At 46.7% G+C, this 144,179-nt stretch overlaps 2 protein-coding genes across 5 annotated transcripts; both read right to left on the reverse strand.

Annotated features, from left to right (window-relative positions):
* Positions 1-41,595: 41,595 nt before the first annotated feature.
* LOC119455380 (uncharacterized) lies at positions 41,596-104,818 on the reverse strand. 4 transcript variants are annotated; one of them, XM_037716773.2, is made up of 2 exons: positions 104,333-104,818; positions 41,596-48,616 (listed from the first exon to the last, which is right to left on the reverse strand). In XM_037716773.2, the coding sequence occupies exons 1-2, from the start codon at positions 104,613-104,615 to the stop codon at positions 47,946-47,948; spliced, it is 954 nt and encodes a 317-aa protein (XP_037572701.1). In that variant the 5' UTR covers positions 104,616-104,818; the 3' UTR covers positions 41,596-47,945. The 4 variants fall into 4 exon arrangements, with proteins under 4 accessions (XP_037572701.1, XP_037572700.1, XP_037572703.1 ...); XM_037716772.2 differs by having other exon boundaries at positions 41,596-48,619; XM_037716775.2 differs by lacking the exon at positions 104,333-104,818 and adding an exon at positions 60,067-61,011.
* Positions 104,819-116,913: 12,095 nt separating this feature from the next.
* On the reverse strand, positions 116,914-136,287 carry LOC119455382 (uncharacterized). Its single transcript, XM_037716779.2, has 4 exons — positions 136,141-136,287; positions 128,507-128,566; positions 121,034-121,069; positions 116,914-117,271 (listed from the first exon to the last, which is right to left on the reverse strand). Exons 1-4 carry the CDS (start codon positions 136,217-136,219, stop codon positions 117,084-117,086), a joined length of 363 nt encoding a protein of 120 aa, XP_037572707.2. The 5' UTR covers positions 136,220-136,287; the 3' UTR covers positions 116,914-117,083.
* Between the last annotated feature and the right edge of the window lie 7,892 nt (positions 136,288-144,179).

Raw genomic sequence — 144,179 nt, forward strand, 5'->3', positions numbered from 1 at the left:
ATATGGCCGGCTTCACCACAATAGAAGCAAAGGGGTCTGTAGTCAGATGTGTGCCATATGCCGAAATCGCGGCCGCAGCGGCCGCATTTCGATGAAGGCAAAATGCAAAAACGCCCGTGTGCTTGCGTTGTAGTGCACGTTAAAAAAACCCAGGTTGTCAAAATTAATCCAGAGCCCTCCACTATGGAGTGCCTCGTAATCAAAACTGGTTTTGGCACATAAAACCCCGGGCCAGAAAGAAGAAGCGGTTGTCACTGGTAGAACTGCCGTGTCGACGCGATAGGTGGCGGTCGACGGGCCATGGGCGCTATAACGTAGAATGATTCTAAACTGTCTTGATTCCAAACTCCTGACGTCAAATTTACGTAACCACCAACGCAAGCATCGGGCGGTGACCCGCAGCGTTGTCTGAACAACCCAATCAAACACTCTCCTCGTTTATAGGAGGTCACCTTTGTTCGCTTTAAAAACCAATAACATTGTCTACACTCAGCGGTTTTTCTTATCTAATGGCAGACATGAGGCGAGGAGCCCGCTCTAGTGGAGAGGGATTCGATGGGGCCGAGGCAGCACAGAGAAAATAGATAACAGCATGAAGAGGGTGGTGTCCGCTTCTCCGATTGGTCCGCTTCGCCTTACTTAGCTTGCGGTGGCTGGTCGAAAATCGCGCCGGCGTGCAACGGAAGGATAAGAATGCCGCTAAAACGGATCCTCAGCAAGGAAGAGTTGGCAGAGCGATGTCGTATGCGTGCCGAAAGGACTCGATAATGTTTTACTGCCACGCAGAAAGGTTTATCATGCGTAAATAAATACATGCTCACCGGCAGGTGCGAGTAGCGAGGGCCTGGGCGATCGGCGGGCAGCTATCTTCTATTCCTTTCGGAACGGGGCAGTCTGTAGCTATTCAGAAAATTTTTCAGTTTTATTCGGCATTTGGTAGCAGCAGCAGCGGTATACCGACGGCCATCTAACGCGGCTCTGCAACCTTTTACAGATTTTTCCCTGCTGCGTGCCTACCCGCTTGAGACCATCTTTTCGACCTGAAGACAGGACTGCCGGACCACTTGGATGGAAGGAGCATGCGCAGGATTATCTGCTATTCCTCATGCCTAAAGACTGCTTCATCTACCTGGCGCCTGGCTTATCCTTCACCGTGAATCACGTTCATCCTGCAGACCCCTCACAAGGGTCTCTTTCTGGTGCTACTTATATGGGTTGCGCTGTGGCTTCCTGGTCATTTGGCAACACCAGCAGCGGAATAGAGACGGCCATCTAACGCGGCTCTGCAACCTTTTACAGATTTTCCCTGCTGCATGCCTACCCGCTTGAGACCATCTTTTCGATCTGACGACAGGACTGCCGGACCACTTGGATGGAAGGAGCATGCGCACGATTATCTGCTATTCCTCATGCCTAAAGACTGCTTCATCTAACTGGCGCCTGGCTTATCCTTCACCGTGAATCACGTGCATCCTGCAGACACCTCACAAGGGTCTCTTTCTGGTGCTACTTATATAGGTTGCGCTGTGGCTTCCTGGTCATTTGGCAACAGCAGCAGCGGAATACAGACGGCCATCTAACGCGGCTCTGCAACCTTTTACAGGTTTGTGCTTCTTACACATGGTCTTTTTCTGTTCACCATGCACACTTCGGTTGTACTTTTCTTGTTATTGCTGCTGCTGCCATTGAACAGTCTCTGTGATTGAAACTTGTGCCATCCTTTCTTGCATTTCTATAATTACTGATTGCTATCCGTCATCATGGGTCCTTCAAGTGAAACAGAGTGTGGCAAGTGTTGCTGTGCATTTAAGGACGAGGACCCATTTATGGAATGCTCTGAGTGTTCAGTATTATCATATTGGAACTGTATGCTCCGGAGTTTCTGAGGGCACGTACCGATCTAAAGGGGAAGACTATATGAAGTCTTGGAGATGCTTGTCGTGTCGTAAAGTAAAGGCAGGACAGAGCTCGTCTGTGCCAAAGGAAACCGATGGCAAAATAGCCACGATGCTGGTCGAGATAAGTAGGAAACTTTATGAATTACTGCCCCTCAAGCAAACGGTAAACGATATTGAGGAATCGATCAGTCTGTTATAAACTAAATATGACAAAGTTCTTGAGACCATTGCGAAGCATGGCAATGAGCTCAAGGCACTCAAGAACAGAGTTGGCAGACTAGAGGAGCCAAACATGAGCGCAGAATTGCTTTCAGTGTGCTCCTCGGTTAATGAACTTGAGTACCACAGCAGAAAACTAAATATTGAGGTTCACGGTGTTAAACAAGACAACAACGAGTGTCTTATAGATAAAATGAATGCCATTGCATCGAAACTGCAACTTGCCCCTTTGACTGAACAAACTGTTACCTCGATTCACCGGCTTCAGACCAGAAGCGACAGGCCTCCCGGCATTATCATACGCTTTTTGAACCAGTCAACAAGGGAACAATGGCTGAACAAAAAGAAAGTTTTGTCAGTTGCTCAACATGGAATGTTTATTACGAGAAACGTGACTGCGCAGAATCGAATGCTCCTAAAAGCTGCGAAAGAATGGGCGCGCGTAAATAATTTCCGCTTTGCATGGCACCGCACTCGAAAAGTGTTTATAAGAAAGAGTGAGGGCGATCGCGCACACTTGATAAAGTCGCCTGCAGATCTGGATAAGACCGTTTCTTGAGCTTAGGAGCATAAGTAAGTTGTAGTTAAAATGATGTTGGGACACTCGAACAAAATGTTTTTGTCGGATCTTCATGATAATGTATGCTCACAAAGCGGTGGATCGATTAGTTGCATACATGTCAACTGCCAGTCGGTGAAAAATAAAGATGAACTTGACATTTTTTCAGCAGCCTAAATTTTCGCTTTCATTTCATAATGCTTTCTGAAACGTGGTAAGTGATTGTATGGTCCCCTGGTGTCTGCCAAGGTAGGAGTGCTTTACACGATCAAGAATGAATTCGCGCAGGTGGCGGGGTTAGCTTAATTGTGTGCGATTCATTTAAAGTCAACTGTGTTAAAGAATTCTCTTGTGTTAACGATGACTATGAGGTATTGTCTGTGTTACATGCGTGCACTGTTTATTCTGTTGTCTACAGACCGCCGCGAGGCAATCTCCAAGGCTATTTTTCTCTTTTTCGAGAAACTCTTAAAATACATTGTTGAATTACAGTATAAATTCATTTGTGGTGGCGATTTCAATATAAGCATGCTGGTTGACTCCAATATCACACGCGACTTCAAATTGCTCTTGAAAATGTGTGGGTGTTCCAATGTTATCAACACTCCTACCAGAATTACCTGCGATACGTCCACATGCCTTGCCATTGTTTATTACTAACTACGGATCAAATAGTGTTAAATGTGGCACTATTTTATACAGCTTGAGTGATAACATGCCGGTATTCTTCACTGTCAAACGGAAAGATAAAAGATCACCAGAACGAGTCTGCTTCTCGCAAATTATAACTGAAGGACGTCTAGTGCGTTTTCGCGATGACTTACGTGACGTAGTCTGGGACAGTGTTATTGCTGCTACAAGTGCTGATCGCGTCTACGGTGCTTTTCTGGAAACGTTCCTCTCCTATTATGATAAACGTTTTCCTTCCTGTCCTAAAGTATCTGCTCCATCAAGGATACGTGAACCCTGGGTAACTATTAAATTATTTAAAAAGATAAAAGAGAAAGCAAGATTATTCAATAAATTCCTGATATCTCGGGATCCCGATGATTTAAGAGTGTTTAAATCATTTCGCAATGGCTTAACTAAGGAATTACGTGCTGCGAAAACTACGTTTTATAAGCAATCCTTCGCAACGTGCAGCCATGATAGCAATAAGATGTGGCACTTGCTTAATTCTTTGCTGAATAGAGTGCCCAATTCAGCGGCAGGGTTGCGTATAATTTCTGATGGAGCGGAAATACCTGACGCGAAGTTGGCCGACTGTTTTAACGGTTATTTTTCTAATTTACCTAAATGCAATGTGAATGACAACGCATGCCGTTTCATTAAAACGAACTGTGTGCATTCAGTTGTTTTGCGTCCCACAAACACTTCAGAAGTAAATTTACTGTTCTCCGCACTAAATAGTAGCAGAGTCCTTCCATCTTTTTCTGGTCACGAAACTCCGCCGTCACGCTATGGGAGAGGTTCATACGCTGCCAAAAGCTGCCGCGACGCGGCGCCACTGTGCCACAGAGGGCATCGTTCGCGTACCGAAATGCCTGCGCGGAGCGAAGCGAGCTGAGTGATCGGGTGCGTTCTGTGCATGTGCTGCGCTATTTTTCGAGTGCTGGACTGTTTACTTGAAGTGGCTGGGTGGGACAACGATGCCGACCAAGTGTTGCGTGCCGGGGTGCCATTCCGTATACAAACGCCTCTTTGTTCTGTCTGTATTTCGCTTATTTTACATGATAAATAAATGATCGTGCTTGTGTGTTGTTTTTGCACCAACAAGTTTTATTTCTTTTCTTAATCGAATTATAAAGCTGTTTTTTTTTCGACTATGATAAAAATATCAGGACTGGTTATTACAATTACATCTGTAAATAGTTGCGGATTAAGAATCAAAATACCTAGTCTCGTCGTTTCTGCGTCGAAACCACGGGCAGCGTGAATAAGTGCTGGGCTTACTGACGCCTCTAAACGACTGCTTGCTAAGGCACCTGCCTATTACAATGCAGTTTCCACTGTGCAGTACCTAATACTTAACGTTCGCCTTAATTCGTTGCTAAAAGCCTGCACCGAAGACATTTAGTAGTGAAGTTTGTCCTACATTTATCCTACCTAAATATCATTGAGAAATAGCATCGCTGTGCAGAGAAATCGGAAGCGCACGGAAGCAGCTCTACGCAAGTATTCTACGGAAGCAGCCCTTTGCAATAACAATTTCATTTTTTTTATCTCCTGATAAGATACTGGCCACAGTTTAACAGAAACTGAACAGCTGTGCTCGACGAACAATCTAGCGCTAAACGCAACCGAGAGTAGGCGCTTACTTGCAGGGGTGCAACAGCCCATATGTTTTCATTTCGTGATAAGTGGGACCACTGGCGCTTTGTTGCGAATGCGCGGTGTTTAATTTCAGGCAAATATTAAAAAGCGTAGCCTACGGAAGTGTTGAGGCGAACGGCGAAAAAGAATAAATCTGGACCGAGACCGCTCGGCAATGTACAGCGGACGCATTTCGACGGGGGCGAAATGCAAAACACTCGTTTATTTAAATTTATGTGCATTTTAAAGGATCCCAGGAGGTCAAAATTAATCCTGAGTCCCCCACTACGGCGTGCCTCATAATCGTATTGTGGGTCTGGCTCTTAAAATCCCAGCATTTTTCTTCTTCTTTTTTTACTGAGACCGCCGCAAGGTCCACGTTGTGAGCGCTTTTTTTTTTTCGTCCCGTGCGCTCATTTAATGGCAGAAGACGCGTCCAGGCAGTTATTTAAGCATGTGGAATGTTAAAAATCGTTACATGAAAGTAAAGCGACGGTTGCGGAAGTTGAGAAAGCTGGGATACCGAGGCTGCCCCACACAAAACCACAGCGGTAGCGGTGTTCGCATGCCCTCTCATGCACGGTTGCGCCTCTAGCGGCGGGCGCTGGCTCTATATGAAACTGAGGCGGTAGTATTGTGGCCAGAAAAAAAAACATGGAAGGACTCTGATAATAGCAACTCCTGCAACGCTGATTACATTAAAATCAAGCCTGTGAAATTTGTAATAGACATAATCGCTCCAGTACTGGCCCATATTTATAACATCTGCCTTTCTACCGGTGTGTACCCGCCGTGGTTGCTCAGTGGCTATGGTGTTGGGCTGCTGAGCACGAGGTCGCGGGATCGAATCCCGGCCACGGCGGCCGCATTTCGATGGGGGCGAAATGCGAAAACACCCGTGTACTTAGATTTAGGTGCACGTTAAAGAACCCCAGGTGGTCCAAATTCCCGGAGTCCCCCACTACGGCGTGCCTCATAATCAGAACTGGTTTTGGCACGTAAAACCCCATAATTTAATTTTTTTAATTACCGGTGTGTTCCCGTATAAAATGCAGATCGCAAAAGTAATTGCACTGTTCAAGAAAGGTGACAAAACTGCCTTATCTAATCATAGACCTGTGTCTATTCTCCCTATTTTTTCTAAGTGTTCGGAAAAAAATATTATTTGCAGAATATCAGACTTTCTTGACAAGCACAATTTGATAACTAAGCATCAGTAAGCTTTCCGAGAAAATATATCAACGCAGCTAGCTTTGCTTGAACAGAAAGAACTAATTCTAAATAATTTTGCGGAACGTTTGCTAACATTGTGAGTATTTGTCGACTTTTCAAAGGCCTTCGATTCTATAAATCATGATCTCTTGCTTAGTAAGTTAAACCACTATGGTATACGCGGCATTGCACTTGATTGGGTCGTATCTTGGTCACAGACAGCATTTTGTGCAAGTAAATAGCTTTAAATCTGAAGTTCGGTGGGTCAAGGTAGGTGTACCCCAGGGCAGTATTTTAGGGCCCCTTCTATTTAAGATCTTTATTAACGATTTAGTAAACATTGATGTTGATACGCGTTACGTAATCTATGCTGATGACACCACGTTATTCTTTTTTTATCTAACCGCTCTGCCTAATTGATTACAAGAGCTAATGCAGTTTTGAATAAACTGTACACATGGTCACTTGATAACGGTTTGACTATAAATTCGCAAAAAACTAAGGCGGTGTTATTTCGTGCTAAGAACACGCAAATTACTCTCGAGGAAGATTTGCTAATGATCAATTCTAAAATTGAACTTGTGGTGAAATTGCTAGGTGTATTTTTTGACCATACTATGACCTGGCATAGCCATATAGATTTTCTTGCTAGTAAGCTTGCACAAATCACTGAAATTTTTTATTCTACTCTATTCTCCCCTATTACTTTATTCTCCCCTACTCTATTAAATGCTTGATATATAATTCACTTTTTATCCACCATTTAAATTATTGTCGTCTTGTCTGGGCTACCACTTCGGAAACAAATATCAACAGGTAGTACATACTGCAAAAGAAGGCTCTTCGCGCTATTTGTAATAAACCATATGATTTCCCTTCAGCTTATTTATTTCATAAACTTAAGACACCGAAAGTACAGGCCCTTTTAAAGTATCGTCTAGTGCTTGCGTATAAAAATGAACAGAAAAGAAACATAAACCACATTACTTTTATGGCTAACTTGAAGCTACACGAAACTCCACACAGTACAAGAAAGCCCGAGTACTGGCACATACCACAATCGCGCACTAAATATGGATCACAAATGCTGCGCTCCAGGCTACCTCGGTTACTAAATGATCTCATTGTTAACAAAATTGGTATTGCGTCTTGTTATCTTCCCGCTATTCTTGGTTTTTTTCTCTCATATGTGAGTTGTACCTTGCCTATATGCTTGTCAAGTGCAGTGAGATTTTGTGCAATTTTGCACAAAATCTCTTGCTTTTGTTTCTGTTTTCTTTTTGTTCTTCTTTTTTCTCGCCCGATTTGCGATCTCGTATGCATGATATGTTGTAGTGCTTGAATTGTAAGTACTTGAGAAAACTGTATTACCGCTCTGCGGCTCCTTTTTGTTTTACGGGTTTTTGGGGCTGGTCAAGCTGCTACGACCAGATTTTTTCCCCACTTTACCCCCGCAAGGCTGTATTTACTTTTTTGCGGAAATAAAGCATACTTACATATATATTAATGGATTTTTGCGCGTTCACGTCACTTTGACGTAGTGAGTTTTCGCGGTTTTGTGAGGTCGCATAACAGACAGGCGAAGTGGGTGTAGCCAGAAAACATTGGACCAATAGCAGATGACTAATGGTGAAAAGGTGTCGAATCAGGAATGATTATTTTTCTTTTGTGCGGTTTAATCATGCATAATCAGTGTGTACACGTTATATCAGATGGGGAGCTATCGCGGTTTTCGTGACGTCGCGTGACAGACAGGCGAAGTTGGGAGTGGCCCGATAAGGTTTTGAACAATTGTGGAGGCTGATTGCAGAAACTGGAATCAAAACAGTTTGGAATCATTTTACGTTATAGCGCCCCATGTCTGCATAATTGAGCTGGGGGGTATAGATGTTTGCGAGAGCGCTTGTCTTAGCTCTTAGCGCACAACTTCAGTGACGGACGCAATGACGCCTTCAGTAGGCGTGCCGATGAGCTTTTTCACCTCTTCTTGAACAATTTCGCGTATCATCTGGCGTAAGGAACCCTCGTCAGTCGCTGTCACTGCTGGCATGGTCACGGCACCCGTTTGTCCATCGTTGTTTGGGCGGTCATACTGGCGGTAGCGTAGCTGTAGTGCGCGCTCAATGGCTCTCGACTCCTTGAAAACTTCATCGACACTTGTTGGCGTGTTTCGCACAAGACCAGCAAACAGCTGCTCCTTTACGCCACGCATGAGGTGGCTGAGCTTTCTTGCCTTAGACATATCGGGATCGGCTTGACGAAATAGGCGCATCATGTCTTCAGCGAACATGATAACAGTTTCATTAGGCTTCTGAATCTGTGATTCAAGGAGTAGCTGTGCATGTTCTCGTTTTTCAGTGGTTCCGAACGTATTGGCGAACTTTCGGCGGAACTTGTTCCAAGATGTCCAGTTTCCCTCGCTGTTTCTGAACCACGTTCGAACTCCGTTTTGAAGAGCGAAGTAAACGTTGATTAACTTCTGTCCGTCGCTGGTGATCCATCCATTAACATTTGCTACGCGCTCGAATTTCTCGAGCCAGTCTTGTGCGTCCTCAGAGGCGTTGACATAAGAGGACACAGGAGATTGCGGATTCAAAAGGGTCAACTGTGCCTGGCTTGAATTTGCCAGGTTTTGGGCCTGCCTCTCGGTCACGGTTGCACTGTCTAATAGGTCGGCGCACTCACTCATAAGTGCACTCACTCACACTTTACTCGCACTCATTTCAAAGGCGTGAGTGCGAGTGCGAGTGAGTGCCAGTGAGTGTGAGTGCAGGTGAGTGCGAGTGCGAGTGAGTGCCAGTGAATGTGAGTGCAGGTGAGTGCGAGTGAGTGCCAGTGAGTGTGAGTGGAAGTGAGTGCCAGTGAGTGTGAGTACCAGTGAGTGTGAGTACCAGTGAGTGTGAGTACCAGTGAGTGTGAGTACCAGTGAGTGTGAGTGCCAGTGAGTGTGAGTGCCTGTGAGTGTGAGTGCAGGTGAGTGTGAGTGCAGGTGAGTGTGAGTGCAGGTGAGTGTGAGTGCAGGTGAGTGTGAATGCAGGTGAGTGCGAGTGCAAGTGAGTGCCAATGAGTGTGAGTGCAGGTGAGTGCGAGTGCGATTGAGTGCCTGTGAGTGTGAGTGCAGGTGAGTGCGAGTGCTAGTGAGTGCCAGTGAATGTGAGTGGAGGTGAGTGTGAGTGCGAGTGGAAGCGAGTGTGAGTGAGTGCCAGGGACTATGAGTGGAAGTGAGTGCGAGTGAGAGTGAGTGCCAGTGAGTGTGAGTGCGAGTGAGTGCAGGTGAGTGTGAGTGAGTGGAAGTGAGTGCCAGTGAGTGTGAGTGGAGGTGAGAGCCAGTGAGTGGAGGTGAGTGCCAGTGAGTGTGCGTGGAGGTGAGAGCCAATGAGCGTGAGTGGAAGTGTGTGTGAACGTGGTGAGTGCCTATGAGTGTGAGTGGAGATTAGTGTGAACGTGACTGAGTGCTGTGAGTGTGAATATGGTGAGTTTCTCTGGGTGTATAGAGGTGAGTGTGAACGTGAGTGTGAGTGCAGGTGAGTGTGAACATGAGTGAGTGCTTGTGAGTGGAAGTGAGTGTGAACGTGGTAAGTGCTTGAACGATAAGCAGAGGGGATATCGGTTCACCTTGCTTGCGCAAAAATGGAGGCGCGTTGTGTGTGCAAGCTCACTCGCGGTGATGACTTATCGCGCTAGCAGATTGTGCACGCCAAGATAGAAACCATTCACTAAGGTTGTAATAATCCAAGGTTCAGGCATGAGTGAGACAATGTATAATGAAATGAGCGGATATATTATATTGCGATAGCAATTATGTGGACACTCCAAGCGAACTTCTGCCGTGGTCGTGAACGTCGTTGTGAGGTTCCGTATAAAGTCCAAACACGGTAAAATCGTCGCCGCGTGCCGGCGGTAGGCTGCGTATGCGAGTGCAAGCTTGCGAGGGTCAGCCGACACTTGCTCCTCAATCTCGCGCGCGCGAGGGGAAATGCGGGGTGGAAGCGCGCTGCTTCTGTCGCGCGTCAGGCACTGGGGGGTAGGAGAGGGGGGTAGGGTCGTCTTGCTCCGGCGGCGGCCGCGTGGCTGTCGTATCTCGAAAGCGATCTGCGACGTGGAAAAAGTGCGCGCCCGCGCGGGCCTCCTCTTCAAAGCGATTTGAGACATGAACTATGCTCAACTAGAGCCGGTAACTTCATATGCGCTGTGTTTTCGACGTTTAGTTCGCTTTGAAGCGAGAGGCGGCACGAAGGTCAATTCGCTCGCGGCTATAGCTGCGCCTCCTTACTCCAGCGTTCTGACAGCGAGTTTGCGCGGTCATCGAGCGAGATGCGTTCATGTTTACCTGTGCGCGCGTGACACCGTGCTTGTATATTTAGTTAGTAGGTGAATGTTTACAAGTCTACACGGCCCATTAAACTACTATCCTTGCTTTGTATAGCTCTCTACTAATTTGCTATCGCAATCGAAGCTTTGCCTGTCAGGCAAAACTGCGACATTTTCTTTAATACGCCAGGGAATATGTATGGGCTGGAGCGCTGATGGCAGACATATCCAAATCATGACCGGGAAATTTTGCCATGACTTCCACTGAGTGAAGACGCTTAAAGCCGTGTGATTTGCTACACCTTCGCTGGTCATCCGCCTTCAGAGGGTGGAATGGCTCCTCATTTTCTTCCTGCTTCCTTCTTAAGCGTACAAGTGCAGGCTCCTTATATAAACAGGCAGAACGAAAGAGGGACTAGCCAAGTTATCACAGAGTAACAGACACGCACGCTCGCATACATGGAGAAAAAGCGAAGATGCAATGATAGATACAGCTTTGTTCTCCCTTTTGTGTTTGTTTCGGCGTGAAGTGGTTGACTAAGTATACGGACAGTCAATCTCTCCCACTATTTCCCGCTCTCTTGGCTCAATCCGACCGAAGGGGAGCTTAGCGAGCATGGGCGGCAAGCATGCACACGTCTAATGTCGATGACAGAGAGATGGACAGATAGAGGTTGGGGCTGACGCCAATGTATATGTCACCATGAATAAATTGAAACTAAAACTTTAGTCATGCTAGTTTTGCTCTACTTTGCAATGTTAATAAAGCAGCTCTCTTTATTAATTCAGTCAATGAATCCGTTAACTTGTATTTAATAAAACAGAACCTTACTGCTTTCCTCTGCACCCCTTCCATTCATGCAATGAGTTATTTTGTGTACGGAAACGAAACAACATTGGCGTGCTCCAGCACTGTTCGAACAAGCATTTTGTAGGCCAGCAATTTTTATCTGGGGACGCAAGACGAAGGTGTCTTCTCAGAAAGAAGAGTCGCTTTAGTGCTCAGCATGTACATACATTGATTTCCACTTGAGGTTATTTTGTTAACATGGCTTTCCCATTCGAGAGCGTATGTTAAAGTCACGCCTAAATATTTACGCTGAAATGCACAAGTGGGAGGTGTGTCATTAATAACGTAAGTAAACTCAGATATCTGTTTTTTTTTCTGTTAGCGTTACAGATTTTTGGGCATTTAGAGTCATCTGCCACTCCTGACACAAAGAAAAGGCAGAATTTTGTATATGGTGATTATCACTGATTAATTTCGTGGTACGAAATAGAATAGTCAGTGAATAGACGGATGTTACCATGTAATCGGGTTGGATGGAAGGATGGATGTAAAACTTTAATGAACGTCCTGAGGTACGCGACTCAGCGCGCAGCGGGCTGCTCCCACGTAATCGGGAAGGCAAATCTTTCATGTACATTAAAAATAAAACTGGGTCCAAAACACTGCCTTGGCGCACTCCCGATGCAACAAGTGCTAAATTGGAAGCTTCGTTATGAATATACACGAATTGTGAGCAGTATACTTCGGCACAGTGACTCATGAGTGCACTCACTCACACTCGCACTCATTTCAAAGGAGTGCTAGTGAGTGCCAGTGAATGTGAGTGGGAGTGCGAGTGAGTGCCAGTGAGTGTGAGTGGAAGTGAGTGCGAGTGAGCGCCAGTGAGTGTGAGTGCGAGTGAGTGCCAGTGAATGTGAGTGCAGGTGAGTGCGAGTGCGGGTGAGTGCCAGTGAGTGTGAGTGGAGGTGAGTGCGAGTGAGTGTCAGTGAGTGTGAGTGGAAGTGAGTACGAGTGCGAGTGAGTACGAGTGCGAGTGAGTACCAGTGAGTGTGAGTGCAGGTGAGTGCGAGTGCGAGTGAGTGCCTGTGAGTGTGAGTGGATATGAGTGCGAGTGAGTGCTGTGAGTGTGAGTGGAGGTGAGTGTGAACGTGAGTGAGTGCGGGGCCTGGAAAATATTATGGTGAGTGAGTGAAGATTCTCCCACACTGCCGACCTATGCACTGTCTCGTAGGGGACCACACCCTGGGCTCAAGCCTAGCAGGCGGCGGCTGGAGCGGTGAACGGTTGTTTCCACGCATGTAAGTCTTTCTGGACTTGATGGGTGGTTGTTTACAGGTGTTCCGATCATTTACCCAGCACTTCCACCAGTGTCGCGATGCAAGAACAGCGCTAATCAAGAATGCCTGGTAGCTCGCTTTAATGAAACAGAACTGAGGCTAAAGGGTAAGCTTCCTCGTGTTCTCCCTAGCTGCGCGAGAGCTTTTTCTTCGTCCATGCACCGCACATTGGATGTGGCAATATATAACGCGTTTTGAGCCATAGAACATTCACCAATGCTGTGAGCAACTACTTACACACGTCGCCGGGCAATGGGAGGCGAGATCTGTTATGTTCTGCCGATGGTTCAATGTAGTCCAGGTTGATCGCCGTCCTTATACAGGACTGCGTGCAACTTTCAAACTTGCGGGTTGCGGTTAGTTCAGCACAAAAGCTATCTGCGAATCAGTAATTTGGTAGCAGGTAGCTGTAATGGTTGGAGCGTCCATCTCTTCTGCACTTGTTCAGCAAATGTTAAGCAGGTGTTCACTTGCCACCCAGGTAGGATACATCATATCCTCGAACATTGACATCAGGGCGTGCTCTGGACGTTGCGCGCACTACCTTGTTCTCTACCACAACGCCATTTGGCTGATTAGGTTAGAGAGCTCGTCTATACCAAAACAATTGTTAAGGATCCTCTTGGAACGCTAAGGGGCATGTTACAGCGTACGTAACTACAGAGCCATACATTGCCATTTTTACGGCTTCCACTGTTTTGTTTCAAATGAACCACTCATACACAGTGATGAAAACTTTGCTGAAGACCAGAAGGACACCCAGCATATTGACGCGAGATAGGCTGGCACCTGCGGCCGCCTGCCACTGGAACGCGAACGACGAAGTGCGCATTTGCACTCGCGCTCTCCGAGTGTCAGCCTTGATTAAAAGAACACCGTTTTGCCAAAGCCTCAATTGTTCACTTCGTGGCATTTTCTGATGGCGGTGCGGGTCATATTGCCGCAAGTCTGCTCCTAAACATGTGTTCTACGACGGTAGCCAGCGAGCCACTGTGTCAAAAGAGCGTCTGCTACCTCTCGCGCGCCTGCTTGGTTTCGTGGGGTGGCGCAATGTATGCCGCTCGTGCACGCGCACGAGACAGGGGCGCGGACCATCACTGGAAGAGAAAGAAGTGCGTTCGGCGCAGAGACGCTCGTGTGGAACGTTCTTGAAAACTCTTCGTGTACATAGTTAGTTGCAGGGCACAGGTTCGCCCTTAATAAACCAGTTTTTGTATTTTACTCCTCGAAATACCGTTACAATATGCGATCGCCCGACACGCAGCGTACTCCTGACTCGACGCCAGTGAGTAGCCCGACGGAGCTATACTCCTGTACACGTCCGTACTAGCCGTCCTATTCAGGGGCTCCAGCCACAGCATGGTCTGCTACCTGATCCTACCAGGACGATGCACCAACCGTCTACTACTGCGCCTGCCGCACCGACGCAGATCCTTTTGAATCAGCCGCAAACACCCAATGTTTTCTACAAAGGTGCTCTTGAAGACGTCAAAGACTGGCTTGACCACTTCGAAAGGTTCGCCCAATTCAACGGTTGGTCCCAAGAGCGCAAGCTGTGTAATGTGTACGTGTTTTACTACACAATACGAGTCTGACAACAGCCTCCCATTCCTTGACGTCCTCGTGCGGCGAAGTGGAACGAGACTCACATTTGCTGTGCACAGGAAGGCGACTCATACCGGCCGGTACTTAAACTTCAATTCACGTCACCCTACTTGAAATCCGTCGTCTCATCTCTCGTGACGCGGGCCACACGCATCTGCTTAAGTGACGACGAAATGCAGAACAAACTGAAGACAATTCGTTACGAATTATCCAGGAACGGGTACCCAAAGAAGTTTCTTAACAAAGTGGAAGCTCGTGTCCTCCATCCCAAGCCGTCTCAAGGCAAGTCGTTCACAAAACGCGCTATCGTCCCATATGTGCCAGGCGTCAGTGAAGCCCTTAGCCGTGTATTCTCAAGATACGATCTTAGAATAGCACACATGCCTTCCAACAAGCTGAGAAATCAGCTTGTTAATGTAAAGGATCGGCTTGAAGGCAAGAATTATCCCGGTGTTGTTTACAAGGTTCCATGCGCAGACTGCAGCTGCAGTTACATCGGCGAAACCGGCAAATGCACAATAAGATTAAAGGAGCACCAAAGAGACGTCTCCAACAAGAAAAAAGCCTCGAACGCCCTTGCCGAACACGTCGACAATCGCAGTCACCGCATCAATTTGGAAAACGTTGCTATAATAGCAAAGAAAAAGAATCCCATGACGCGACTTTTGTTAGAATCTTTATTTATTCAAACTACGGACAACAGTATCAACATGACTGATGGAAATCTGCCTGCCCACTACACCTGTTCTCTACGTCACATTTTGGCATAAAAACGACTTGCGGCTCTTGCCCGCTTTTAGTGTGATCAAGGAACCCGTACGGGTCACGAAACGTCTGCGCTATTTCCCCCATTGACTTGGTCAGTGACCGCAATTTCTTCGTCTTCATGTTACCTGACCAGACGAACTTTCGTCGAACTCTTCACTACATTTCCTACAGAACTAACTACGGGCAAGACGTCGTAACCAAAATTCGCCGGTTTGTCGCATTTACGTCCAGAATAGCCGCCTTCAAGTGTGATGTCCTTTAACCAGACTTGCAGAGTGGAAGGCCTTGTCCCAAAAAGTCTGCGCTTGAAGACACCGGTTGCATCAGCGTGGGGCCACAAGATAATTCGACAAGCCGAGAAGAAATTATTGGCAGCAAGGGTTCAAGAATGCTGACAAAAAATCGAAGATTTGTAAATGGAAACGTTCTTCTCAAGGCGCCAGCTAGAACACGCCATTCTTCAGGACTTCCCGGACGTACAGCTTCGTGCAAATTTCATGGCAATGATAAGAGACCGCCAGTGCAGGAAGTCGCAAGAATATACGCTCGACGCTCTTAGGCCAAAGGAACCCATCCAAAACAAGGAAGTCATCATCAACTTATCCTCCTACAAGCCTACTGAATCTGAAGCTGCCGTTCTGCGCAAGGGCTTCAACTTCAACACTGGCGCCTCACCCAACCTGGCGAGAGTAATCTGCGCCATGGAATGTGCCGTCATTCAACTTCCTTCCGAAGTAAGAGAAGAAGCTCGCACTCGCGCCATTGGTGTTGTGTTTACCCGCCGGGGTGGCTCAGTCAGCTAAGGCGTTGCGCTGCTGAGCACGAGGTCGCGGGATCGAATCCCGGCCCCGGCGGCCGCATTTCGATGGAGGCGAAATGCAAAAACGCCCGCGTGCTTGCGTTGTAGTGCACGTTAAAGAACCCCAGGTGGTCAAAATTAATCCGGAGCCCTCCACTACGGCGTGCCTCATAATCAGAACTGGTTTTGGCACGTAAAACCCCAGAAAGAAGAAGAGAAGGTGTTGTGTCAAAGTGGCGGACGCGCAACCCTCAAGCCCGATTTTCACCAGCTGAGAAGCGAGCCATCGAGGGCCTCGGGAACAATGCCTCCATCGCCATCCTTCCTGCAGATAAAGGAAACGCCACCGTGTTGCTCAACAGGAGTGAGTACAATGCGAAAATTAAGGAATTGCTCTCAGAGGAGGATACCTACGTCGCGATCCAAAAAGACCCCACGGCAAACCTTGCAAACAAGACTGCAAAAGCTCCTATCCAAGGTTTTTAAATTTGTACCACCACAGCAAAAGCATCTCTACCATCGCCTCTTGTGTACTAACGGGTCTGCTCCTGCAATATACGGATTACCGAAAGTTCACAAGCCAGGCGTTCCATTACGGCCCATTGTCGACTTAACAATGTCACCGCTGCACCGGTTATAAAGCTACCTACACCAAGTGTTGGGCCCACTCGCCGGCAAGACAGCAACGCACTTTTCGAATTCTTCAGCCTTCGTGGAGAAAGTGCGCGACATTTCCCTCAATGAAGACGACGTTATGGTGTCATTTGACGTGAAGTCGCTCTTCCCTTCAGTGCCTGTTGAACTGGCCGTAGAAACGTGCAGAGATGTCCTGCTGGCCGACGACACGCTCGCTGAGCTTACCCCTTTGGAGGTACAGGACATATGCGAGTTTTTGGAGTTTTGTCTGAGGCAAGAATTCAAGCTCCTAATGAGAGCATCCCCACGTATATTGTAGATATGGCTCGGCTCGCGTGCAGACACTTCAAGACACCAACACAAGAAAGGAAACTCACGTCGCGTCGAGTCAACAACGACTCGCATCGGGCTCCGCAGTTTCATGAGTTTTCGATGGTATTTTCGACAGAAAACGCCCGGAAGCGCTCTCACTAGCCTACTAACGCTCTAAGGAATGTATCGACGCCACTCGCATAGAAATCCGATCACCAGGGACCCCAGGAGGATTCTTGGAAGTTTCATCGCCACAGGTGAGCCGCTAAACCTAACCGACTGCGGCAGCCGCTCGCCTCACCGGCGGGGTTTCCCGCGGTGGCCCTAGGCGTAACCATGGTGAACGACGCGACTACGATCGTCAAGCCCCTCCGTGCAACCTCCGGAGGGCCCGAAGAAGAGTACATGGACCAGACTACTGAACCGGTGAGACAGGAAACTTTATAGCATAACACCGTGAGAGAAGATATTAAGTGGCAATCAGTCCGAACACAAAAGCAACGCAAGCAAGAAGCCTTGGAGAGGCGACGCGGTAGCGTAAAGTTCAAATACCCCGCAACCCCCACTAAGAACTCTTCAACAACGCGGAGAGTCCTTAGACCTCAATTGAAAGCGAAAGCATCACGATCTGGTCATGGAACTGCAGGTGCTTTGAAACCAAACTCACATCCCTCTGGCTATACGTATAGGCGGCTATAGGTCCCCCGGGCATTATCTGCCTGCAAGAGGCGGGAGAGCAACCTAAACCAATTATGGGGTATAAAGTACACTACGACCCCAACCACTCTAGGGTGGCCATGCTCGTCCGCAAAGATTTGGCAACAACCCTAACAGTACTTGCCGGTGAAGAAATCCCCCATCTCATCATCACGATATCGCCCGTCAAGAGGAGGACGCCAAAACAGGTCGTATGCAACGTATGCAGCCCCCCTCCCCCCCCCCCCCTCCCGCGACCAAAAGGCTGACTTCGCGGTACCATTCCGGCACCTACAGGGAATGCTGGAAGACCGCGATCGCTTATTTATAATTTATAACCGGATAATTACATGCAATGCACAACACGTGGGGCTACCCAAAAGCAGACGCCAAGGGCACTAAGCTCCTTTAAACCATAGAACGCCACGGCTACACTCTAAGTACTGTACCAGATACGCCTACAAGAATAGGAAACAGCGTGAGCAGAGACACGACCCCTCATCTCACCATAACCAACGATACCGTAGGAACAACCTGGAGGGCCCTAAACGAGTCGCTGGGTAGTGATCACTACATTATTGAAATCAGCGCCTCGGCCAAACCACGCTGACCCCTAGGGAAGGCCAAAATTACAAACTGGCCTAAGTTCAGGGAGCGGCAACAGTCCGACTTATATATAAGTCCACCCTTCCCAGAACACCGAGGCCGCTATACCACGATCAAGGAGTGGACCCTACGCATCAAAGAATTATATGACGCCAACACCAAAGTCTACCAAACCGATGCCGACACGCCAGAAATCGACAACCACCTAATACACATATTGGAAGTATGCAGAGGTCTCACCAAAAGATGGCGCAAACAGAAGCTAAATCCTAAGCTTAGACGTCGGATTGCAAACATCACTATACAGACCAGCAATTATGCTTTGAAGGTACACAGGGACAGCTAGCGCACGTTCTGTGATTCGCTTAAAGGCTCGCTCCGCCAAAAAGACGTGGAACACACTCCGCAGCATCCTCGATCCTTCAAGTACAAAAACAGAAACAAACACAACCTTACAAAAGCTCTACAAATATCCGGAAACCCCGGACCAACTCATACAAGAACTCCAGCAAAGATACACGGAAATCCGGGCCAGGCATCCGAAACCATGCCCTCATTATGAGGGACCTCCAAACGAGAGTCTCGATGCACCCATCACGTATGCAGAGGTATACGCGGCAGCACAGAGCTTCAAGAAAAACACGGAACCGGGCCCTGACGGGACCACTAACGCCATCTTCAGGAACCTAAGCGATGAAACCCTCCGAGCCTTTACACAGCAGCTGAACGAATAAATATGAATACCGGGTGGAACATTACACGAAGAATGGACTACCGCTCATATAGTCCTTATACCCAAATCGGGCAAACCACGCAGGCTCGATCAACCGCAACCCATCTCGCTAATGTGCTGCCTGGGCAAACTCTTTGAACGAATCGTACTCACTCGAATTGAACAACACATGGAGGAACATGGACTACATCCAAATTCCATCTACGGAATCCGGAAAGGGATATCAGCAGAGGACGTCTTCCTCCTCCAGAAGGAAGAAGTACTCAACCTACAACCACGCAGCACCAACATACTCCTAGCCCTCGACGTGGAAAAAGTTTTTAATAATATAGCACACGAAACCATCCTTAATGGCCTTGCCGCCATAGGATGCGGGGAGTGAGTATATCATTATACCGTCGCCTTTCTCAGTCACCGCAAAGCCCGCATCGGTCTAGCAGGCATACAATCAGACATATATGATCTACCACAGAAGGGTACTCTGCAAGGATCTACACTATCTCCTTTCCTCTTCAACATCGGACTTGGGAAACTTGTACTGCAACTGGAAAACATCCCAGAACTCGGATGTGCCTTCTATACCGACGATGTCACCCTATGGGCAACCTCATACGGCAACCTCAACACATTACTTACTGCTATTGACCACATCGAGTCATATCGAACAGCAGCAGGAATGAAATGTGGCCCACACAAGTCGAAGTACCTACAAATCCAGCCCAAGCAAGCTAAGAAGCATCGAGCACCGCCGATACATCTCAAGATTGCAGGGCAACCTATAAAGCGAGTCCCGACAACACGCTTACTAGGTATGTACGTCCAGGAGAACAATGGCCTAAAGGAAGCCTCAGAGAAATTAAATCACGTAATAAGCATGCCATCACTCATCGCCAGGGTAGCGCGCAGCAAAAATGGCTTCACACAGGAAGAAACCATAACATTGGTACAACCCCTCATTATCAGCCGTGTCACGTACGCACTCCCGTATCAAGTCAAGCACAATACCGAGACCGAACGCATGGACACTCTTAAAAGAACGGCGTACAAAACGGCTACCGTCAAGCACAAGCACAAATAAGTTACTAGCGCTAGAGGTACACACCACCTTTGAAGAGCTGGCAAACGCTACACTGATAGCGCAGAGGTAGCACCTCAACAAGACACAACAGGGAAGGCACCTTCTTCAACTACTAGGGTACCCGCTAACACCCCAGTACTTCGAAGAAAAAACACAACTTCGCCCTAGCCAAATTAGAGAGAACATTGTAGTAGACCCTATCCCCAAGAACATGCACCCACCCAATCAAGGCAGGAAAGCAGCGTGTGCCCGCATGTTGCGCAAACACTGCTTCAGAGACCCAGATACATACTACACGGACACTAACCCGTATCCCTCGTCGCCACGACGCGAGACGAAATACACAGCCACCGTCGTCAATCAGGGGAACCTTACATCCTCCGCCTCTATCCGCGCCATATGCAGCGCAGCAGCAGAAGCAGCAGCGATCGCCCTCGCACTTCGCGACGCCGAGAGCCAGCAAAGATCCGCACGCCTCCTTACGAACTCACAATCGGCGTGCCGTTTATACATGAATGGAACCCTCTCTACACAAGCCATTCGAATCCTGGGCCGCTCAATAGAAGGGACTCGCGGGATCGTCTGGTGCCCCGGGCACGAAGACCTGCAGGGCAACAAAGAGGCGGACTGCGCAACTCGAGGTCTCACTAGCCAAGCGGCAGACCACACCGTCCTTCAGCCCCCGACAGACCAAGTAGCGACTCACGAGCTATTAACCACAAGTGAACCAATACTGGAGGACCAACGTCTCGCAAGAAGACAATACGCTCCCCCGCACAAAGCTCTCAACAGACTCCAGGCTAGGGACTGGCGCCGGCTGCAAACAAACACATACCCACACTTGACCCGCCTACACGCCATCTCCCCAGACAGATATACGTCCCGGACATGTCCCTGGTGTAGCACACAAACAGCGACACTCGCGCACATAACACACCAATGCACAGACAGACCGAACGAGGCAATCTCTCCACGAGTCACAGCACACACACTCACTACGTGGTCTTGGGAGGCAAGACTCTCCGATCTGGACCTGGGAAGCTAACTATCGACCCTCGACTAGGCCCGGCGAGCCGCGATTGTCAGTGGAGCCCTGTCAGAGGGAACCACCCAGGAATAAACCGCGCATACTTGTCTGTATCAATAAAATTTTCACCACCACCACCCGAGGACAAAAAAGTCTGACACCTAATTCGAGGCGTAAAGCAGGAAATCTTTGCCGGCCTTATCCGCAACCCACCGACTATGCTTGCAGACTTTGTCGCTAGAGTCATTGCAATGGAAAGGGCACTACAACAGCGCGCCAGGCAGTACAATCGAAACGTGACTGTAATTTCGAGTGGCGTCCCTAACGTGAGACTGGGAATCGACGTCAGCGACCAGAGAGAAAAAATAAGAGCGGTCATAAGAGAAGAGCTCCAAAAAATGCATGCGGTCTGCGAACCCACGCGTCGGTTCCTACCGACACGTGGGTCTCCGTGGGTTTTTCTCTAATTGCGCCGCGTCCACGACCTGGTGAGCGTCCGCTGGAGTGCTTCCTCGCGAGTCGTGCAAATTTCTTCGAACATACAAGGCACGAGCCTCGCTCGTTGTCACCGGCTCCATCACGATATCGGTCGCCAAGTCCTGTATTCCGTCAAGACGCCCCTAGGCGCCGTTCGCCCAGCCATGCAAACCGGGAAAACTGAGTTCAGCGACCTACGGAGGTGAGGTCGCTGACGCTGAGTGTACCGAATATCCTCCATTGCGACGAAAGCGACGACAGCGACGACAACAGACCGACGTTCAAATGCACTCAGGTGATTCAAGGCACGTCGTAACATCGGATATACCAGTAAGCATAGATGACGAAGAAGTCACAGCTTTAGTCAACACTAGCACGGACACCTCTGTTATGAGCAGAGAACTTGCCGCTAAACTGAAAAAAAAAAGATTACACTCAGTGGACTGGGTCGCAGGTCCGTACTGCCGGAGGACACCTCTTAAATGCCGTGGGCAGGTGTGCAGCACCAGTGAATATTCGCGGCTTTACGTACATCGGATATTTCATTATCCTGCTGAGTTGTTCGAGAGACTTCATTCTTGCAATGGGCTTCCTTCAGGCTAATGGAGCCATCATTAATTTGCAAGGATCGCGGGTTATGTTTTCGACGGCGCACGCCATAGCAAGCAACAAGTACGACAGTCACGACAACGCCTTGCGCATCGTCGACGACAACGTCACGTTACCGCCAAGGAGTAGCGTATTAGCCCTTGTAAAATGTGACGCGTTTGACGACTATGAGGGCATTGCCAAAGCAAATATTCCACTGCTGCTCAAACGGTATATCTGCATAGCTCGAGGCCTTGTTCAGTTGCAGAGCAAAGGTTCACTAGATCTTCTGACGAACTTCAGCAACGAATTTCAGCACGTTCCTCAAGGCACGGCTGTCGCGTTCCTCAACGAAATTGCGGACTTCTCCGACGTCGGCACTTTCGAGGTGACTTCACCGGACGTGATAAATGCTACTACGCTTAGTAGCCGCATTCACATTAATGCCGGTTTGTCGGAACAACAGCAGCAGCGACTGTTAGGCCTCGTGAGCGGATTCTCTAGCTGCTTTTCCACAGAATCTAAAGTTCAGCGCACCTCAGTTTCGAAACATCGTATTTTAACAGAGGAATCGAAACGCCCAGTTGATCAGCATCCATACCACGTGTCGCCAATGGAAAGAGAGGCGATTAAACGCCGTGTTAAAGAAATGCTGAACGATGGTGCCATTCAGCCTTCGACAAGCCCGTGGGCATCCCCCGTTCTTCTGGTAAAAAAAAACAGGCCTGCGCGGCACATGCAGCACAGTCACAGCGTAAGCTGGTGGAGCGCTCAAGAGTATCTGCAATTTGGGCACAACGCACAACAGGGTCTTCGCGGCAGTCTGTTCGCCTCGTTTTGACGAGAATAATCTGAGCTGTCCGCCCGGCGGCGACGGCGAGCTGCGGCTTGTAATGCTCTCCACAGCAGTCTGCTCGGCCTGATCAAGCCTTACAACTACAACTTACATGTAGGGCACGCCGCGTTTGCAGCCACTTAACTAGATGGCGCCACCATACTGGCGGATGCTCGTCAGCTCGGGAGCGCATTGATTGCGCGCCTCGTTTGAATCGCATATCGTCGTCTTCTCCTGCGGACGCTGCGTTTCGAGGCATCTTACGTAGATGGCGCCACCATACTGGCGGAGGCTCGAGTCGTCTCGCCCTGCGTTTGCCTTAGGATATTTTCCGCGGCCCGATAGCAAGCGCTTGCGTGGCTCAGTGGTATAGTGTCCGGCTCCCACGGAGCGGGCGCGGGCTCGATCCCGGCGAGAATCGGGTACTTTTTTCGCGTTTCCGGCGATAGCGGTTACGCGGCCGTGACGTGCATAGTAGGCCGTAACCGCATTAGCTGCAAATGGGAGCTTAAAAATCACGAACCCGCAACGTAGGGATTCATGCGTACGACGTGAACTATGTCAGGGTTAGGTGGTTGTCTAAGCCGTGTTTGCGCCGCACTGTCCGGAACGACTTTGTAGTTCGCGTCACTAATGCGGCGCAGCACTTTGTATGGGCCAAAATACCGGCTGAGCAACTTTTCACAAAGGCCACGGCGGCGAACAGGGGTCCACGCCCACACTTGGCCTCCTGGACTGTAGTGGACTTGCCTGTGACGGATATCATAACATTGTGCATCTGCGTGTTGCTGTTCACCGATGTGTAGCCGCGCGAGCTGGCGAGCCTCCTCAGCGCGCTGAGCAAATTCTTCGGCGTCAGTAGCTAAGTTCTCGGCGTTTTGACACGGAAGTATAGCGTCCAGCATCGTCGGTACTTCGCGGCCGTAGACGAGGCGAAATGGTGTGAAGCGCGTACATTGTTTCTTGTACGGCGCTATTATACGCGAAGGTCACATAAGGCAGGATACGAACCCATGTTTTGTGTTGGACGTCGATGTACATAGAGATCATGTCTGTGATGGTCTTGTTTAATCGCTCCGTAAGTCCGTTGGACTGCGGATGGTAAGCTGTCATCTTTCGATGCCTGGTGTTGCTGAATTGAAAAATTTCGTCCATGAGCTGTGCTGTGAACGCCATTCCTCTGTCTGTGACTCAGTGGATGAAGCACCATGACGCAATACAATGTGACAAATGAAGAAATATGCTACCTCAGAAGCCATGGCTCGCACGAGCGCCTCTGTCTCGGTATAGCGGGTTAAATAGTCAGTGGCAATAATCGCCCACTTGTTGCCGTCGGTTGACACAGGAAAAGGCCCAAGAATGTCCAAGCCGACTTGGTCGAATGCTTATGGGGTGGTTCGAGGGGTTGCAATAACCCGGCGGGCATCAGGGGTGGTGACTTTCGCCACTGACATTAACGGCAGCCTCTAAGATATACACTTTGACGCTTCCCGAAAGCCCGGGCCAGTAATAAATCTCGCGCACTCTTCTGGCAAGCGTTCGTGAGGAGCCGAGGTGGCCAGATGTGGGCTCGTCATGGCAAGCGAAAAGAATATCGTCCCGCATGCCTTTAAGAACTACTAGGAGGTAAGCTCAGTCATTCGAACAGGCGTTGTTCTTGTACAGCACGTTATCGCGTAGACAGAAGGACGTCAATACGTGACATAGATGGCGTGGTATGGCTGTTGGACGGCCCTCTAAGTGGTCGTTAAGATGTCGAATTTCAGCGTCTTCACGCTGCCATCTGACCAAGTCCGATGTAGTAAGGGCGCCCGGGAAGCCGTCATCGTCCTCTGACTGTCAACTGACCGATGCGGCGGGTGCACGCGACAGTATGTCGGTGTCTTCGTGCTTGCGACCAGACTTATAAACTATAGTGACGTCAAAATCCCGTAGCCGCAAGCTCCACCGCGCTAGTCGTCCTGGAGGATCGCATATGCTCGCCAAACAGCATGGTGGTCTGTCACCACTTTGAAGAGAGGGCCATAGAGATAAGGGTGAAACTGTGATCGCCCAGACGACCGCGAGACACTATTTTTCTGTAGTAGAGTATTTCGCCTCGGCATGGAACAATGAGCGGCTAGCACAAGCTATTACTCTTTCAATGCCGTCTTGACGTTGGACGAGTACTGCGCCAAGGCCGATGTTACTGGCGTCAGTATGCACCTCGGTGTCAGCCTCTGCGTCGAAATGTGCTAGGACGGGTGCTGACTGCATGCGTTGTCGTAGTTCGGCGAAGGCCGCCTGTTGCTCATTCGTCCAACCAAATGGCTTGTCATCCCTTGTAAGGCGAGTTAGAGGTTCCGCTATATTTGAGAAGTTGTCAATGAAGCGGCGATAATACGCACACAAGCCCAGGAAGCGCCGCACGGCATTCTTGTCGGCAGAAGGAGGAAATGCTGCTACAGCGGCAAGCTTGTCGGAATCGGGTCGGACTCCTCTGGCGCTTACGACGTCTCCAAGAAACTTGAGCTCTTCATAGCCGAAGTGGTACTTTTCTGGTTTCAGCGTGAGATCAGCCGATCGGATTGCTTCTAGCACATTCCGCAGGCGATGAAGATGTTGCTCTAATGTTGCAGAAAAGACAACTACATCATCAATATTCTCAAGACAAGTCTGCCACTTTAGTCCAGCGAGGACAGGATCCATCATTTGCTGGAAAGTTGCTGGGGCTGAACGCAAACCGAAAGGGAACACTCGAAATTCGTAGAGGCCGTCAGGAGTCACAAAGGCCGTTTTCTCGCGGTCTCGTTCATCTACCTCGATCTGCCAGTATCCAGTTTTCAAATCGAGTGACGAAAAATACTGGGCACGCTGCAGTCAATCTAACGAGTCGTCGATACGTGGCAGTGGGTACACGTCCCTTTTAGTTACGTTGTTGAGCTTCCGGTAGTCGACGCAGAAGCGTAGCGTTCCGTCTTTCTTTTTGACAAGAACGACCGGAGACGAAGATGAGCTATTGGAAGGTTCGATAACGCCGTCTTCAAGCATCTCTTGTACTTGGGTACGAATCGCTCCGCGTTCTTTTGCCGACACGCGGTAGGGCTGCTGGCGTATCGGGCGTGCGTTGTCGCAAGTGATGATCCTGTGGCTTGTAACTGAAGTGTGGCGTACCTTAGACGAGCTTGCGAAACATGCCCTGAATTCAAGCCAGAGCTCGCGCAGTGCTGCCTGTTTGTCTTTAGCTAACTCTGAATTAATGTCGACGTTGTCCAGTGATATCATTAAAATCGGCCCTCCCATCCACGCTCGAGCTCTTGACGAGCACGCGACGAGTTTGAACACATGCTCGAACTCTGGATCATGCGGCCTTCCTCAAACCCTTACTCAATTCCACTGCACATGGTACCAAAGGCATAGCCTGGAGACTGGCGGCCTTGCGGAGACTACCGTACGCTCAACAACGCTACTGTTCCGGGCCGTTAGCCACTTCCGCACATTGCAGATTTCTCTGCACCACTGCATGTAACAGTGACATTGTTGCACAAAAAACGTACATTTACAAATATTTACAAGTAAGGCGAGTAGCACAGGCGCACCAGCAGCCAAGACGGCGAGGAGTAACCTCTACCTCTTCTTCATTGGTACCGGCCTAATACTGCAGACTTCTTTTTCTTTCCCGCGGCATTGCCCCCGGGGCGAAAACGCTCACACCATCCGGGCAGGTCAGAGTGTAGCATCAGCGGACGGGTTATGCGCTTTAGCCGAGCAACGTGAATCTAAATCAGTCTGGACCGGCGCAGATGATGGCATTGGCTTTGCCGCTGCAATCTCATGCGTCTCGTCGGTAACTTGGCGCAGATAGCGATATTTTTTTTTATTTATCACAATACCCACAGCGCCCGTAGCATTACAGCTGGGGGGAGAAGGAAACAAAGAACCCATAGATAAGGCAGGTAAAACAAACGTGTGCCCGGAACACTTTCATACTCGCACATTCACACAAAAACACTATCTTATTTCAGTGGGCGTATAGAGTTTGAAAATACATCGTTTGAGAGAATCGTTGCGACATCGGATGGTAACTTGTTTCATTGGCTTATGGTTCTGGGAAAAATGACATTTTAACCGCTTCAGTTTTGCAAGCTATTTCTTTAACCTTACTTTCATGGTCCAGCCGTTGAGAAACGTAATCAGGCTTGGAAAAATATTTACTGGGTCTAAACATGTTCGAGAGTGGAATACGTTGTGAAAGAGTTTCATTCTGAGATATATCCTGCATTGCTGTAATGGTTCCCAACCGAGGCTTTCTTTTGCTCTTGACACACTAAAATTTCTGGTATAATTTTAACAAACAAAGCGAACGGTTATGCTTTGAATTCTTTCTAAACTGTTCATGTCACGTGCCGACCACGGATCCCGAACAGCAGAAGCATAATCCAGGACAGATCGGACATTTGATTTGTCTGAAGTGCCAACTTTTTTGCATGTCTGCGCAGGAAACCTAGAACGTGGCATGCTTTAGTTTTGGTATGATCAATGTGACGGCTCCAAGAAAGAACGGGTGTGAAATAAACGCCAAGATGTTTGTGCTCCTGAACTGATAACAGCTTGGTAGAATTTAAAAAGTAACAGAGGTCATGTGTTCTTTTCCTCGAAAAACGCATATGGACGCTTTTTTTTTTTTTCAAGTTACTGAGCATGTGCCACTTGTTGCACCACTCATTTACTTTGTACAGGTCATTTTGTAAAACATTGAAGTCATGGGTAGTACGAATAGTCATGTACAAGACACAATCATCGGCAAATAGCCTGATTTGCGATGAAATACCGGAGCAGATATCTTTTATATATATGACAAACAAAAGCGGTCCAATGACTGATCCTTATGGCACGCCAGAGGACACATCAACTTCATGGGATGTTTTGCCACTAAGCACAACTATCTGTCTTCTTAAATTTAGGTATTCCTTTTGTAAGGAAGAAGTGCGCCGTGCAGAGCGCCGCAGCCGGATCACCAGCGCTACGCAACTGCGGCTCGGGCTAGACGCTGTTCCTGGTGTGACTGGCTAAGCCTACGCTGTTGTGTCTTCCTGTCGGCGTCAATCGTGTAGTCCACAGCCGTGTCGGACTTCTTTGCCAGAGTTTATCCAGCTAACAACCGTACTGTTTATATTGTTACGTAGGAAGACGCAGACGAAAAGCTATATACAAGTATATTCACTTACAAATACGCCGCACTCGGCCAAGAGGCAACCGCCCGCACTAGCCTCTAATCGTCGCCGTCGTCTTCACACGGCTCGCCTCTTCGTCATCGTAAATACTGGTCCGTAGCACTACCCCCGGCGTCAAACGCACCGTCCCGGAGCAACTAAAGGCCTGACTCGGAAGCAGTGTAGTAGGCTTTGAGCCTACTCATGTGCACGACATCACTGGATGCCGGAGTAGAGGGAGAAGTCGAACTGACAAGGCAATTTCGTATGTCACTGGCGCCACCTGGCGCAGCACGCGGTAGGGCCCCGTGTATCGCGAAAGGTGCTTCTCGGAAAGTCCGACGTGACGAGAGGGCGACCACAGTAGCCCGAGCGCACCAGGCGATAACTGTACGTCACGGTGGCAGGCGTTGTACAGACGCTGCTGAGTGGTTTGCGAGGCCGTCAGTAGAGTACGGGCAAACTCGCATGCGTGGTCCCGAGGGCGATGCCGTCGCGTGCATACTCGCTTGTTGAGGTTGCAGCAGGAGGAAGTGCAGTATCAAGGAGCAACGTCGCTTCGCGACCGTACAGTTGATAAAATGGAGAAAATCCGGCGGTGTCGTGCCGAGAATAATTATACGCAAATGTGATGTAAGGAAGGGCAATGTCCCAGTCATGGTGGCCCTTGGAAACGTACATGGACAGCATAGCTGTGAGTGTACGGTTTAACCGCTCCGTCAGTCAATTGGTTTGAGCTTGTGTTGAGGGGAGCAGGAACGCACAATGTCGGTGATAACTTTCAGCAGGATGTTACGACCACGGTCAGTAAGCAGCTGTATCGGGGAGCCATGAAGCAAGATAACGTCACGCAAGAGAAAGTCTGCAACGTCAGTGGCGCAACTGTTCGGGAGAGCCCGCGTGATTGTGTATCGGGTGGCGTAATCAGACAGCTACCCATGTGTTCCAAGAGGACGACACGGAAAAGGCGCCGAGCAGGTCTAATCCATCACGAAAGAACGATTCCACAGTGACGGTGATGGGCTGGAGATCACCGGCAGGTAGCACCTGAGGCGTTTTCCGACACTAGCAGGAACCACAGGCAGCAACATAGCGTCGGAAGGAGCGAACGACACCGGACCAGTAGAAGCGGTGGCGGACGCGGTCGTCCGTGCGAGTTACCCCAATGTGTCCTGCAGTGGGTGCGTCATGGATCTCAAAAAGCACAGTCCATCGTAGATGCTTGGGTATGATAAGAAGATCAGATCCGCCAGTGAGAAAGTTCCTTCGGTACAGAATGGAGGCGTCGGTAGGCGTAGAGTGCAGACGCTCGATGAGTGCTCGCCGCGATAGGTCTCGGTACTGCTCATCAGGGATGTTAGCCAAGGCAGAAACAGAAAAAAATGACGTTAGCAGTACTCATGTTCGCGTCGTCAGGCTCGTCGACCGGATAGCGAGACAGGTAGTCAGCGTCCTTGAGTAGACGGCCAGATTTGTAGATGACCGAATACAAATATTCTTGGGGGCGCAAGGCCTAGCGACCAAGTCTTCCTGTAGGATCTTTCAGTGAGCACAACCAGCGAAGCGCATGATGGTCTGTGACAACGGAAAAAAAGTTGTCGCAGTTTCACCCGAAGGGCGAAGCATCAATTGCGATAGCAACTTAGTAGAGAGCTATACGGAGTAAGGATAGTAGTTTTATCCGCTGTACAAACTTGGACATGCAGCAGCACCGGCGACACACAGCACTGTTGTCGACGCCGTCGGCGTTTTGCCCGCGTTCGCACAAAATGCGTGCGGCGTTGGTGACTGTTGCCGGAGCCTCTTATATAAATAGGCACTTGGTGCCGCAGCTAAACGTCGCCTCCCTTCCCTGACCCCCTCCCCCCCCCCCTTCCACGGCCTTTCGTGCGTCAGAAGAAGGCGCGTTTGCTCTACATATATGGTGATTGTAAAGGAGGAAAGAGACGCCTACTTCTGCAGCCCTTAAGGGAGCACGGCACAGAACGCGCGTTTGTTCTCCGCCGTGCGTTCACTCCCCGTGAAAGCGCGCGTCCCTCGTGCTCTTTCACTCGCACATACAGCGTTCGGCGGCGCGCGGCGACGATTTCATCTCCATTGACGTCATACGGAACCTCACGGCGACGGCGACGGCGACGGCGACGCCGCCGGCAGAAATCTGCTTTGGAGTGTTCATATAATTGCTATCGCAATAAAAGGTCGGCCATATAAGCGTGGGTGGAACTTCTCCACCGGCCAAACTAGGGCCAGAAACTCACGCTCAGTGATGGAATAGTTGCGCTCGGCGGTGGAGAGATTCTGCTGGCGTAAGCGATGACACGGTGGTCGCCGCGCTGGCGTTGTGCTATACTACTGCGCCGATTCCATGGCCGGTGGCATCGGCATTGACTTTAGTCAATTTTCTTGCTTCAGTCAAATTTTCTTGCTAGACAAAGTGCATTCGTAAACAGTTTAGTTGCTGCACTCTTTCACTTGCCATGGTGCGTCATAACCTCTAATGGATGAGCTTGTATAATCAAATTATTGAGTCTTATTTGTATGCATTGGTGTGCCTTACTGAAAACTACTGAGTGCATTTGACAGTTGAACTTGTGATCTTCCTGCAGGTGTTTTTTTTTGCACTAGATGTATTTTAGCGAGATTTATTTATTTATTTATTTATTTATTTATTTATTTATTTATTTATTTATTTATTTATTTATTTATTCAATACTGCAAACCTTGTACAGGTCCAAGTCGGGTGAGTAAAAAGGTAAACAAGGCAAATACAACAGAGTTAATAACGTTTCAAAAACATAAAATTGAGGCGAAAGGCAATAAAGAATCATTCCAATCAGTTACAGTGCGAGGAAAAAATGAGAACTTGAATAAATCTGTTCGTGCAAAATAGGGTGTCAGATTGACAAATCATCGGATTCAGCAGCCTGCAATACTTAGTTGTGTAGCTTCGTTCCTGTTAGCACAAAAAAGTATAGCTGCAATTGCTTGACCTGACTTATCACACTTTATACTATGTGCTTTGATTTATAGCATTTTTATCAAGTTTTATGTAATGTATTAGTTTCCGTAACAAGGAATTGTGTGCACAGCGCTTAGCTGCACTGCAACCTTCTTTAGCCATGCAGTTCCTTTTCATCCTGTACCAAAAGCCAACACAAAACCAGGCCAAGCTTACCTCGTAAGTGGTATGTGGATGGGTAAATGCTGCAGGCCTACTGCACTGCTAAGGCTCATTCTGAGGAATGCCCCTACTAGGTTTATTTATGATCAACATGGACGTCCTATGGATGCCCTAAATCCACAAATAAATGTCCAAGAAGCGTCCTACATGCTGATAAAAATATCCTTAGGACCTACTCGGGACTCTGCAATGAGAATATTTATATGTAAACATTTCTTTGGCGTCCCAATATCCCGTTAGAACGCTCATGGGACCTTTCTAGGAACGTACATTCGCGTGCATGGGACGATCCCATGGACATCCTAAAATGATTCACAGGATTTTTACGTATATCGAAGGAAATTCGAATGTCCTGTTTTGAACATCTGGTTGACATCTCTAGGAAGTTGGTGGTCCAATGGGTAGGTGTGCTTAGATACAAGCAATGCCTAAAGTTGGCAAAATACGGTATGTCACCAGCGGCCTCGCAAGTAGCCGTGACGATATCGTATCCTTTCGGGCTCGACACTTCAGTTTTGAAATAGTACTGCCATCTGACGGTGGCACTTTCAAAACTTCATAAGGCGCCGCACTGCTTGTCGTAGAGAACGTGAAGCGCCACTCTAAGTGCACTCACAGTAAGCTTATTTAGGGGGCATAACTCACAGTTGTCTGACCGTGAGGTCAACTGTGGATTTATCTCTAGTGTTGGCATCATTTTTGGAGTTCGTATCAATTTTCGGAGCCAAGTTAAGGATTTGACATCCTAATAGTAATATATTGAAATTACTTAAATATTATGAAAGCTGCTCCAAACGGTGAATTCACACGCCTTCCTCTATATTTTGTAGTTATACATCTTAATACCCACTAATTTGTTGTTCGGCTTTGGCTGGGACGCCGTCATCAGCAAGTTGGCGCTGCGGATATAGGAAATATACATACCTGGGCCAACTCCCGTTTTGAGGCGAAAGTCTTAGATCTCTATGTTTCAAGGTCGCGTTGTGAGGCACAGAAAAAACTGCACAGAAAAACTGCAGAAAAAACTGCACTGGAGGCGCAATGCTAAAGAGAGGGTAGAGCTGATGGGCACCTAGCTAGTCCTGGCTTTTGGGCTAGGCTAAACACTACCAAGTCATCCTCAAGGTCAGCGCATGCGCAGATCTGATCGCTATCACGGCGCATGCGCAGATCTCGGCGCGGCGGCGGAAACCGGTTGCGCGCAGCGTCTCCGAGCTGCTTCCGACGCCGCCCGCGTTTCCCCGGCGCGAACGCGGGAAACGGGGAAACGCGAGTGGTGTTGGCAGGAGCTCTGTGCGTTGCCTCGTTGGCGCTGCTACAATTTATTTCTCTCTCTATATCGCTCTCGTTTTCTCCTTCCCTCCCCCGAGCATTGCGCGTGCCGTGCGCATACTCTCCTTCCCGCTCCTTAACGTCCCATGTCAAGGCAACATGTGCACGGCACACAGAGGAGGCGAGGCACGCGCCGCTTTGCGAGGTGGTTGTTAGGCAACGCAGTGACGTCATAGCTCTACGAGGTTTTGCGGCAGCAGGCGGCACTCCTTACGGTTAGCTAGAACAGCTTCGCTGTTAAAAATGGCACAGTTTCACCGAAAGGCGAAGCATCAATTGCGATAGCAAATTAGTAGAGAGCTACATGGAGTAAGCATAGTAGTTTTATCAGCTGTGTAAACTTGGACATGCAGCAGCACCAGCAACGCGCAAAGCTGTTGTCGATGCCGTCGGCGTTTTGCCCGCATTCGCACCAAACGCGCGCGTTGGTGACTGTTGCCGGTACCTCTGGGGGCGGCTCGGAGCAGCGTCGGAAGTCCATACCACCTTCTCGCCTCGCAACGTGTTTATATAAGTACGCATTCGGTGCAGCAGCTAAACGTCGCCTCCTCTCTCTCCCTCCCATCCTCCCTCCCTCCCTCACGGCCTTTCGCGCCACGGAAGAAGTCGCGTTTGCGCTCCGCCGTGCGTTCGCTCCCAGTGAAAGCGCGCGTTCCTCGCGCGCTCTCACTCGCACGTACAGCATACAGCGCGCGGCGACGATTTCATCGCCGTTGGACTCTATACGGAACCTCACGGCGACGGCGACGACGGCAGAAATCCGCTTGGAGTGTCCATATAATTGCTGTCGCAATAAAAATGGAGCGCGCTGTTAAAGGGGAACAGCATCGCCGGAAGAGGGTCTGGAGAGAGGGCGACGTAGTGTAGTGGGAGAGCTCACGGAAAGCACAACGACGGCGCAGTAGGAGCGCGTTGAAGTAAAGGGCGACCGCCGGCGGCGCTGGGGAGAAGGAGGGAAATCTCAGTGGTGGCAGGGGAGGGCGTTGCGAGAAAGGGCAACGGCAGCGCTGGGGAAGAGGACGGAAATGTCCGCGGCGGCGCCAGTAGAACGTTCTGAAAATGGCGGCAGAACACTCGCAGCGCGCTCGCAGCGCGCCGCGTGGGCTCAGAGCTTTATTCCACATCGCTATGGGTGAAGATGCACCAGTCCCTAGTCGCGGGCGGGAAAAGCCGAGAATGTACGCCACAGCAGAAGAGGCTAGACCAGCTCAAAATACTGCTCGTCGTAACCGCCGTCGGAGGAAGCGTCTATGGATGGAGCTGCGGCAGCAGCCAGACGAGAGCAACATGCGGCCCTAATGCGGCGCAGGCTTTCTAGGAATGCAGAATTGGTGGAGAGAGAGGCCGGTGCCATAGGTGCAAGACGAGCCGCCTTGAGAGGTGAAGGTACCGGCGGGGGCGAACAGGAGGCTCCTAGCAATGCCGAGCGAGCGGAACCAGCTTCGGAGAGTGCTGCCCAGGGCTGGTCAAGTGGTGACGGGCGCGGCCGCTCTGCAGATCAACACAAAATTCAACTCAAAGTTTAACAGCAGATAAGCATAGCGTTCATCCGAAAGCTCAACAGCAGATCAGCAGAGCGTTCCTCCGAAAGTTCAATAGCAGATGAGCAGAAAGTTCGACAGACAGTTCAACAGCAGATCAGCAGAAAGTACAACAGAAAGTTAAGCAGCAGATCAACCGAAGGTCCAACTAGGCTTTCGCATTCACATTCTTAGAGAGTTCTACGCATTCCCGGTAATTTTCTCCGAGAGACACCTAATTTAAGACCAATCCTCCCGATTGTATGGAAGAGGCCTTAAATCTACCGAAAAAGATCCCCAACTCCACCGCGAAAGAGCTTGTTTCATGCAGCACAACCGCATCGCAATTGCCATTACGCGCTAGGTAGTTAGCCGCAGTAATATTTCAATCCAAGTCATTTTTGAGTAGGCATTGTAGTCCTAACTCAGTTCACTTCAGATCGAGACATGCGTTCAGTACGCGTGAGGCAAAGGCTTAACATGCGTAGCATAATGACCGGTTTCCTTAAGTTAACTTCGCCACTGTGGAGATTTGTTATGCGGAGAAGCATGTTAAGAGTGGAAAGGAGCTACTGTCACGGGACATAGCACCAGTCCCTCGCGCTCTTAATTGTACGCGTACGCACATGCCGGCTACAGCCCAAGTCTGAGCCTCTAGACGTCGAATAACTGTACTAGCAGCCATTAAGAGCTGTATTAATGCATTTGCATTCTTTGGCGAGTACCCAAGCCCTGTCATGCCAAACCTATAATGCATCGTATCTGCAGAAAAATGCGTAATTTCCGAAGTGAAGACATGCAATTGTTATAGGTGTTAATGGAGATGATTGAAAGGTTTATAAGTGATAAGGAACAATTAAAAAATTAGTAGCCCTTCCCCTGTCGAGGAAATGGGGGTAAGCGAAGCTTGTCGCGTGTTTCTTCGGTATTCCTTTGAACGAATTGCACTGGCGAGTACCACGTTGTGTTCGAACCACAACCGATCACACGCACTGCAGCTGGCTCCGAAGTTCAGGTTGAGAAACTCGCGTTGAAGCCTGGCCGTCGCACCGGGGAAGTTGGCGCTAGCGTTTCCGAGGCGTGCACCACTGTTGTCGGGTTCCTGAAGGTCTAGACGACGCTGACGTTCGTCCTCAACGTCGCGCTCCCTCGACTCGGGGTCCACGGCTCTTCGCTGACGTTTCACCTGGGCTTCGGAACCCTCACGCTAGAATCGGCAGTCGACGACCACCCCTTTCCCGAGCGCGTTCATTCTGGATGGATTTTCAAGAAATTTTTGAAAAAAAAAATGAATGTGGCCATTAAAACACTGAATGGCTCACACCACCTTAAGCAATGGCTCATAACCCAGTAAACGCGGCCTTCCCATTACGACGATAGAAGCGAAGTTAAATTTTACGCTGGAATGATTAGAGGCGACGCAGCCAGCTGTAGAAGCAGACGACAAACGCGGGAGCAGTGGCACGAGCGCGTGCGGATCACCTGTGCAGCTCTGAGAGCAGCTGGTTTTTCTTTTTTTAGCATTACATCGCTGGCGCAGGCTATCGTATGCAAGCTTCGCTTGAAAAAGAAAGGGTATACCAATAGAGATACATAGAGCTCTATAAAACTTCATGGAGAAGCTTGTGGTAGGGGTGGACCAACTGAAATTTGGGGGTGGCCAACTTGATATTTGGGGGTGGGTCAATTTCCATACTGGGTGTGCTAACTAGAAATTTGCAAGTGGGCCAACTTGAAATTTGGGGAAGGGGTGAGCAAACTGAAATTTGGGGTTGGGCGCATTGAAATTAGGGGGTGGACCAACTTAAATTTGGGGGTTGGTCAACTTGAAATTTGGGCTAGGCAAACTTACATTTGGCGGTGCGCCACCTTGAAATTTGGGGTTGGGTAGGCTGAAATTTAGAGGTGGGCGAACTTGAAATTTCCAAGTGGCCCAACTTAAATTTGGGGGCGGGCCAGCTTGAAACTTGGGGTGAGCCAACTTCAATTTCGAGTGCGCAAGCTTGAAATTGGGGCTGGTGCAACAAAAATGTGGGGTGATGCCAACACCAAAAATGATGCCAACACTAGGGATAAATCCAGAATTGACCTCACGGTCAGACAACAGTGAGTTATGCCCCCTAAATAAGCTTACTGTGAGTGCACTTGGAGCGCCACGACACGCTCTCTACTACAAGCAGTGCGGTGCCTTCTGGAGTGTTGAAAGCGCCACCGTCAGATGGCAGCACTGCTCCAAAACTGAAGTGTCGAGCCCGAAAGGGTACGATATCGTCACGGCTGCTTGCGAGGCCGCTGGTGACATACCGTGTTTTGCCAACTTTAGGCATTGCTTGTACCTAAGCACACCTACCCATTGGACCACCAACTTCCTAGAGATGTCAACCAGATGTTCGAAACAGGACATTCGAATTTCCCTTCGATATTCGCAAAAACCCTGTGAATCATTTTAGGATGTCCATGGGATCGTCCCATGCACGCGAATGTACGTTCCTCGAAAGGTCCCATGAGCGTTCTAACGGGATATTGGGACGCCAAAGAAATGTTTACACGTGAATATTCTCATTGCAGAGTCCCGATTACGTCCTAAGGATATTTTTATCAGCATGTAGGACGCTTCTGGGAGATTTATTTGCGGATTTAGGACATCCATAGAACGTCCATATTGATCATAAATTAACCTAATAGGGACGTTGCTCAGAATATGAGCCTTAGCAGTGCAGTAGGCCTGCAGCATTTACCCATCCACATACCACTTACGAGGTAAGCTTGGCCTGGTTTTGTGTTGGCTTGTGGTGCAGGATGAAAAGGAACTGCATGGCTAAAGAAGGTTGCAGTGCAGCTAAGCGCTGTGCACACAATTCCCTGCTACGGAAACTAATACATTACATAAAACTTGATAAAAATGCTATAAATCAAAGCATATAGTATAAAGTGTATTAAGTCAGGTCAAGCAATTGCAGCTATACTTTTTTGTGCTAACAGGAACGAAGCTACACAACTAAGTATTGCAGGCTGCTGAATCATTTGTCAATCTCACTGAAATATGTTTATTGCAATAAAACAGCTGCAGGAAGATCACAAGTTCAACTCTCAAATGCACACAGTAGTTTTCAGTAAGGCACATCAATGCAAACAAATAAGACTCAATAATTTGATTATACAAGCTCAGCCATTAGAGGTTACGATGCACCATGGCAAGTGAAAGAGTGCAGCAACTAAACTGTTTACAAATGCACTTTGGCTAGCAAGAAAATTTAAGAACTCGCGGTCAAGCAAGTACATACGTTACGATGCTTGCTGCCGGCTCATTTCAGTGGTCGTGGGTACATCAACGCTAAATTTCCTGAAACGTTCACATATGTTAGCCACTAAGGAAGTTACTAGAGCGTTTCTGCAGGCCGTCTTTAGTAGTTACCCAAACTAACACAAATAATGCTCAAGCTGTCGCAAGTACATTACGCGTTAACGAAGTTACTTGAGACTAGTTCAGCGGTCATAGACACAAACAGCTGCTGTAGGGTCACCCATTCATAGTGCAAATGCGTTCTGCATCCATGACAAATTCTGGTAAAGGACACCAGAGCAAACATTGACACTTTCGACTAGTGATGAGATAATTTCAGTTGAGCTAATATTTTACAAATGCACCTCAGCCAGTAAACGAATTTTAAAAGCCCTCTGTAAGGGTAGAGGGCACAAAGGAAGTTAATAGGAGGCCTACTGCGGGATGGGGCCAATTCAGCAGTCCCAGGCACATAAATGCAAGATTTGCTAAAATATTCTCATGTGCCTTAGATATCAAGGAAGTTACTCCAGGCTTTCTGCAGGCTTGCTTCAGTGGTCACACACTGTAAAAATACTAAAGCTTTAAGAAATTCATTCGGCATCAAAAATTACTAAAGGCTTACTTCAGCAGTCGCAGTTACAGTCACAAACACTACTGGAGTGTTTGCAGGTACAAAAACAGTTATTAGACGCTTGCTTCAGCACAAAACGAAGCTGTGTTCATAGGTACTAGACATTGCAAGATACTTGCTGTGCTTGAGTAGTCACCGACACAAATACACCTTGGTCACCCATTACTCACTACACCTGGCTGTAGACCCAATTTCACCAGTTCGAGATGGACAGGCAAATTTGGCTGTTTTACATTCGCGATAATTTCCTATGCTGATGTATTTTGAGGTTTCCGTCATCAAGGTTGTAGACACAGGACAAAATGCAGCTCTTTTGAAAATGTCGCCTGTTGCTGCAGAATAACAGAATGCGGGGAAGTTGGTGCAGGGAAGTACCACGGCGAAATAATAGTGCGAGCACACAGGATGATGAAGAAAAGACATGGACACTAGCTCTGAACTTGTACATTCTTCAAGCCAATTATCAGAGCATAGTATTAGGGGCTGTCCAAAACGATTGTGCATTGCCCAATTGAACCAAATGGCAGACAAAATTTCGGAAAATTACAAACGATGCAGCATAAACAATATTTCATGTCAGCATTTGGCTGTAGAAGTTACGTAAAACACAATGCAAAATGATAGTTTCTTTGAACAAAAATATGACGGTTTGAACATAAATATGTCCGGTAGCAGAGTGAAAAAAATTTTTCAAGCCTCCGTCACAGTCACATCACCAATGCTCTTTGCACGTAGCTTTCTTTGAGTGCAATCCAGCAAGCAGCAAGGCAGTCCACTTTAGCAGTCCAAGCCGATGAAAAACTGGCTAGATGTATAGGTGGCTGTTACCTTAACCACTGCCGCTGGATAAAAAAAAATGTGCGGCCTGCCGCTTGCATCGAAAACGGTGTGACCCGCCGCGGCGCCACACGTCGGGGGCTGTTGTCTGGAATCGGCATAGCAAATGCGTCAGGAACGCGCTTGGAACGCCGTCGCGCGTGCAAGCCGACGGCGCGTTCCATCGCCGATTACTAGCGCCGTTCGGCTACAGTGGCTAGAATTCTAGCCACTGTAGTTCGGCCCAGCAAAGCGGCCGACAATTCAACTACGGCTGTCACATTCGCTCGCATTTCAACGCGCCCGACGCGGCAGGCCACACCTTTTTTTTTTTTTTTTTTGATCCAGCGGCCGTGCCGTAACACTAGATATCATGTGATATGCATTAGTGGAGCCTATATGCTCTGTGCAAAGTGAAGCTAACAATTTCACCAATAGCTTTCCACTGCATGCATGCCAGCCATTTTTCACAGTATATGGCTGAAATCCAGCGTGAAATATTATTTATCCTGCATCACTCCAAAATAGTCATTCAGTGTGCCACCCTTCATCGTTTTATTAACAGCGAAGCTGTTTAAGCCAGCCGTAATTTGTGGTTCGTATCAAGAAACTACCATCATCAGCAATGAAGAACGAAAGAAAATAAAATTTCTTGCCGAGGCGGGATTCGAGCCCGCGCACCCAGGCGAGCGTCGTAACCACTAGGCTATGCAGCCACTTTGTTTCATTTCCTTTATTGTAGGCTATACAGCCACACTTGCAGAACATGCACTTCTGCGAACCAAATGACTGCGTTCGAGCGTCGTCGTCTTCGTCCACAACTGGAGCGTTCTCACGCGCTCTACGAGGGGAAGGAGAGATTTAGCGCGATATGCTCGGGAGAGAGAGATAAAGAAAACTATAGCGAAAGAGAGAGAGAGACGCATTCACGGAGCGGGTCTGCTGGAACGCCTTGTCGACATTGCAACGCGGTGTCGGTGTTGCAAGCAGCGCTATGCAACGCGCAGTGACGGCCGTAAGTCCGAGACGCGGGAAAAGAAATTATCATCATCATGAGTAATAAGATGAAAAGTTCGCGCGCACTTCCGGAAAATGATGGGGATGACTTTGGTAGTGCTTAGCCTAGGTAGAGTGTACTAGAAGGGGGAGTGGATCCAGCGGACGCCTTAGCAAGCGGCGAGGATGAAGCAAAAAACACGGAAAATGTGGCGGCGCTGCCGTCGCCGTCTTCAGAATCTCCGGCCAATAAACGTTGGCTCCGGCTGTTTCGGCAGCGCTCATTGGCTGAGGCGAGCTCGCGGGTTGAGTAGCTGTCGTCTGCTCGACGCACCGTCGTTGTTGCGTCGTTTGCGTTCTTTCCGCCGCTCTTTTTCCATTTTATTTACAATAGATCGGTGGGAAATAATCTCAGTGTTACCGCCACCGAGTATCCGCCTGTCAAAGCTCAATGCAGCTGCGGTAGGGTCTCCGACGCGACAAGCGTCCGGCCGGCGAGCGGGGCCGCTCATTCGGAAGAAGGTGACGGTGGCGCCACCTGGATTTTCAATAAAAAATGCCTCAACGCAGAGCCCTCGTTGGACCCACTCCCCCAATCTAGTACACTCTAGCCTAGCCCAAATACTTGCGCCGTAGCCATAGCAACCACCAACGCTACATGCGTTGTGCTGACCTTGAGGCAATAGCTATGTAAGCGTGTGCGTGGCCGCGTTCGATCAGTAGAAGCCATGGCATGCCCAAAGGTAGTTCGTACTCCCGATCGCCCAGCTTCGCTGTTTCAAGTGTTGCGCGGTCGAGTGCTAGGTTAAGAGTTTTTTTCGTTGCAGGGCTGCGCAGCACCAAAAAACTTTGGTAACGCACAAGCTAGAAGTTTTGTTTTATGCATGCTTCTTTCAACGCTTACGTGTTTGCATTATATTTCACTTCATGCCAGCTCCCGCACAACCTGCCAAGCCTTCATTCACCACCTGGAATCAAAAAAAAAGGAAAGAAAGATTTATCAAAAGAAACACTGCAAATAACTGATATGCAACAACAGATCCTGTTACGATTTGATAAATTGTTAAATAATGGTTAGCAATCAAATCACACATGCATCGCATCGGGTCGTTCAGCATTTCTTGGGTGCGTTGCTTGGTCATTTGCTTTAGACTATGATTCAGTTTGCATGGGCGAAAGCTTCGCGTTCAACCATTTTTCTTTAAGAAAGGGGCTTTGATTTTTTCAGCATGCTTACCTAACTCTTTTGTGTCCACGGCTTGTTCTTTTTTCAGAGTCATCACTTCTTGTTCGCTGAATTTCGCTTCATTTCACGTCTAGCGCTTCGCCTCCAAAGTGTTTACCGACGACGCCGAGAGTTTTCGGCTGCTGCTGTATTCACGAAGCCATGACACATTGAAGAAACCAGGCGCAGAAATACAGGCCTCTGTTGTTTCTTTCCAAGCATCTTCAGCCAGCGCCCGAAATGCGGTAGCGATTTATTTAGCTGACATGCTTTTGATGTCATTCTTGTCAGTAATCTGGCATGTCCGCTGATGCGCTAACACTTCAAAAAACGAAACTTGTGCGGGAAGGCAACTTCACTCTCGGGGCTAGCTTCTTGTGCATATGTAGTGCATGTTTAGTGTTTGTGACAACTGAAACTGTATTACTCTGTGGTTACACTTTGTGCTTCGATGATTTATCATAACATCGTTATACAATGTTCCTTTTGCGATGTAGTGTGCCTTGTGATGTATTTATCTATTTCTTACGTGAAAACGGGTAGCAGGCGCCACCTCCTTGTGCGAACAAGCCTTTATTGTTTTGTATTAAAAGACACTGTGCGAGTCATAGTTGCAAAAAAAAGGCGCTTATATTTCTCCTTTTATGTACAGCTGTGTTCAAAAGAAAAAAAAAAGTGAGCATCATTTGGCACAACAACAATGTGAGATCACAGAGTAAGTCGCCGCAGGCTCGCAAAGCACACGTGGCTCTTTTTTTTTTTTCGTACACTCATTCTCGTTCCCTTGCTTAGAATGGCAAAGAACAAATTAAAATTACGCTTTCGCATTAAGCTCACACATACACACACATACAGACACCTTTGCCCTAAAGTAATAAATTTCGACATCCGCTTTGTAACGCAGGGAAAAAAAGCGACACAACGGTTCAGATAGAGTTGAGAAAAGAGGCACTAGGATGTCGAAGCTTCTTGCAGCAATAGCAATGCGGCAAGATATTGAGACTGCATCACAAAAACAAGAAAGCCAGAAATACAGAGAAAAACAAGAAGACATTGCCTTACTGCAATAGCGAGAGAAAAAGTGAGCCTATTCGACGACGACCTTGGCACAATATAGCGACGACCAGCTTGGGACATGCGCGCCGGTCGGTACAGGAGGACCTTGGTGGCGTGACCAGCACGCTAAATCTCGCACAAACGCAACTTCGCTTCTCGAGAAGACGACACCCACCTGCCCGTGTACGTATAAATCTTCGCAATGTGAGCCTTCAAAATGAGAGGGAAAAAAACATTTTCGTGCACTCACTATAAGTGAAGCCAGAGGCTAGCTTGCTGAAAGACAATTAGCGACATTGAAGTTAAACTGCGGCTAATAGTGCGTTCCTTCAAAGGCAGCCTTTTCTTTCTTTGTCTATTTCTTTCTTTCTTGTTCTTTAAGGGAAAGTTAAATCATGGAGTAGTTTTTGCAGACGGCAACCAATCAGCAAAGAAAAAAGCGTTACTTCTCTGACGACGTGATCACCTCGTGACGACGTGGTCACGAGGTTACCATTCTCTGAAACGAGATAACGGTCAGCAATATTATTTCTTTCGAACTGGGCTCTGTCGTTTGCCGAGCTACTTCGCTTGAAATTTAAGCCGAACATTTTCGATGAACATTTGGGACCCGCACTGTTAGAAAGCCGGTGGTGGCGACTTCTTTCGCGGCAGTAACTCCTTGTCATGTGTGTAACTCTAGTTTAGAGAATGCTCGTACGCCTCAATGGAATACGTTGGATGTCATTGGCCATTAGTACAGGAAATTGCCAAAGCGGAGTTAAATGTAGGACAACTAGTTTGGTATTGCAAACGTCGTACAAAGTACTATTTCTTTAAAGTCAAAGGGACGTGTGGTCGATATAAAAACAAAAGAAAAAAGGCATTTCTGAGCTTAATGTCTATTTGTGGCACACAGTAGCACACATTTTTCTTCTTAAATTTTCGAAATAAACACCGTACGACGCGCAAGTTGTTAAAACATTATTCGAGCGTTGCTGTCGGCCACCTTGCATGCGACGTATATGATACTATACAGGAAGCGCATTGCGTTCAAACGATTTCGACCACCGCGTTCAAGTAACACAGTACCGGCTGCTGCGTCATAACATCACATATTTGCCCGGTTTGTGCAGCGGCCTTTAGCAGGTGCGAGTAGAAGAGGTACAACGTTGTCACTATCCGTCATACTGGAACACGGCTAAATGTTTTATATTTGTTATCCCTATGCGAAGATGCTCATTACGCTTTTAGTTTGGTTTATTCAGCACTCCACGAGGAATTTCCAGCTTAAAAATTTACTCACTGAAGGGAGAATGTGGATAAATATACAATAATGTCCTCTCTAAATCAGCTAAATTTCCTCTTCGTGAATATTTTCACTGGGTCACTGGAGGAACAGTAAAGAAATTTCACTCTTGCAAGAACGAGCATCCGTTTTGGTTCTTCATTTTTTTTCCACAAAAGAATATTCGTGGACAGGCGACACGAAACAATAATTGTTTAGATTTTGGTGTGCGTCTATAACATTGCTAAATGTTTCACTGACACATTGGTACTTGGACATAAACCCGCGACCACGATCCAGGGATACTCTTGAACTGGGGTTCAGGAAGTTATAACGGCTTCGCATGTAAGACCGAACACCGACAGTGTTGAACGAAGCGAAGTCTGCAAAAGGAGGTTACTATAGGTGTCAGACTAGAAGCGACGAGCAATCGTTGTTTGAAAACTCAGCGTTTCCTCTCCTGTTGGCCGCAGGTGTACTAAGTTGAGTCATTGGAGATAAAGGACTGGTAACTGTTCTTGTGCCAAAGCACACAGCACGGGGAAAAAAAAGAGTATCGGCTAAATAGTGCATCGTCGACCACCTGCTTATTTTGTTCTAATGCGTGATAAATGTTTAGGTGACAAAAGCCTCCCGTCGGTACTTTCGTAAGGAAGTGCTATTTCATTGACACAACTGCCGTCATTTACAATTGCCGCTGTTTCGGTACGCCTAAGCTGCGGCCACCAGCGCTCGCTTGCCAAATTGCCGGACGGCATGTTTTTCCTCCGCCGTTAGCTCTCGCCTTAATTTTTGAGCTCACAGCGCATGCGTTCCTACTCGCAGATCACGCACTCTGATGGCGAATCCCTTCTGCCCTATTTTTAGTCACGCCTTGTTTACTGGGCCCGATGTTCAGGCAATAGCTCCTCGCCCATTTACACACGCAATTGCATGCCCGATTGCCTGACACGGAGAGGGTAAAATCGTACATTGTGTGCAGTCATTGACAATTGAAATGCGAACTTAGGGTCAACTAAACGCTTTTTGTTTTCGCTTTTGCCAGTACTTGTAATATAAGCATGATTTCGGCTGGCACGTTTATTGTCCGGCCTGTACCATTTTCGGCCACCGGATAAGTAACGACGCGAAATCGCGCTCTTTAGTTATTGGGAAAGCTGTTCTACTCTAAGATCTTGTTGGAGTTTCATTCGTCTATGACTGCACACCTGAAAAAGACGTCGGCTGCCCTTTATGACCAGCCCTACAGCACGGTGTTCTTGTCCGTGCGGATTCAGGCTAGCCCACTTGAAGATAGCGAAGCAAATAAATAAACAAAAAACAGCTACGACGGCAAGACGTAAGAAAGCACGAGGTACACCTAATGGATACACTCGTATCAGAAACGAACAATTGGTTCCGTATTTCACTAACGCTTCTTTTGCTAATCAGGCGCTTAAACAATAAACGGCATGCTAAAGGGACGCCGAAGAGAAGTATTAAGTCGCGATGAAATGATAAATTACGCAACTAAAATAGCAAGCAGTTTACTCTTGCCGCCAGGTGAGCTTGGTAAGCCAGGAGAGGACGTAACAACCGTACACGAGTGAAGACGTCACCTAGGATTTTTCGCAACATCTCTACGTCACCTCATGTTTCTTCTGGTCTTAACGTCTTCTCGGGAAGCTCATCTTGGGAAGCGCTTGTCGAAAAAGAACATACTCGATCCTAAAACAACCAACGCCTGAGCCTAGCGTGCTTTGAGAACTTTGCGCGTGCCGAAACAGCTCAAACAGAAGAAAATGCATTAAAATTCATCACGTGACAGAGACGCATCATTTCTGCGGCTTGCGTGCGAGATTCAAGAAAGCCTGACCTTCAGATTGTCTCTTAGTAACAAACGTTTTTGTACGAGACGAATGAAAATTTAGTTTTGAAAGATTCGTTTACCAGCCGTAATTGATTCAGGAGTTAATTCGTCGGCGTCCCTTTAACATGCCCTCTCCAGTACTTTGAATGTTGTTCAATGGTCGTGGCACGTCACACGAACCTACAGCAGAGAGCTCTATTGCCACAGCAAGTGGAAGCTGCGATGGCTACTCTTACGCAACAAAATTGAAGTTATATTTGCACGAACATCCTAACACTGTTTTTCATATCTGCATAGAAATGCAGGTGTAAGGTCATGTTTCCGTTCCAGCTATATACAGTACCGAAATCCCAAAGTTAATGCGAAATTGATAAAAAAAAAGTAAAGCCATCATGTATAAACATTCAGTACATTCACAGCACGCAAGCACTTCCGCGACACTGAATTATATGGTTGCAACGTTGCAGATGAAGTTCCACCATAATCACTCGAGAAAGCGGAAATAGGCGTTTGTCCGATTATCATACACAACTACACACAGCGACGGTTTCTTTCATTATTGACGATATCCGGCAATAAAAAATCACTATGCTTGCGTGGATCGCTGAAAACACATTAATATGGAGACGTTAATTGCCGAACAGCCTGAAAACAATATTACGTGATCGCAGATTTCAATCACAAATCGGCGTATCCGACGCGTGTGAGGGGGCTCCGCGTCGACAGATCGCCGCCGGAAACGCGAGTTCTAGAAAGAATTCCGCTTGTAGAGCTTGCCTATTTGCACTCATTCCGTATCCCGGTTAGAGATAGCATAAGATCACTATGACGACGACATTCGCAGGAGAATGCAACTTCAGTTCGCAAGCACTCTTCAAATTCACGTTTCGCCTGACTATAAGGCGCAGAGTAGAATCAGTAGCAGTATACAACAGGTTCTAAAAATTGGCACAGACTTTGACTGGAAGCTCAGCTTAGCTTTGGCAAAGAGCGGGTGCTAGTTCTTCAAACGGCTTATTGCGACGGCCGTTCAGGAGCACGTAATGGTTTGCTGCAATGCAAGCGGTTACTGTAAAAAGAAACCGCATATCAGCCGTGAATCCCTACGGTAAAAAAAAAAGCGTAAGGTTTCGAGCTGGATTGCACAATGTCCTGCACTTTGCTGCTAGTAGACTGCCCTAATATCGGCACTGGGATGCTTCTGCTCACAACTGCATTTCAGTTTGGCCGCAAAAGGACGGACAAAAAAAAGCTATAAAGAAGAGACAGTGTCATTTCATACAAGAAGCTAAACGGTAAGCGGTGTTTCTAGTGTAGACCTACCTAAAATAATTATACAGTTACAATACGCCACAGGGTACGATATGTCGTCGCGCTGGACTATCTTAGTGGCCTCCTCACGGCACATTTCGACCTTCTAAATCGTTTGCCTCTTGGAAAGGATAAATAAGAAAAACGAATGTCAAAAGACGGTCAGATCCTTTTGCCTATACTTTCTTTTTTTTTTTCTTGGAATGGGGCACAGGTGATAACGACTGCGCAATTTGAGGTCTCGTATCGTGGGTTAAAGCACTGTCTTCGAGCTGGACACACATAAGACGTCATTCTTTAGTGCTCGACAAGAATAACGAAAGGATAAACCGTATGGTAACGTGATGAAGAAAGAAAGTTAGTAACACCTCGGCTTGCTGATAGCTGCATCATACTATTTCGTTTAGCGTTTTTCACCGGCCGTGTAAAGTGAGCTTGCAACGCGGAGACGACCGTTGGGAAGGCACACTTAAGCTCCTAAAGCTCTCACAGGTGACAACGAATCAATTGAAATACTTCATAATGCGGTTCTAAGACGCGCAGTGCCGGAAATGATCATCCAGGTGTCGTAGTTACTGACCACATATGCGGAGCCCGAGACAACGAGATAGGCACTGCTGACTAACAAAACTAACACAAACTAGAAATCACAAACGATAATGACTTTGATCTCTGCGCGAAGGGCGAGTCGTCCTCTAACCAAGGTGGTTTGACAGACTACCTTCCAAGGCGCCATGACTTTTTCGCAAGTGGGACCCGGGCTACGAACAGTGCGTATAGGGCAAAATACGATTCCTGGATAATACTCATCGGTACCACATGATCAGCACGAAGGACGCTTAGTTCAGCTCTGTTGGAAGACTGGAAAGAAACCTAAAAGCAGCGGCGCACTCGTATCTTAACGCGACAAATCCTCAAACCCGCTTGCTCTGAAGCTGGTGACTAGCCGACGGGCGGAGTATACCATAGACCAAAGGTTATAATCTGCAAGGGTTTCTTTCGCTTCAGCTGCAGTTTTTCATGACATACATTCACTCGTTCGCGCAGCTCGGCAGTTCCTCAGTTAATCGCAGGGGGCTAGAAGGCGCTTTACTGCTTTCGTGAACGTGTCAGTCGTTCGAGAGGGGTTAATCAGGCGAATAGCATACAGAACGTGCCCCCGTGCTCTTCGGATCACACGGCATTCATAACTGAACCAAACGAAGCATAGAGCACGTGGTGCTACTGCCAAATAAAGCGCTAGTGACAAATGGATAAGGAAGAGGCAGATAGAGATAAAAGGAATAAGATAAACAGCGGCGCTTTCACAATTATGACCAGACATGAGCATGAGCAAAAGTCGTATGTTCGCATGGCACTCCGTGGAAGATAGAAATCACAACGTATCGACTATGTACACACACGCACGAACACACACACAAACACCCACAAAACTGGAGAAGCCCGGGGGTGGGGGAGGGGGTCACACTAGGCCATCCGTCCCGTCAGTCCGGCGAGTCCGACTCATCTTCCTCGACGGACTTGTTCTCACAGGCATGGTACGAGGAAGGCGCGGACGAGGCCTTCTGCGCGAGCGCTTTGACCTTCATGCGCCAGTACTTCCTCTGCAGGTCGGCGACCATGTGCTGCTTCTTGAGCAGCTCGACCTTGAGCTTGTGCTCTTCCTCGGCGTGCAGGCGCTGCAGCTCCACCAGCTGCCGCTCGGCGACCGCGCGGGCTGCCGCAGCGTACGGCATCCTGGCTGCGCCGGCGGCTGCGCCGGTGGGCGTGCAGTTGTTGCGGTCCTCGAGCACGTCACCGCCCGTGCTGTCATCGGCCAGCTCCACGCTGGCGACGATCTCCTCGACCTCCCCGTTGTCGACCATGGGCGCTCCGCCGACGGTGGCCGAGCCCCGGGCGCATCTCCCGCCGTTGCTGGCGCTGCCGTTAGGCGAGCGCGGGTGGATCCGGACGTCCAGCGGGCTGTCGTCGCAGTTGTTGCTGAGGCTGCCGACGCCGCAGTCGGTGTTGAGCCTGCGCAGGGGCGACTCGGGCGGCTCCGGCAGCTCCACCTTGATGCGCGGCAGGAACTGCGATGACAAGCCGCCCAGCATGGGCAGCGGCTGCGGCGTTGTCCGCATAAATAGCTCCATCTCGCGAAAGCGGTTGTGTTCCTCTGCTGCGAATGAAACAAAACAAAGAAAGAAGAAAACGTGCGAAACGAGGATTAGAAAAGAATCGCAGGCTGCCCCACGGTACAGGTGAGCCAATAAGCGGCAGAACCTGTAGTACCCATGCGCCCGGCGTGTTCCCTTGCACCCGTATCCACCATGCGTGCCGTTCCTTGAAGCGTATAAAGAAACCACAACAATGCTTCCTTGCTCAGGGCTTACGATAATGACTATAGCTGCACAGTCAAGACTGTCACCCGCTGAATTCGCTCTCTGTGATAACACCACTGTGTTGCCGAGTTTCCGGAAACCAAGCCTTCATCTGCGCTACGGTATATCGTCGGAGCCAGCGAAATAGACGTAGTCCCAGTTCCCTCTGTTCTAGCCATATCGGCGAAGGCACATACATACACACACAAAAAGAAGCTTGCCGATTCTAGAACCTTCGTAACGACTCTGGAAAAGACGAGTCTACCCGGCGATAGCCCGCCGATAAGATAAAGTCATTGTATACTAAGAAAAAGTCCTCGTAAAAGCCGGTGCCCTTGTGTAGTTGATAGTTCCCCCGATCCATGATAACGAAATCTATTAAAAGCTTGGACCGAGATTCACTCTTACAGAGAGACAAAAAAAAAATGCGAGCATGGTTAGGTCACCGGGCATAGCCCAATTCACGATGCAGCTTTTTCTTTAATAAGCCGGACGTCACAACTATCAATGTGTCACACAAAGGCAGCACATGTCGATGAGGCAAATGTCACTATGTACGTGTGCGGCATACGTAAGTGATGAATACGCTATATGTGCAGGTGTAGAGGTGTACAACTGCCACGTACAAGTTTCGTAACCACGTACAACGTGGTCACGAAACCTAATCATGAAGCCAAGTTCCCCACGAGCACTTCAGATGTCACCTACGAAACATCTTCAAGCCGAAGAAAAGATTACATTGGACTAACATGGAATTGTGCGGATTCCACACACTGTGGGAATCGATGTAAGCGAAGCTTTGATCAACGTTACTTATTGTTCGCCTTGTCGCTTCCGGTCGTGGTGCTCACCACGCTCCTCGTCTTCCTTGGCCGCCACGCATCGTCGCCTTGCCTCAGGTGTTCGATCCAGCATACATTCGCGGTCTGCACCACATTTCATTGCGTAGCGAAGAGGATCCTGTTCCGCGCGACGCTTCTTTCGGTCCTGGGTGTCCTCGACGCTGAGTGCACGCTGTGGAGCCATTTTTCTGGCGCGTGTTTACGTGCTCCTTGTGCATACGTGGCCAGCACGCTGTTGAGACGCCAGCTCCAAGCGCTCTCTTCAGGCTATGGACGATTGTAATGTTTACACTATCACGGCCCAACACGCCAACTCCACTGGCCAGCACCTGCATTTTGTGGCATAGGAAAGCAATCCCAGCACGTGCCACACGCTCGAACTGTGAAACGCGGCCGCGGCGGCGCCGGCGGCCGGCCGGGCTGCGCGGAGGGTAGCGCCATCTGAGGGTGTTGCAAGAAACCCAGCGGCGCGTGCGAGCAAGACCATAACAGCAGCATCAGCACCCGGAAAGCCGGCAGAAGAGGCAAAGAAACCTTCGCTTTAAAACAGGTACGGTAGCCATCAAGCCACTCGTTGTAACAAATGTCCATGCACTCCGCTGTTCAGTAGTACCAGGTCTCTGAGATATTCCAAAACAAACAAAAAAATAGAGGAATCGTAGAGGCATACTGCACAACAAAACAAGTGTGTCAGCGCGGCAGTAACTTAGGCTACCATAGCTAGACATTTTTTTTTCGGATAAACACCTGTACCTGTAGTGCCCCCTGTACACATGCCTATCAATCCGGATGGTTCATGTCTCTTTTTTTTTTGACAAATTTTCAATGACCTGTGCTTTCTCGAGTAACATTCAGTTGGCAAAAACTTGTCACAGCAGCGCTAGCTCTGCTGTGATTGTTTTTAAAGCGAAGATTTCTTTGCCTCTTCTCCCGACTTTCCTGGCGCTGCTGCTGCTGTTATGGTCTTCCTCCCACGCACCGCTGGGTTTCTTGCAACACCCCCAGGTGGCGCTGGCCTCCGGGCACCACTAAGGAGCCTACATGCAAGCGCTTGCATGTAGGCTCCCTACGCACCCCGGCCGGCGCCTCCGCAGCCGCTTTTCAGAGTTTGTGCGTATGGTGCGCGATGCGCTTGCTTTCCTATGCGACAAAAATGCAGGTGCGGGGCTGTGGAGGTCACATGCTGGGCTGTGATAGTGTAAACATTACAATCGTCCATAGCCAGAAGAAAGTGCTTGGAGCTGGCGTCTCAACAGCGTGTTGGCCCCGTATGCACAAGGAGCACGTAAACACTGGCCAGAAAAATAGGATCCGAAGCGTGCACTCAGCGTCGAGGACGCCCAAGCCCGAAAGAAGCGCGGACAAGAGCGTCTTCGATACGCAGCGAAACGTGGTGCAGACCGCGAATGTATGCTGGCTCAAAGACCTGAGGCAAGGCGACGACGCGTGGCGGTCAAGGAAGACGAGGGGCGTGGTGAGCACCACGACCAGAAGCGACAAGGCGAACAATAAGTAACGTTGATCAAAGCAAACAGCACCGAAAGCTTCGCTTACATCGATTCCCACAGTGCGTGGGATCCGCACATTTTTGTTCCTGTCTTCGTCCCATCGCGCTGCTGCAAGTGAAGTGTTTGAGAATAGTGCTTTCCCGAGTTCGTTGGATGCACACTACAAGAAAAGGTTTCCAGCATAAAATCCTGGCATTGACAGCAGGGGTGTAGACGTTCTATATACCATTGGACTAGCAACTGAGCGTTCAATGTTCGTTTTGGCACTTCATATAGCACAAAACAACCGATCAGTTATCGTTTTTTTTTCTGTTTCCACGCGGATAGCCCGTGTCGTATAGGCTAACCGGTGTATTCATAAATGCATATTAACTTATAGCTCTAACGTTTAGCTTGACTTAGTCTAAATGACGCCCGTTGTGAACGCGCTGAAGGAAACGCAATAAGCGTCTTGGGCACGTTCACGCCAGGCGTCATTTAGATCGTCAAGCATGTGTTTCAAGTTACGATGCATTTCTGAATACGAGTATAAAATACTGGTTTCTACTAACACAAAAAAGTGGCTGCGGCTTAGCTCAGCTAACCCTGGATATGCAAAGCGATAGCTTGGTTTAACCTGGTTAAGACTCTGTTTCACTTCCTTGCAGCACCACCAGATAGCGCTCGCCTTCGCGCATCCGCGGCTGCACCGTAATGAGGATGTAAACGGTTCTCGCGGATATAATGGATTCGAATTGCGCTACGTACGTATGCGCATGCTGCCTCTGAAGCCAAGGCGTCCGTCGCACTCGCTAGTGGTCAGCAATTCCTCTTAACAAAGGGCTCGGTATAATTTGTGTGCGCCCGCGTCTGGTGTGTGTGTGTGTGTGTGTGTGTGTGTGTGTGTGTGTGTGTGTGTGTGTGTGTGTGTGTGTGTGTGTGTGTGTGTGTGTGTGTGTGTGTGTGTGTGTGTGTGTGTGGTGTGTTGTGTGTGTGTGTGTGTGTGTGTGTGTGTGTGTGTGTGTGTGTGTGTGTGTGTGTGTGTTGTGTGTGTGTGTGTGTGTGTGTGTGTGTGTGTGTGTGTGTGTGTGTGTGTGTGTGTGTGTGTGTGTGTGTGTGTGTGTGTGTGGGGGGGGGGGGGTGCGTGCGTGCGTGCGTGCGTGCGCGCGTGCGTGCGTGCGGCGTGCGTGCCGTGCGTGCGTGCGCGCGCGCGCGCGCGTTTCTACTCTTTATGCACTCATGCAAAGCTTTGCTCTATGTGGTGGATTCCCTGCAATGTGTTTGTGCTAAATTGACTGTCCAAACGAATACTTAAAGTTCCGTTGCCGATCCAGGGGTGTGTTGTAGGTCTAATTCCGTACTTGCTGTCCATGTCAGTGTTTTCCGCTAGAATCCTTTAACATGAAATCACGGACATGAACGCTGCATGAAGCGATCCATTTTCTTACCGTATCTTTTATGCCCTGCCTTATTACAGGAGCCGCATATTAATATTATCGTACCTGTCCCGGCATGACTATCATCTCTGCACTCATACGCGCTAACGCGACTCCATTAGTTTCTCAAACTACTCCGGGAAAAGTATTCGCAAATGATTCTTCGCAAACGAAAGAACTCTGTGCCTCGCACCAGTTTTGAAAAAAAAAATAAGTATCCTGTGACAGCGCTCCATTTTTAACGCTACAGAGTGCAACAATTTGTATATCCAAAGCACATGCTGGAATGTATGTGGAGAGAAGCTTTAATGAAGCGGTTGATTAAATGTTAACCGGACGCTCGTCTGGTTCACCTCCCTCTTTTTCCTCTGTTTGCCTTCTCTCTCTCTCTTTCTCTGTCTCTCTCTATACACATCCAATAGTGATGAATGCAACTCTGCTTGCTTTCATCGTCATCATCATCATCAGCCTATCTTTATGTCCACGGCAGGACGAAGGCGACTCCCTGCGATCTCCAATTACCCTCTGTCTTGCGCTAGCTGATTCCAATTTCCACCTGCAAATTTCCTAATTTCATCACCCCATCTAGTTTTTTGCCGTCCTCGACTGCGCTTCCCTTCTCTTAGCACCCATTCTGTAACTCTGCTCCGGTTATCTACCCTACGCATTACATGGCCTGCCCAGCTGCATTTCTTCCTCTTAATGTGAACCGGAATATCCGCTATGGCCGTTTGCTCTCTGATCCACACCGCTCTCATTGCATGCAACGCGCAATCTATAGTTCATATTTATGCACTACACCGTTCACAAGCTATGCCGAAACGCAAACATCAAATGAAGTGAATGCACCGTATGAGATATCAACGCAGCGATCTCACGAGAACAAAGGCGATGGAGGATGCTTGTCGAAGAATTGTGGGGGCAGGTGAATGCACGGGGATATGCGACACATAGTTAATACATTTAAGGATTCTACACGTCTGTGTAGCTGTGGCATATACCGTTTTTGGAGGATTAGCCCTGAATGGGCGCAAACGATAGCTTCACTTTATTGCAAAGTTACAATATTTATCAGCCAAATAAAGCTTATATATATATATATATATATATATATATATAATATATATATATATATAATGAAATGCTGAGCGTCTACGACGCTTTCATCGAAAACGTTCCTGACCATTCCTTTCGAGAATACCAGCACTTGCTCGATAATCGTCAATACGATCATTATTTAGCAAAGCTTACCTCAATATATTTTAAATTGTAGCAGTAATTGCAGAACTGAAATCAGCCGGTACAGATGTCGGAACCTTTCGCTATCTAAACTCTGAGCTTTCCAGTAGTTTATAAAAATGAAAACTCAAAATCTTCAACGAACTATCGCTATTGTTGTAATTGAATGCTTCAAAACAAATACAAAATGTTTGATTTTCTTCAAACTTTTCATGACAAGTAAACATGACGGCAGCTACGAGAGACTACACAAAACTGCATGAATTAAAAGAGCTACTGGTGTCAAAGCCTCGTACAAAATATATCGGCGCAGTCCCGGGTGGTCAAATTTATTAGAAAGTCTTCAATTATGGCTTTTCTGATCACAGTTGTAGTTTGAGCTCCCTGTCACATGCAACTATTTTTTTTTGCCACCTAGAAGATAAGGTTGTTATCCATAGGACATCCGAGAACCATTAAGGGTGCAAATGCTTTCACAGAATAAGCTTTAACACAGCAAAACATAGAGGTGAAGTTGCCAACATGTTTAGTTTATGCACCGTACAGTCTTTGTAAAAAGTACATAGGCCACATTGCCCGCGACCACCATGCTGACCACAGGCTGATTAAAGGAGTACCTGTGGTATTCCAAAAGTTGTGACCCCCTGAGGAATGAAAAGAGCGCTCGTACTGATCATCCAGATATCTGGCGTGTCAAACATCTCGGGAACCGCATCAACTGTCGAAAAAAAGGAGCCCCTATTATTCGCAGCCACACGAAGGCTGAACCAGATGCATCTTCATCCATTTATTTTTCATTAATTTTTTAGAGAACACCGCCACGACTTGCCGCACAAAAATTATCTAAATTAGAAAATGGCACCCAGAAACTGACCTACGGAATTCCGGACTTTCTTTAACCATAATTCAGTAGTTATACGACTATAATGATTGTTGAAAACTGTCACGGGATACTCAATTTTTGAATACTGGTGCGAGGCACAGAGCTCTATCGTTTGCGAAGAATTATTTGCGAATGCTTTTCCTGAACCGTTTGAAAAACAAATGGAGTCCCGTTAGCGCGTATGAGTGCGGAGGTTTGAGTCATACCATGACAGGTACGATAATATTAATATGCGGCTCCTGTAATAAGGTAGGGTATAATAGATACGGAAAGAAAATGGAACGCTTCACGCAGCGGTCACATCAATGATTTCATATTAAAGGATTCTAGTGGAAAGCACTGACATGGACAGCAAGTACGGAATTATACCTACAACACACCTCTGGACTGGCAACGGAGCTTTAAATATTGTCACTTAAATATTAAATGACAGTAGTGTGTCACCCGAAGCAAGGGGTTCTGACGCTGTCTAAGGCACTTGTTTTCCTTTACGTCGAACTTCCTGAGAACTATGCATTTGTTGTCAAAATAAACTTGCATTGTATCGTACTCAATGACATGCATAGTAAAAGTAGCCCATAAACTTTTTACGAGGGCTGTAACACGTAGCCCCGCGATTATGTGCGCCATTTGCATAACGCACATCACTGGAAAAGGCCCGCGCCAGTCAGTCGGTGATTCAACGCCGCTTCCTCATATATAAGCTTGTATTATTACAACGGAAATCGATAGGCTTCCAAATATTCAGGAAGAATAACGGTTAAGGCCGAACCGGAAGGAATGCATTTCTGGCAGTATTTTCCGTGTGTACTCCAACCAGCATGAGACATCACTGGCGCTGCTCTTGTTTATTAAATGATCAGCTCCTGGGTAAATATGTAAGCGAAGAGCCGGCTGTTCCAGTCATAAAAAAAGGAACACAAGAAGAAACAAAAAAAAACCTGAGCGACTAAGTACGTCTATCAAACGCAAGACGTATACGCTCTTCTGCGGCGCATTTTGAGGGGTAATCCAAAGCTCGCACAATCGCTTAGAGTGAAAGAAGCTCTTACATAACATGTGCCCCACGTAACTTCTGCCAAAATTTTCAAAATATGCACGTGTCACGTAGCTCGACAGAACCAAGGTAATGTTGTCTGCCAGTGGCTTAGAGCAAGTCAAGTATTTGTTTTTTTTTTTTTTTTTTTTTTGGGGGGGGGGGGGGCATTTCGACAATATTGCATAACTAGTTATGAATTATTCAACTTCGCTAGATCATACATTCAGAGCAAAAGTGTCAATGACAATATTGTAGGCCATCCTGAAACATTACCGATTCAGCTTTCTGTTGCTCAATACATGCCACATAAAAGTTCTTTCCAGGCCCGAAAGTAAAGCCCGCGAAACATGGAAAAGTACCGCGCGATGTCGCGAAAATCCCTACCAGAAATCTTGATCAGGAATGAGGAATGAAAGAAACAACAGCTTGCGAAAGCGCATTTGTACAATTTCATAAATCATGACACGAAGCATGAAACCTATCAAAGCAGCAAATGGCGAAAAACCAGGTTAAGCGAAATTGCAAGATTATGAGATTAGTCTGCACTACCATTCCCACCGAGCCGCTCTTTACGCGTGGTTAAGAAAATCCAATGTATTTTTCTAGAAAGGTCAATAGATGGTTCACTAACGCACGCGTCCCCCAAATTAGCGATCTTCGCCGCTTATATTGTAACAAGGAAAGCGAGAGGTAAACTATGTATTTACTGGTGCCTATATATGTATGCGTACAACAGGCAATATAGAGAAATCCACACACGAGCCGAGGTTCGCCTTCATCGTCTTCCTCTCGCTGCGTCCCGTGACAATATGATCTGACGTGTCGTCTTCCTATTATGAGGCACTGTGCATACTGGGGCTCCCATCCACAGTTTCTGCAGTGGAAGCTAAGATGGCCCGCACCGCCAGTTCGCATTCATTGTTCGCGTGCTCACGCAACCCGTCATTCGTGCCATCGTCCCGTTTGGCCAATATACATTTTGTCGCATGACTACGGCAGCGCATAAACAACCTTGGTCTCATATTTAATGAAGCCTTCCTTGCGGTTTGTCTTGAAACCTAGCATCCTAGCACTGCGGTATAGCTGGCCTTGCACAGACTTGAAAGCTTGTTTGGCGCTGAGAAGACGACTTTCACGTTGCCGCTGTTCCCAATATTCTTCAGCCTATATGAGACGTCGTGAAATATACGGTACAACCGCGCATCCTCTTTTTTCTTTCTTTTTTTTTTTTCACGCTCCTTCTGCGTCGTATCGGATTTCACATTCTGGCGGGCGTGTTTGAAAGTTTTTAGCAAACCTACGACCACTGAGGTGATCAGCCGACAGTGGAAACCCGGCATTTTTCAACAGGTCAGCTTAAGCAATGAAACTGTTATGACGCTTGTGAATAGAGGAGCGACGAAGTGCATTCATTAAACGTCACTTGGCGAAGCCCCATTTCACCAGCTTAGAGTCACCCGACGAAAACGGCAGCAACGACTTATTGGATCTGAGTTCCTGCACACAGCGCACATTGTCGCTTGCGAAAAACAATCGTGTATCAAGGGAATTTGAAACAATTTCTTTCTGGCATTTCATGAGTGATCAGCAGCGGAGACACGCACTTAGCGAAAATATTAAGTAGCTGAAACGCCACGATTGAACCCAGCAGGAGTAGTCTCGAGAAAAATAAGATAATCGTCAACATATCTGAATACGTTTCGCACATACATGAATTATCTAGATGGTTTTCCAATTTTCTCTTAACACGGGCAAGGAGCAGGTCACTTAATGTGGCAGCGACAGAAGAAACAATACACGTTTCTTGTTTCTTGAAGAAAGATGTAGCAATCCCATTCAGAAGACGTGGCTCGCAAATAAAGCTGCAGCAGCTCAAGCAACCCTTCTACAGATATACCCCCGTGTGGTATTCACAAACTTCAATTAATCGTAAGCATCAATACGTTCACTAAAGCATATGCATTAGAGAAAGCTGCATAACAGGAAGCAGTGCCCAGCATGCGACACGTGACATCATAGAAGCGGCGACGATCTCTAGTTTTGGGGACGCGTGCGTTAGTGCACTATCTATCAACCTCTCTAAAAGAAAAAAAAAAGAAATGGATTTTCTTAACCACACCCAAATAGCGGCTCTGCGGGAATGGCACTACAGGCTAATCTCATAATCCTGCCACTTCGCACTTGGTTTTTCAGCCTTTGTTACTTGCATATATTTAATGCTTCATGTCATGATTTATGAATTTGTAGAAATGTTCTCGCGCAAGCAGTTCTTCGTCTCCTATATACCAGGTGTTTCAGCGAACACTTTCAAAAATTTTTGAAGGTTGCCTGTGGCAGATAGCACACTTCTAGTTCATGAGCTGGTCTACTCGAAGATGCGGACATTACATGCACAAGAAATCGAAATGCATATTCGACTAATTAACAAAAATTCACTAATTAAGCTTCTAACTAATTACCTTATGGCCCATATTGCAATTTACAAATTCTAGCCGTGGAGTCTTAAGTCTCTGTCCCCAGTTCGACGTCGAGCGTGAAGCTCTCCGGACAGCATTGAACGGGCTGGACTCTCGACCATTTTCTGAAATGAAGATCCTTGGACCATGGCCGTATGCGTCCATGGCACAGAAAACCACAAAAGCCTTGTTGCACTACCTCAAGTCGACAGGCCTTGGCGACCGTCTGTAGACTTCGTGCAAAGTTTCAAATGTGAGCCAAACTGCGCTCTATTTCCTTTCTCTCTCTTTGCATCCCTATACCCCCTTCCCCCAGTACAGGGTAGCAAACCGGACATGCGTCTAGTTAACCTCCCTGCCTTTCCTCTCTTCTATTTCTCGCTCTCTTTCTCTAGCCGTGGAGTTCGCAAGGCGGATCTACTTGAAACCAATTCTCAGGATGACAGCAGTTTCCAGATATTCATTTCTGAACTTTGCGGAGAAATGCACTCGCGTTCCAGTTAGTTTTGTGTTTTAATGCATAAAACGACGTTATTTTTTAAGAAAGTAACTGGTACGCCAACGTAATTAGTTAGAAACTGAATTAGTGGACTTTTGTTAATTAGTCGAACATTTCAATTTGTTGTGCATGTCCACCTCTTCGAGTAGATCAGCTCATGAACTATAATTGTGCTATCCGCCACAGGCAACATTTAAAAATTTCAGAAACTGTTAGCTGAAACACCGTGCATATGGGCGATGCTTGTGAAAATAAACGTTAGTTGGAAGTGAGCGCTTCCTCTACGTCTGTCTAAACTGTCTGTGTCTTTTGTGCGCTAAAAGCCAAAATGCGTTTCTCAAATCACTGCTTTTTCTCAGCCATTTTGGAAAGAAAGGAAGCAAAAGGCTCTTGTTCTGTTCTCTTCGTCTAGATTCACAAAACCGTCAGAAATATTCCATAATTCTACGAACTCATTAACTTGGTTTCACAGCGAGAAAACAGTAGGGCTATGCCAATATTCGAATAACGAATCGAATAGTGTCCCATTCGATTCGGTCTTGGAATCGAATAGTCACTATTCGTAAATGCGAATATTTTTCGAATACTTTTCGAATATACGCGAACGTCAACTGCGCCGAAATAAACATAAAATGGGGGCAAAAGCGCGGTTATTTTCACCCCCGGGGGCATAGTATAGACATAAAACATGAGAACTTGAGTGGTGGAGCAGGCTATGCCACTTAGGAAGCCCCACCTCACAGGTTGTAAGCTAACCTTCACACTCTCTGAAGAGCACTGTGTATGCGAAGAAACTACTTGTTTGCTCCTAAAGCTGCATTTGTAGTTTTATTAAACGCTTCATAACGTACTATGTAATGACAAAAACCTGCTAACCTTAAGAATACTGGGATGTAAACATCGTTTTTATGTTACTTGTGATTATGACTACTCATTATGCGAAAAGCATTCGATATTCGATTCGATTTGCTCCTGGCACTATTCGATTCTTATTCGACTCGGTCGCAAAAATCGCTATTCGCACACCCCTAGAAAACTGTGAGTCAGAGTTCGCGCTTCCGCATTTCCAAGATGGCGGCTTCCGCCAACCGACGCTGCACTTGCCGTCCATATGCAGCGAAGCCCGAGTGATAGGGCTTCCAGTGCGCGTTCTTTTAACTCGGCCATTTCGTCCCCACCACTCTAGATCCGTAAGAACCGGCTCCGTCGACGACCCCCTATAGCGCGAGCGCTCAGCACCTCTCACCCCCCCCCCTTCCCTTCTATCTACCCCCTCTCCCCATAAGCCTTCTCCACACCTCTCTCTCTCCCCATGCACGTGGTGGTGTCGGCGGTGTACTGTATCCGCTATTCGCAGTACGTACGTGCACGGAAAGCGGCTCTCGGCAGGAGCGCGGCTGGACCCCCCGGGGCACTGCAGCGCTCCGTTGTCCACGGCGATGCGGCCACCAGCGGCGGCTGAGAACCCACGGAGCGCTGGACGCAGCGGCGTTTGGGCGCTGGGTCGCGACCCCAGTGCGGTGGCTGCGACGCCGACATCACGTGGGCGTGCTTGCGCCTTCGCAGGTCCTCGAGCATCCTGTCACGGCGGCGACGAGCACGTCCTCCCTCTATCACCGATCGGAAAATGCACGGTGCGGCGGCGGCCCCGATTCGGCCGTTCGCGAGCACGCCGGTGGGCGCGGCACGGCTCAGCGAGAAGCGCAATCGCAGAGCGCTTCTGCGTAACGGGCAAGAAGCCACGGCCCGCTATCGGGATCCCGTCGTTGACTGGGCCGCTCGTCGGCCGCCCGTAGTTATCAAACGAACGGCCTTCTTCGGTGTACATCACCCCCGCCCGGGACCCTATACCGCCTCTTCCCCCTTGCCAAGCTGTGCCAGCGCGGAACCACCGCTGTATCTCTCCATCTGTTCTTTGTTTTTCTTTTCTTGCGCGACCGGGCACCGAACTTAACGACACGTGGTCTTGCACTTCCCGGTTGGCACGGCTCCTCGTGCAGAAAGAAAACACTGCAGAGGGGGCGCGGTGGGCACAAAATGAGTTGTGGCAAACGGCGCCATACGAACCGACTCAGCAGGGAACGGTGCAGTTGCGATTTATTTAGCGCCGCCGCTATACTTTCAAGGAATAGAGGTGACGAATAAATCTACAAAGTGTGTGTGTGTGTGTGAGAGAGAGAGAGAGACCCACAATTAAACATGTTTTATTCTTTTTTTTTTCATTTACTTTTACAGGCGGAGCATAGCTCACCCCGGTGGTGCGGTGGCTCTAGCGTTCTACTCGCGTTCTCGAGGTGGTGGGTGTGATTTCCGCGTCCTCAGCATTCGCGATGCGAGACGAATACAGAACCACTAGCGCATTTAGATGCATACAGGTAGGAGAACCATGAGAGCGGAAATTTAACACTCGGAACCCCCTCCATACGGCGTCCATCGATTTAACATCCCCAAGTGGCTAAAGTATAAGCATGTTTATTTTCCAGGTGCAACTGGAGGGTTTTCTAGCAAAAAGCTGCCTGCGCAGCTTGAATGTTTCCAGAAAACCCCTACAAGCAGTAGCACACGAGTGAAACAGGAAATCTTCAATAAACACACATACAATAGTCACATTCAATAAAGAGAGCATTCACCATTTATGCATAGAGAGTCTAATAATCTTTGCACAAAATTCGAACAATAAAATTGAAAATCGAAACGCTGAAATGGTCACACATATGTTCAGAAATAATAATAGTAATAGTCAAGCAAAACATGCAGCATCTACAAGCGAGGACATAAAATCACATTTCAACAAAATATTTCCGCAGCTCAGCTTTGGTATATCCTATCGTATGTTTATACGTGTTTAGAACATGGGGCAAGGTATAAGACAACATTTGTAATTTATAATTCGTGCGAAAACGTGGTATATTCCATGTATTAGTAGTTCTTGTGTTTATGTTAGCACGACGCATGTCTAAAGATGCCAGAGTAGAATAAAAATCGGCAATGGATGCCGTCGAAAAAATACAATTTTTGTAACAACTTAACGTTATACAAATGATTGACTCGGACAATGTTATGTGCTTCAAATGCATACTTGGAGGTAGTTGTATTATCAACATTGGCGATTATTCGAACAATCTTCTTTTGCAATACGAGAACTTTATTTATGTTTGTTTTGATCATTGTGGCCCATACTATACTGATAGTTAAGGTGAGAAAAAAAAAAGTGCGTAATAAACTTGTAATTTACATTTCAAAGGTAAAGTTTCACGACGTCGCGACAGAGCCTCACAGACAGAAGAGAGCTTCTTGCAGACAAGGTCAGTGTGGGCATCCCAGTTTAAATAACACGAAAAATATACTCCAAGAATCTTGTCCACTTCAACTATTTCTATTTGGTGATCTTCAAAGTGAAGCATGCAGTGCGGTATTAACGGTTTGTTTGTTGCACGCAATATTGTAGCCTTGAACTTTGTAGGATTTATTTTAACTTATTCATCCTTGACCACCTAGACAATTTAATTAGTAGGTCATTACATTTCACCATTAAATCGTTAAGGTGCCTGAAAGAAGTAGTGTACTATCATCCCCGTATATCACAAAATCAACGGAAGGATCTGTACTTACAATATCATTTATGTACGTATTGAACAAAAGGGGTCCCAATACACGCTCCCTTGTGGGACACCACAACTGATAGGCAAAAGGGATGAAAGTTCATTATCTACAGACACATACTGGCTTCTGTTTTGGAGATATCTTCAAGCAATGCGAGTGGTTTACCACGGATTCCATACATTTTAAGTTTGTTAACAAGAATCATATGATTTAAGCAGTCAAAAGCTTTACTAAAATCAAGGAAAAGCCCCACCGTATACAAGTTCTCATTAATATTGCTCAAAATAATTTCCTTCATTGTTGATAACGCTGTTTCTGTAGATTTACCTGTTCTGAAACTAAATTGTGACTCAGATAGTACCTTATATTTGTCAAAAAACTTACTTATTCTTCAAGAAATTACTTTTTTCAGAACTTTGGAAAACACAGGGAGTACTGAAATCGGCCTATAATTTGCTGGTACTTGTTGGTCGCCCCCTTTAAAAATGACGGATGCTTTTGCAGTTTTCATTGCGTTGGGAAAAGCCCCGCATTCAAATGCAAGATTGTAGATGTGTGAAATCAAGGGACAAATTATAGGCAACACGTATTTCAATGGTTTTATCTGCATGCCGTTGACATCTAAGGCTTTGCTGTTACTAATTCCTATGTACACGTTATAAACATCATTTGCATCAGTAGGCTCGAAAAATATAGTCTGACTAAGCTGACTAGGATAAGTGGAGATTGTAGTGTCCCTAAGGTCTTGAGATGAAGAAATGTTGTTAATAAAATGTTTGTTAAAATATTCTGCTAGTGCCCTCCCTTTTATTTCGTTGCCATTTAATAGCATAGATCTTGTGAGAGTTATTCGCACGGCGACCTAGGACATCGTTTAAAGCATTCCAGGCAATATCGGGTCTCCTTGAACTGACACTAGAAAGATCTGATAATATGATGCTTTAGCTTTCCGTAGCTCAGGGTTTAATCGGTTTCTTAACTTTTTAAAGTGAAGGAGTGTATTCGAAGGAACGTTTGATAAAGATGATTTTTGTCCTTTATCATTTTGAAAAGTTCTCTTGTTACCCACGGTTTTCTTATCTTATTTGTATTATTTTTTTCGTGTACGTTTCGAGTGGAAAGTGCTTCGAATAGAAACGAAGGAAATGGCGAAAAAAAAAATGTCGTACGCATCATTGACATTAGTTTTCTAGAGCACACAGGACCAATCGAAGTTCATAATGTCGCGCTTAAATGCTTCCAAAGAGGCATCTGTTACGCGCTGCACAGTGATAGACTCTTTCACATTGTTTCGCTTAGCATGCTGATTCCGAAAGACCACAAATACCGGACAGTGATCGCTCACATCAGAAACGATTGTACCAGAAGAGAGCACACTCGTTTCAATATTCGTAATTATTAGCTCTAGTACCGACGCAGTAGCGCATATGACACGTGTTGCTGTTGCTATTAAGTTCACCAATCCACAGGAGACAATCTTCATGTTGAAATCATGTATGTTAGCGTTATGGTCATGAATATGGGTATTAAAATCACCACTGCACAAAAGCGAACGTTTATTTAGTGACGAATATTCTAGAATCTGCTCGAAATAATCCGTGAAATTTTTCATGTTACCATTTGGGGGGCGGTATACCACTGAAATGATTTGATTTCGATTTTCTAATGTTAGAACTTCGTAATCATCGGTAACGTCACTAAGATTAGGCACACTGTGTAAGATTACTCACACTGTGACACCTTTTGCACGCGAGAGTATAGAAAGCTACCTGCATGACCCCCATACGGCGTTTCTAATAGCGCAGCAGTCTACCTTGGAAGTGAACACTGCCTGTCTGTCCATCTGTTTGCGTGCAGGCGCGCGCGCGCGTGTGTGTGTGTGTGTGTGTGTGTGTGTGTGTGTGTGTGTGTGTGTGTGTGTGTGTGTGTGTGTGTGTGTGTGTGTGTGTGTGTGTGTGTGTGCGTGCGTGCGTGCGTGCGTGCGCGTGCGCGTGCGTGCGTGCGTGCGCGTGCGTGTGCGTGCGTGCGTGCGTGCGTGCGTGTGTGTGTGTGTGTGTGTGTGTGTGTGTGTGTGTGTGTGTGTGTGTGTGTGTGTGTGTGTGTGTGTGTGTGTGTGTGTGTGTGTGTGTGTGTGTGTGTGTGTGCGTGGGGGGGGGGGGGGTGTAATGCATGGGTAATTTATTCATGTCTGCCTGTCAGGCAACCAATCGCAACTCGCGTGCACATCGTTGACGCACGTACAAGTCTGCATCTCATATACCCTGTGTTCCAGCTAATATTGGCAAAGCTGTTCAAACAAAAAGAAATGCGAAAAATACGCTCAAATATGCATTGATAAGACCAATGGTGCTCGATGGTCAGACCTCTGACGACCTAACATCGTAGGTCTTATAATTGTCTCTTGCACCGTAATTTTTTTTTTCATTTTTTTATAGATTTTTCTTTAAACAGCTCGGCTAACATTAGCTGGGACACAGGGTATAGCTCTGCAGCACGGCAGGGCACCACAGGAAAAGCAGATTCGCGTTGGGAGTCCGATGAGTGTGACGACAAAGGAACGAACTGAAATAGAAGCGCTTTTAAATTCGTCGCCTGGGTTTCCTCCTCTGTCATTTCTCTTCCCTCCGACGGCTCCACGCGCTTGAAAAAAGAGAAGCCCGTGCTGACGGCAAACGCACCGCATATATGCCGCTCGCTATCGCATCAAAGGCGCGTGCGCGACCCACATGGCAGCCAAACCGCGCGGCGTTTGGATGCGGATCCTCTTGCAGATATATACTAGAAAACGGCGGCGTGCCTTAGCCGACAGGAGGCATTCGCCGTGACGCAAGCTGCCTCTTTTCCTTCCTTGGAAGTTCGGCAAAGGGCCTGCACCGCGTTTCGTAAAACATAACAGTGCGGTCAGAGCTGAGGCGCTTTGCAGCGAAATGCACTTTTCGTGATTAATTTCATTCGTGCGTTTTTAACGTTTCCAAAGGAAAGCTGAGGCTATGAGAGACGGCGTACTGCAGGGCTCCGAATAAATTTTGACCCCCTGGGCTTCCTTAAATCGAACCTCAATCAATGTACACGAGCGTTTTATTATTATTATTAGTAGTAGTAGTAGTAGTAGTAGTAGTAGTAGTAGTAGTAGTAGTAGTAGTAGTAGTAGTAGTAGTAGTAGTAGTAGTAGTAGTAGTAGTAGTAGTGTTATTATTATTATTATTTCAGTTCGCACCCATCGAAATGAGGCCGCCGCGTCAGGGAATCGAACGTGCGACCTGGTGCTTGACTGACGGCAGAACGCCGTGGCCACTGAGCCAGCACTGCAGCTCACGCGGAATATATTCAGGCGCAGAAAGTAACTAGCTCGAACAGCTGCGCGACACTAAAGACAAACATAAGTTAACCTATACGGGGTGATCATTTTTTAGGCTTTACAGAATTTTTTTAAATATCGCCTGTTGCAGATAGCATAATTCTAGTCCTTGACCTTGACCAGTTTATTATCCTTGATGGATAATAAACTGAAACTGAAACTGACCTACGTTATTCAAGGAGGCGGACCTTACTTGCGCGAGAAACTGAAACATGCATTCAAATAATTAACAAAAGTGCGCTACTGAATTATTTATTTGTTTCTTTACGGCACATACGTTAATCCACGAATTGTAGCCGGCGAGTTTGCAAGGCATACCCACTTGGAATCAGTTTTCAAGATGATCTCCCAAACCGGAGGGCCGTCCCCACCTAACAGGGCGCCGTATGGGAAATGGCCGCCATGGGAGTGCCCCAAACCCCCTTTTACGACTTTCAACTCCTCTAAATGATCAAGTTTCGTCATCTTTCCGAAAGACTGGCGCAGCCGAAAGGCCGCGCCGGACCGAACGGTCCGAATCGTTCAAGCACGAAATCATACAATCGCTAGCGGCGCGTACAAAGGGCAGGAACCTAATCAACGCGAGTTTATGACTCGCGCTTACTGGGAATTCCTCGTTCAAGGAAAACAATTAACAGGCGCGATGCGTTCACAAGGCTTATTCGCTTGCCGCCACGAGAACGAGTCTCATTTGATGAGCACGCCAAAAAACATTTGGCTTCGCACGTACAAAAATTTTTAAAAATATTCCGATCCAAAGCACACATTGGAATCTATACGAAGCGAATCTTTCGTGAAGCGGTTCATCAAATGCTATAAATATGCCCATTTCATTCTTGCGTCTTTGGTGTAAAAGACGCTGGCGTGCACTCTCGCGTACCAGCGCTATACACGCTATAGGTGTGGCGCTGCCGCGTGTGACTCTGGCTTAATGCAATAACGAAAGTATAGAAGCTCTGCAGATCCCACGCGCTGCGGGAATTGGTGCAAGCAAAGCTTCCTGTGGTGAATTTCGTTAATTGGCGGTGATGTTGACGGCGAACGCTTAAGTTATTGAGCTGTAAGCGGTATTAATTGGGCTATATAGCTGGTGTGCGCTCATATTTCTTGCGCTAAGCACTGTATGCGCAAACTGCCAACTGGTTTATCGTCAGATCATAGCAGAGTATTTAAAGCGCACAACGCATGATTTGACAATAAACCAGTTGTTAGTTTGCGCTCCCCTGCGTCACTTCATGTCCGCTTCATATACAGTGTTCGTTTCGTCCCTGTTGCGTCCTATACAGTACTTAGTGCAAGAAACATGAAGTTATTGCGCGCTTGGTTCAATGCGGAAGAAGTGCAGTGACGTTCTCCTTGCGTTCACCCCTCGTGTTTCCCCAGTTTGTATACGCAGAACACGCAGCGAGACGCGTTTGCTTGAAGCGTTGTTGTGGGCCACTGTTCGTAGCCCGCGTGAAGGTTGGCACTGTCATTGCCTCACACGGCGCATATCGTGTCATGGCAGAAGTGTTAAATTAAAATTAACGGATCTACTTGAAATCACACTGTGTCAAAACCACAGTGTGATTATCAGGCACGTCGTATATAGTGGGGTAGTCTGGCACGATGTAGTCTACATATAGTAAATATAGACTACCCGGGGTTCAGTAACGTGCTCCTAAATCCAAGTCCGCGAGCAAGTTTTCACATTTTGCACCCGTGGAAATGCGGTCACCGCGGTAGAGATTAAACCCGCGACCCCGAGCAACGCCAAGGCCAGTAAGATACCGCATCGCGCACAGAAGTGTACTGGACGGCCGATCGTGTAATGTCGTCTTGACGCTTCTGCCCGCCCTGCATCAGTCCTCCGCAGGAAAAGAAAAATTGCACGATGACCATTTTCAATAAGTAGCAGGACCGTACTCTACCTTGAATTTACATTCATGCACTCAGTGCTCAGCTGTTAGTAGCAGCCTTCCCTTGGTTAGGGAGACCCCAAAAGACGTATGCTTTCTGAGTCACATTTATTTATTTATTTATTTATTTATTTATTTATTTATTTATTTATTTATTTATTTATTTAGATAGATATATTAGATAGATAGATATATTAGATAGATAGATAGATAGATAGATAGATAGATAGATAGATAGATAGATAGATAGATAGATAGATAGATAGATAGATAGATAGATAGATAGATAGATAGATAGATAGATAGATAGATAGATAGATAGATAGATAGATAGATAGATAGATAGATAGATAGATAGATAGATAGATAGATAGATAGATAGATAGATAGATAGATAGATAGATAGATAGATAGATAGATAGATAGATAGATAGTTTTTCATACCTTCAGGGCCCGAAGGCATTACAGAGCGGGAGTGGAGGTAATTGGTGACAGCTTCCATGAGTTTAGTGGCTCCAAAGATGGCAACGATGGCGGCGGGAAGGTGGTTCCCGTCGTTCGCAGATCTTAGTATAAAAGAGTTAAAATAGACATTGGTGCGGCTCGATAAGACAACATGATACGTGGGATGGACGACGGAACCGGTGGTCTGAACAGGTGGGTGGACGATGTAGCATCGCCCCTCTCCAGCGCCGTGTATATAGGCGAGCTGCCACGAGAGAACAGTGTTAAAGTTGTTGGTCCCTCGTTTCGCAACTACGTTCGGAGGGCGTCCGGTTCTACCCACTCCCTGCCTGCTCTCTCTACTCCCTCTCCGGACTACTGCGCGCGAGGACGAAGGCAATGTGCTCCGGCTTCTGGAATGCTTTTGCGGGGAGGGGACATTGTGACGACTCCCGGGCAGCTCCCGATAGCATCGTGGCCACACTCCTCCCTAAATATGGCATGCTTTTCGACGTCGCCTATCTCTTTTGTCGCACTTCAGCCGTGCACTCTCAACCACATCCAAGCGCGGCGTGGAAGGCAGCGACAGGAGCAGCGGCAGCAGTGCAAAAGTCGGCGGATGAGGCAAAGGAAGCTTCGCGTTAAAAATGCTTTTTTTTCTTTTCTTTTCTTTCTTTTTTTTTTTTGGGGGGGGGGGGGGGGCGCTAATGGTTAGAGCACCGGGCTGCTGTGCTGCGGGGGCAAAGGGTCGATCCCATCATCAGGCACGTGATTCCACTTTTTTTTTTTTTTTACAACGAAAGCTGTGTGCGGCTAGGCGAAACGAAAAACCGTTCGTCCCATGTTTCGCTAAACATCTCCATTGGCTGCGCCGTCAGTTACGTCGTTCTCTACGTCGTACTTGCTCTGCCCGCAACACCTCCTCCTCGGCTCGCCGTTGTCGCATGCATTCGATATCTCGAGTTAGCTCGGCGTCGTTCGTGGTTAGCAGCATCCGCCCACCATTGGTGCTTGCGTTCCACTAGAAACACAAACATGTAACCAATAATTGAGAAACGCTTCAGTACAGCGTCGGGATTAATCCACTGCTAAACACCAAGGCCGCACATTTCAGCTTCGCTGGTTAATCATCTGTACGGAGTGCTTGGGCGGTGTTTTTAAGTGTGAGCTGTCCGGCAAGACAACAGCAGCATCCACGGTCAAGAAAGTCCGGGCGGGTTCGCAAAAAAAATAATGCCGCCATGGACCGAGTTGCAAAGGGGTCCTCATGCGATCCTGTGCAATGGCGATATCGTAAATGCGGAGCACCAGACATGCGGAGGCTCTCGGTGGGGATCCGCTCGTCGCTGCGTAACTGAATGCGCATCGGAGTTCAGGGGGCCGAATTCGCAGACTGTCTTTCGTAAATGCTCGTCGCCATTGGCCTGCTCCTTCTCCAGTGATAAGTATACAGTATCGGGATTGGCTAGACGTTGCTCTTACGAACGATTCTAGCCTATGGAGGTGTCTTTGTGAATTCAAGGCCAGGGCGTCTAGCGAGCTTCATGTTACATTATATTGCACATTGCATTCAATCTTTTTTCGAAGTTAACTCGGAAGCGATTGCTCGAAATATTCATCCCGGATATGAAGTCCAATGCATGTAGAATATACGGAAGTGGTTTAATCAGATTCTTTTCATCCGCTTTCGATAAATTCTACACTAAATTAATATCGACTCCTGTGTTGTCACAGACGGCAGAAAGCAACGCTGAAGTTGTGCTTCGAATTCCTCGAGAGTGCGTTAAAATCGAGGAGGCAGCAGCAGCGTGGCAATGTACGACACGTAGCTCCATTGTAATATTTGTGTTTAGGCAATGAAATGCAGTTTTCACGATATTAAACATGAGGAGATGGTCACTTCTTTCCGTAGCATATATATATATATATATATATATATATATATATATATATATATATATATATATATAAAAACTCCTTGCACGTTCGTAACATACCATTACACAATAAATGAGCAGTTTGAAAAGTGACTATGTCCCATACCTGTATTCGGGTCTCAGGAGGATATAACTGCACGGCTATTTGTGCCAAAATGGCACGACGCGACTTCTTCGTAATTCTTGCAAGCATTTCACTACTTGTCTGCACGCCGCCCTTCAACCGGCATAGGCACGGAAGTAGAGGGTTCGCCAGCTATACCAGTACGGGAGGATTTTCAAGCGGTCGCGGCGGTTGCGAAACTATACGCGGGCAGGGACACGCGGACCTGAACTTCTAGGAAGCTTCTTTCCGGGAACGGTTTTTATCAGCCGAGCTGGGCATTGGGCCAAGCTGCTTTAACAATAACCTGTACACGGCGAGTGACGCGGTTCAGCGCGAGGGACACCTTCGATGCATATCATTGACCGCAACATGCGGCCCACTCGACGCTAACACACGTGCAACACACAAGCCGGCGCGATAAGCGAGCTCCAAGAAGTAAGCAACGTTCGCTTACATAGTACAGTTAATGTAGTGGACAACGCTTAGTCATACTGGCCTTCGTAGGGAGAAGGGAATGAACAAAAGGCGGTTCTCACACGAACAATTAACACCCGCGATACCAGGCTCACAAGCGCGATGTGTTATACATGGACAACAATCGCCATCTCTTTGCCTTATCTCAAGCAGAGGTGGCTGAGCAAAAGGCTTGCCAAGACTACAACAGAATTTAAACTGATAAAATCACCACCGCCCCCCCCCCTCACCAATATGCTATATGAACTGCAAACTGATGCGTTACGTACAAAAGCAAATTTTAAATTTTGTTAAGAGATTCGAGCAACTTCGCTCCCCAAAAAAGGTCACGCATTTTCTCATTGCGGTAGGTGGCAATGCTCGCGCTGTGATGCGCCACTCACATTAAAGGGATATATATATTGTAGTGAAGAAGAGATGCTAGTGGGTTCAGCGCTACTGGATCAAAACGCTAGTGGGTCGAGCGCTCTTGATGGGCAACGGCTCTCGTGCTTGAAAGCTGTTATTGCGCTGACCGTTGACGTTGCGCTGCTCCAAGCTCTGTCGAATAAACACATTTAGAATTGGTGGAGGTGCTGGGTAACCTCAGTATATCATCCTGGAACTCCGATCCCGTACCCTACCATCTACCATGCCCCAAGACGCCTCCCAGCAAACGCCTCATGCCGCACCCACTGCGTGTCCCGGGGTACCTCGTCACCGAGACCCTCCTATCTACACAGGAGCGGACGACACGGACGTGGACGAATGGCTCACGGCGTATGACAGGGTAAGCGCCCATAACAAGTGGGACGAAGCGGACAAACTGCGCCATGTTCTGTTCTACCTCGCTGTGGCCAGCCCGTGGTATAACAACCATGAAGCAGAGTTCCAGACATGGTCCAAATTTAAGACTTCCTTCGCCGATGTATTTGGTCGCCCTGCTGTTCGCAAGATGCGTGCCGAGCAGCGTTTGCGAGAACGAGCTCAACAGCCAGGTGAAACATTCACCAGCTACATTGAAGATGTCCTGGACCTATGCCGGAAAGTCTATTCGACTATGGCGGAGTCTGATCGACTCCAAAACATCCTGGATGGCATTGAGGACGACGCCTTTAACATGTTGCTGGCCAAAAATCCTCGCTCTGTGGCCGAAATTATCCTGCTGTGCCTGAGCTATGAAGAACTCCGCAGGCAGCGATCACTTACCCGTCGATCTCTACGTGACGAACACCTCGCTGGTTTGGCTGCCATGTCCGACCAGACAGCTTTGCTCGCAGAAATGAAGGCGTTCGTCCGCGAGGAACTTGCCCCACAACTCTCGTTGATGGATTTTGCACAGCCGCAGCCGGTACACGCGCCAACGCCGAGTTTTGCGCCTCCGCTTCGCCGCGCCATAGCGCAAGAAATCAACGACGTTTTGCCTGAGCACCACCAGCACGTTCCGGCGACCTGCGCCGTGGACGAGACATTGTCAATGTCAACCGTCTAAAGCCTTACTACGACCCGCTCATCGCGATGAACTGTTTGGTCTCCGGACGGCTCCCTTATCGCTCCCGGGGGTTATTGTAGTGAAGAAGAGATGCTAGTGGGTTCAGCGCTACTGGATCAAAACGCTAGTGGGTCGAGCGCTCTTGATGGGCAACGGCTCTCGTGCTTGAAAGCTGTTACTGCGCTGACCGTTGACGTTGCGCTGCTCCAAGCTTTGTCGAATAAACACCTTTAGAATATATATTTTTAATTATCACAAAGGAGCTGATGTCAGCTGAACGATCATGTCTCTTAGGCAGTTGATGCACGCTGGCGTCAGGGAAAAGATGAGAGACGGGAAGAAGGAAGAGGCGGATGATATGTAATGATACAGCGACAGAGACAGTTAGCTACTTACAAAGCGTGTAATGCACAGTACACGCTCACAACACGCGTACGGTGCAGTAAGTTCAACCACAGAGAAGGTTCTTACAGAGACACACTCGACTCGACCGCATACCGATGTCGTATCAGTATGATCACAAATAGGTGTGAACTAAAGTCCGTATCTGACCACGGCACCTTGATCGCGCCGACAAAATCTGACAAAGCCTGTTTATGATTGGCATGAATGTACGCGCCTCCAGTAACGACAGTGCTTCTAGGTTTTTGACCTGAGCGTTGTGTTGCGTGTTAGAACCCCGGCGTTACCCTGAAATTGTGTGTCGTGCGGGCCACGTGACCACGCTTCGTCAAACCGTTCGGCAAGTATCCACGACCTTACCACTCCACGTTAGGACCCTACGTGTATATAATCTGTTTTCAAATGTGTATGGGCTGCTGGCGCAATGTAGTGCTTCAGGAATAGCACCTTGAGCTGCGAAAAGTACTTTGCATGGACTATAGTGTTTCAACGTCCGCGATACGAAGGCGCTCTTAACATTTCTACGAGACACTGGTCTCAACGATATATTTCAATTACGAGATAAATTCTGTGACTTTGGGCCACTCGAGTCACATAAGAGCAACTTCTTCTCGCGAAACCCCGCCACGAATTTCCGTCTATAAACTAAGGTAATTTCATGCACATTTTCTGTGTTGTGCGCTTTGTGCGTCCTTAACATACCTTTTGTACGGCCTCTGCGTCTCATTTCATAAAACCATCGCATTCACCTGGAGCATCACGTGCTAGGCGTGCCGCGAGGCGGACAACCTCTCCAGTTTTAATTGAAAAGTGTATATATATTTTTTTTCGACCCTACGGCCCACGCGCGGGCTTCAGTTCTCAGCTTCGAGGTAATTAGAGGCCGCTACCGGGGATATATAACACTTGTGATTTTTTCCATTTACGCAAGCATTGATCGTAAGACGAGGAGTGTGTCCACAGCACGCCTCCTCACTTTTATCGCTGCAATCACGAATCAACAAAGGCAGCCAGTTGAAAGTATATATCGGCGCAGCAAAAGCGCACTCGTATAGCGACTTGCGACATCTCCACTCACGCGCGTCGCTCGAGGCATTGTAACGGCCATTGCGGAGCGCCGTACGCCGCCGGTATGGCTGAGAAAGTGAGCCGGACAAGGGGCGCGCCTTCAGCGCGACAAAGTGCTCTTTCTCGCGCGCCATTTATCTCCCCCATCCCCACAGAGTGGCCGGTTTGTGTGTCCCGAACGTATCTCGTGAGTGCGATAGACAACGCGCGTCCCGTCAGAGAGAGCGACGACCTGCTCTGTAAACACGCCGACAACGCTGCGTCCACTTCTGTACACGCGGCCATTTATTTCCCTCGTCAGCGGTATACGACGCGGTGAGAAGTTATGGAGCAGGGGAACTCACCAGACAGTAGTGAAAGGCACGCTAGTAGAGCATCCAAGTCAAGCCACATATGGAGTATATACTACCATGGCCTAAAACGTTGTCGGCTTCTTATTACTCGTAATCCTAGTAAATACAAAATCAAGAAGGGGGCCCACAGGTGAAGTATCACACTGTGTTATACAAGTTAAGTGAACAAGGATGAAGTGTCTCAGAAAATGATGGCCAACGTTTGGATAGGTGGACCTAGCTAGGTCCACCTATCGAAACTTTTCTGAAGCACTTTAACCTTGTTAATGTAACTTCTATACCACAGTAATTCCCTTGCAGCTATTCTTAACCATGTAAATGGACCTTATAGCACGGCGCTAGTGCTTCGCGCGCAACAAATAGTCTCTCAGTCTTGGTCCGGGACACGGGCCTGAACCACGCGCCCGATAGTTGCTCGATACCGTGTGAGCTCGCGTTTGCTGCTTTTGCAGCTTGTGCAAGTTGTGCGTGTGCGAACTATGCGTGAGCGGGTCACTTCATCCATCGTCCTCGTCGTCGGGAGAAGCATGCTGGACGTAAGGGCGGGAAAAGATCGCCAGCACCCATTACAGAATGTCTCCTTTCTCCCTCTCTCATACTGATATTATACGTGACTGCTCCGCACTCTGTAGGTTAGCAATCAATGGGCGCGACTGCGAGACGTAAGCCCTTATTAACGCGTGTGCGGGCTTATTCACAAATAAAATTGCCGGCTGAGAAGTAAGCGTTTCCTCGAAGAAGATCTGCCAAACCAGAACAAGCCGAAAATAGGTTTTGACATACTGTATAGTATATAACAGTTGCCGCACCTTGGCTGCAGCCATACGACTCGCTGTGACGAGCAGTCGTGCTTCGTCTTACCTGATGTCTTTGTCGATTATCAACCAGCCGGCTCTTCCATGTACTCCTTTTATAGCATCCATTGCTCGCAGTGGCGGATCCCATCGATTCATCCAAAGCAAAATGTACACTCTTTCTGGCTTATCATTGTCCCCCAGCCATAATCTACCTCGCGTGCATTTCTTTTAACGCTCGCCGCCCTTCTCAGCCCGTATCCACACAATGTACTTATCAAACCTTTATCTTACGCCAGATTTGTTCCTATAAATTCCAGTCAAACCTGGTGCTGGACATATTATTTAGCGAAGGCTGCATGCCAGTGGAAACGAACACTTACGAACTACAAGCTTTGTGAATTTTGCCCTTGGTACACACCGAAGAAATTTGCACCCTTAAGGGTGTCTTTTGTAGTCTATAAGTCACCTCCTTACACCCATAGAAAAGGGTGTTTGAGCGAACTAATGCACCAATTGGAAAGGATGATTTTTTTTAATTGCACCCTTTCCCTCAATCTGTGTTTTCCCGAAATGCGCACAACGTTTTATTTTTACAGCGACATGTTTTATTGTATCAGTATTTCCGACGTCGGCCGAAGTTATCCCTAAGTGTATTCCGCGACGTTCATAAGAAAATGAAGAAAACGAGCAGCTCAGTCTGGATTCGAACTGTGAAGCTACAGAGTGCCAGTCGGAGGTGTTACCTCTCGACCAATCTGCCGACACAACCACGGGGAATACGCCACTTTTAAGAGTGCAGTATCGCCTTTAGAATCTCTGATGGGCTGACGCCGCGCTTTTCAGTGCTTCAGTTTATCTATAAATTAGCTCCAAGGTGAATCAATTTAAGCAAACCCATCGGTAAGATGTCAAAGGCAGGAAGGAGAGAAGAGGGCAAAGTTGTGTCTTTCCACTTTACGACCGAGGTGCGTCATGTCCACTGTAAATACTGTGTTCTTGTTGGCAGTATATTGCGCCGCATGCACATTCGAATGCTTATTCCAACCGATCCCGCATAAAACAGCGCAAGGAATTCTGCGCATAATATTGCACCGGCCCTGATGCTACACCAGACAAAAAACATGCACCAGAAGGATTATGATTGGCTGACGCGCAACGATTTTTTTACAATTGGCAGCCTGGGCTGTAACACAAAACCGAGCTCAAACAACCTAAACAAAGCCAGTGGTAAAAAGCGGAAGGCATGTTAGGAAATAAAAAAGGGTATGTTTTTTCACTTCATCTCTGGGGACGCCATGTACATGAAGTAGCAGGCTGGCATCCATAACCTACTGTGACCAATAACGTGTTCCAACAGTGACTTGGTGCAAAGCGCTCGGAAATGGGCAGTTACGTATATTTGCTTGCTTGAAATTCCGGAGCACGCTTAGCTTATGCAAGGCGTATGCTTCGCACAAGGCATCCATTTAGCACCCTGAAATTAACGAAAATGTGCCCTAAGTGTGTTCTTCTAACGAATGCAGCCATTTTGAACATATTCAGAGAAAGTAAGGGCGCAAAAAGGCTGTTTCTACATTCAATCGACCTTCGGGGGTGTACTTTTCCTGAGTATGTACTTTAAGGTTCATATCAGCGTAGCACGGCCTTGCTGACGGGAAACAAGCGAGCGCGGAGTGTGAAATATCAGAAGTGTAGGCCTGATTGTAGGACTTATCGTTCGGCAACAACATGAATCTCAAAGAAGTTAATTTTCTTTTATTTTGTTAGAGTGTAGCGATGACACCTCCTCGTGCGACCTACTCAGCAAGGGCTAAAGCGAATGCAAAACAAGAAAGAATCACTACGAGATACGGTTCTAGTAATATGATAGCACGAAACACAGTGATAAGAAGCACGATGCATCACGCGCGGGGCTGAAAATCGGGGAAAGGGGACGAACAAGGGTGTCGCAAGGCCCCTTTAAAAAACGCAGATTATACGCCCCCCCCCCCTCCCCCACACTCCTTCACCCCCTACCCCCATGTGCGATATGAACCCCCGTATTCTCAAACCATCTGTGATTCGAAATTCTTCCTCCACTTCATGATGATGATGATGATAATTGAATGGCATCCCCTTTCAAACTGGGCGGTGACAAATAGTCACTTAGCCTGCTTGATTTAATTAGCTATAGTGTACCTCTTCTTTATCTAGCATTTTTGTATACCTGTCATTCATCTCTTTTTTTTTTCCCAAAAATCTACCTTGTACTGCTACCTATGATTTTAAGAGATCAGGGGCGGTATTCTGTAAGAGTCTACCTAGTGCACTGTCAATTTCGGCTGTCGCTGATTGACTGCTGCTTGACGTGCATGAAGGAGACTGGCTGGCACCTTCCTGCACATCAAGCAGCAACCAATCAGCGACAGCCGAAATGGACAGTCCAGCAGGAAGAATCTTACAGAATGCCGCCCCAGGTCGTATCAATCTCCTCCCTGCTTTTTTTTTTCACCAATACTCTAACGTCTCTTGCTTATCTCTACGGCTGATCAGTTGATGTTTCCTTGCATTTTAAACCCAAGCGCTTCTGAAAAATGTACGTTACATACGGTTCTCGCTGGGTGAATCCTTCGTATTCCATTAGGATGTGCTGAGTGGTCTCCAGATTTTTGCTGCAGCATACAATGCCTCATCTAGTTCCGAATATTTGCTCCGGTATGTTTTGGTCCTAAGGCAACCGGCTCGAGCCTCAAATTGCAAAGCACTGCCCTCTTGAGTTATCGTACAAATTTTCCCTTCTATTTCTTTCTTCTGATTCTTGTAAATCTCCATCGTCTTTTTTTTCTTTCCATTCTTTGCATCCAATTCACTGTCTCTATTTCTCTCACTTTCTTTCTGATGACACCTGGTTGTCTATTTACAGTTTCGATTATCCTGTACTTGGTTGCCAACTTTCTTTACCTCTTCCTCCATACGTGTCCGCGCTTTTCATGTACAGATAGTTGTGCACTTTAGCCGCCCATTTATTTTCATCCATGTTCCTGAGTCTTTCTTGAAAACTAATTTTGCTCTGTGCTTCTCTGACCTCAAAAGAGGCCCAACCCATGTCTACCTGCACTGCCTAATTTGTGGTTTTACCGTGGAGTTGTGGTTTCATCGAGTTGTGGTTTCACCGAGTTGAGCATAGCGCCACCCATCGACAGAATAAAGCGTTACGCTTCTCATGAAGTGACGCGGAGTGCCAATGAAGAGCAATCTCCACTTCTGTCAAAGGGCGGCGCTGCCACCAACTTGCTCGACTCTAGGTGGAGTGTTAGGTGGAGGGACGCTCTAATCTAGAATACGGGGGCGAGTCACCAGAGAGGCGGCAAGCCTCGGCAGATGACGCCCTTTTTCTATCGAAGAGCCACCGCAGTGCTTTGCAAAGCAGTGGGAATGCAGTGTGTGGGCGGAGGGTTTTCCGACTTCCACGAAGCGATGGACACTTAGCGATAACGCGCTAGAGGTCACAAAGGGGACTACGTTCACCGAAGCTCGGAGGCAAAAGATAAAAAGGCGGCAGCAGTGCCCGAAGGCGGTCGCAGATTGGCTCTACCTGGGGCAAAACGAGCGAATGAAAACGCGTCTTCCAAAGACAATGAGGAGGGGGGGCTGGGCTGCAAGAACGGATGGCGCAGTGATGCGATATCCCCTCCAGGCGCCGAATAACTTTGAGAGTAGAAAAAAAAAAAGAACTGCGCCGAATAAACTAATCTTTTCATTCGTAAGTGCTTACTTATTTCCATTGGCCGGTCACCGGCCTTCACTAATAGCATACCCAAGGCAACGAATGTCCGTTATCTTCTTCTGCGAATATCTTTGTCGTGAAAACTGTGTGTGTGTGTGTGTGTGTGTGTGTGTGTGTGTGTGTGCGTGTGCGTGTGCGTGTGCGTGTGCGTGTGTGTGTGCGTGTGTGTGTGTGTGTGTGTGTGTGCGTGTGCGTGTGTGTGTGTGTGTGTGTGTGTGTGTGTGTGTGTGTGTGTGTGTGTGTGTGTGTGTGTGTGTGAATAGCAACACCTACCGCATTTCAGGCAGCTGCGTGTCACCTCCTAGCCTGATCGTTTACTCCCATGATCGAGTTGTGGGATGCTGAGAGCTCCACAACCATTAGCGATGAGCGCCCTGCAATATGCGCACAACATGCAGCGCGCGAATCGGAGTGTTCTACAGCACGGTGCCCTCCAGTAACACGCGAAGCAAACACATTCTGCGGTGCGCAGCTATGGTTTACGCATGCGGTAAAGTATTATAGAGCTTATCGTGCGCATGCGCCGTAAATAACACGCGCTGGCTAAAGGGCGCGCGCAACACATAAACCCTTAAGTGCGCCGTGCATAGGTTCTGCGCTGATTAACTGCTAATCGCACCGGTGGTTCGCTTGCACTGGCTGCGTATAGTGGCGCGAACATGCATACGTATTTTGGCGCAATTTGTTCAAGTCTTCAAAGACAAACTGCCACGATAGAAGACTCAGGGCATCGCCAAGCAAACTATGCGTCCACAACAGCTGATGCTGAAGAACATCAACGAGCAGCAAAACTTGAGACAGAAAATATCGCAAAAACGGCATAGCATAGCTACTAGGTAGACCTCCAGAGATATGCTGATGGGGACACTTAGTGGTTAGCACTACTGGGGCGAGTAGGATGCCTCACAGTATGAGGCGCGTGGGTGCTGTGACGTTGCACCACCTATAGGATAGACCCGCTTTGAAAACCACATTAAAGAGCTTGCTATATATAACCAGTCAATTCCTGACCATGGTATCAGGATATCAGGCTGGCGCAGTCTCTACGGTTCGGGCTTGGTTAAATGTATGTCGAATGAACAGAGAGTGTACTGCAATACAACGGAAAATTAAACCTGGTCATGCTTCATACCTTCAGAACTTCTGAAGCTCCCGTGCCTACCATTACCACCTCTCCCCCAAAACACAACCCCCCTCCCCCAGGAAACAAAAAGGGGAAAAAAGAAAGAAACCACCTGAACAAGCGACAATATTTTAGAGCGAACCTGTTAGCCTCTTGTTAGTCGGCATTTGCCGTTTCCGCGTCCGTGGGCCAAAAATGTGGGTTGATCCCGGAGGTACTGCAATACCGGGGCGACCCGTGGCGGAGGTGAAGCAGGTTTCAAGCACTCAGCAAAGTGAAGTGAAAAGTGCATACATTTTTTTAGAATCGCTCATAGAACATACAGTACAGCATTCGTCTCAATAAAAAAGAACAAGCACAAAACAAGCATCCGAACCACATGTTTGATGACTAAGCCCGCGATAAATTCACAAGGGCGCTCTATGCCCGCTTCGCGATGCATATGCGTCCGTATGATGTTATAGTTCAGCGGAAATCCGCTAGGTGGAGATAAGTAATTAAAGGGAAACTGAGACATCCACCCAAATGTAGCAATTTGCTACAATGGAAAACCAACCGGGTTCCTCGAAAGAAAGCCTCGCAGTTGAAGAAAAAATCGTCCTGGTCCGGGACGAATTTTTCTTCAACTGCGAGGCTTTCTTTCGAGGAACCCGGTTGGGTTTCCATTGTAGCAAATTGCTACATTTGGGTGGATGTCTCAGTTTCCCTTTAATATGCATCCGTAGCGTGATGGTTTCAATATCGGGCTTCGTACTAAAACTCACGTGTTCGAAACCTCCTGTCCAACATTTTTAACAATTATCACTTATTTATTACGCAGCATTTTGTTTAAAATGACGAGTTTAGAAAGTCACGAAGCCGTTCGAAGTCAGAAGCACGAAGTTTAGGCAAACACATCCACTTCCCATAATTTGCATGTTGGCCCAACCACACCGACTGCATCTCCCGTAGACACTCCCGTTGCAGCGCCCCTGTGTGTAGGTCACGCAGAGTTAGGGCTCCCGAGGAACCACAGCAGCCACAAAGCGACTGTCACTGCCATTAGTTTGAAGTTCCAAGTAATAAAACATTTCATTCACCCATCGGCAGCTGTAGACTTCAGTCGAAGCTTCAAATGTGCGCGAAACTGTGCTCTCTGTTTCCTTTCTTTTCATCCCTATACCCCTTTTCCCCAGTGCAGGGTAGCAAACCTGACGTGCGTCTGGTTAACCTTCCCTGCCTTTCCTCTCTTCTATTTCTCTCTCTCTCTCTTTTCGCTGGGCATCCACTTTCGCAGGGCCGGTATGGCGAGTCATCTTTTTTAAATCCGTGATGTCTTACTAAAGTACAACGCTTATGCGCGGGAGCGAAATTTAAAACACGAAGCGCTGCCTTTTCTTTCACTCCTAATAAGCAACATTCCCCAAGAAATAAATGCAGATAGAGTGCCCAAAAAGCACTGAACACGACTAAACTAACTTAGCATTAATTGCCCTTCAGTGTACGGTTAATGAAGTCTGCGTTGGCAGACACGAAGGACTTTTCTCACGTAGCGTACAAGAGACACTTGTGCCTGCACGCGCTCGGCTGCTCTATCTGCGCACGTCGCTCCAAGTCGTGGAATCGTCTTGGCGCTGAGTCAAGAGGCTGCTCGCGTCCCCGCTCGCAGACCCCGGCGGCTGGGTGGACACCCAGCACGTGGGTCACGAAGGGCATCAGCTTGCAGTCAGCTAGCCGGGGTCGCTATCGCGCCGCACTGGGTCTGAACTTCCGACGTGCCCCATCCTGCCCAAGTCCGGGTCGAGCTCGTTTTCTCTTACACGGTGGTCACCCCGATGCGCACGCCATAAAATTTCACGCCACAAGAAATTGGAGGAAAATCTGTCCCCAGTGTTCGCGTGTTCTGCTGATACGGGCTCCTTTCAGCTAGCACAGTTAATTATGGGAGTATATGGATTTGCCTCAACTTCCTCCTGGTGGTTTCGAACATTCTTGTGAATTCTTATAGTTTGTTATATATGAGTTTCCGTCACAACGTGGCGGCATGGCAAGAAATAAACTCAATTCGCCTAATTTCCAGGATTAGATGGCTTTTCATACAATATAAAACAGTCATTCTTTAGGGTACAAAAAAAACTAAGAAATATCGCTACGTATGTTTAGCGTTGCCGAACAACCCCACTGATTCGAAAAACACGCGAACTGGAACATGATTAAATTAGGCGCTTGAATAGACCTAACGAAGTCACCTAATGGGTAAAGCATCAGGCTCTTTCTGCTATGTAAGCATGGTTCCATAACACTAGTAAACACGTAATTTTGTTAATTGAAGAGGTCCGAAACGAGGCGCCAGAGGAACCTATCTCGAAGTGCCTCATATAAGGCAAACAATAGTGCGCATTAAAAGCAAGCTTCACAAAAAACTACCGACCGCGAAACGAGCAATGGAGCGAAATAAGAGACGTAACGTTGACCAAAACATGGTATAAAGATATATTCTGTGACATTTGTTATTTGATTTTAGAGCTGATACATTCGTTGAGATAGAGAAGTAAACTGGGAACAGAGATATTTTTCCGTAGCATAGTTGTAATAAATAATAAGGTCGAAGGCGACAAGGAGAGACAAAGTCAGCCTAAAAAAAGAAGGCAAGATAGTATCAAGTAACATTTCAACAAGAAGACAAGGAAGCAGCGAGCGACTAGAGACTCCCTTCATAAATGTAGATAGCTGAGAAATGTGCACCTAATCGCTACGACGCAGAAAACGAGGCAAATGACAAAACCGACCTTCTGCCAACAAGGTCACCATTCGAAACTGCGTTAAACTCTGTACGTAAGCGACGTCATATCTGGAATAAGCACAGCAGTACAGAGCACTACCAAAGTAACCGCAGGCGTCACTGCTTGTTCAACGGCTAGCTTTCTTTTCACGGAACCTTGCGGATCGGAAGAGAAACGCATTCGCATCTAAACCACGTCAGCGATCCAGCTCATGCAATACATACATCAGGGGAACCAAAGGGTTCTAGTTATTGTTACTTGCAATAATTAGACGCTAATAGACAATGAAGTCAACGAAGCCATCGGTGACATAATTGCGTTTGATTATTTATGTAGCGTTAATAAGGCAGTGAGAAAAATGTCTTCAGGTAGCATACGAGGGTTTATTGAACGGCTACCAGCACGCAAGGCCACGTACTACAAGACAACTGCGGTTGAAAGGACCATCTGCTGCCATGGCCATGAGTGGCACTGGATAACGCTCCCAGAGCTACGTGCACTACGCGTATACAAATATTCAAGATAGCGGACAGGGGGACAGCCTTCGCTACAGCTTAATCGGTAGAGCAGCGCACGCGTCATACGAAGGATGTGTGTTCGGCTCCCGAAGGCGCCCCGTTGTCCGTTCTTCCACCTTCATTTCCTCGTTCACTGTACATTTACAGTTAATCTTTCCTGATTTCCTTCACTTCGTTGTCTCGTGACACCTGGTGGTGAATCAGGGCCTTGCCATCCCCGCTTTATTGTCCTATGCAAAGTATCGTGCACGCGGTTGCACATACATATACGACAGCACAATTCTCAACTTTTTCTTAAAGAAATTTCTTTCTCTCTCCTGGCATATCGAATTTCATAACAGGCGACATCGCTTCGTCAAACAAAATGCCCGTTCAACGCTACGATGTGCAAATAAAAATTTTTAATGCCTGGCAGATTTCCATGCCCAAAACTGCTGCTTGCACTAAACGTGTATAAGGTGTAAAATGATGCGCGATAAACGTCGGGCCTAGCTGCGACGCAAAAAGTGTTTCATTACGTCCCCCGCGAAATTCCCGCAGGGCGATTGCAATTTCATCACTGCGATATTTTGATGCGACCATCGACTGCTTCCTTAAACAAGCCTGTCGCGAATTACAAGAGCAAGAGGACGGTGGCAGACTTCGCGCTCATACATCATCACAGAGTCTAGCCAGCCAGGAATTAACTCGACGAAGGCGGCTATATAGACTTGTTTGTAGGTCATTTTCTAATTTATTGTAGGATAGGCACAACGACGCGGACATGGAAGGCGTATGAGAGGCGCATAATTTAGCGCTGTGTGCTGTCTCATCTGCCTTCTACATCCCCGTCTCTGTGCCTGCGCTGCAACGGCCTCGCTCAATCGGCTTTCTCAGCTGCCGCGATCCCCTCCGCTACATAAGCTGCCGAAATTAGGGTCTACTTGCCATCCCAGACGGCTTATTGATGTCCAGTATAATGCACAAAAGGTCCCACGAGGGCATTCCACCGTATTTGCGCATCTCCGGCCAACAGATACTCATACGTCTTAGAAACAAGTGCGCGTTGGCAGTAGCCCAATTTTGTTTTTCTTATTTAAGCCACAAGAACGCTACCATTTAAGTGGATACAGCCATGGTCCACCCAGCATTATCTTTCCCTTGCATTGCGTCAGTAGCAACAACTGAAAATGTGGCTGCACGAAAAGGGCACTTATCTATGCTTGGAGCGTCGAACGGAGATGGTTCCACTAAGCTGAAGCCACTGAGTGTTTTTAATGCGTCATACGCCTCTGCGCAAAAAATTGGGCAAGCCGCTGCCTAGATCCGTGCCCGCATCACGCCTTGTCTTAGCACCGTACTGTCTTTGCATGTGAAGAATCAAACATTTCAGGAACTACCCCGTAAATTGAGAGAACGGCTGGACTCCTGACGAAAATGGCCAATGGGGAGGCTGCAGGTGAGGACGTGCTAAAGAAGTAGCAAACACTTATACAACCAGCGGCATTAGGTCCCTAGCGCTTTAGAGTCCCTCTCTTTCTCTCCTCCTTAGGGGGTGATCAGCTATGTTGTTGTTTTAGCATTTTATTAGTGAGCCACGCCATCGCCTTTTCTTTCTTTACTGCACTGAATAACCTACACAGACAAATATGTTCCGTCCTGCAAATAGAAGGCCTTTGTATGCCACGCTATGCAAGTTAGCGGCAAGGCACTTCGCGAATTGCAATGCTGGCTATACTCTGTGCTTGGACAAAAAATATTAAAAAACTGCACGCAGAAAAGCTGAAAATGACAAGGTTATTCTAAACAACGAGAACAGAGGGAGAGCAAGTCGGTGAAAATATTAGGAAGAAGAAGACAACACCATGATGGTCCCGAAAGTGGCGACCGTTGCTATTCCTTTGCAATCGCAGGCCAAAGACGCTCGCTAATACAAACCTTGCGTCCGATATTAGGAGAGACAAGCAGAGGAAACTCACACCAGCACCGATTTTTATGCTACAGTGTTCCGTAACTTTATCCAATACAGATATAAATTGTAGCGCAGAAAACTTCTTATCGTCACCGCACTTGTGCTTCCTGCAGCGTTGCCTTGTTGCCATTAACAAAGTAGGACGAACTCAATCTTTCTTGTTCGCAATGTTTCCTGCGCCATCATTCTCTTTCTTGCCGCGCCTTTTGTCCCATGTATGCGTTAGGTCGCAAAAATTATCAGGCTAACCAGTATGATTGTTGCCACTTGAAGATTTAGCAGCCATTATCACTTAATTAGGGCGACTTTGCTATGATCCCTGACTGCACTATGATCCCTGACAGAAAATCTTTAGAGAACCTGCACTGTCATACACAGCCAACCCAGGTTCACGCGAGCGTTGGCCTGCAAACTCATTGTGAAAGGCAGCAAACATCGGCCCAAAAAACTCCCGGGTCTCATGAATGGACCTTAAGGCCTGTGGTGCGCTATAATCGCAATCGTGGATTGAATTTTTGGGTGACGTTACTAGAAGCATTCACACGTCTTTGCTACTAGGACAGACTACTTCTGAAGACCACATCCCCACCACACGGCTTGGCGATCAGCTAAGCTGCGGTCACCTTGGCCTAAAAAAATTGCACCGTGCACTGTGACCCTTTGCTTGGGAAAAAAAAACTGCATCGTATATTACCTATCCCAATGTATTTCCTTTCTCACACTGATTGCAACTGATAAAAAAACTAATCACACCTCATCGGATTCCATGACTAAGAACTGAATCCCGTACGATCTGTCCAAATCTTTGGGACCCCATACGGATGAGCCGCTACTGTCAACATATTTTCTCCAAGAGGAATCCGCTCAAGTGTACAGCGTATAGTTCCAGTTCTTTTGTTTCCTTCAAGTGCGCCTTCTTTTACTGGAAGAGGGCTATTGCTGACGGCAGTTCTAAAGTACCTCCTTGTGTGTATAAGCACAAGGGTTAACAAACAAGAGTGCTTCGCCCGGCCATTGTGGTGTGGGTTGAATTCCGCAAAAAAAAAAAAAAGAACCACGAAAGATAGATAACTTGCATGATGACTGACTGACTGGCATGTCCGGTTCGAGCACTAGCGCTGTCAGCCAGGGGGCGTACATTGTCGGGATATTTTTTTTTCTGCTTATTTTTATTCGTTGCTTATCATCCGCCGAAAGCGGGGTCATTATGCTTTGTGTGAGCCAATGGAAACGGCTGAAACGAGTGGATATACCGAAACGGAATACTACAAAATACTGTTTTAGGCCAAAGAAGAAGGGGAACCGAGAGTCTCGATTTTGTTAATCATAACCACATAAAGCCAACAGACAATGAAGCGAAGGGAAGCATCGGGGAAATTAAATGCGGTTGAAATTGGAATGTAGAAAATAATGAAGAAAAAAGGGAAATGAAAGTGGACGAAAAGATAACTTGTCGCCGGCGGGAGCCGAACCCGCAACCTCCGCATTACGCGTGCGCTACACTACCGATTGTGCTACGGCGAAGGTCATCAATTCGTCCCCTAACTTGGGTATTTATGTTTACTAGATCTAGCCCTAGGTGTGTTAGCCAGCGCCAATCAGAGCCATGGTGGGCGGATGTGGAACATCCTTTTTAGCCCGATGGCGTCACGTAACACGTGATCTTGGGAGAGCAGGCACGTGGCTAATAAACCCTCGCATGATACCTAATGACATCAAGGCTGCCAGATTCGTGACCCTTGCAATGAATAAACGAAAGAAGAAGGGGAACCGAGGGGCTCGATTTTGTTAATCATAACCACGTAAAGCCAAAAGACAATGAAGCCAAGGAAAGCATCGGGAAATTAAGTGTTGTTATTTATTAGGCCAGTTATGTTAAAGCCAGTTATTTGAATCCAGCTGGCAGATAAATTGTCTACAATATTTACAGTGCCAGTGTTCATACAGGTTCGCGCTTTCCCCCCTTGCCCTCCCCGCTCGAATAGACGTTGTTGGCGTCCGTCGTCGATGCCGTCAAATCCTAGAAAAGCACCTGCCATGTGCTCCAATCAGAGTAGTGCGCTAATTCGCCTCCTAGATTGGTGCACGGATGCCGCGTTCAGAAGACGTCCACACAAATCCATCAGAAGGCCATCAAACGATCAACATGGGTTTCCTTTAATATGCACCACGTATGCACAACGGTACGATACGGACACGCAGCAATTGCTGAAGCTACATCATGTAGTCACAACGCAGGGGCTGTTTTATTTGCGTTCGTGCTTTTTTTAAGGTATCTAAAGAATCCTAAAACATTTCGAACCAAATTTAAGACTTTTGTTCAGTGCAAGAAGTTGCGGCTTCGATTCCCGACTATAGGGCGCTCGCAATTCCGTTTGGGTTTAATGCAAAATACTTGCGTACTTAGGCTTAGATGCACGTTAACGAACATCATGTGGCCAAAATTAACCCGAAGCCCTCATCTACGACGTCCTTCACAACCCACTGTGGATTTTCGGGGACGTTCAACCCCATACTTTCTAGCTAAGATTCGAGTGACGTACATGAGTTGTCACAGGCATGCTGTAACAGGCATGGAGCACCGAAGCAAAGGGCCAGTTGCAAACACCGTCCCTCACCATACCTCCATAGATATTTAGAGCAACGAACGTCTTCTAGACGCACGAATGCGCGACCCGAATCGAATGCGCGACACAAATGCACGACCAAATCATGCACGTGCTTCTAGAATTGTGACAGAGGTACAAGCAGTTTCGGAAACGGTGCCGAGGTTCGCATATACAAGTTATCGTCTGTAGACGTGCCTCATATATTTAGAGCAGAGATAGGGCAGATTATGCGCGCTTCGTACTATAGATATCGGAACTGGAGGACTTGCCAAAAGGTGTGCAGCTCGGGCTTTGAGAATTGTCATGCGTTTTCATCAAACTCGATCACGGAACGCTGATTAGCGTATCCCTGATTTGTGGCGTATGCTTGAAACAACTCTTCCATGGACGATAACCGGCTATACGCGAACATTGCCTCGCAAACTTGCATTTGATCAAATGGTGCAAATGCAATAGCTACGTGCGACAAGTTCAGAAGAGCCCATGTCGGTGTATGCGCGTAGCCTCAGTTTGAGCAGCTTGCCACGCGCGCTTATCGAACATCGTAATCTCTCCTGAAATTACCCTTGCATCTTCTTTTGTAAAAAAAATAAGTTCGATTGAAATTCAGGAGTGAAGAAGGTAATCAAGGAAAGGAAACACAGGTGCCTCTCGGCAATGTAATCATCGCGCTCGTTCTCCGTAAAGGCTCAACGGATCTCAGCGACCGCACATGAGGGTTTACTAAGCACTGAGCAAGCTATAGAGAGAAGCGCTCATTCACTTATGCGTCGAATTTATTTTTCGTTCGTCTCTAAAAACCATGCAACGTCACACACGTTGACTTCGCTTTGCTTCGGCTCTCCTCCACATCTTCTCGCGTGTTCACCGCTTCTCTTTCCTTCAGCCTTCTCCAAATCGTGCACTGAAATGTCGCGAACCAAGATTTATGGCGAAGTCTATAACTCCTGATTCGATGCCCTACCTTACAAAAATGTACTCTGAGCTTCAAGTGAATGTGTATCAAGTTCATTTTTAGTCTCTAGAAGATCAATTGAATGTCAAGTTCTGATGAGTACACTCGGTGTAGATTTAATTTACTAACATTAGGAAAGCGTCAATTGACTCCCACTCGATACACATTGAAGTGACTAAATTAAAGAAAGCGCCAAGTGTTTCACACTCGATACACATTTCGTTGACTATAGTTAAGAAAGCATCAGTTGGCTCACAGGTGATATACATTTAATTCACTATAGTTAGGACAGCGGCAATTGAGCAACACTGGATACAAATTTAATTGACCAGTTATCAAACACTCTGAAAATATGAAAATTGGAAGGTATCTCATTCGCTAATCGATAACCGAATGCATTAATTCTAATGAGCTTTTATAATAACCGGATTGTGCGATGTTGAGTTGCCTATTAGAATACCATAAATATACAACCACGTTATCGGGATTCATTTTTTATTGCGTAGAAGAGAGATGCCCCCACTGGCACTACATTGTAGGTCGAAACAGCATGGCCAAGTCGCTTGAAAGGTCTTGGATGTAGGTCGCGACATTTTCCCCGCTGCGAAAATTATGTACCTTCTGCAGGGACTGCAGTGCACACGTAAGCATCGTAAGCATTTCAGCCCATCTTTGCCACGTTTGTCTGATGCACAACGTAAGGCTGAAATTGGTTTAGTCGAGTAAAGAAAGGTGGTCTGTCGTTGTGTCACTTGTGTCTTCATCAAGTTGCATCACTGTTCATATTGTTAAGAGGCGAAAAGGATCATTTTCTGTGTTTGATTTTTCAACCATTCTGACACATCACATGCGTGACTTTTTTTTTTTCTCTCTCTTCAGCTATTCGCACTGGGTTGAAGGCTGCGTCTTCCCGGACTTAGGAAGCCACCCATCTGAAGGCAACATACACAAGATCGCCGGCTCTATTGCTTTTTTAATAAAGTTTGTGCCATCATCATCAGCCATTGGCGCAGGTTACACAATGTCATGGTTCTTGCGCAAAGTCGTCTCGTCCTCGAGCATTGCCGGGTAAAAAAAAAAAGAAGGGAAATATGAGGATGGGATGGTCACAAGTGTAGGGAAGTTGACATAAAATTGCAGAGTGCTAGTTTAGGATATGGCAGCGAGTGAATAACTTACAAAGGCTAACTAACTATTGCCTCACCCCCCCCCCCCTCCCCGCGGGATCTCTGGATATCGACATCAGCCAGCGATAGAAATACATCAAACCGCGATCAAACACCGAATGATGAAGTCAAACGAGGAAAACTTAGCGATAATTCAAGTGCCAGTACACAGTTGTTCCAAGCCTGATTGATCAGGACGTGTGAGAACACGGTGTTAATAAAAAAAACTTGCCGATGGAAAAAATTACGCCTGCGTACCATGTGAAAATTGCTCCAAAACCATAGGGCAAATGTCGTTACATCGCTGTCTCCTGAGCAGATGGTCATCAGGACGTTGTAACCCTGCCCGAAGCCTCGGACCTTAAAGATGATAGAGCAAAAGAATAATGAATAGCAGCAGACGGCTGGAGTAATTGATGGCGCAAAGGCGGAGAACAAAACGAACAGGGCAACCAATTTCTGCCAAATTCGATGGTTTGTTAACACGAACCATGGGTCTTAAAGGCGATAATAAGCGGGGAATAAAGACAAGAATAACGAGCTTGGGGACACGAAACACCCCGTGATTCAAAGGCGACGCTCATAATATCTATCCGTCCATTCATCGCGAAGAACACGCACAGAGTGCTTGAGGCTCGTGTCGGACATCCTCGATAGATGCTTACGAAAAGATATGGGCGCCAAAGACAATCACAATTTCCGTGTTGCGCATGTCCGTGGCGATACCCTCTCGTGATTGTGTCTTTGGCACCCGTAGCTTTTTTTTAAGCAATATGAACCATCTCTACCAACAACAAGTTTTGGTGATCCCTGACAGCCTAGCGTGGAGGACTCAGTCATTCTCTCGCATCTCGCTTTGCAAGCCATGGTCACGTGAGCCAATGCCGAGCAATGACGATTGCAGAGGGCAACAGCAGGCCAATATTGCATGCCTAATGACAGAGAGAGACGGGGAGAAGTTTAATTACTTATTTCTAAACAATTCAAAAACCATCGCCTACTCGTGTCACTTCGATAACGAGGCACCCGGAGGGTCACGAGTCAAGTAGCGACTTCTCTGCGTGGCCACGTCTCGATAACGCCGCGAAGACGGAACCTGACGAGATAGTTTCAGAGGCTGTCCACACCCACCCACTTACACGGACGCACCTGCCGTTTAAAAGCTTCCGGGTGAGGCTGCGTGGCGCCTTGTGATACTACTCGTTCCAATGATTCCGGTAAACTTTTACTGCAATTTTGACTGATTTTACTGCAGGAAAGGCGACAGCTATTTTGTTGCTGTATCTCAGACAATGTGAGATCGCTGGGAGAGGTCTTCGTCTTGCAGGGGACATAAATTATGATGACGGTGATGCTGATCATGATGATGAAGCGAGAGCCCGAAAGTCTTAGCCCTAACGATATAGCACCGAATCCTCCGCGGTAGCTTAGTGGCTCTGGCGTTGCGGTGCTGAGTTCAAAACTCCGATTTTTCTTTCTTTTCGTGGTTTATCTACTACTACTACTACTACTACTACTACTACTACTACTACTACTACTACTACTACTACTACTACTACTACTACTACTACTACTACTACTACTACTACTACTACTACTACTACTACTACTACTACTGATTCGAGGTCACGGATGCGATCCTGGCCGCAGCTGTCGCATTTCGTTAGCGAAGAAATGCAAGTACACTGGCGTAGTTGTACTTAGGTGGCCGTTAAAGAACCCCAGGTGGTCAAAATTAATCCGGAGTCCCCCACTATAGCGTCCCTGATAATTTGATCGTGGTTTTGGCCCGTAATACCCCAGAATCTTTTTAAAATTTTATTATAGCACCAAATGATGGAATCACGCACCCGCCACGACGGCTCAGTCGACTGTGACACTCCGCTAAAGAGCTATAGGTCCTGTGTTCAATTCCCCCCATCGGCGACTGCATTCTGTTGCGAACAAAATGTGCAAATGTTTTAGCGTTTAGATTTAGGTACAAGGTTAACGAACGCCCGGTGGTCAAAAGTAAATCCGAAACGCTCCCACTATATGGAGAGACTGTAGCCCTCTGCAGCGATGCTGTGGGGCATTAAACCCCATCGATCAATCACGCAAAGAATGACGCTCGACGCTGTACATACACGTGTTGTGGGCCGGTGAACGACACGCAAACGCACGGTGCGCAGCTGCTTTGTGCGAGCGCAACAAATGCGCTCCACACGGTAACGGGCTTGATCAGCGTTACCGCAGATATCTCAAAGGATACTTCACTCTATAATGATAAGCTCTACAACTGCGCGAAATAGTTAACGCTACGGCAAAACTTACGGAGTAACCATTTGATACCAAGCAAGCGCCTTATAAATGGATATGGTCATTGGTGCGTTTGTGTGTTTGATCTACGCTATGATTATGGTTGAAAGGGCCGCTCATGCACTGCATAGTTATTTCTTTTCTTTTTGCGTGCGTGCGTGCGTGTGCGTGTGCGTGTGCGTGTGCGTGTGTGTGTGTGTGTGTGTGTGTGTGTGTGTGTGTGTGTGTGTGTGTGTGTGTGTGTGTGTGGTGTGGGTGGGTGTGTGTGGGTGGGTGGGTGGGTTGGGTGTGTGGGTGGGTGGGTGGGTGTTTTGAAATCAGACTGTTCAGACTGTTCAGAATTTAGCACCATGCTGCTGAGGTCGACGAGAAAAAGCCCCCCAAGGGCTTGACAGGGACCGCGAACCCATACGTGGCAACTTCATTGAAACATGCAAAGCAACTGCAAGGGTATATAGTGATACTGGTGCTTGTCGACTGCACAATGCGATACAAAATAAAGATGAAATAATAAGAGTTAGTGACAGCTGTGCTCCAAAATAAGATGCCAGACAGGAGAGGAAAACATGGCTAAAATTAAATTATGGGGTTTTACGAAACCAGGATGTGATTATGAGGCACGCTGTAGTGGGGGACTCCAAATTAATTTCGGCCCCATGGGGTTCTTTAACGTGGCCCCATTGCAGTTCGCCCCCATCAAAATGCGGTGGCCGCGGCAGGGATTTGATCCCGCGTCCTAGCAACCGCGCCACTACGGCAGGTGAAAACGTATGATAGTCAGTCCGCATAATGTGAATAGGATAAAGCGTCCGTGTGCTCTTCTACATACAGGGTGTTTCAGCGAACACTTTCAAAATTTATTTAAGGTTGCCTGGGGCAGATAGCCCAATTCTAGGTAATGAGCTGGTCTACTCGAAAGGCGGACATTACTTGCACAAAAAATTGAAATGCATAATCGACTAATTAACAAAAATTCACTAATTAAGTTTTTAACTAATAGCCTGATGGCCCATATTGCAATTTAAAAATTGTAGCCGTGGAGTTCGCAAGGCGGTTCCATTTAGAATTAATTCTCGGGATGACACCACTTTCGAGATAATAATTCCCGAACTTTGCGGAGAAATGCATTGGCGTTCCAATTAATTTTGTGCTTCAATGCAAAAAGCGACGATTTGTTAAGAACCTAACTGGAACGCCAATGCATTTCTCCGCAAAGTTCGGGGAATTAATATCTCGAAACTGGTGTCATCCCGAGAATTCGTTCCAAGTGGATCCGCCTTGCGAACTCCATGGTGCACGGCTACAATTTGTGAATTGCAATATGGGCCATCAGGTCATTAGTTAAAAACTTAATTAGTGCATTTCTGCTAATTATTCGATTATGCATTTCAATTTCTTGTGGAAGTAATGTCCGCCTCTTCGAGTAGACCAACTCATGAACTAGAATTGTGCTATCTGCCACAGGCAACCTTTAAGAATTTCTGAAAGTGTTCGCTGAAACACCCTATATATACAATAGATTGCAGTGCCCGTAAAAGATACTGGGCTGCTTATTATAACTAGTACAAATGGAGGCACATCACAGAACAGTTTACTACAATATAACCTGATTTAATTGATAGGGCAAAAGGAAACCGCTCCTGATTACCACAATTTGTTCATGCTATGCAGAACGCTCGATATACAGTTAACAGAAACGTGTGTCACACGCTTTCGGCCTTAAAATTACAATATAAATTTTAATAACGTAATCATTGTTGCGCAAATCTGTTTTATAACGGTAATATTGTGCGGAGCTGCTCCCGTGCCACCTTTGCGCTTTATATTTCACCCCGCGTTTTTCTCATTAGTGACGCGTAATGCGCATTTCGTTTTCGGGAGCGCGCAGGCGATAACAGTGAGCGCGTCATGAAAGCTCGTGCTCGGGTTTACTTCATTCGTACTCTTCGCAACACTTAATGCGTTGCGAGAACAAATCGAACAGAGGAAAGATGAAACGGGAAAAGAAAAAACAATATCATCAGTCACTGTAAAATCTCTTTCTATAAGAACTCTCTCTCAATACGGTGATTTCGGTGTGGAGAATCCGGCATGAGGAGCAACCTTTCCTGTTTTCTCTTGTTGCTTAATTAACAGTATTCTGGAGCCGTCGAAAAAAAAGGATTCATAAAAGAAAAAAAGACACTGCCCTTCAAGCGTGCGCCCGCGAACCTGCGCTCAACTTCGCGATCGCCTCTTTAAGCGAGCCGTCGCTCTGACATGTGCTGATCCTGCGTTAACTGCCGCTACAAGCATTTTCTTTTCGTTTCGTTTTGTTTTTTGTCCTTACACTCGTTCGACTTTTGGCTTGCACCTGGCTCCATGCAATGCATACCCGTTCGTGCAGCGAGGGATAATAAACGCAGCGGAGGTCAGCTGCATTCCTGTCTGTGCATGCACCGCACATCGCATAACTCGAGTCTCGGTCGCTGCTTATTTTTTTTTTTTTTTTTTTTTTTTTTCGTGCTCGTGCTGGTTTTCCGAGGGAGTCAGCTGTACACCTGTAGGCTAGCCTGAAAATTTGTAGAAGGAACACAGAAAATAAAGACAGAGAGAGAGAGAGATGGCAAGACCAATATTTTAAAGAAATACAAAAAAAAAAAAAAAACGTGGGGCGCGGGAGGAAATCATTACGTCGCCGCATTGGTGGCGCCTCCTGTGTGATACGCGCACATCATATGCCACGCTTGTTCTTGAGCCCGCGTGCATTCATTTATAATGTGTCGCAGAAAATATTACGGCAAGGAACTCTGCCGCTACAGGGTCTCGAGAGCGCGACAGTTGCGGGTTGTTCAGCACACTGGATTCGCCTACAGCCTTCGTGCTACCGGCTCGCAACGGATTCGTGACTTTGATAATTGATCGTTTACAAACAGCGTTTTGCATTACAAATTCCGCAATTCGCAACAACGACGCACTTGCGCAGAGACGCCGTGTTTTAGAAAAATCTGAGTGCTTGGAAAATTGAAAAGGTATATACCGAGCGTAATAATTTCAATAACTTGGCAAGAACGTATGGAGCCAGTAAACACGAGTATTTGCCAATTCCATGTGTGTACCACAACCGTCATTCCGTAATCTGATTTCGGAATGATGGTTAGCATATGGATTAGTCTAATCTACGCGACTGCGACAGCGTACGTTCTTTTATATCCTTATTATTTGTTTTGTTTGCTTTTTTCGCATGGATAGTCTTTCTTTTTTTTTCCTTCTTTTTTTTTGAAACAGTTAATATTCTTGTTTGCGCGTTTCCTTGTATTATCGTGTATCTGCGCTTATGGTGTCCGAATATGCGAGTGTTGCGCTTGGAACGCGACAATCGAGAGCGACAGAAGATTAATATTTACTGAACATTAATGGTAAATATTTATATATTGTGCACGCGAACTTCCGAAATCATATTTCGGTGTTTACGCTCGTCTTTTTTTTTTTTTTTGCCATCAGTGTTGATGTCATGACCATTACGAGCAAAGTTATTACGTTAGACAAGAGAAGTAGCCGGCGCCACACACAAGCACCGCCGACTAAGCTATCCTCAATTCCAGTTAGGAATAAATGTTGCAGTTTCACCCGAAAGGCGAAGCATCAATTGCGATAGCAAATTAGTAGAGAGCTATACGGAGTAAGGATAGTAGTTTCCTATGAAATTCATTGGCGGTGCGTTCGGTGCGCAGCATGTCCCAGCATTATAGACGGCCGCCATCTTGGACGTTCGACTGGACGCGAGCATGCCTGCACGGCTCACGAACACAGCGGCGCGCGGAATCGTTAATGTAGCAAAAAAAAAAAAAAAAAAAAGCAGGTAAGCTGTGAAGCGAAGCAGGACGGACCTTTCTTCTCTTGTTTCCTTCTTTATTTTGAACGAGGCTTCTTCGCCTCGACGTGCTTCTCTATTTGATTCGATTTTATTTTAAGACGCCACACAGCCGGCGGAGCTCGTTGCGTGGCCTGAAAATCAAATATTTCTTACTTTTTTATGCATCTCGCTCAACCTGGTCATTTTCTTCATTCCTTCCCTGTTCGTCCTTTTGCGCTTACATCGCCGTGCAGTTGTCGATAAAAATAATAATAATAAAGCAAAGCGAAAGAGGGCGAAAGTGATATTGGAGTCGGTCAAATTAAACCCGGGAGTGCCTCATAATCAAATAGTGGTTTTGACATGTAAAACCCCAGAATTCATTCAAGTTAAACCCGACAAAGTCCAAGGCTAATCCGCATGAAGGAAAACTAGAAACGCATCTACAAACTACAAGCTTCATTTCTATTTATTCTCATCGAGAGTATATTGTAGCAAAAGAAGAGTCGTACAGAATAATGATTGGGTGACAAACAATAGTATAGGGGTTGATTAATTAGTAATTGGTTTGCTGAACTAACCAGAGCATTTTTCACCATACCCATCTGCAGTATAACATACTAGTCACAGCCCCAGGCAAATCTATCTATCTATATATCTATTATCTATCTATCTATCTATCTATCATCTATCTATCTATCTATCTATCAATCTATCTATCCATCTATCTATCTATCTAACTATTTGTCTCTTTATGTATGAGGGACGTTCCGAAAGTAAGTTTCGTCATTTGTTTTAAGGAGAACATGGTGCACCAGGTGAAAAAAAAATCGCCATCAGAAGCTACGCCCATTGCTGGTTCAACGACGGAAGGAGTGTCAGCGGAGGAGGGATGACGCATGCGCAGAGCGCCGAAGAAGAAAGAGTAGCAGCAGACCGGCGTGCCCAAGGTTATTCGAGTACAAATCATGATGGCAGACAGACGTGTACTGACAACGTGGTCGCCAATGGAAGTGCGTGCTGTTATTCGGTAGGAATGGGCGCGTAGGAACTATAGTGTGTCCATCATCCATGAAAGCCTACAGATGGTGTATGGTGAAGAAGTCATGTCTTGTCAAATGCTGAGGTGGAGCAGGCTGTGCGACAATGCCTTGCTGTTCGACAATTCCTCGCATCGCAGGGCACCGAGTTTTACCGGAGTGGTTTCTTGAAGCTGATTGCACGCTACGACAAGTGTCTCAATGTCGGTGGCGATTATGTGGAAAAACAGTGCAAAGTGTATAGTTCATGATGCCCGGGCCTAATTTTTTTGGCAATGAAGTTTCTGTGTGAACATAAATGACGAAACTAACTTTAAGAACGTGCCTCGTATTTGTCACTCTGTCGCAGAGACGAACACTCGCTAGATCGTTTCACGCACGCTACTATGGGCTTCTCCCGTTTCCTGTGCTGAAATCTGGGGCTGCATTCACGAATGAGTTCCTTCGTAAGCGTTCTATGCCATTGGCTGGCTGTCTTGGCTAATGATATTTCTAGCATCAGGATTGGATAGAATTGCCTCTAGCGAACAATGCTATCTTACGGAAGAGCGCATCGTGAATGCGGGCTCCGAGATTTAAGATATCAAACTCACTGCGGCAAGAAAGATAGGCTGGGGCACGACGGGGTGGCTCTTGAGGGATGGCAGAGGGGTGGGGGAGGGACGAGAGGAGAGGACCCTAACTCTGCATCTAGTACCGAGAAATCCGAGCACTCCGAAGCTAATCTTGCATATCAAGCGTGCATTTCGCGATTCACGCATCATCCGTCACACTTGAGAAGTGCGTGTGTATGTGAATGCATGTGCCCGGAGAGTTTATTTCATCTCCCTAGGGTATCACTGCCTCCGCCCCCTTATCTAAATGAGAAAAAAAAAGCAGAGAACAGATTATTGCTGTTACTCCCTGGAAGAGGCCAGGTTGCGTTCCCATTATGTAATACCGCGGCCGGCTCATAACGCCGCGGTGAGACTGCTTTCATCTGGGTTTTTATCAGTTCCAGCATGGCAGTGCACGGGTCCTTCCCAGCCAACTGCGCCCCCGCAAATGACAAGCAGTCATCGCTCTGCAGAGAGGGAAAAAGGGGACAGCTGGCAAATCACTACACCACAAGCACGCGTGCAGCTGTGCGCAAAACTAACCAAATACGCCCACAAAGAATGAAATCCGTAATTTGTCGCACCCTTTCCCTTACATACGAATGAAGCCAATTTAATTAAATTGCGGGGTTTAACGTACCGAAACCGCGCGGTGAAATTATGAAGCACGCCGTAGTAGAGGACTCGGGATTGATTTCTGACCACGTGCCCCAAATGCGCGGTTACACGAGCGTTATTTTTTTTTCTTCCCGTTTCTTATTCTTTCATTTTTTTTTAATTTTTTATCCACCCCCATTGGAAAGCGGCCGCCACAGCCGGGATCGAATTTGCCAGCTCGTGCGTGGCAGGGCAACGCCATATCCACAGGGCTACACCGCGGTAAGTTCAAGGCACACAATATTATATTTAACGAAATCATAGGGTAATTTGACTTTATTGTAATTTAAATGTAGAATTAACACAGAAAAGTGGAAATCAAAAGTCGAAGAAAAGACAAATCTGCAGCCGGTGACGCACAACGCGTGGTCTACTTTAGCAACTCAGCTCTACGGCAGCAGCTGTCCGCCTCGCTGGACTAATTAATAATGGCACAAGAACAATCGTCCACCCTCACTGCGATTGTTCTCGTTTCACCTGGACAAACAGTACCGCTCTGCCCCACGCTCGACAAGCTTGACAAACGTCACCTTACGGAAACCCGAATTCGTGGACCCTGGTCCCAGCCGAACAGCCAACATAATTTATATTTCGTAAAACTAGACGAAACGCTCGTAAAATCGTAAAACAAGCCCGAATTTATATACGTTACGGGAAATATTAGAGATAGTGGGCAGGTACGCATATGTATAGTTGCTAACAACAGTTCACTGCCACTACGCTGAAAATAGAGGGATACATACTAGAAACTGTTATCTAGAAATTGTTCGCTAGCTGGAACTTATAGGCGGCAGTTTGTGCTTCAATGCTTAAAACGACGTTTTGTTAAGCATATAACTGGAACGCTAATGCATTTCTCCGCAAAGTTTGAGAAATAATGTCTCGAAACTGGTGTGCTCCTGAGAAAGTCGTTCCAAGTGGATCCGATCGCCTTGCGAACACCACGGCTGTAATTTGTAAAGAGCAATTAATTTGATAATTAGTTAAAAACTTAAGTAGTGTTTTTTGTTAATTAGTCGAATATGCATTTTCATGTGCAAGTAATGTCCGCCTCTGCGAATAGGCCAGCTCACGAACTAGAATTGTGCTATCTGCCACAGGCAACCTCTCAAAAATTTCGAAAGTGTTCGCGGGAACGCCCGGTATACCCAGTTTTCATTAAAGACAACAACCCGGCCAATCGTCATCCTTGTCAGCGGACATCGCGAGCGGCCGCTACAATGGCGCCGCTACAAATTGGTTACTCTGTCAAAACAAAACCAAAATAAAATACGATGATTAAACGCGCACGTTGGAATCTATGCGAAGCAAGCTTTTGTAAAGCCGTTAACTTGTTCATCTTCGGCCCCGAGTTCGGCAGCGGAGGGACCCTTTTTACCGGTTAGTGCGCTCACTGTTAACAGATGGCGCTCGCACCGCGCCCAGCCATTTCTTGCCTCAAGAACCGCCGCGTGTATAGACTCCGCAGCTGTTCCATTCCTAGTCGCGTTCCGAGAGCGGTGAAATGCAAAAACCACTTCTACACGTAGCTTCAGGCGGACGTTAATAAACACCAGATGGTCGAAATGAATACGGAGCCCCAGCACTACCGTGGCCCTCGTAACGCACTGTGCAACTTGAGGACGGCAAACCGTACATTTTTATTTAATCTGCTAAATATGCTGTCTAAGAGCTTGAATACTTCTTCTAAGCATGCAGTGCTTAGAAGATTGGAGAGATTGTGTCTCCTTGCCTGACCCCCCTCTTGATACGTATCTTTCTACTTTTCTTGCGGAGAACCAAGGCTTCGGAGTGAGGATCAACGGCGAATATCTCAGCGACCTGCGGTTTGCAGATGACGTTGTCCTATTCAGCAACAATGGGGACGAATTACAGCAAATGATTGAGGACCTTAACCGAGAAAGTGTAAGAGTGGGGTCGGAGATTAATATGCAGAAGATAAAAATAATGTTCAATAGCCTGGCAAGGGAACAAGAATTCAGGATCACCAGTCAGCCTCTAGAGTCGGTAAAGGAGTACGTTTATCTAGGTCATTACTCACAGGGGACCCTGATCATGAGCAAGAAATTTACAGAAGAATAAAATTGGGTTGGAGTGCATACGGCAGGCATTGCCAAATCCTGACTAGGAGCTTACCACTGCCGCTGAAGAGAAAAGTGTACAATCATTGCATTCTACCGGTGCTAACATATGGGGCAGAAACTTGGAGGTTAACAAGAAGCTCGAGAACAAGCTAAGGACCGCACAAAGAGCGATGGAACAAAAATGTTAGGCCTAACGTTAAGAGACAGGAAGAGTGCGGTGTGGATCAGAGAGCAAACAGGGATAACCGGTATTCTAGTAGATATTAAGCGGAAAAAATGGAGCTGGGCAGGCCTAGTAATGCGTAGGATGGATAACCGGTGGACCATTTGAGTTACAGAATGGATACCAAGAGAAGGGAAGCGCAGTCGAGGACGGCAGGAAACTAGGTGGCGTGATGGAGTTAGAAAACTTGCAGGCGCAAGTTGGAATCAGCTAGCGCAAGACATGGGTAATTGAAGATCACAGTGAGAGGCCTTTGTCCTGCAGTGAACATAAATATAGGCTGATGATGATCACGATGATGATGATGATTATGATGAAATATGCTGTACGAGTACATACTTGAGTGAGGCTGCTTCCTCGCTAGTGAACTGACAACTGCTGGCATTCTCACACGGATCCATGTAATAAAAGCTGATCAGCTCGCACTGTTTCTTGTTTACAATGGAAAAGTATATAGAACAAATTATGTGCCACCCGTTAATGGCATTCTGTAAAATCTGCGTTACCGTAGCATGCTATTCTTCTTCCTAGTATCTGTACGTCCCAACCCCGGAATGAAAGGTCGAACAGTCACCTAACTCAAACCAAGGTTCTGTTTTTGCAAAGCAATTTTAGCATTATTATTATCCAAATTCCCAGAAGAATCTGATCGCCAGATAGAACCGAAAATTTAGTAAACACTCGTTCGCGCTTGTAAATATTTGTTTCCTGGTTTCCACTACCGTCCGGCCTCATTCACTGAAATTCGCAGTGACGTCTTAGATATAAGGGTATTCGTAAGAGATTATACCGAACAATGAGTGGTTTACGTATATGTACCGTAAGAAAAATAAACCATGAAATTGTACTGCGCCAAAAAAAGAAAGTTAGCAAACTAGAAACATGGCAACATGCGACTTCCAAGCCATTGGCTATGAATAAATGAAGAAAAAAAAACGATGAGCGAGTGACAGTGACCGCGATTTAATACAGCGGCTGAAAGCGAAAATATACACTCAACCACAAAAGCTTATGGATAACGAGATCTCAGAAAACAGGGAATTTCCGAGCAGCCTGCCACAGTTAAGCCAGCAAAACAGTATATCGCAATATTGTTCGCATATACTAGCAGAGGCTGGAAATGCGAATAGATATTCAGCTTTTTCTCGGATCACGTGGTCCGTAAAGTTTGGCGGTTGACTTCCCTGCCACTTTGTTTTTGAAAATTATTTCTGCCCCACGCGTACGGCATTTCTCGCACCATTTGGACAAGGCTTAATGAGCTGGGAAGGGTGGATATACGATATTTGCATGTCCTCCGAAGCTTTCGCCAAGGTATCGTGCTGCTCACGGAGGCATTGCAGGCGACAGACGCCGAAACAACGGCTTGCTGCGCTGCACCCAGGTCGTGCATGCGCTGTCGTTGTGAACTGAGACAGCGGAGCTCAGCTGAGGCAAGCAATGGACGCTGCACCACGTGATCAAATATGGCGGCGATCACGGGAGGACGCTGAAAAGGGTCCACAACGACTGCATATTTGCCCGGCAAGAAGCGGAGAACTCCCCCTTCCTCTCTCTCTCTCTCCCTCCCTCCCCACGATGACCACGTGACCCTCGAACCTTCGGATTAAACTGTTTAGGGATCGGCCCACTTCGCTATTGCATTGTATCCAGGAACAGTCCATTTTACTCGAAGAGAAAACGACCGAGGCGACACGCCACACGCTGGGGAAGAAAGCACACAAAGCTTCCGTTTAATATAGTAATTATGCGATTGAAGTCGTATATTCTTTGCTGCGAGAATATTTAAGTGGATCTTGCTGTTTTACTGGGTAATTCATTAGTCAAGATAGCCGGTTACCGGCTATCTGTGAGGGTAGTACTGATGGCTATTATACAAGTCGATTCGATGTGCGAGTGCGCTTTTGTTGTCAAAAAGCACCGAGCAGACAAGGTCAGAAAAGTCCGAGAGGGTTCGCCAAGAAAGCTGCGACAGACCTACGCGACGTGTCTGACGATCTGCGCTGTGATTGGTTCCCCGTCTCAAAGGCGGTTATTTTAAGCGACTCCCGCGGAGCTCAGAGCCGGTCATCCAGCGCCAACGCTGTCTCACCTCTTTTAAGGTGAACTACTTAAGGCGGCCCATCGAATCGCATCTGAAGGAAGAACAGCGATGGTTCAGTGGATACCATCACACGTTGGCATCATAGGGAACGAGGCAGCTGATGTTCTGGTGACGTCAGCGCACAGCCTCGACTTCGCTAATGATAATTTATGCAAATTCGACGACGCTAAGCTGCTTATACGCCACCACCAACGGCGCTCGCATCCAAGGGATCGTACCCTACACCGATCTCTGGCCATGCCTTAACTCGTCGTAGTGGGTCTCTACTGATCAAGTTAAGCATGAGGTGCGTTAATGTAGCACATCGCCTTCATCCACGAGGACATGCGCCGAGCCCTTAGTGCCTCGCTCGTGGACACTGCAGCGAGATACTTGAGCATTTGCTGTTACCAATGTCAGTACCTCCAATGTTCGCCAACATTCCGCATTTGGTGCTGTGCGTTGCTGAGCTAGTTTCAACAACCTAATCTTGCTCAAACTGCGCTTAATGAGATTATCTCGTTTCTAAAATGTGCTTCAACGCGATATGGGGCTCACGGAGCTGTGCGGAATTACTGTCAACCATGGGACTAGACTCTAAGCTGTATAATGCTCGCACTCTGCACGTGACTGCGTGATGTGCATTCCGCTACTTTTTTCCTACTTTTATCTCCTTCTTTTTCTCTTGCTCTTCTTTTTTTCTCTCTCTCTCTCTCTTCAAGCGGGTGGGCGCGGTGTTCCGTTTAGAAGGCAATTGCTAGCCCGCTTTTCTTTCTCTTAGCGGTGTTTGTATATGTTATGATTAACAATAACAATAACAAAATACTACTAATAATATTAATATCAGTAATAATGCGCCGCATGTACGAATGACTTCGCAACGTAAGTTCAGCACTCCGAACATCGAGTATTCGAAGGGATCATCGGTTGGTCTGCCGCACCTGCGACGCTGCACGTTCGCAAACGCAAGCAACATCGTGCAATTCTGAAACAAGCGTATAGAGCGTTTAGACGGCCAGCCTAAACATGATTAATGCACAGCTGTGCTGGCGCGCTCAAGTTCACACTGTGCTGATAAATTCCAGGCCACGTGCCTAAGTTGTTTTTTTTTTTTTTTTTTTTACTTTCAAGGAACCCGTCAACTACATACAATTAGTTTCTTCTGATTTATTTATTTCGTTATTTATTCATTTATTATTTTCTTTCTTGCTCAGCGGTGTAGCACATATGAAAGGGTGCACGCCGTTTATTCTTAAGTAGCGATTACCTGACTATGTTTAAGTTACAACATTGTATCCGAATCTGTAACATGCAGTATTTCAGCTGAATATTTCATCACGTGTAAATGCATTCATTTTCGGCACAGGTGTAGAGCTGCTATGGCGGCACACCTGCCTCGCTAGCGAGCTTACAGCGGTGCTCGGTGACGAGTGATTTTTTTTTTTTTTTTTCGCGTATTCATCCCACCAGACCTCGCATTCGGGATAAACATGCCGGTGGCGCTGAACGTCACTGCGAAATTCGCGCACATTTTGCTCGGGACACACTTGTGGACGCAGAGTGGGAGGGGGCGTGACAACGCACGCAACGTGTAAAACGGTGGTGGTGGTGGTGGTTAAAAGGCACTCCAGCAGTGACAGCTTGTAAATTATATCACGGTACACATACGGTGCGAAATGGCGCTCAAGTACTCCAGTAAAAGTTACCCACGTGAACGAGGAAACGCCGCGCGCACTTTCACAGTCTGGCACCCACTTTGAGAGCACTATGCACGTGCAAATGCAACATCCATCCGGGTACATCGTGCAGGTACACGAGCAAACGCATTCGTAGAAGCGACTTTTGCGTTGGCAGTGGAACTGGTGTAACACTTTCATGATGAAGGCGACACCATGCGCGTGTAGTTCACATTTTTATACCAACTCACACAAGCGCCCACCTACGATGAGAGAGAGAAGGAGAGAGAAGACAGGCGTGGGCACTGTCATGTGCCGAGCGTGTGTGTAATGGTGTGCGCGTGTTGATATTTTGTGTCACCACGGGCGCCGCTCACCTGTGAAGTACGACTCCTTCGCGTGGCAGCGGTGCCTGAGCATGCTTCCGGTGCCCTTTTTGCTCGAGTAGGAGACGAAGTTCTTGCAGTGCACGCATCGCGCGAAGTCCCGCAGCTCGCCGTCGAGCACCACCAGCTCGAAGTCCTTCCACGAGGCGCTCTTGGCGTTGAACTTGGTCATGAAGTGGAATCGGTGCGGCTGTCGCCTGTGCAGCTCGTAGAGAATGTCCTTCGTGAAGGTGCCGTGAAATGGCGCCACGGCCGCTTCCTCGCCGGAGGACATGTTGTCGTCGCCGCCGCCGCCGCCGCGCCTCCTCCGCCACCGCTGCGCCGGGGAAGGAAGCCGCCGGCCCGATGCGCGTGAGTCAACATTCTCCACTCACGGGCCATGACGCATGCACGCACACTCTCGACGCAGCACGCACACGCGATCGATTCCGCACGCGGCTCACGCCGCCGGCGGCGGCGGCCGTGCCGCGCCGGCGACCAGCCTCCTCTCCCAAACCCACCCCCTCGCCGACTTCGCGCCCCGCCTCGCCAGCTTGCGAGGGAAGCGGCGAGCGTCTCAGGCTAAGCAAGGCCACTTCTACCTTCCTCACGAAAGTGGAGGAGTTTGTCGACGCGGGAGGGCGCAGCGATCGCTTGCACGCGATCGCGATAACGTGGGCGGACTGCTCAGGTCTGGTCGGAGGACGACGTTGTCGCGCTTTGGGAGGGGAGGGTGGGGTGGGGGGTTGGACCAGTTGGACTTTGTCATCAAAGGCGAGATAGCCGCGCGCGTGCAGCCTTTCACGCCTGCCTTGTTCACATGCTAGACAAGATTGTCGAGTGAACGCTTTTGTTTGCAGCGGATGTGGAGATGTTGTCGTCGTTAGGCAATGCTTTATGCTTTGGTGTCAAGTGCACAGAGCACAAATACATTCCAATGCCACCCGCTCTCTCATATCGGTTGTCCTAACAGCATGGAAGTGTGTGTGTGTGTGTGTGTGTGTGTGTGTGTGTGTGTGTGTGTGTGTGTGTGTGTGTGTGTGTGTGTGTGTGTGTGTGTGTGTGTGTGTGTGTGTGTGTGTGTGCGTGTGTGTGTGCGTGCGTGTGTGTGTGTGTGTGTGTGTGTGTGTGTGGTGGTGTGTGTGTGTGTGTGTGTGTGTGTGTGTGTGTGTGTGTGTGTGTGTGTGTGTGTGTGTGTGTGCGCGCGCGTGCCTGACTGCGTTCGCGCGACTACTTTAATTTAATCCTTACTACAACTCAACTGCGCCTATGTTGTCTGCACGGCAAACAGCTCGTAAACACTTCTTAGACTAAAATCACGACTTGTTGAAAATTCGCACCATGCTTATGACTCTGAATATGCATTTTTACGTCAGACTTTTTTTCTTCCTTTCCTCTTTTTCTTCACGTTGACGCACCCCATTCCGATTCATTTTATATTGTTCCCATATGCTGAAGAACTGAAAGCTGGGAATAATCCCTGAAAAATCCTCATGTGCAATGAAAGCTCCCATAATTGAGGCGCGGAAGGTTTGCTGAGAGCGCTGCTGAGAACCGGAGAAATTCCTTCGCTTACTCGCCTTTCCGCGTGCTAGAACGTTTTCAGGATTCTGAGTAACGACAGAACGCGACCGCTACGCGCACCCATATCCGCGCCGACTTCAACGTGGTCCGCGCATTCAGCGCCGCCTAATGGACATCCGGTGCAACGCAGCCGCTCGGCAGGCGCCCGCACGACTCGCGGCCTAGATGCACTAAATAGTCGATCTAATCGAGCATCCTCTTCCTCCTCCGGGCGTTCTTTTTTCCTGCTGTTGCTCCTGACCGCTCGGGTTGGGCTTCGTTGAGCGAGAAGCGGGCAAGTGCTGAGAGAGAGAGGAGCGAGCAGGCGCGCGTACATAGGCGCGCGGCGTTGGCCAGGGCGCGCCTGCCTGGTTACAGAAGCAGCAGCGCTGCGCGGTGAGAAAGGGGCAAAGATGCTCGCGCCGGATGTCCCCGCGCCCAGCACCGGCGCGGCGGCGACAAGGCAACGTAGGGGGGGTCAAAGCACTTGACTGGCCAGCTCAGCGACCCTGGACGAAAAGCGCGTGCCGTCGCTCGTGCAAGCGCGGGCGCGCGGCCGTCTTGCTCGGGAACGCGACCCGTGAAGACAGAAGCAAATGCCGTCTTGGCATCTGCTCGGTGGGCAAGCGTGCCTTCCAGGGGGGGCGCAAGGGGGAATGCGGAGGAGGTCTCAGACGGTGGTGGTCGAGCTGTGACTTTTTGAGGAGACCGGGCACAGGAGGTGTAAATCCTTTCGAGGTTTCGTGATAGCGGCAACCGGCTCTCGGAAAGGTTTAAATGCGTGCCCGCGCACACCGGTTTTCATTCCTCCCTGGCCAGACGGGAAGTGGATTAAGAAAAAGAAAGCGGTTATAAACGATATCGTCGTGAGTTTTCTTAAGATTTGGCAGTGCGCGTGTACAACGCGTAATCGCACGGCTTTTTTTCTGTCCTTTCTGTCTTTGATAAAAACTGCTACTAGAGAGTTTTCTATTTTTATTATTACTATAAGGGATGCGAGGCAAAACAGGTGTTCAGCTTCTTCGCGATTTCAATAACCTCTCGTTGAACGTGTTCTGTCTCTCTAACCTTCTGCTAACCCTCGTCGTTGCTAGACGTTTATGGCGGAGCCTACTTTTCGAACTGCGCGTACAAAATTGACGCTTAAACCATTCGTTCTTGAAATGTTGCTTTAACTGTTGTCAAACGAGATTTCCTTGAACTCTAGAGACATAATTGGCAAGTATTCTTTAGGCAAGTATGAGCACAAGACAGGGACGCCCGTACACATCCAAAAGAAACGTGTAACACGCAAGAGCTGTTTCATTATTTGTGTTCCTAAAGTTGAGCGTGAGGGTGAGCCATTGCCATTACTTCGCTTGCAAGTTTTAGCTTATGCCCATTATTTCATCGTTATTCCTGATTTATTATTCAGTTACAAACACACGGAAACCAGGAATCGCATATTTATTTTCGTTCTAATAATAATAAAAAAAGAACATTTTGCCCGTGAGTATTTCTTCCTGTTGTACGTATGCGCTAACCCTGCAAATATGTTCTATAGTGTGAAACCAGTGGAATCACTAGAATCTAAAATGATGATGAAGCGATGCCATTTTCCACGTTGCTTTTCTGATTTTACTGGACCGTGGGTATTGTGGTGTGATAAAAATAAAGCCACGACATGGGCAAATAAGCTTTTTTTCGTATCGCAGTTTCACTTCAAGCACGATCGGCTCGCTCGAAATGCTCATTTCTCTGTTCCTGCGACCGGGCGAGGTGTCTGTCCAAATGCACCAGTTGATTTAATGCACAGAAAGAGCCAGCATAGGTTCCTGGCGGCGAATACATTACTTGACGAAGCATCTACACGTTTGAGTGAGAAGGGCATTCCGGAGAGAGCCTAAAAATGGATTTTGAGCAAAGCAGTGAGGTCGGTGTAATGTGCTTGACTGACGTCATCGATAATCCAGCCTATCACGTCCATTGAAGTATTATCTCTACCTCCCTTTTCTCTCTCTGTCAAGAACTTTTTGTCATACTTGCGCCAGTAAAGATTGCTTGCGTTGCGCCCTTGTGAATTTTCTGTGCACTTTCTCACTTCTTTGTTTAATCAATTACGGGGTTTTACGTGCCAAAACCACCATCTGATTATGAGGCACGCCGTAGTGGGAACTCTGGATTAATTTAGACCACCTGGGCTTCTTTAAAGTGCACCTAAATACTTCCTTGTTTATATGCTTACGGGCTTTTAGCCCAAAAGCGTTACGAGGCTCATCGCGAGAAATCTGCTCCACGCAGGCCTCATAACGAAGTCTCCCGGAGTTTTCCATCAAAAAGAGCTTCACTTGCAGCACTGATCTATCGAGGAATGCTATCTACATAGCGGTATATCCATAGTGCCAAATGCAGAATCATCTCTGAAGGTTAAGTGTGTATCTTGCATGCTTGGTTGCTTGCTCCCAGTAACATGGTCCGTTCCCACAATGGGGGTTTGGCCAAGAAGCCGGCGGTTAAATGAATGAGGAGTGGAAATGAAACTTTATAGAGAAAATATACATCAGGGTAAAGTTGAAATAGTACATGACTGACAAATAAAGTATATGAACTAACTTTAGAGAAATATTTGTTTTTCTTTGGAGGAAAACGTGTGCTTTACAAAGGGATAGCAAAGTTGAAGTTACAGAATTGTATTCAATTTCTACCTGCAGTTTTCCGAAATGTCAATTAATTAATCAGTAAATTAGCCAGGTATTCTCCTTCTGTCACAAAGGAATTCGCAGGCGCTCATGCATACCTTCCTCTGGCTAATACACAATGTAGTTGCCTCAAAGGATAGAATATTTTCTATGTTTAGAGCAATGTCATAATTTTCGCAATGTAATTTATAAATATTTTTCTCTGGCTTGTAAATCAATGGCAGCTAATTAAAAAAAATGATGAGTGGTTTACTGTTCTTTGCAGGCATTTCATACAGGGGACGGGGCCCGACCAGACCTGTAAAAGTAAAAATTTACACGTACTATAATACGCCGTACGTCCTCCTCTTCTTTTTCTTGGCCTGCGGTGTACGACCCTCGATGAATGCCTGTACCACAGTGGCTGTGCGTCTCGACGCGATCCAACTCATCCTGCCCGTTTTCTTTTTCTGAAAAAATTTGGCTTGACTTGGCTTCCCGTTCGCAGCATTTTTTTTTTTTTTTTTTTGCCAGTGAGTGACAAGTCTTCCTAAATTATTTCTTCTATATTTAAACATTCTGTTAATAGAACGACCTGCAGTAATTGTTTTTTGAAGCGAAGCTTGTATACGCTAGCCTGCGCCGGCGATGTAACGCCAAAACGTCGAGCAGACCACCTGACCTTCCCTTGGTCACGGTCACGTTACTCACAAGAAACAACCGTCAAACACAAGCGTCGCTTACCCCCATTTTCCGGTAGGGGAAATGCCGACGATATCTTTTTTTTTTCTTTTCCTTCTGCAGTGCTCTATTCTTGTCATTGTTTTACTTTAGATATTGAAGCGAAAACTTCATTACGCTACCTCGGGCAGCCGTCGGCGACTCAGCACTTTTCACCTTGAGAGCTAGAGGTCAAACGACAAGAGAACATTAAGGCGCGTTTATATTACGACGTTATCGGCACGCGGGCGAGCGTCATCAGATGCCGGGCGCGTTGGAGCGTATTGGCCGCGCGTCCGGTTACGTTGGCGGCGCCAGTACGTCGAACCATCGGTCGAACTATAGCCGCTGTTGTTCTCGCCAACGTGACATAACGTGTGCGCAGGTTCACGCTACGTCGGACTATATTTAGGCCTTTACGGAGCCCTGAAAGGAGACATTGCCCCCGTTGCCTGAGTACAGTTGGGCCCGGCTGCGAGTTGCAACCATGTCTCACTACTTTACTGATCACCGCAGTGTCTTCATATATGCATTAAAAATGATGAATAAACACTGTATTCATTGCAAACATGTCTGTATATCCTTTGCGAAACCACACCTCAGCCACAGCTCGACAATGGGCCTAGCCAGGGCAGTGAAGCTTTCGCTATCAACCAGAGTCAACGAAGGCTAAACCACACCAATTTTTTTTTATATATCTGTCACCTTGCCCTTCTCCCTATCTTTACTTTCTCTTTGTATTCCCTCCTTTCTTAGAGTAGGCAGGCGTTGTGCCCGTTCCTGCTGCAGTTACTAGCCTGCTCCTTGCTATCTTTTTATCTCTTTCAAATCTATATGTGTTTTCGAACTAAATAATATAAAGTCTCGTGAAAGTGCACTTCTTAATGTTTGCGTGCAACTCGCGTCCTCCAAGCAATGCACGTGATTTATGGAGCGTGCGTTCAGTATCCACTAAGCGTCGGTAACGTGCCGAGGCAAACCCGCGTGAAATATCAAACCGCGTCCCATAACCTGTTTTGGTACCTGACACAGTCACCACAGTGGCGGCTCAAATGCGGCGCGCCCTTACAGGTTTCGTTTAAACTTCTGTTTCAGCTGGCATCCTATGTAGCTATTCGCTGTGTATCACCCTACAAACGCTAACAAGTCGGATACATGATGGTTTAGAGCGCAGCTTTTAGGCGCTCGTTCCTGCAACGAGCGTCGGCGTCGTACCTCGTAACCGAGCGAACGAGCGCCGCGAAAGATGACAGCAAACGCGGAGCGCAGCGGGCGACGAAAGACGGCAAGAGCGAAGATTTCGCGAGGAGGAAAGTGGAGGAGGAGGGTATGGCGAAAGTGTGGGAATAAAAGCGTAGGGCCGCGCAAGACGGTCTATGGCGACGATGGCTACGAGATGGCGCCCGAGTAGCGCGCGTCGCTAGGGCGCCTCGATGCGCTCGCTCACCTCCGTTTCGGTCGCGGGGGCGCGCGCATCGAGGCAGTCTACGCGCCGTCTATTCACCAAAGCGCTGCATGAGCGGAGGTCTGTCTGCGGCTGCTGCTGTGAGTCGCGCCCACGCGTCAGCCACGCGCTGCCTCTAACGATCTCCCGATTGGCGAGACCGTCGCACCACACTTCGCTCCGTTTGCAACGTGTCGCACGAGACAGATTGTCCGCGCCAGCCAATATATCGCGAAATGAAAAAAAAAAAATAGTGGAAACACGTTGGAGCTGCGCTCAAATTTCGCATTAGAGAGTATCGTTATCGTCAGGGAATCTTTTTACTCTCTTATTTTTGTTTTGTTTTTCTATTGTACCCCTAGAAAAATCTAGTCTAGAGCCTTTTCATCGAAACTGGGAACACACTGGATTGCGTGTGGGGCCTTTCAATGAACATATTCCCGCTGCACGCTTTGAGGAGGACCTTAGCGAAGATATATAGAGAGCGCAATATTCCTTATCCCCCTTTCTCCCCGACATTTTGTTTTCTCTGATTCGTGCTCCCTAAAGGATTGCAGAAAATTGCGCCTCTTCTTCTCCACGATCACTCTTTCTCAGCTGGGGAGGCACCGATAACAATGCCTATAGCTCCTTTCTTACTTTTTCTTCTCTCGGCAGCGCTGTTAACCCCCTGAAGGTTGGCGTCTGACAAAGGTGTCGGAGAGGAGAGAGAAGCGGTGATCAGACGGGCGGGTCGCGTTAACGACAGCCGCTTCTCCATTTGCAGGAGACTGGGGGGTTCTGCATGCAGGAGCGAGCATTCGATCGGGAGCCGCTCATGATCATAAAATATCTTCCGATGGCTCGCTTCAATGGGCTGTCTCGTGGGGTACAATAGAGGAGGCCTCGGAAGGCGCAGGAGATGGCGAACAATTTTCATGCGAGTGGCGGTCACATAGTCAGTAGCCTAAGTGATCTACTAAGTCAGACAGGAGTCAGCAGCAAGTTGTCAATTCCGGCGTATGCCTAGCGGCCCAAGTTGTCTACTCGGGAAGTCGGTCAAGGCACTCTTGAAATTGTTGCGTTCGCGTCGCCTATCGGAGAGACTGTAGTTCTCACGAACGTTCCTAACCTCCTCTGTTTTGTTCCGTGCCTTTGCTTTTCCTCTCAGCTATTCTTGCCGTCTGTCATTTCCCCTTCCCCAAGTGCAGGGTAGCAAACCAGAATCTCTTCCTGTTAACCTCCCTGCACTTTCAACCCCACTTATAGTCGGCAAGACAGCAGCCATCACATATCAAGTGGCCCGTGACCGTCTACACAAATTTATCGGGCAAGGGAATGACGACAACCGCCAAACTCAGGGGAAGATGCAAGAAAAGCTTCGCTTCAATATTTGTCTTGCATGTTCATAGCAGTATTGTATACACATTGGGAACATTTTTTTTACTGTGTTTAAAAAGTGTTGCAGTCTTCCTTTAGGAGGAAACCTCAGCTCGGGGACTCCTGTATAAATACACGGGGAAGAACAAAGAACAACTAATTTTTCTCGGCAACCACTGCGCCGAATTTTATTACATTTCTTGCATTAAAAATAAATATGTAAAACCAAGTGAATGTACGAAGCGAAGTTTTTATTTAGGCCGCTAAGTTTTTGTAACAATCGTTAAAAATTGCTAATTTTCAGAAAAGAAAACTATCATGTTTACAACTTTGTAGCTGAGCAATGAAAAGCTATTTACAAAATTCTGGAAATTTCATCTAACAGAACATATAAACAGTACAAAAATTGATGTATAATACATAGCTCTCAAATGCACCACTAATACTTGGGTGAGACATTTTCAAAAGCCTTGTAAACGTTATAGCAAATTCATCATCATCATCATCAGCCTATATTTAAGTCCACTGCAGGACGAAGGCCTCTCCCTGCGATCTCCAATTGCCCCTGTCTTGCGCTAGCATATTACAACTTGCGCCTGCAAATTTCCTAACTTCGTCACCCCATCTGGTTTTCTGCCGACCTCGACTGCGCTTCCCTTCTCTTGGTATCCATTCTGTAACCCTAATGGTCCACCGGTTATCCATCCTACGCATTACATGGCCTGCCCAGCTCCATTTCTTCCGCTTAATGTCAACTAGAATATCGGCTATCCCCGTTTGTTCTCTGATCCACACCGCTCTCTTCCTGTCTCTTAACGTTACTCCTAAGATTTTTCGTTCCATCGCTCTTTGTGCGGTCCTTAACTTGTTCTCGAGCTTCTTGTTAACCTCCAAGTTTCTGCACCATATGTTAGCACCGGTAGAATGCAATGATTGTACACTTTTCTTTTCAACGACAGTGGTAAGCTCCCAGTTAGGATTTGGCAATGCCTGCCGTATGCACTCCAACCCAATTTTATTCTTCTGTAAATTTCTTTCTCATGATCAGGGTCCCCTGTGACTAATTGACCTAGATAAACGTACTCCTTTACAGACTCTAGAGGCTGACTGGCGATCCTGAATTCTTGTTCCCTTGCCAGGCTATTGAACATTATCTTTGTCTTCTGCATATTTATCTTCAACCCAATTCTTACACTTTCTCGATTAAGGTCCTCAATCATTTGTTGTAATTCATCTCCATTGTTGCTGAATAGGACAATGTCATCTTCAAACCGAAGGTTGCTGAGATATTCGCCGTTGATCCTCACTCCTAAGCCTTCCCAGTCTAAGAACTTGAATACTTCTTCTAAGCATGCAGCGAATAGCATTGGAGAGATTGTGTCTCCTTGCCTCAACTCCTTTCTTGATAGGTAACTTTCTACAATGCTATTCACATAGATCAAAATTATTAAATCGAATTTGTCCGCTTTTGATGTTCTAACGGGTGCAGTTTACAGAAGTGCGATCTCTGTTTTTGGTGCATAGTTACGGATCTGTAAACTATGTGCATTATGTTTATTTATCAGGATTATCAATCGTCGGCAATTTCCGTAAAAAAAGTCAGTCACTCCAACCTAACTTTTTCTCTGAAATGCAACATATTTTATTCAAATTGCTCCAGAGGTCATCTGAGAAAACCCTTTCTGGTTTTACATGTGTTTGAGCAGACGGGCGTCAGAGTTGAGTCCGAGCTAAAGCTTCCTCTTAAGGCTCCACTACAGTATTCGAGCATTAAGACCAAGGTTCATCATATCAATTTCAAGCTGTTCGCAAAGGCTGCGAGGATATTGAATTGAAGCCTTTCTCCTTTTCTTGTTGCTTGCTCTAAACACGGCACATTTTGTCTGTTTTTCCGACGTGAGCACACGCATAATGCATGCTCCTGGAATACAACCTCGCTCTATTATTCATGTATGCTCATGCACCTCACGCACGTTCAACCTAACCCGGGATTGACAAAATACAGCCTGAGCTCTCCACTACGACGTATCTGTAATACGCCCCTGCGTGGCCTTTAGACGTGGCCCAATCAAACAATCCATCCAATTAGTCAATCAGTCAATCGGTCGACCAACCATTACCCCTTGGACTTATTACACCATTCTATGCATGTTTGATACGGGCAGAGAAGTCATGAAAGAAAAAAATGGCAATAATTATTTTCCAAGTGTCTTTGCTGCGACAGATTTGAAGTAATGTCATCGTGCTTGCAAGGCGTTTGTTTTTTAGTTGTCCATCATCGGGAGCCTCTCAAATAACGCGCTTGACCAAATGGTGTACCTTCACGAGCCTTGGAAACTTTATTACTACCGTATACTCCTGTTAAGACAAAACTTGTTAAGCCGAATCTTTGATTATGCTGAACAATTTGCAAGTGCTCGGTTGGTTTCCCGCAGAATACACGCAAGGAAAAAGAAGTTATCCGCTTAATACGAACCGCCCATTGGCTTAAGCCGAAGTCTCTCGCCTCAGCGAGGAACCCCGAGTGCTTTCGCCCTCTGAATATAGTAGATGATGTTTCAAGAGATCACACACTACTAACGTCTCGCACGCAAAAAGCTCCTCTCGCCACACAAGAATCTCACCAGAGAGTAGGCTGCTATCTGGCGGCAACTACAAACGAACGCTTATCGACACCCAAGCCTACTTCACCACTCGTGCCCCGAACAAAACGTCAAAGAATGGCCCCTCTGTGCCAATTACGCCGACCTGTATCACACTGTTTGGGAATGACAAGGGGACCCCGCGATTCCCCCATCCCATATCTTACCCCATCCCCATGGGACGCCGTGCTGCTCAGCTGCAGCCTGGAGTATAAGCTCCCTTTAGGCTCCCTAAACGGAGTCTTGAATGAATGAATGAATGAATGAATGAATGAATGAATGAATGAATGAATGAATGAAACATTTATTGAAAATTATATGTTGTATTAGTTATTGCTGGAGAGGGAGGGGCGGGTCCCTATTGCGGGACTCTGTTGGACAGGGCTGCCACCCGCGCCCGCTCCATGAGGCTCCGCTGGTCCTCGAGAGCCGGGCTGGACAAGGCCTCCTCCCACCCCTCCCACGTCGGCTCGTAATTTGCTCTATGCTGCTGTTTGCTTGGTACGACCAAACCATGTGGTACAGGTCAGCCCGGCCACCACAGAATTTACATGTAGCGTCAAAATGTTCGGGATCTATTTTCGCCAGCACAGCCGGGCTGCCGTACGACATAGTTTGGAGCCTGCATGCGCAGACAAGTCTCTTCTGCTTTAGTGAGTCCCTTAGCGGGATGAGGTGGAGTTTGTCTGCGCAGGCGATATAGTTGCAGTATATCTGCGTATGTTGTAATGGGTGTTGGTAACTGAATGCCGCGGTCTGAGGGGTCGGTAGACAGAGCCCGGGGAAGGAAGGCTCGGGCCAAGTTGTGTGCTAACTTTAAAATAACCCTACTGCAACCTGGATGACCAGCGCTAGCTGGTGGACCGGGCCCACTCAAGGACCAAGGCCACAAGAACCTTGGAATAAGGGCTCCTCTTCGCACAGAAAATTGCTTTAATAAAGTTTATTCTCTCTCTTTCTCTGTCGACAAAGGGTATGTTCCCATTCTGGAAATCATTGGAGACAGTCTACGTTGACCGCATGCTAGGAAGACAGCTTCGAGCCCAAGTCACGGAATGCATCTGGAAGTCTTCTCTGCAACTTGACGCCACTTCGCGTTTACAATAAAAGGCTTAAAAAAGCTCGTGTTATCACTATTTCCTACCTTCTTTCGTGCGCGAATCTATGAAAAACACAACGTAGCTTACATTAGGCACATATGAAAGTGCGACTACATTTTCTTCTGCGCAGATGACCTTCCCGTTGAGTATCCAAATTTTTACTCAGCCGCCATCTCGTTTGGATAGCAAAGTAGCATGCATCCTTCTTTTTATTTTGTTTTTATGCTGGCTTCACGAAGCTGTCCCTTTAGCTGCCTTTGTCAGCACTGGAACGAGACTTAAGATGGCCGCTGTCAGTTTAGCTGCGTATACTTAGCTTTCTACGGCGAGTATTGGATAATGGCCGTAAACTACGGCAGGGTCGACGATTATGTGAAAAACACGCAGACATGACACCATGGAAACATTAAGGGAGTTAAGGAAGCCCTTGAGGTGCGTTTTCAGGCTGATAACGATAGTTTGGACTCTGCCGAGGAGCCGAGGAGCGCACGTGATGCAGCTGATAACGTCCCCTATACTTTGGCACTTTGTTTGAACGTGAGGGCCCTCGAATATTTTCGAGCAAGTTAGGGGAAATATCAGCGTCGAGATGGCAGACATATTCGCGAAGTGCCGGCAAACAACCTTAGTGTCCCGAATAAAAATACAGAAACTAATGCTTTGAATCGGGCAAGTGCAATAAATGGCTTTTTTTTTTTTTTTTTTTGTCTGTGAGATTTCATTTTAATACACGAGGGCACTGAGAATGAACTTCTTTTCTTTGGTGGCTTGTGTTAACGCGAACTTATGATAATACAATTATCTTGGTCTCTGCGTGTTCGTCCTAACTACAGTGTGTTGTATTATTAATTTTTATGATTGCGCTGGCCTCTTTAAGGTCTCGCACTCCCTTGAAATTGCCACTGGCATGAGCTTAGGCTAACCTCTCTCATTTTCTAGAAATAAAACTCCTCCTTTTTCCCCTGCATCGTAGTGTTGAGAGTGTGCCGTCATACCGGGGTTCGTAAGCAATTATCTCACAATGCCAAATGCTAAGTCCTCGTGCCATATATTATCGTTTGTGCGCAAGTGTCGTTAAATCAAGCTCAAAAACATAAACTGAATCAAATGCAAAGTTTCTTCATGGTTCTCTTGTTTTTATTATTATGAATATTTGTGCAAAAACCATCCGCTTTCGTTCTTCGTCTCCGTCATCTCCTCCAGCTTCTATGCGGGCAGCGTCGTTGCCCGGGGTTCTCAGCGGCGCGGTGTGCCCGCAAAGAGCCGAGCTGCCCGTCCTCAGACCATCATCCTGTTCCTCAGCAGTTGGATGAGCGCCTTCTCGAGTAGGGCCACCCTGTCGAACCTGGCCTGGGCCGGGAACGGGGGCAGTGCTTCGTCATCGGTCGTCTTGCGCAGCATCTGCATCACGTCGGGGGAGACGCCGCCGCCAGGGGCGCTGCCGTCGTCTGAACGCTTCCCGTGGCCTGTGCAAAGGTTAAAAGCATGGGCGCGTGACTACGTCTAGCACTAGCAGTAGTACTACTAGTAGTAATAGTAGTGGAGGGAGGGGTAGTAGTAGTAGTAATTAGACGTAGTAGTTGTTGGCGTGCTTGCAGCAGCAGCAGTAGCAGCAGAATAGCTGTAGTCAGTAATGCAGATGTATAAGTAATGGCGGAGAGAAGCAGCAGAAGTAATTTAATGTTTTCGCTAGGAAAAGATAGACAAACCCTACACAGACCGGTCGCGGGCATGTTTGTTTCATCTATTGGTCAACATCTGGGCCCGTATCCACAAAAAGAGTTTACGCTAGAATAGTTCGTCAGAGCAAATTATAACAAATCATATGTTATTAGCGATGTCAGCCGACAAGTGGCAAACAGCACTTTCGTACGAAAAGCTTTGTGAATTCAGCCCCTAAATGCTAATTTTACCTGAACTAAATATTGGTTAGCTTTTGTGCCTGTATGAAGATATTTTATCCATGCCATGCAGCCTCTGTATGACACAATGCTCTAAGTTTTAGGCATACCAATAAAAAATGCCGATCGACCATTTTCACGACGTACGACGACCCTTGATGCGTCGCTACATGCCATCACAAGTGATGCCTTTATGGACTCATTTCAGCCCATTACTGCAACGTTCCGAAATTTTCATGAAGTTTTTTTTTTTTTTTTTTTTAGAAAACGGATCGCCTTCGCTCTCACTTTTTGTTCTGCGTCAAAAGCTTTGTGTATGGCGCGATCACCGCCAGCGGCAGGAAAGTGCACTTTTGTTGATCTTGGGCTCAAGCCAGATAATCAGTCCAGGCTGCATCCATGTTGCTGTTAAGGTTTCCTTTCCGTCTGCATGTTGCCTTTAAGGCTTTCCGTTCATGCAGAAGGAACGTGATAGGTTAATTATACAGTTCCTACCCTTTAATACAGTCCTTACATTAAGGAGGTAGCCCTAAATCCCGTAATAATTGCTTCTCTCTCTCTCTCTCTCTTTCTTTATTTCTCTTTACTCAAGTGTTTATCGCCTTACGGCGTTGTCAGTTCCGATCTTTCGAGGACTTGATCTCTGGCGATGGTCATGTGCTAACCGAGAAATGTTTTATGTTCAAAGTGGTGCTAAATGGAACTTCATTTACCGTTCTATTCGGTGCCCAAATCACCGTCGCTGCCGCCGAGACCATTCACTGTGCGCAGATAACAATAAATGACGAATCAAATGAGCAGGGTTCTTAGAAAGTGCAGCTAATTGCCTAAATGTGAGTTAGAGTAATGTCGACGGGGAGTTCAGCAGGTAGTCGTTTATTTGTTCACTTCGACTTTTTCGCAATGCCAGGCATGTATGCCCTCCTTGCGCAATGACTATTTCTGACAATGAAAATCCACTTCACCAAAGAAACGATACTCTTTTGCCTTGCTTTTCAATGGAAAAGGACGCCATGCCCATTCAGTACAGGTTCGTTGATAAAGTAAGCCGATTTGCCCTATTTGGGTAGAGAACATAACGCTGCCTTTTGTGAGGAAATTGCCCTTTCAAACATAGCCGCCCTTGCCACTCCTTCCAGAATTCCAAACAGCCATCGTGTTCCCAATATTATTCCTAGCGAGAACTTAAGACGCTTTAATGTTATCTTTGATAATATATTTCTGCCTCTCCTTGGTCTTGTATCACACAACGAAATGTGCGCGAAGGTCGGAAGGAAGACTTAATTTTTTTCTTGTTCAGTTTTTCTTCGCAGCCGCAACTCGTACACAAGTTTGCATTGTAGAACTAGCTTTAATGCCTCTCACCCATTTGATGTTTTCCTAATTAATTAATTCATTCATTACCCCTGTTTTCTTGTAGCGGCATACCTATTGCGTGTCTTCTTTTTTTTTTGTAACTTTAACAATTCCTCTTTTTTAACAGCCGGCGGTAGAAATCATAATTCTTTTGCCTGAGGTAGATTACACGTGGAGGCGGAACGTAACTGCATAAATAATTGCAGTAAATACTTAGCTATATATATTTTTGATAACAATAACTACTTGTCTAAACGCCTAACAGGGTGTTGCAATTGAAGCCGACGAGTTTTCAAGGAACGTCTACTTTTGGAAGGAATCTTGAAGCTAGCTGCAGCTCTGACCTAGGCGCCCTCAAACTTACAGCATAACGTTCCCCTTTCTTCTTTAACCAAACACATCTTGAAAGTGGCAGGACAAACTTAAGGGAAGGACCAATTTATTTCGTTCTACATTTCAGAACAATCATCTTGAAGCTGGCGCCAGCCTCAGGACTTCTAAATAAATGTGTGTTTCAAGAACTAGCGGCTCCAATTCGTTAATTGCAATATCTTCCCTAAAATGATTAGCTTAAAGTGCAATTATTGACACTTTGTTATTATTCAATCAAGCATGATTTCCCGTGTGACTAATTGCGTGCCTATCCAACCAATTAGTTTCCAGGAGCGGAGTGATTCTATCTGCAACACGTTATTTTAAAATTCCTGCTAAGAATTATCCCAACTTCTGTGCACACAATTATGCACGCCATGATAGTGCAATAATTGCAAAAGCACTGATCAAGATAATGCTTTTTAAAACGGCTCGTAAACATTTTAAAATACGGCTGATTGAACCGGCGCTGCAAGTTTTAATAATACGTGTAAAGTGTACATCTTACAAGTGGCTGGGATAGGTTCTTTCCAAGTATAGTAGACGTAAAACAGTTGTTCTCTTATCTGTAATTCATGCAGGGAGTTCTCAAATGGAGGACACCTTCTGTAAACTAGACAGAACTCACTAAGATAAATAAAGTTTCAATTACTCAATACAGAATTAAAAATCACAATCCGTTCTGCACTTGCACAGCACTGCACGCTTTAAGTGATTCTGGAGATGCAACAAATGTGTTTAAAATACATTTCAAATGATTTCAAATACACAGACTCACTTAGACTCTGTATAGAAAATGAAAATAGGCATCCGGTATAATTACCTAATACTTTATTCTATCGGGGTAGCACGTAAGGCATCAACATGGTAATTTCCTACACCCACTAGTCGAAAATCTATACAACACTATAAAATCTATTCTAGTGCTATACTACATTGAATACTACATTGAATTCTAGTGCTATACTACAGTGCTATATATACTATATAGGTTATACTACATTGAAGAATCTTTTTATTCTGCTTAATACAACCTTAACTTCCACGTTTCTTTAAAAATATATCTTTCGATACTTCTCCATGAGGCTTGACTTTGGTTTTCTTTTTTGCCACAATTTATTAGAGCAATGTACCCACTTTATGCCCTGTTTGTATTTTGTTTTCGATTTTTCACCGTGTATGTATTGAATGGATCCCACAACTAGCCGCTGGCTAGGGAGCCAGTACCTAATTCACAAAGCTTTCGGTTCGTAAGTATTACATTCCATTGGTCAGATGGCTTCATTAATAATATGTTCAGCCTCAGGATCGGCTGAATCTTCTTACGAAGAGTTCTATAACACGTCATTGTGTATACGGGCCCAGATGCTTGCGCACTTCTGTATGATCATATTTCTTGAATAAAAGATGATGGTAATAAAAATATTCGGTTTTTATAAATCACAGTCATAAGCTGCAAACAACGCAGCTTGCAGAGCAGAAGCCCGAAGCATGGCTCTCGGCGCGGCTGACACACTGCACGCATGCCATTGGCTTTGTCCTTGAAAGCGTTATTTATTGATGGATGAAAAATTCAGAACACACGAGCGCAGTGCTTACCTCCAAGACACGAGTGGCCGTACAACTTGCAGCTGTCTGTGGAGAGAGAAGATGCAAATAATCTCGTTAGAATTCACTTCAGCACGCTCGGTATGACGTTCGGCATCTTGCTGCCGGTGACGAACGATATAGATTGCGTCACAACGTCATGCTTTTCAAGATGCGGTACGCGAAGGACTTAATTATTGAAGCGCGATGGCTTTCCTCAAGACCGCCGTGCACTTAAGATAATCTGAATAGGACGTGGCGATGTGCAGACGGTCCTAATATTTTTCCTCCAACGCAATGCTTACAGTTTTTCAGCCAGTATTATGTATACATGAGTAGAAGCTCAGTAATCATGTGCAAATAATTACCAATGACCATACCAATTCGCGGTACAGAATTAAGTATCAAGATATGTGCGCCGGATTTCACTTTTCAACTTTCGAGCGAGATCCGGTGCATTTTTCAACGCTTTTCATACCATTTCTGTGAGCTATCGTTATCACGTGCATTTTGGTGCGCACAAGAGCATTTAGGGTGATGTGCCTGCTACAATCCTATAATTGAGCGCTGAATCCATAAGCGCTTCGCTCGTAGGAATTGTTGACCGTCATCCAGCAAGCTCAGTCACTAAGCATATATTGTCTATCGCAGCCTCTCGTGAGAATGCAGGTGGTGCGGAGCATCTAGTAAAGAACAGGCGCGGGCCAGTTGCGATAGCGAACGTATTATTAGCGAAGGGAACCAACGAATGACAAACAATTCGTACGAGCACAGCGGATAGCGTAGCGTGCAGATTTCCTAAGTTCGAAATCAACAGAATATGTAACATTGATGGCTTTGGCGAGCTGGTGCACAGGGGGAAGGTTAGAATAATTATGCTATGCTCAGAAACGATTGGTAGGGCAGTAGCAATTTTATCCAGAGAGTTATATGCGCCTTCACTATTAGCAAAGGCAGCCAACTAGTTACAAAAAGTTTTTACGAACGCAAAACTTGGGAATTCGTCCCCTAATTCTTTCGCAGTGGATAGTTTAACGCATACAGATATGTTCCAGCCAAATCTTCAGAAAATCCTCCTTTCATGGCCTCGCTGAGCTACGTGAGTCCTACGCCTGTTGACTCCTCCGAGGCAGCGAATTCATAGACATTTGATGAATCATCCACGCTAACAGGGACTCCGGAACCGGGAGGGGGGGGGGGCGGAGTGGGGTCCGTCGCCCCCACAGGTTGTAAACCAGTGGGGGCATGCTCCCGCACCCAAAGCTGCCCCCCCCCCCCCCCCCGCCTTTTGTTCCCTCCCACCACCCGTGAGGCTAGCGACTCATTTGACTTAGGGAGCCTACATACAACAGCGTTGCATGTAGGCTCTCCCGACGTTGACTAGTTAAAGGGTGCTCTCTCTTCCTTCAACAAACGAAACAAAATTTTCTGGAAGCTTGTGAATTCTGAGACTCTCTTTTTCAGTGCTTATTCTGCGTCGAGAGTGCTGCCTGTTTTTTTCTGGTTCAACGTATCTTCCATCCTTAAGTGGCTCTTAAGGAGGGGAAGGCACACACTCTATTCTGCAGCCCTGGCAGGAACACGTCTCAGCGCCACCACTTCAGGATGCCTCTCGTTCTCTCCCTTTTTCCTTGCCTCTATCCAAGCCCATGAAAAGCAAGAAGATAACAAAGGTCGGCGTAAGCCTGTTTTTAGAAAAGCACGATTTAAATCATTAACATATCGCTCGCGAAGCTTGAAATGTGCGTTTTATTCCGATTTGGCGCAAACTGCCTTGGTTCCGCCACACGGAATGACCGTATTGAAAAGTGTAAAGGGAAAGCGTGGCCCACGGTCGTGTTGCAAAAGGGTTGCGATCCAGAAGCTTGTTACCAACTCGTCAGGGATGTCACCTTTCAAGCATACGTTAATTAAACCACAATCCGGGGATTTTCCAAACAGTGCCGGACAGCAGAATTAACCGCACATTAAATAAATCACGCGTTTTTGTGTTTTATTATTAAGGTATTATGCTACATGAGCTCTCTCTCTATGTATATATATATACATATATATATATATATATATATATATATATATATAGAGAGAGAGAGAGAGAGAGAGAGGTGAACTACACGATGCGACATGATCCCACAGACGTCGCCCCCACACATCAGATATACTTCCGGAGCCCCTGCACGCTAATCTACCAGGCTCAGGTCTCCCAAGCACGTAAGGCTAAATCCGGCTGTTGCACCACCGCCAACTGCCTTCTAGTATTTGTCGATACTTCTAAAGACATACAGAATAACTCTTTAGTGAACGTTTTGTGTGCATCAAGCCATTTTCTAGGCAAACCACCATGTTGAGAAGTGGTGTCACGTTGGGAAATGGGGATGCCCCTTTTTACATTGCTGCCATTGACACACCCAACAGGAGGTAATCTATAAACATAGCTTTAAAAATAAGAAGGACGTTAAAAAATAAAGACAAGATTTTTTTAAAAATTTGGAGCAAGGTATTAAAATCATCCCATCAATTATCACCTTTTCGCTAAAAATGAAGTGTTTTTGGTAGCAACCAGAGACTTTGGCCCAAAAAGAAAGTTGACCAACACCGAAACTGAACCTGGGCCTTCGTGTTCAACCACCGAGCTATCTGCAGTAGCGAGTACGACTGGTCAAATCTGCAGAACCACTGTGTTCAGGTATCGAACTTAGAATAAGAAGAGTCTGCGCCAATGCAAGACGCACATACCTCCAGAAGTATCGGAAACACGAAAGCTTACTTGTTTGCTGCCTTTAAGCATGAAGCCGGGAACCACAAAATGTCTTGGTTCACAGCCACTCCGAATCTCCCAGTTCAATTATGTGAGACCGCGTTCAGGATCGGTGCTTTCGGTGAAAACCGAAAATTACATGGAGCACTTATTTCCGAAACTGAAGTTTTAACTCATCAGCGTTCATACTTGGAAAAAAATTATGGAGAATGAAAAATAAGCAAACCGACAATTCTTCTCCAGAATTTGTAATTCAAAAGTGCTATAGCAACTGAACAAGAATACTTGTACCATAATTCTCAATGGCGCATGCTGTATTTGAGTTCGCGCGATACGATCATAAATTTACTTTAAGCAAGCTGAGAACTAAGTAAAAATGTTGGTTTATACTTGTCATGGTTTAGTAAGAAATTGGTAATCTGCGCAAATGATTTTTACTATGCTTAGTAAGCGTCAGCAAAGCATGCTCTTTTCTGTAGGTATCATGTAGTTACTTAGCAAAGCTTATTGTCAGACTCACCGAAGAAGAAAAAACATCAGTAAAGTATGCGATATTTTTTTAATTAAGAACTGAAAATTAGTGCACCTATTTATAAGCTTGTCGAAAATTATATGGGAAATTTACAGGACAAGCATTAGTGTAAGTGCGACTTCCAACTACTTTAATTGTCTTTTTTTCTTCAGTGCGACGAATACGAGCATGAATGTGCTCGCGCTTTCCCGTCCTCTTATTTGCAATTGCCCGATTCACTCTGGAACTGACGATCCGATGTAACGAACATCAAATAAGTTCAATGCACCCACTCGTTCTGCCACTTTTTCGTTTTACGTCCACGAATATTCTAAATCACCTGTTCTAATCTTCAATGGCACACCACTTTGGTGATAGCGCCGTGGATGGGCTACGCATTCCACATTAATGTAACCACTTTGCTTCGACCTCACATAGACTCATGTCTTCTTTTGAGTCAAACATTTTGCTGTTACTTAAAGTTTGCTGACATTTATCAGCAGCACTTCTAATAATATTGATATAAATGAAAAAAAGTGACGAGCCGGCGATTACGAACCCCGGTGTCAGGTGCGTGCTGCGCTGTGCAGTTTGCTCCACACATTGTTAGTTCGTCGCACGGTTAAATTCAGACCCTGCAGCGTCCTATCATTTCCCCAGCCGATAATAAGTATAATTCAGAAGTCACACTCATTCTATAAGAAATGAAATAAGCACTCGGCACTCGGTAATAGTAATAATAAGCAATCGGTAATATTTGCTAGCAAGGAAAACAGGTTGTCCATCAGGGTTCCAGTTGAAGATGAGGGCCTTGTGTTTGCCTTCCTGCATTTTTTTTTCACTTCGTTTTTGCTACCCCGCTGCTATACCACTACAGTCTCGCCTAAAGCGCAACAAATCCCGTTACCACCGCTGTTGCAAGAACATGTGCTGCCGTGATAGGAATATAGCAATTAACCGTGCCTTGCTCGCTTCGGTCGATGCCATTGGCATATTTCAGCAGGTAGGTAACAATTAAGCTCTCCGCGCTAATCGGAGCTTTCAGTCCTTGCGATTTGCGTTGGCACAATCACGAGTCTGATTACACCGGCCTTCTCACCGCTCATAATCCACATGACTGACGAGTGAATTTCGCACCTACTCCTCAAAGAGAAGTTGAGTTACGAAAGCTGTTCCACTAATCGGCAAACAGACTCCTGCAAGAACGCTGTGACTTTCTGTGTCTAGTTATCAAAATTCAGCGGCACCTCAGATTGCTGAACAGCCTTCTCCCATAAAACTATGTGGCATTGGTCTATGTTCGCTCCACGTGCGAAAAAAATAAGTGTTGCGCAGATCATACAGCCGCAAAGAAGAGATTTCCGGAGGTTCCCCAGTAATTCGTCAACAACGAACACATCGCGGTTGCTCATTGCATGCATCAGACTGGCATCCGTGCGCCTGAAGAAGGAAGTTCACAGTTCGCCAACATGCACGGCAACACGGTGTACATTGAAAAGGCATCAGGAGAACAATTTAACCTGACCTCGATCGCCTTGCATTCATGGAAAGCACGTCCTCGCCGTGGCCCATACAGCGCGAGCAAGTGTACGCTGTAGCCGAGACGGTTCGCGACGAAGAAGTGAATCTTTGTAAACAGGGTTGCCACTCGCAACAGATGACCCCCCTCCCCCCCTCCTTCCGCACAACGAAGTTAGATGGTGCGCGCCACGACAGCACTGCATCAAGGCGGAGGCGAGGACATTTATAGCAAGGAGATACAGAATAAAATGAGGTGATTCACCGTTACAGATACATAGCTCCTCTTTAAGGCGACTTTTCCACTTTATTCTTGCAGTGTCACTAACCTGCTCGCACCTCATAACTCCATAAGTCTAGATGTTTGCTTAGAGTTCTGCCATTCAATAAGTTGATAAGCTCAATAAGATCGCCTCGTAACTATTAAAGCCCTCACCAAGGGATGACCAAGAGACATCTTGCCACGTGTCTCGTGCGTTATACGCTTGTGACTCGGAAGGTGAGGTTAACCCCACCTAAAACATACTCTCACGTGTGAGTAATGTGAAAAACAAAGCGAAAGAATACTGAGCACAGGAGATGTTACAGATCTACATCTCAGTTTTATTCCTAGCAAAAGTGAACGGGTAGCAACAGGTGAAGAACGCACGTTTAAACGTTGCAAAGGATAATCGCCAAGCCAATTAAATTACTTCAAAATTTACTACAAAATATGTTCTTTTTTTTTCTTTTTATTATCGCGATGCCTGACAGGCCGCTTCACACGATGTCACGTTTACTGCACCGAGAGAAAATACACAACATTCACATGAGCGCCAACGGAGTGACAGGCACCTGCATTCCACGTGCCTTGTGCCGACTTTAGGCACTCATGCATGAACGTGCATGCGCCTTCCGACAACGGCAACACCAAGAGACAGACCTACGTGTGGTCAAGGGGCAGGAAATTCATCATACTTGAGTACTTCTGTGAAATATCAGATCTCGGCACTCAGTTGATCATTATTCGGTGTCTCTTTTCTGGCTCTTATTAGCGAGGCTTACTACAAGATGTCCTGAATGGTCCTTGACCCGCCAGTTTATCGCTGGCATTTCCAAGAGTTCTTGGTCGGCCCCTAACTGCTCATGCTTAGGAGCACATACGTGAGGAGTAGGGTAAAGTGCAGAGGCGGCAGTCTACCGCCGATACAAACTGTGCAGTAGGTGTGCGAGACGGACAGTACAACGAAGGAGTGCAGAGGACTCAACTGGAGGAGAATCCGGGTTGGGGTTACGCTACGTCAAGGAAGTGAGTAACAAGGGCACACGGACACGGCGGTGCAAGACACACAGGGTGTAGAAGTGGATGAAAAGTTTGGAGTCCCTTACACTCACCGGTCGAAGCCTGCGCCGCTGACGAATCATGGCCTTTGGCTGGAGGAACAGGGTATACAGACACGAGCTGAGCTTAGACAGCCAGAGGGACGCTTCGAAAAATTCGCTGCCCCATTTACGCCGCCGTATACTTGAAGGGAATCAGACACGTCCACCCTGCTAAACTTTGCTGTTCAATTTGTCGCCGTACGTCACAGAGGTACCGACTCGACAGTCATGTCACTTCATTTTGTGCTCTTTTAAGCATGGCTCGAAATTTGTGCCGGCCTCTTGCTACACACCTCGTCAACAGCATTTATTTTACGTTCATTGTAGTATGAAAGATTCACCCAGCCATAACCTGCGTTGCGTCAGCCCGTCTCTATCGTAAGCCTGCAAATTTCCTAATGTCATCAATCCGCCTGAGCCTTTTTACTTCCTCGACTGCCGCTTCCCTTCTCTAGGAACCACGACTGCTGCTGTAACAGACCACTGGGTATCTGCTCTGCGCCCTACACGACAAATCACTTCTTAGTTTTGATCTCAGCTGGACTATCACCATTCCTGGTTTGTTCTGCAACTCATACTGCCATATACCTACTTCTTAACATTATACCAGCGCGATAGGCATCGGTACAGTGTGCCTATTCTAATGCGTGTTACATAAGTGGAAGCGCCAGGTGTCCATAACTTTTCCAGCAAATCGCTGGCAGGTTTATCCTCAAATTTTGTATAGTCGTATTAGTTTGCAGCGGGTTCAGTTTAATACCGCGGTTGAGAGCATTACTCGCCTGTTTCGCTCCCAATAAAGCCGAAGTGCACGTCGTCTCCAGCGACATCACAAAAAAAAATGTAGGTTTTGCTGCAACAGAAAAGTGACGCAGCTCTGTTAGCGCTATGGCGGAACGCGTTTTTCATCGTAGCAGTTACAGATGACGCCATCTTTAGGTTGCACCGAAATCGACCTCTGTTTGCATCACAGTGCAGCTTTAGCGTGAGCGAAACAGGCAAGCAAAACTCGCAATTGTGGTATTATGCTGAACCCACTGCAAGCTAATACGTCTGGTAAAAACTTTAGGATAAATTAGACAGCAGTTTTGCTAGAAGAGTTACGTACACCTGGTGCTCCAATTTAGGCAACACTAACTGTACATATTATATATGTAGATAAAATCGCGGGACTGGTCAAGCAGAGGAGTATCCTGCTTTCGAAAAGCCAACGACCACTTGCGCATTTAACATTCGCGTGCAGCTTTTTGGGTCAAGTCCTGCAGCCGAAATGCCGATTTAGGCTAGCGTGTAGAGCTGTTTAAGCGTGGCCCCAGCATCGACAGTCCATACTTACTATTCCGCCGTAAAAGCGTGATGATTTTCTTGTCCCGCACTCCTTCTTCGACTGAATCACCTGCGAAAGGTCGATGAGTCACGTTGCTATAGGCGCTGGCGAAACAAATAAAATAAGACTACGCGCTCCGTACCATCTGCGCAAGCGAATGACCACGTGGGTTAGCTATTACGCTCTTTTCGTGTCGAACTACGGAGCAGATAAAGCACGCCTCAGTGCCGTGATCGCTGTAGGCCGCCTAAATTCGGTTGTCAAACTGCAATCGCTCAGCATCAAGTTAGCTTTAGGAAATTACAAATGGGGAGGGAAGTGCAGGTTTCCCAACGCTAGTGTATACCGGGCTTTACGACAACTTCTATCTGCTAGATATCTAACGGAGAAAATTAGATTTGTTCCAAGGGACTGCTGCGAGCCTTCACATATTCAAGGTCCCAAATAGTTGGCCGAACTGTGGCGCAACGGTTTCAATATCGGACTTCTGTGCTAGAGGTCCAGTATTCGAATGCGCCTGTCGGACAATTTTGACAATGTTTATTTAATTGCGTATAAGGGAATACTTTCTCGAAAATGATTAGTTCATCATTCAGTCACGAAGTCGTATAAAGTGAGAAGGACGAAGTTTAGGCAAATCCGTGTAGTATGTATCATTCTCCCGCTGGTTTGCAGCTTGCAACCTGCCTGCAGCTCCCGTCGGCATTGGCGGCACAGTTCCATTTAGTAGTTGCATGGAACTCTACGAGCCCAAGTGACGAATGTTAGACGCTGAAGTAACCTGACACATTAAGGAAACGCAAGCACACGCACACCGCAATAAAAAAGAAGCGTACCGGCGCTATATGTTGGGATATATAGGAATTCTACGCGCATGCGCAGCTGCGACAGTCAGAAACCTGAGGTCGGAAAAAAAACATCTCTTTAAAAATCCTTTCAACCCGTCGCAGTGGAGATTCATGTGGGGCTTAAGGAATCAGCCATGCATAGCCTCTTCTTCACATACCGAAATAGCACTCCCGCCATCAGTAAAATATGTTATTCTCTTCGGGCCTGCATTCACAAATGCATCTTATGCTAGAATTCTCTGTAATAAAGAATTCTAGCCTATCTTTATGATGGACATGTTATTAGCGGAGGCGGCCAGCCACTGGCAAAGGGAACTTACGAACGAAAAGCTTTGAGAATTTGGCCCCAGGTCTGTCTACTATTACAAGGATTGGCCTTGTCAAACACACAGGACTGCACGTAGACCAAGGCGCTGCTCGATGTGCGCACAGTCTACTGGTGCAGTTCTCTACTCCTGCGACTGTCAGCCTCGATAGAGTATAGTCTATACAACGGTGAATATTCAGCGACATCAGGGTTCAAATTCACAAACCTTCTCCTTCGCAAGTGCCCTTTGCCATTGGCCGGCCGCCTCTGCGAATTTGGTGAGAATGTTTTCTTACGAACAATTTTATTGTAAGAACGTTTTGTGAATGCGGGCCCTGAACGCGTAGCTGCTCTCGGGAATGAAAAATTTCATAACGACCGTAAGAAACAGTGTCAGACGTCATCGCGCGAAGAAAGTTGGTGCACTAAGGAACAATGTGGCGCAAAAGTTATTCGCGGTAGCGCATTAAACCAGGCACTTATGTACGCATTGTCCTCTGATATGCACCGTGGCACTTCAAGCCTGTGCAGTCTACGCTTTCAGATACGCTTCTTGGCGTGCGAGGACCTAAATATATAGTTTCGTATATAGAAGCAGAGTTTACAAAGATTTGTCAGCCACCTCGGCTTGCTGAAGAGAGCGAGAAAAATAGATAACAAAAGGGGCACGAAGCTTAACCAGGCTGAGGCCGGTTGTCTACCCTGCACTGGGGAAGAGCACAAGCTGTAGCATAAGAACTTTTTTTTTCTGGACATTGAACAAGGTTTTCTAAGTGCTAGCTTTACAACGCTTGGACACCGCACTAGCTTGCAAGTGTACAACTATATTAACAAGCCTAAAGCGACTAAGTGCCCGTACGATGCACGACGCAAAAAAAAATTGCTTTATGCAGAACTTTTCTAGAAACAATGGCCTGTATACACAAAATCGTTCTTACGCTAGAATTGCTTTTAGGAGCAGGCACCAGCCGATCGCTATCTTGAGCATATCACCCAAAGGCGGCCGGACAATCGCAAGCAGCATTTAAGATGGAAAGCATCGCGAATTCGACCGCTAAGGCCGGTGCTCGCGACACTTCTTACATAGAAGCGTTTCCTTACCGGGCGAAGTTCGGCCAACTCTTTCAGCTTGTAGCTGCTCTCATCTGAACGCGGCTTCCATTAGATAAAATTGCAAACAGATCCTTCGTTCGTCGCTCGCACAGATGACAAATAACGACGTAAAGTCACAAAGTTTCATTTTCGAAATCGAATTACTTAATTTTACACAAAGAACTGTGCAGAACGCAGTAAAAAACGAACTAGTCTAGGCGGTACTGCTTCCTCAGGCTTTTATAATAAGCTATGAGCAAGAACGTTATTCGTGTCGGCTCCCTGTCCAGGGTCTCCAATTCGTATTTAGATCTAGATCTCATAATATGCTTGTGTTTTGTTGGTCTTCTTCAGCTGTGTTCCTTACGGTGGTCAGCAGCCGCCGCAATGGAAATAAACGAATAAAATGCCGAACGCACAGGCCATAGCGCATAATTGTGATAACATGTCATATCCGGTTTCTTGCGCTTTAGCCACGAACATTTCACACTAGAGACTTGTCCTCTCTAGCGCCTTATCAAGATAATCGATGCCTTTGGCGAGCGGCAGTTCGGATCTCGTAATATCTCGTCTCCGTGGTAGCGTTATTTCCCGTTAATGTCGCGGTTCGAACGCGAAGTCGTTGTCACCGGTCTCGAACACGGCGATTCTCGCTAATCTGCGCAATTGTAAATACCATGGCCAGATAAGAGAGTCGCCGGTGTTATCGTCCCTGAAACCCCCTAGGAAGCACACCATCCGCCGTAATGGTTCGCATTCAGTTACGGAGAAAACTTGTGCCAACTACGCTTCAGTCGACATTTTTTCTCCGTAATAAGGACGTGATAAGGACGTGAGATAAGGAAGCGGGAAGTTGCGCGCAATCCGTTCGCCGAATTCACCTGGCCTGTACCTCGTCGGTACACGTGAAGTGCTGTGAGCGACACTGACCAGCTTGCTAGCATCTTCAAATTCCCTCGTTGACTCGCCTAGCCGCAGCCAAAGCGTAGATAATGCCAGAAACTTCTCTCTCTTGTAAACATTAGCCATTGTGCGTGTCACTTTCGTCACCAGCTCTCAGTACAACGCGCGTCGTGTCTTATTGAGAATATAGAGTGCTCTTGGGAATCTACTGTACTGGACCGAAGCTAGTGCGCGTGCAAACCGTCAAACCATATTTTCGTATACTTGGACAAAATTTGGATCGCTTGCCTGCAATACCCCCAGAGAGCAAAAGTAGTCGTCTCGATCGACAAGCTATGCGCATTTGTTCACACTCGTCTACGTGAAGTTCCAAGAAGATATTCTCGTAACATTCCAGAAGGCCGACTTTGTATTCGCAGAATTAGCTTAACATTTCATTCACTGTTACTCTTGATGAAGGATAGCGATTACCGGATAGTTGGCACACAGTGATTGTGTTCATGACAGAAAGAAATACACTAAAGCAAGAAATATGATTTTATCAGCCTTTTGGCAATGCATTAGCCACCATATCTTGGACAATGTTCCTTGCAGAACCGCCAGCTTGGGCTCTCAATTAAGGATTCGTGACCATTTCATTGCATGGCAACACGCCCAGTTTATTTGTGCCACTTTCAAGTGACTTTGCGAGGTCATTTAGTCTATTGGGCATCGATATCTCTCGCTAATTGCGCCAAGTTTATAAATATGTGGTGTTTTAAGTTCCCCAAATGTAGTCGAACACTGCGCAAATGACAAAGTAGTTATGATCTGGCCTCTTGGCTTGTAAAGTCAACACTCCTGCAGGTATGGTGTAAACGTAAGGCGAAATCATCATTAAATAGGCTGAATGATTCTGTGTAGCAGCACTGGTCATGAAATTGGACATTACATTTGCAATGTGGCTAATTTGGTTGGGATACTTTGTAGCGACTTCAGCTGTTACACTTTTTTTTTTTTCATTTTTCAATGCCTTGTGCAATAAACATTTGCTTTATAGACTATTGCGATCATGATGTTAGTAGACTGACTCGTGTGAAACACCATTACGGAACTACATGAGTTCACTGGCGCGCATAATGAGGTCTACACACTAAATATTGTCTGCAGGATATGCGTCGAAACCATGTTCTTGTCGGTTATACTAAATATCTGACACTGCTGCCCAGAAGCCGGCCAGCAACATGCAATATCGCCAGTTATTTCGCCGTGCGGGTGTGTTTGTTTTCGGCCTAATGATCATCAAGGGACGAAGCAGTGCGTATCCATTAGCAACACCGTGCATTGATGACACGGGACCACGTTTTTCTGTACGCTCAACTTCAGATAACCCAGTGGCAGTTTCCGTGGCAGTTTCAGATAACAAAGTTTCACTGCTACACTACAGTGTCCATCATATTCAGAATCTGCCGTGCGAAAAGGGTGGAAAAATAGCGCAGTGCTTCACTGTGTCGAGCTGGGTATTCCTGAGTGCGCAAGGGCAATCTTATCGAGTCACTGCCCGGCTGCACGTGTTTCGACACCGTCTGGTGGGCGTCTGGCTTCATTGCCTCTTCTGTGAAGTGTCAGTGTGCTCGCAGGGGCCTGTCCTGCATGACACAATTCTTTCTCCACTCAAGAACGCATAGAGCGCCTCTACAAGCCGTGGGTCCCAGTTTTGGATACGTGATTCATTTTCTTCTGGCCGATGTGACAAAATTTACATCGCTTTACTAGAGCATTTAAGCGTGGCATTGACGATCTACCATTGCCTTTACTACTTCCCCCAAACTGCGCATGTGTTACGAACCCCGAGCATGGACACCCGGCGGTAGGTGCCACCAGTAACGGCACAGTGGTAGCGCTATGCTAAACTACTCTAATGACACCGATAAGCAGTATTTGGCACGCGTCACATAGGACGTACGCTACGCAGTCTGAAGCCGCATGAATTCACTTTGGCCTAACGTAAGTTTACGACGTCTGTAAGTACTTGTGAAGCAAGCTGTTGGAGTAATTACGCTATGTAAAACCTCTAGCGGTTTTCTTTCTTTTTTCCCCCTTTTGTGCGTGTTTGCCGAAGTACCTAGGTACGGCACCACGAAACCCAGCATGTATTGCGATGAAATTTTGATATAGTAATCAGTTTCACAAGTACTTATAAAGCATTCAAATTTGGTCTACAAAAGCAAATGTGCCAATCATGACCGTATAACGGCGCATTCCGCGTTTTTTTAATGTGTTCTACAGCCACTACGTTATTTAATTGCTGCTAGAAACAACTTTGAGGAATTAAAGAAATAATTGTGCATTCCTTGAGGTGCGACACATCAGAGAGTGTTGCCATCTGATTTGCAAGGCCTTGATTAGACTTTCGTAGACGTTTCGCTCTCTATACGAATGCCAGTCATGATGTTTCTTTATACGGACGACAAGCCTGTCGTCCAAGGTACCACAGCAGAGACGTATGTCACAGAAAATCTCTGCGACAATTTCCTAAATCAATTCCAACATAGTAATGCTTGGCCCCTCGCCAGTCAGTAAAAAGTGGCTTTTAATTTTACCTTGCGATATCTGGAATTCGTTCAGTATTCAAACAACAATAAATAGGCTGAATCGGAACGATGGTAATCTACCGACAGTCTACGCAAGGTACCTGAATAGATTACTACAGCGAACCTTTAACCTTGATGTTCTGAGCCTTGTAGCTTAGAAAACACGGCTTTCGTGTGGTAGCCAAAGCGTCAACGCCTTTGACAACACCACTTTGGTCGGTGTTGTTGTTTTTTAGATGCCAATCATCATATGCTCGGGGCTATGTCACTCCCTCCATCCCACCGCCGTGCGGCGTCCACTTCCGCTTCCAGTTCCACTTTCGCTTTCGGTTCCACTTCCGGCTCCGCTTCCGGTTCTTCCGGCTTCCGGAGAACGCTTCCGGCGTTTTGCCCGAATGATCCCCCGGTGCTTCGCCCACTCATCATCATTCACTTCGTCCTCTCATTCACCTCCCGCAACGCCGCGATGAGTGCCACGGACAGCGTCAGCGTCAACGCCAGTGTCAGCGCCGTGGACAGCGCCGCGCAGAAGAGGGCTCGAGCCGCTGCCACGAAACGGCAGCGGCGACAGGCCGATATGAAAACTAATGGGAACTTGAGTCGGACCCCATGGCTGCTTCGCATACTACTCAGGGTTCCCCTACGGGAAGATGGTGTAATTTTTTTTTCTTATATGAATTCTTCCTCGCATGCAACGAAATAGCAAGTGAGGTTTAATCAAGTTGTGGTCAGCGTTTTCTTTTCTTTTCTTTGTTTACTCGGTGTTTTCGTCCAGGCCACACTGCTTGGGATAAGCCAATAGACAATTTAAACTTGATGACGACCAGGAAAGGCATCGCCATGGACGCTGTAGTTTGTAAAACACACAAATGTCTTCAGGATGTCAAAATAAGAGTTTGAGATTTAAGAACTAGCCTCCAACAGCCTACCTATCAAGAACGTCTGCACACAGTACTACACTTGAAGGCTTTGAAACAAAATGCCAGGTCAAAGCGTAACCGTGTCTTTCAAGTGCTGCAGGGAAAAAAAGGGCGATTCCTTTGCGACGAAACTCTATCCTAAATGACTCTGAGAATGAAGGTACCAAGTAGTCACCAAATTAATATCACCAGAAAATTATTTACTGCGATGCTAAATTTCTTGACGTCATGCGAATGATGCGTTGTATAAGGGTTGAGTCACATACAGAAGAATTGCAATATACAGAGACAACCTGCATATTTGGCGGCTTCAGCTTTCTGGAATGGGCACGGGCGATAAAGTGCAGTACGATATCAGAGGCCAAACTTCGGCGAATGCTTCATTCTGTCTTGCCGGTTCTAAAATTACAAGAGGAAATCCTGATCCACACATTAAAACAGTCACGTGCTTTTGTAAAAACTCTGCTGTTTAGGAGGTTGCTAAAGATAGTAAGAAATATGTCTTCTCACGTTGTTCAACCATTTACACCCATTTACGGAGTGTTGAAGACCTGACGACACAATACTGTTTCCCTAAAATATAGACCCAAAGTCATGAATGTTTATCCCCAACTGACAAGCTAAACGAGCCTGATGGAGTCTCACCATATGCGCCGCTTCAGAACGCATACTGTAGAAGAAATGAGTGCGTGCTAGTGGCAAACGCTCATGATCGTGCGCAGGAGGTTTGTAACTTCGCAGCCAGGAATTATCACATTGAACCCGTATTGACCGTCGTTCAACACAGCGTAGTTGTCCTTCTGCACGCAGCCAACATACCATATAATTTTCATCCACATCATTGACAGCCTTGTCATTTTCACCGACAACGAGGAATAATACCTTCCCGACTGCCTCGTTTTGCACCTGTCCACGTCATCCTCGAACCTGGGGGTTGATCAAAAATGGTTCCTGACAAGAAATCCAGCTGAGCTTCGCGCCAATTCCCCGGTTCACTCACCAAACGCTGCAGAATAGGCGCTGGCCACTAGCACAGCCAAGCACAGCAACCAGACGGACATGGAGGACTGGAGACACATGCTCAAGGAACTGGCGCTCTTAGCGGCCGACTGGCGGATATCCTCCAGTCGCCGTTCGGCAGTCCCTTTTAAGCAGTCGCCAAACCCCCTCGTCATTCCATCAAGAGGGGTCGACTGGCCTGTCCATTACCGTTATTACGCAGGTACTTTGAACGCAGCTTCGGTGGCCAGTGGAGCGAACGCCCGCAAGACCAGCCAAGCGCGCGTCTCTGATGGCAAAGATGGACGTGGATAGCGCAGCGCAAGCGCGAGTCAACAGGACGTAGGATCACGCCAAGTGGCTCGCCAGTGGCGCCGAAACCACCGTCGTAACATGATGAAGGGCCGCACTTTTATTTAGATCAGAGCAAACAAGCGACCTCCATTCTTTTCTGCTCTATTCGGCTCTCCCAGCCACTCTGTGGCCCACCGCGGTTTATGCTTGCTGGACCGGCTGGCATATTATAATAATGAATTGGGAATCAGCGGCATGGAGCTATGTCGGGGCGGAGGAGCGCCACCGTCTTGACGGACACTTCAGATGGCACTAAAAACAAGCCTCCCTCCAGTCAAAACAAAAAAACAGAGGAGCAGCCATGAGCATGCAAACAGCAGGTTTACGTTCTCGCGTTCGATAAATCCGTGTGTGGGCGTGCAACCTTGCTGACCCTCGTTCGTTAAATAGATTAGGTACATTAATGTGTGTACTGTTGTCGTTTTGCTGGATCTACGAATATAGCAATATAATGAATGCTGCCGCTGTGCCCTGCTATCCTCTTTCTTTACCTACACCGGGGGAAGGAGGCAGGAGTAAAAAAGGATGTATGCCATTTGTGCCAGCGTTTATCATAATGAACAGTTACCGCAGTTCATTCACCGAATTTCCTGAGTGCCGCATGTGTCTATTTCTGTGCAGCCCCTATACTACACAGTATCATAGGTGTTGTAGCTCAAGCCGACCTCTCTGACTTTCTTCAAATAAACCTCTCTCTCTCTAGGTGTTGTATTTCACATTCGAGGCCTCCTACATAAGAAAAACAAAACACAGCTCGTGTAAGAAAATAACTGATTTCACTACTTTTTTTTCGTTATCAGCAAAATCATTCAATTAGCATATCAGACTGCACGTAATAGAGTCGGAAAGCTAAATAATGGTCTTTGTTTTCTCTCGAAGACATCTTTTCTGATTTGCTGCGCGCGTTTTTGAGCGTTAGGAGACAGCTGGAAAGGAATAGGCGAAATAGCCGTTGGAATAAATGAGACATTGTGGAAATGATAACACGGCGATAGCACTTTTCTCCGGCTATTTCTGCATGACTAAATTATCCTGAACTTTTCTACAGCTTAGGCCACAATGCCAACGACACGCCAAAAGCACAGAGCTGACCAAATGCTTATCAGACATCCAGAGCCCAAAGGTCTTTCGAGGCCGCAATGTGATTGTTATTTGATAGTTTGGCTGCACAAAAACCATCGTACACTGCAAGAAGTAGTCATGCTCTGCCTAACCAGGAATGCTAATCAGGCATGCTTAATAAACATATCATTCATAGTAAACATTTCGGAGTTTAAGGCAAGCTACTGATGACCATTGATCTCAACTGAAATGAAAGCATTACGCATATTCTCCAGACAGAAAGAAAGGAAGGTACAAAAGGCGGTCCTTTAAACATCCTTCAGATGTTTAAATCCTTACAGATGCCTGCGCTCGTGTTGACGGCGATACTGCAAGCGTGACCAAACGGAACGACAGTATACATCCTCTCCCTGCATATCGTGGCCTACGATCGTCAGCTGCAGCGACGCCCTACTACTAGCAGCTCCGGATAAAAGGGGATGCTGGCACCTTGATGCATCACTTGGCAGCGGCGGCAGCAGTGGGAACGCACGGCTTACGCTCGTGTATTCTGTCCTTACAGGTTAGAAATCGCATCAGTATTTTTTGTGACTGATTTCAATATTGCTGTTGCCGCTGCCACATCTTGCTTTGTTTTTCTGGTTCTCTTTCCTTGTTCTTTGGTTCTAACATGGCACCTGATCCTGAAATGCTGAAAATGTTGAAAGAAATGAAGCAGGAGATTCGCGACATGCGCACTTCTTTGGAAAGAGAATTCAGAAAGGAAAACAGAGAAGTGAAAGCTAGCATGGAAATGATTAACCAATGTTTCGAAGAAATGAATGCTACCATGAAAGCCATTCAGAAGGAAAACGCAGATATTAAGGCTCAAAATGCTTGCCTTTTGTCTGAGTGTGCACTGCTAAAGAAACAGGTGCAAGCGAATGAACTAAAAATACTGCAACTGGAGCAGTATTCAAGAAACAAAAACCTTGAAATGAAAGGTATTCCAATGTCGCAGGATGAAAGTCTCCCGAAAATTTTACAGAACATTGGCAATGCTATTGATGAACCCATTGTACAGGGAGATGTTGAGGCATGCCACAGGATTCCAACAAAAGTTTCAACACAGTCGAACATTCTTGTACAGTTTTGCAGTAGATCGAAACGCGATGCAGTTTTGGGAAAAGCTAGAAAGAAAAGGCTCTCAGCCTCTGATATTGGTTTCGCACAGTCTGCCGCAGTATATATCAACGAACATTTATGTTTCGCACTAAAGAAGCTGCTGGGCATGACGATCGTGAAGAAGAAAGAAAAGAACTGGCGTTTTGCATGGACAAAGGACGGCAAAATTTTCGCAAGAAAAACTGAGTCGTCCCGAGCACTGCGCATAGCTTGCGTCTCGGATCTTGATAAGATCGACTAGAGAAAGGATTTCTTTCGGTGACGTGATGCCCACGAACACCTCTTGTCGTGCTTATCTTTCGCCTTGCGATGTGGGTAACTTATATGCAAGAAATAAAAATTCATTATCTTTCATCCACATAAACGCACAATCAGCACGAAACAAGGAAGACCAAATTGTTGCGCTTACTGCCTCGTTTGGTTTCACTCCAGATGTGCTGATGATAACTGAAACTTGGTATAAAAATGAAATAGATGTGCTTAAGTTGCCCGGTTATAAATCATTTTTCCTAAATCGACCCACTCGAAGAGGAGGAGGCGTTATGTTGATGACAAAAAACACGTTGCAATGCCAACTAATTGAGTCATTTTCCCTTGTTACTAAAGATTATGAAGTGCTTTCAATTAAATGGCAATAATAATGTGTATTGTGTTCTATATGGACCTCCAAATACATGTATACCAAACTTTCTGTCCTTTATAGACGAGTACCTAAGCTGGATTAACGATAATGGATTCAAGCTCATTATGGCAGGTGATATAAACATTGACTTGTTAAAGACTTCTAAACCGAGTGAAGAATTATATAGGACCCTTGAATCTAATGGTTTTGAAAATTTAGTAAATTCTCCGACTCATATTTCGCATGGTTCAACTACACTAATAGACGTCTTTATGACTAATATTGAAAATACAAATTTATCATCAGGTGTTATAGGCAGCCACATCAGCGATCACCTCCCAATTTTTTTATTCTTGAAACTAACCGCACCTATTGGAACCGCGAATGACTTTCATTTGACTGTACGAGACGTAAACGCACACAGTTTAAACAATTTTCGCAATGAAATATTGCTTATTGACTGGTCACCTCTACTGCTAATTACAGACCCCGAGACCGCTTACGAATATTTTCACGAAAAGTTTAAAGCTGCTTATGAGAAATGTTTTAGGTACAAAGTTCTTAAACCTGCGCGCAAAAGTAAAAAGCCATGGGTTACAAAACAGTGTTTACAAGAAATACGCACAAAAAACCGCTTATTCGATGCCTTTATTTCAACGCGGTCTCAAGAAATCTTGCGTCAATTTAGGGTACAAAGGAATAAAGTTAATAGTCTTCTACGTCGTGAGAAAAGAGCGTACTTACAAAATTTATTTAACGATGACATTATGAAAAATCAGATATTGTTTGGAAGCGTATTAATACAGTTCTTGGCCGAAGTGGCTGTAAGGAGACTATTAGAGAAATAACGATTGATGGAAATGTAATATCAGAAAAGGAACTGGCAGAAACTTTCAACGATTATTTCACCAATTTAGTAAAGAGTTCTTACGATCCAAATTGCTTGAATTATCTAAGTTCAAGGATCAGCCAGTCGGCATTTTTCAGTCCTACGACAGATAATGAAATAATTAGCACTTTCTTATCCATCAGAAATAGTAAATGTTGCGATGCCGATGGTTTTGAAATCGGGCCTGCAAAGTACGTACTAGATGCCATCACTCCGGCATTGACACACATTTACAACCTTGTTTTATCTGATGGTACTTCTCCAAAAAGCCTCCAGGTTGCTAAAGTTAAAGTATTACACAAGGGCGGTGATAAAAACTATTTAACTAACTATAGACCAATATCCGTCTTGCCAATTTTTTCAAAACCTCTCGAAAAACTAATTCACAGCCGCATCACATCCTTTATGACTAAGCATAAATTAATGACAAATATGCAGTTTGGATTTACGAAAGGTCAGTCTACTGAAACTGCCCTTCTAACGCAAAAAGAAATTATATTAGATTCTTTCGAACGTCAGCTATGTACATTGGGTATTTTGTCGACTACTCAAAGTCTTCGACTCCATAAATCATACTACCCTACTGGAAAAGTTTAACTATTATGGCTTTCGAGGCGTTTTTCTGAAATTAATGGAATCATATCTTCAACACCGCATGCAACAAGTAGTTATAAACAGTCACACGTCTGATTTGAAACCACTTGACGCAGGAGTACCACAGGGAAGTATTTTGGGGCCCTTGCTTTTTTGTATTTATATTAATGATTTGGTGAGCATTGATAATGACGTAAAATTTATTGTATATGCAGACGACACTACAATTCTAGTAACCGCAAAAGATGCTGAACATATCATGATTAAAGCCAACAAGGTTCTGTTAAAATTATCCTCTTGGAGTATCGCGAACTCGTTAACAATAAATGTTAATAAAACAAAGGCTATACTTATTAGGCCAAAAAAATCGATACATTGATACTCGTACCACTCTACAGCTTAATAACTCCATTTTGCCAATTGTTCCTTCTTTTAAGTGTCTTGGCGTCGTATTTGAGCAACATTTGTCGTGGAATGCTCACGTGGAAATGGTAATGGGTAAGCTCTCTCGGGTGACTGGAATACTATGCAAATTGCGTTTTTTCCTTCCAGAAAGTATTAAACTTCTTCTGTACAAATCACTGTTCTTATCATACATAAACTATTGCAATCTTGTCTGGGGCACTACAACGCTTTCTAATATCAATACACTGCATAGAATGCAGAAAAAGACCGTACGTTGTATCCTAGACGTTCCTTACTTAACGCCAACTAGTGCTCTATTTGAAAAGCTTAATTTGCTACCTATGTCCAACATTTACGAAAACATGTTAATACGAAGCTTGCTACCTATGTCCAACATTTACGAAAACATGTTAATACGAAGCTATACAACCAGTATTAAAAAAAGCAACGACAGCCTAAAACGTATATCTAACTTGGTACCAAAACATAAAACGGTCAATACAAGGAGCTCGGAAATATGGGAATTACCGAGGCCTAGAACAAATTACACCTATCAAATGCTTTGTTTTCGACTACCTTACCATTTAAACAAGGCAAACATAACATAATGCTTTATTTTTTTAATGCTAGTATAAAGATGTATCTAAATGCAAGTGTGTATGCAAACGTTCTTTCTTGATGCGGTGTATTTCCTGTATAATAATTATTTTTGTTTTGCCTTTGTATGGTGTATCACGACCTTTTTTATAAAGCTGTATAAACTATTACATACATTTGTCCCATAAAAGCTTTATAAAGTTTTGTATAAAGCTTGTGTATATAGTGTTGCATGTTTGATGTTGTTAAGTCTTTTATTGTTTTTGTGATGTATTTTGCAAGTACTAGCTGTACTTCTAAAAAATTACTCAATATGTATGTCATATGATTTCCTTTAGTGCTTTATTTCCTCATGGTAATACTGATAATGGCTTCACAGTTATTAGTGTGGACATTCACCTTTTCTATTTCTTGTGTTAGACTGTGTTTATCCTTTGTTGTTTTGTTGCTGCCTTTAAAACGGGCCATGGACCACGTCAGCCTTGCTGGCTTTTTGTCCCGGTCCCTCAACATCTGCTGTATGTTGGAATAAACTTTGGATTTGATTGATTTGATATCCGACACTCCAGGCAAATTTTCGCTTGTTTCATCGCCGTGATGTTCCGTATAAATCCAAAAGCCATATACATGATACCTGTGGGTGCGAGGAAAAGCGCGTAACACTGAGCCGAAAGGATGGCGGTTGATAGGCATGATGGGCAGTTGTAGGTCACGTAATCAAACGCGAATGGAAGGAGAGCACACGTCTTCTCCTCTAGCCCTGATGTAGCTGTGAATGACTGTGCGCGGCTGATGTTATGCGGCCACGTGCCATATCTAATTGTTGGTAATCATTGGTGGGTGCAATGATAAGGGCGAGCAGGGATGACTGCTAACTTCATGCGCGCTCTCTTCCTTGCGGGCTGTCTTTCCACGCCCTAGTGTGTTGCAGAGTTAAGAGACAGAGGTCATTGCAGATCACTGTCAGAGGCGTCTGTAGTGGACATAAAATGGACAGATAATGATGATGAATCTAATTTCGAAGTTGCGGTGAATCGCGCGGCTGTACGAACCGTTCGCCTCCGCTGCCGGGCGTTTCATAAAGCTTCTGTTGTGAAAGCGAGTGCTCGAGGTCATCCAGTGAGGTATTTACAAGTTTACATGGTCTGTGCATTACACTATGCTTGCTATTTTAATTTTAGATGAATGTTTACTACAATTTATAGGCCACTATAACTAAGTATAGACTCGTGTAAGGGGCCCACTTTTCTGTGGCGATTTGGATCGACCTTTCATGGGACCGGGCCATTTGACCTCATTTTTCCAACTACGAGTATTAAATCCACCGTAAACCTCCGCGATCGCCTCCTCTCGATCGACATCCATTAGCGACGCGCGAAAGTACGCTGCGCGCAACAATTCGCTGTTGAGCCCGATCAGAATCAGCGCACGGAACGCGAGTGCTCTCGGGTTAATGTCTTTTTTTTTTTTTTAGCTGTCAAGCTCTGGGTGCGGCCCTTACACGAGTGCGATCCTTACACGGATTTACACAGTAAGAATCTTCCTTCGTGTAATTGTCGTTTACTTCAATTTTGTGCAAGTAATGTCCGCCTCTTCGAGTAGACCAGCTCATGAACTAGAATTGTGCTATCTGCCACAGGCAACCTTTAAATTTTTTTTAAGTGTTCCCTGAAATACCCCATATTTATGGCCTCTGGATGCTAGAGGCGATCTTTCCATCCCTAATGCATAAAAGGTGTAAATAATTAGAAGAGTTTTTTTTTTTGTCGCCAGTCGTTAGCATTGCTACTGGAAAGAGAATCAATATTGAGGACACATATCACTCAGGTGCTTTTCACACGCCGTTATAGAAGACTCTGCCGAAGGGGTGACTGAAGTCTGCAGGTTTTTTTTCAGGGTCAAAAAAGCACGCAAAGTAATTTGAAGTGAGGTGAATATAAATCAAATATTCTTCTCTAGCATAGGCTATCCATTTAGTGGCTACCTTCTTTCTTTAAAAAATACAATAAACTTTGTCCTGTGTATATATTTAAATATATTGTGTCTGTGCTTGGTGTCCTCAGCGGAAATTTAAAAATGTTGAAGTGAGAAACACGCAATGAGGTAGCCACCGCTGGTGCTTCTAATGCACTTGTCCTCCTATTGTCCGGATTTGCCGAAATAAAGCGAAAGTAAAAAACAAATAAAAGCCGTGCACGTCCGCGCAACAATGATGCCGTAAGCTTTTAGCCACAACAAAAGTCAAAAGGTAGAGCAGTGCAAAGAATCCTCAAAAATTGTGGGTAACAGAACTCCGGTACTGTCACTTTAGGGTTAGGGGCGGTGGGGGCGGGCGTAGGCTACGGATCGTCGG

Source organism: Dermacentor silvarum, chromosome 6 (assembly GCF_013339745.2).
Source record: "Dermacentor silvarum isolate Dsil-2018 chromosome 6, BIME_Dsil_1.4, whole genome shotgun sequence".
In the NCBI taxonomy this organism is placed as follows: domain Eukaryota; kingdom Metazoa; phylum Arthropoda; class Arachnida; order Ixodida; family Ixodidae; genus Dermacentor; species Dermacentor silvarum.

Coding starts and splice junctions, on each gene's coding strand:
- LOC119455380 (XM_037716772.2), bottom strand. CDS start 104,615: ATGTCCTCCGGCGAGGAAGCGGCCGTGGCGCCATTTCACGGCACCTTC. Junction 48,620..104,332: donor GAAGGAGTCGTACTTCACAG/GTGAGCGGCGCC, acceptor TTTCATTCGCAG/CAGAGGAACACAACCGCTTT.
- LOC119455382 (XM_037716779.2), bottom strand. CDS start 136,219: ATGTGTCTCCAGTCCTCCATGTCCGTCTGGTTGCTGTGCTTGGCTGTG. Junction 128,567..136,140: donor CGCCTATTCTGCAGCGTTTG/GTGAGTGAACCG, acceptor GACCTTTCGCAG/GTGATTCAGTCGAAGAAGGA. Junction 117,272..121,033: donor CGGCCACTCGTGTCTTGGAG/GTAAGCACTGCG, acceptor ACCTTTGCACAG/GCCACGGGAAGCGTTCAGAC.